Source organism: Carassius carassius, chromosome 15, assembly GCF_963082965.1.
Source record: "Carassius carassius chromosome 15, fCarCar2.1, whole genome shotgun sequence".
NCBI classification, from domain to species: domain Eukaryota; kingdom Metazoa; phylum Chordata; class Actinopteri; order Cypriniformes; family Cyprinidae; genus Carassius; species Carassius carassius.
This window is the reverse complement of record NC_081769.1, coordinates 3,733,979-3,864,414: the sequence shown is the minus strand read 5'-3', so window position 1 is coordinate 3,864,414 and position 130,436 is coordinate 3,733,979. Positions and strand designations below refer to the sequence as shown.

General features: G+C 38.8%; 4 protein-coding genes and 1 long non-coding RNA gene across 9 annotated transcripts; all 5 read left to right on the top strand.

Moving 5' to 3' along the window:
• The first annotated feature begins 24,281 nt into the window (after positions 1-24,281).
• LOC132158025 (keratin-associated protein 10-7-like) lies at positions 24,282-41,350 on the top strand. The gene is made up of 9 exons (XM_059567269.1): positions 24,282-24,335; positions 25,646-25,709; positions 26,775-27,005; positions 32,314-32,345; positions 32,603-32,698; positions 32,816-32,975; positions 33,073-33,140; positions 33,229-33,333; positions 40,177-41,350. The coding sequence occupies exons 1-9, from the start codon at positions 24,327-24,329 to the stop codon at positions 40,426-40,428; spliced, it is 1,017 nt and encodes a 338-aa protein (XP_059423252.1). The 5' UTR covers positions 24,282-24,326; the 3' UTR covers positions 40,429-41,350.
• Positions 41,351-43,799: 2,449 nt separating this feature from the next.
• On the top strand, positions 43,800-83,546 carry inpp5b (inositol polyphosphate-5-phosphatase B). Of its 4 annotated transcripts, none has more exons than XM_059567271.1 (23): positions 43,800-44,562; positions 44,645-44,747; positions 47,810-47,907; positions 47,999-48,028; positions 48,160-48,264; positions 49,791-49,928; positions 58,925-58,997; positions 68,408-68,578; positions 69,209-69,310; positions 69,405-69,519; positions 70,706-70,822; positions 72,661-72,848; positions 72,942-73,053; positions 73,138-73,247; positions 74,405-74,540; positions 74,630-74,740; positions 75,363-75,528; positions 79,264-79,499; positions 80,382-80,492; positions 80,868-80,952; positions 82,527-82,654; positions 82,765-82,876; positions 83,165-83,546. In XM_059567271.1, the coding sequence occupies exons 1-23, from the start codon at positions 44,493-44,495 to the stop codon at positions 83,302-83,304; spliced, it is 2,757 nt and encodes a 918-aa protein (XP_059423254.1). In that variant the 5' UTR covers positions 43,800-44,492; the 3' UTR covers positions 83,305-83,546. The 4 variants fall into 4 exon arrangements, with proteins under 4 accessions (XP_059423254.1, XP_059423253.1, XP_059423255.1 ...); XM_059567270.1 differs by having other exon boundaries at positions 48,154-48,264; XM_059567272.1 differs by lacking the exons at positions 43,800-44,562; positions 44,645-44,747; positions 47,810-47,907; positions 47,999-48,028; positions 48,160-48,264 and adding an exon at positions 48,856-49,264.
• A 7,015-nt stretch (positions 83,547-90,561) lies between these two features.
• mtf1 (metal-regulatory transcription factor 1) lies at positions 90,562-117,516 on the top strand. Its single transcript, XM_059567268.1, has 12 exons — positions 90,562-90,670; positions 91,074-91,150; positions 92,787-93,291; positions 98,490-98,728; positions 100,827-100,958; positions 101,113-101,186; positions 111,479-111,609; positions 111,710-111,784; positions 111,868-111,970; positions 113,869-114,389; positions 115,191-115,248; positions 116,149-117,516. The coding sequence occupies exons 2-12, from the start codon at positions 91,128-91,130 to the stop codon at positions 116,553-116,555; spliced, it is 2,268 nt and encodes a 755-aa protein (XP_059423251.1). The 5' UTR covers positions 90,562-90,670; positions 91,074-91,127; the 3' UTR covers positions 116,556-117,516.
• Positions 117,517-117,828: 312 nt separating this feature from the next.
• LOC132158023 (uncharacterized) lies at positions 117,829-119,813 on the top strand. Of its 2 annotated transcripts, none has more exons than XR_009437641.1 (2): positions 117,829-118,172; positions 118,215-119,813. It is a non-coding gene; the product is annotated as an uncharacterized LOC132158023 (long non-coding RNA). The 2 variants fall into 2 exon arrangements; XR_009437642.1 differs by having other exon boundaries at positions 117,829-118,176.
• A 2,559-nt stretch (positions 119,814-122,372) lies between these two features.
• LOC132159001 (threonylcarbamoyl-AMP synthase-like) lies at positions 122,373-127,513 on the top strand. The gene is made up of 7 exons (XM_059568645.1): positions 122,373-122,396; positions 122,486-122,507; positions 123,229-123,403; positions 123,974-124,100; positions 124,791-124,910; positions 124,981-125,111; positions 127,444-127,513. The coding sequence occupies exons 1-7, from the start codon at positions 122,373-122,375 to the stop codon at positions 127,511-127,513; spliced, it is 669 nt and encodes a 222-aa protein (XP_059424628.1).
• Positions 127,514-130,436: the final 2,923 nt, after the last annotated feature.

Genomic DNA, 130,436 nt, shown 5'->3' with positions numbered 1-130,436 from the left:
CTACCTGATAAACACAGTGCATGGGAGTTCACTTACAGAGAGGCCTAGAGAGGCCTACAACCTGTTACCAGAAAACCACCCTTAGTCAAAACTCAAAGTATGAAAACCATGACATGAAGGAGCTTACTTTCAGGGAGGCCTGGAGAGGCATACTACCTAAAATCCATAGCTGATAGTGAGCCAGACTGGCAGTCCAGTTGACTGTCTTTGGGGCTTTGCCTTCAGGGAGGCCTTATGAGGCCTACTACCTGATAGTTCAGAAAAACGGGAATTCAACTTCAGGGAGGCCTGTGGGGCCTGCCACCTAGTATCCACAGTGTGTGGGATTTAACCCTCAGGGAGGCCTAGTAAAGTCTACTACCTGACCACCACAAAATGTGGGAGCCCACCTTCAGGGAGGCCTGAAGAGGCCTACTACCTGAAACAGTCTAATCAGCTGGATGTGACTGCTGCTGGGGACTCGCCTAACAGGGAGGCCTGGTCGAGCCTACTAGCTGATAGCGAGTCTATTCTGCTACTTTAACGAACACTGCTGGAACCATACTATTAAAAAAAAACTTTTCCTATAGTTTTGTCCTAGTGTATGTTCCACAATGTTGTGACCCACCTCCGAGGAGGCCTGTTAAGGCCTACTACTCGGCAGTGAGCCTTCTGCACGAACTACCAGGGCCAACCACCGAAGGTGAGCTGGCCTAGGAGCCCTATTTGGGGGCTATCCAGTCAAGGATGCCTGCTGGGGCCTACTACCTAACTGTGCAGCCTTCGTGGCAAAAAGCTGTTACTACAGCATCCTGGTACCTAATCACATTGCCAAAGGCAGTGTACTCAGCAAAAAGCAATACCCTTATAGCAGGGGAGTACAACATACACCATTCTGCCTAGTGGAGGCCCCATTAGGGCCCACCTACTTAATGCATAGGCGTCAGCCCATGGCAAAGCTCTGGCTTCAAGGGAGCGGAGTTCAAAAACCGGAATGAAATGTAGTTTAGAACTCCCTGCTCAACCGGAGCCATCGTGGTGTGAGGTAGATAAATACAGAGCTGAGAATGGACTACTCAAAACTACCCTGAGTTAGCGGGGGAGTAACAACCATATGCCCCTGCAATGTTAGACAGGAAGCGGGCCTGCAAGTGGCTCCAAAGGGTGACAGGGATTTGTCCTGTGCCCAGCCTAGGGGAGCGGGGGGCTAAATTGCAAGCCAACCCACTTCAACCCATCGGTCGAGCGATTAGCTCAACGGGCTGAGTGGAGCCAGCTCTAGTGGCCCAAACATCTCTGTTCGGCAGGGTCTGATGAACTGTCACTTCGCAGAGCGAGAGATGGCCTAACCCTGCCAGACTGATCCTACCTCAGCTACCATCCTGCATTACTCTATCACCCCTGAATGCAGAGAAAGGGGCGGGCCTTGGCCAACAACTCCCATTTAAGGGAGGAGGCTGAAATCTAGGGGAGGAAGCCTAACACATAATGAATGCGGCAGCTATACTTAGCAAAATGCCTCCAACATCCCTAGCATAACCTAGGCCAGCTACAGAGGCGGCCCAGGTGAGGGCCGACCTACAAGCATAGATCTACCTGAGGGCTCGGAGGAGCCACAGCCTACTTGATTGAGAGGCTGTGAAACACTCAACCTACTGAAACCTTACAGAGCTCAGGGGAGCGAGTACTCAGGATACCAATGTCACAAACCGATAGGCAGGACATCTATCTGAAGATCTATCTGAAGCGCCAGCGTCAGTCTAAACCTAAAGCAAAAAAGCTCTCCTTTTTTCTTTTTTTTTTCCTTTTTTTTAGGAAGACCAACTACTCTACCCCTGGGTGGCTAATAGCCCTGAGGCTAAACAGAAATGAGCGGTGGCCCACCACGCATATAAAATGTTATGACAGGAAGGCCATCACATACTCAGCACGGAAGCCAAATCTTCTTTGAGCTTCTCCCTAATTTGTTCTAGCCACCAACTGGGGGAGACTTCAGGGCCCTAAAGTCCAATACTTTAATTGCTCCTCTAAGAATGACCCCCTAGGTCTATACAGGGAACAAGGTCTGTAGAGAAATACAAATCAGTTTTAGTTATACACACAGAATTTTTAAAAAACCAACAAGTTCACCTGCGGCGTGCGGAGTTAAGACTCACCAGAGAGTTCTCAATGAACCTGGGGTCCACCACTTTTACATGCCTAAAAGAGGCGCTCACATCAACCAGTTGCTATGGCAGGCCATCAGAACATAGTTCTCATCGTAAGGCCCATCCCCAGGGCTGGTGTAACGTAAACGCCTGGGGAGTCAAGAAGAGGGAGAGGGCTGGTAGAAAAGGCCCTCCAGTGAGATCAAACCCTACTTCCGCTGAGAGTTGCTGCGTTTGTGCTGAATGACCTCCCTTAAGTCCCTCTTCTTGCGGGAGGCTCGCCTCCTCTGCGTCCTACTCCTCCATGGAGGGGGCGCACGAGAGGCGACACTAGACCTCTGGTCCTGTCTACGGTCCTCAGACCAAGACAGACCAAGATGGCCCGGATCTCAGTGGTATACAGGTCTTAAATGCGGCTGAGCGCCTTCGCCTCCCTAAACTTTCCAACCACCGCCTCAACGGAGGTGCCAAAAAGTTTAGCAGGCAAAACTGGTGAATCAAGGAGAAGGGATTTTTCTTTCTCCCCGATATCAGCCAAGTTGAGCCACAGATGCCTCTCCATGGCCACCATCGCCGCCATCGATCGGCCGATCGCGGCAGCAGTCTGTTTAGTGGCCCAGAGAGACAAATCTGTGGTCCGGCACAACTCAGCGACCGCCTCAGGGGACAGCCCCGTCCCCTGGTCGAGATCCAGATGCTGCCGTGTACGCTCTGCCATTCAAGCGAGCCGTGGCTTTAAGGGGCTTGGATGGCAGAGTCGGAGCTTTAAGTGTCGACACCCGCCCAGATACGAGATAGTTCGCAAACATCTCATCAATGGGCGGCATCGAAACATAACCATACTCCCCGATCCCCTCAACATCAGCGAAATTACCCCGCTGATGTCGATGAATACGGGCAGAGTACGGTTTCTTCCATGCCCTCTCGATCTCTGAATGGAGATCAGGAAGGAATGGAAGGCTCTGCTGAGCTGGTGGTCTATGTTCAGGGAGAAACCGATCGTCCAAACGACCGCAAACGATCTCCCCCTGAGCGCGCTACCATGGCAACTGAAGTTTGTCAGTGGCGCGCTCCATAACTTCCACCAACTCTGCGTACACGGGGCAGGATGACTGATGAGGTTGAGGATTTTTAATCATCCTCCTAAGCCATCTCTTGCCCAGCCTGAAAAGCACTTATTGCAGTATAAGTAGGAGAATCATATCCGTGATCCACCTGCAGCTCACTCTCATCAGCCGATGAGGCGTCCGAGAGGTTAACGCCTCTCAGCCCTCTCGAGACTGTCAGCGAGCTCCATCTGGGAGCCCCATGAAGCACGTCGCCGCTCTGCCTCGGCATGAGTGGGACCCGATCTCCGAGGACCAGATGCTGAACTCTCTTCCCTCGAGAAGAGAGCCCGACAAGAGCAGAGCGTTCTCATAGGAAAACGCTCACAATTTGCACAGGACGCTCCCTCAAGAGCATCCTGTGCGTGCTCTTCACCCAAACAGTACACACATATCTCGTGAGTGTCACCCGGCGACAAATATCTTGGGCAAGGGTCAACACATTTCACAAAGTTTTAGGACTTGCCTTAGATGTGCGTTTCATATCCGCTGTAAGCAGACGTTTAAATCAGACAAAACAGTCCCTGAAGACGAAAAGGATATTGTCTTGGTTTCAAGGTGCCCGTTTTATATCCATGATGCACGCTCATCATTCAAGCTGATGATTCACGGCTGTCACCGGTCAGCATGATTGCTGTGAGTTGATATTTGATTTCAGACACCTGTCACGCCTGAAGCGTTCCCCATAACGTCGATAACATATTGTCTTCCCTTCGAAAGGGAACAACATAGGGTCCAATACTGACCCTTGGGGGACGCCACAAAAAACATGGGCAGCAGATGATGAAAATTCACCAAGGTGAACAGAAAAACTTCTGTCTGTCAAATATGATTGAAACCATTTAAGGTCTATGCCCTTAGTGCCGACACACTGTTTAAGTCTAGATTAAAGAATGGAGTGGTTGACCGTATCAAAGGCCGCAGTCAAATCCAAAAGGACTTAAACAGCACAGTTACTAGAATCCACAGTTAAAAGAAGATCATTAGAAACTCTTAAAAGAGCAGTTTCTGTACTGTGAGTGGGCTGAGGGTTAGTTATTTTCTGAAAATGTTTATTTTTGGTTGAACTATTTCTATAATAAAAACTGTACATGTATGTCTGTGCTATTGTTAATTATGTCAAAATGATGTCACTTCTTAATGTCACGTACCGAAACTTTTGACACGGTCAGTCAGAGAAAATTATTCTAGCAAAAGCCTATTGGAAAAGCTCCAGGTGAGATGAAAGCTGCCAAACGTTTGACTGACTGACAGTCATTTCCAAGCATGCAAATTACTCGTCTGCTAGTGATGTTCACATTTTGAATTGAAAATATGTCCGTTAGAGTATGTGATTCCTAATGTAGTTTATAGTTGTGACTATAAAAGTAAAGACAAAAAAACAAAAACATTAGCTGAATAGTTTTCAGCACATTTACAATGCATTTGAGTGTTCATAACATCATTACAGCCTTAAGTTAAACAAATATTACAGAAGTCTAAATGGATGGAAAATAATATTAAGGAAAGAAAGAACCTAAATTATTTTATTATTATTATTATTATTATTATATTAAACATAATAAGACAAATAATAAAAACATGATAATTCAGTACAGCATACTCATATTTTCCACTGAAAATGTAATATAGGACCCACTCAGTTATGTTTCATTTAGAATTTCTTTGTCACAAAATTTCTCAGCTTTGGTTTCATAGCTTGTTTGTCTGAGAGTATTTCATCCATCATTCCAGACACATTAGTTTGTCCATGGTAAAATACAAAGTGCGTCGTGACTCGTGATTTAACTTTTGTTTGAACATATCCGATAGCATGTCGCAAAGAAAGGCTAATTTTCCATTCAGTGTGAATTCTAATGTTGATCCTGAGTTTTCAAATGAAATCTGAGCTTAAAATGACGCCGGCTGATTGTTCTGTGTCAATAGTCAGCTGTGTATTTTTGGATTGTCAGAATTGTGGGATGGGTGGAAAATTGTGGCCTGGTGTAAACAGCAGTTTAATGTTACCATAAAAACACAGAGACACTGGGGAGCGTTTATCTGTCTGTTAAGACACAGTTCACCCGAAAAACCCACATTGTTTTCCTACATTTATAAATTTTTCCTACAGTTATAAATGACGGGGCATTTTCATTCATTTCTTTCAAAGCTATTTACAGTGTTTGTACAGTGTTGTTTCCCTGTCTGCCAGTAAAACATGACAGTAGTGGCCGTACCATGGTATCAGATACTGTATTTTCTTGTAAAACCCACTCCAAGAAATTTTTTTAAAAATATATATATATATTTTTTTTTTACAGTGCACTTAACACTTAATGCAATATCCAGTAAAGTGCTTTATGTTAAATGAAAATATACTTTTACAGTTACTATACATTTGTATTCTTTGTTGCTATATTTATTTAATGAGCAACGTAACGACTAAAGTTAGATGGAAAATGATTTGCCTGTATCTTGGACATGACCTTATCATTTGATTATAGTTTTACTTCAGTTCAACAGCATGCATTTGTCCCAAACTCAAGCGTGCTAATTATGAAAATGAGACATGCAATGCAAACATCTCCCCTGGTTGCGAATGGAAATGCAAAGCCACATATTTGAGAACAAAATGTAACAGATGACAGAAACATACTATTTCCTCCTGCTTACTACGAAGGTTCCCTCCTCTTGGAACAATTGTTTCTTCTGTTGATCTTTAATATTTGATAAAGTGCTTGACAAAATAATATGTATGTATTTATTTGGGAGGAATCCAGAATGACTTTTTAAATGTTTATGTTTAATATTCTTTATAATTTTTTGGAGAATTGGGTCCCACATTATTAGTTTTAAATCTAAATGACGAAGAGGCATGCATAAAATGTGCCATAGCTGTGTATTTTCTGTGCTGCTTTTTTTACAATATGTATTGTGAAAAGCACTATAGGCTACAAACACACACACACACACACACACAAAAGAAAAACAAAATGAATTCCCCCAAATTGAGCTGACCTGAATTGAACTGAACTGAATAATGTTTTCCTCTAGTCAGGGAGAAAAGAGGCACAAATGAATCCACCTTAATTTGATTCCATGATGCCTGCAATCAATTAATCTCAGTAAAGTAATCACTACATTCTTCAAGCAGGTCAGTATAATAGCATTCTGATAAAGATATATTTTAAATGCTTATCATTTTTAAGAGGGATAACATCTGTTTTATCCTGTGACTGGCACTATATATATAAAAAAAATATGTACTGTATGTCTGCTTACAAGGGGAAAAAAATCTGCAATGCTTTAAAAACTGTAATGAATTGAACTAAAAATCAAACAAGAATAACACATTTAATAATCCTTCATAAAGCACATGTTTAATCCTGTTTAATCTGGTTTAATATTAAGAATATTTTAGTGTAATGACACAGTTTAGGTTTGCCATAGCTATGATAAAGTCTTGATATAAAAGTTAAATGAAAAGATCCTTTATCGGGCTAAGATAAGCTTGTATTACTTTATTTTTATGTCGCTTCATCCAAATTCTTTAAAAAAATAATTAATTAATTAATTAAAAAAAAGAATCCTTGATAATTTACTTTAGCAAATAAGTTTCTCCCTAAGAAATTTGACCTTCGTTTCACACTTTGTCAACAAGGAACATTTCCTGGTTTTGAATGCAAAACTCAAGTCTCTATAATTTGTTAAGCAACTTGCACTGTTTACCCAGAAGCATCTGGCATTCTGTACCCAGAGCTATCATTTGAAGAGAAAAAAATTAATAATTAATGGCCAGTCTTTAGCCAAATAATTTACATGGTTTTATAGATTCATGATATGCACAGGATACAGTTATACATTTGCTTTGACATAAAACTCATTGCAACTGTCTATAAGGAATTTAATTTTAACTTAAAGATCCCCTTCTTCGTGATCCCATGTTTTAAACTTTAGTTAGTGTGTAATGTTCTTGTTAGAGTATAAATAATATCTGTAAAATTCTAAACCTCAAAGTTCAATGCCAAGCGAGATATTTTATTTAACAGAATTCACCTACAAAAAACGACCCGTTTGGACTACATCCCTCTACTTCCTGCAGTAATGACGTCACTAAAACAGTTTTTTGACTAACCTCCGCCCACATCAATACACAAAAAAGGGGGCGTGGTCTTGTTGCACTCCACAGAGAAGGAGGAAGAGCTGCATTTGTGTTTGTCGCCATGTCGTCGAAACGCTGTTATTTCTTTCATTTCCATGTTATTCTCTTTTATTTCAATCATCTTTGTTTGGCCTTCCCAGGGACGCTGTACTTGGAGATTAATGGTTACAATTTATGTTTAACTCAGTTCCCGAAAATTATAATCCACATGTAAAACTATGTGCAGCACAATTTGCTGAGGACAGTTTGCTGAGGACAGCTTCCTCAATCTCAATCAGTTTAATGCCGGATTCGCACAAAGATTATTCTTGAAAGATGGAGCAGTTCCCTCTTTGTCTGGAAAAGGCGTTGTTTATGGACCACAACTGGTAAGTGTATTTTATTATTTAAGTTGGTGCATTTAACAGTTTCTGTAACTTTTTACACAAAGGGCAACGCTGTTTAGCTTTGTTAACTAGATGTTAGGGCTGTGCAAAAAATAGAATGAGATTTTCATGCACATCTCGTCAGTAAAAACGCTCCTGTGATTATAAGTATCACAGCAAATGCTCCTGCCCACTTGCTTCTCAAAACTAGCCCAATTGCGTTTACAGGAGGGCCGCGTGCTGTAAGCTCCTGTCGAATCATAACACAGGAACCGCTGGCCCAATCAGAACTCGTTACGTATTTCTGAAGGAGGGACTTTATAGAACAAGGAAGTCATCAGCCCGTTTTTATGACAGTGAAAACAGCGGTATACAGATAGGTGAATTGTGTGAAAAATACTGTTTTTTTACACGCGAAACATGAACACATGTTATATTGCACACTGTAAACACAATCAAAGCTTCAAAAAAGCGCGAAAAACGGGACATTTCAAAAATAAAAACTTCTAAGCATAAAAACCATTGCTAAAATAAGTATAATGACAGATGTCATTGCTCCTGTAAAGTACTTTGACACATCTGAAGAAAAATGGTGTTTTGTTTGCAATAGAAGTGAAAGAGTATAAGACCCTGGAGACAACTCATTTGTTATGGGTCTCGTCTATGGTCTCCTCTACCTACACATCTGCTTCCCCTTCTGTGGTGAGCATCATTGTGCTCAATTGAAGAGGAATTGCAGGAACTGATGGATCTTGTAGTGTAACTGAATGCAAATAATGAAAGCCTGCGTCAAGAAAACAACATGTGTGTTACCAAGTGCAGCACCTTCAAGTAGCTCTACAACACCATCTGTGACACCTGAAGCAGTTGGTGTTGGTGCCCCTCTGATTGAATGATTTGTTTGTTATTTTGTGCCAAGGAAATGAAGCTGCCCGAAGTTTAACCTCAAGGGTCTGAGCTGGGTGAGCTGAGGGAAACTTGTGCAGGGAATGTGACGGCAACATGCCTCCTGTCATCTTCCTCTATTTCAGTTCCACTTTCAGCTGGGGACAGGCATCTCATCCAAACCGCAGATCAGACAACTAGTCTTTATCAGACTGCAGAGCCACTATATGTTGTCTCAGGTGTGGGTCTGTATTTCGGTTAATATCTCCTGAATGTCTCCTTGTCATCGTGATTGGTGGAATTCAAGAGTCTTGCTTGTCACACGCAGCTACATTGTGTCTTCTTTTATAGAGAGCTATCCTTTAGCTCAGGGGTGTCAAAACCTGTTCCTGGAGGGCCACTGTCTTTAGCCCCAACCCTAATTAAACACTCCTGAACCAAAATAAGGGTTAAGGTCTTCAGACTCACTTCCAGGTGAGTGTTGGAGCTGAATGAAGCTAAACTCTGACCCTCCAGGAGCAGGATTGGACACCCCTGCTTTAGCTCAAATCCTAAATATCACACCCGAGTAAGCTAATTAAAGTCTTCGGGATAACTATAAACTTTGGTTGTGTGTTTGGGCAGGCTGGAGCTAAAGCCTGCAGGACATTGTCTCTCCAGGAGCAGGACTGGACACCCCTGGGTTATATGATGTCAAGCTTTATGGTTGGTTGTCAAAGACAGTCTTGGTGGAGTATGTGCTTAAGTCCCTAGTGTCTTGGGGTTTGGGGGCCCTTAATGAGCTGGCAATCCTTCTACAGTGGTGTCTGAACTTGTAGCCCCAAGATAGGGGTTTCCAGTCCTGCTCCTAAAGGACAAATGTCCTGCAAGTTTAGCTCCAACTCACCTCCCCTCTTCTCTTAAACTTAGAGGCTCATCTTAAAGGACATGTACCAAATGGCACACTTTATGGCACTTGCAGCCTTGCAGATGTACAATGGCCACCACTTGGGTGTGTCCGTTAAGTCCATGAGACCACAGGGTGTCCCATTTGTCGTTTTAGCTTTCAGAAAGGTGCTTGTGAGTGTGCCCTTTGTGGCCGCTATGCACCCTTGATGTGCATAGTTTCTCTTAAACTGAAAACAAATAAGCACTAGTTTATCAATAAATTATTAAAATGTTAATGCAGCCTCCTTACTGTTTTTCCCTGACAATTTCATAATCTTTACTTCTGCCGGTGTGCAGTTGCAAGCTTTATGCCTGCACTTGAGCATTTATTAGGCTATGAAGGCAATTAAAGGCAAATTATAATTATTTAAATGGTTTATTAATAAATGTGCAATTAATCGACTAATGATTCGAATGAATGACTACTAGTCAACCAGACAAATCTTTTGTCAAGGGCAGCACTACTTATTTTGAAACCATGTAGAGGAGTAAGAATGCAGAATGCAGAATGCAAAAAAAAAACATTTTAAAGGTATCCCTAAGTATTAAGAATTGTTTAATATAACATAAATCATGTCCCTTACTGAAATATGTAGTAGAAAACCAATTAAAGATTTATGTTATTTAAAAAATCACGTAGTTTTATACATATTTTGGACTATGGGAGGCGTCATTATTCTAATGACGTAAAATGGTTGCATTCGTGATCTACTGCCACTACCTGTTGCTGTTTTTACTGCAGCACAACTCGATATAAGTATGGATATGTAACCCGGTTAAAAAATCATGAGGTAATAAGTGATGATTTTAGTAGGCCTACGTTTAATTATCAGAGCATATAAATAGTGTGATTAAAAAGGTGGACATTCATTTAAAAAGTTGTTATAAAAATGTTAAAAGCCGTTTAAAAATTATGTTTATTGTTTCATGGTAAAAGATAATGTAATTCTGAAAACTGTCCAAACCAGGATTTATGTGGTTAATACCGATAGGGCGGAGAGTGAGAGCTGGCGGGTTTGTTTTGAGCACGGACAGGGAGAGGAAAGAAAAAATGTGTGCGAGACACAGAGATTTCCTGAATTGATTTGTAAATTAGTAGTGCACAAACCAGTTTGTAGATTGTGTCTTATGATTGTTTACACAACAACCGGTGAGACGAGTGACAAGCTGGATATTGGGAAACGGGAGGAATTTCTGCACGAAGTTCAGTGACTGTTTATTTTTGTGTTACCGCTAATATTAACGCTTAGATAAATGTAAGTTTAGGCTGGAGTCCGTTCATTACAAGTGAATGACATTTTCTAGCTAAAGTTTGACTAGCTCAGTTGAACTGTTTGAGGGGTTTATCTGCTGTTTTCGACCTGAAGACGGACGAGACTCATACTGATCTTGGATTTACAAGGATTTCTCTCGTGGGTTTTACCGAAACTGTGAGGAGACAAGAGAAACCAATGGAGTTCGTGCTGAAAAGCTGATCGGATGTGGAGCCTGCTCATGTGATTGTTGGAGAAGGACTGGACAGAAACGTTATCGCCAGGTATTTTTCCTTTTGTTTGCTCGTTGACGAGCGAAACGGCCATTACTTTTGGGCCACAACGAACACAAGCATCGCATCAGGCCTGCTACGGTATTTTGTTTTATAAGTATTTTGCTTGCCGGCTTTAGATTGCATTAAGGTTTGTGTGGGCCCACAAATTATGTTGTTTTAAGTGATTTTGAAGTTATTCATCGAAGTTTTCTGAATTGATCCAATTGAAGATTAATAGGGTTTAAATTGTTCTCTGTGCATTTATATATATAGTACAGTTTTGACAGTATTTTCCTTTTAAAAAGTGGGACATGTTATGTTGAAGGTTTAAAAAAATAACAATCATATCCTTATTTCATTTTCTTATTTCATTGGAGATAATAATTTCTTTGAGTAAATAATTGAGATATATTTTTGTAAAACCTTGTGTTGTGTTACTTTATTACTTATCTGGAAAGAGGTTATCATTTTGTTCGAGGAGAGGCATATACAGACACCCGGGTTAAAATCTTTATTAAAACTATAACTTAAGAACTGTGAATTCATAAGTTAGTTATAAAAACATTTCTGGTGTGTACTGTAAAAGAGGGATCCAAGATAACATTTAAAACTGAGTTAATCAGGGTTAAAACACATTTAATAAATACATTAAAAGAACCCAAAAGCCCTGCCCTCAATAATATCCCGTCTGAGGGGAGCGCTACATAAAATGGAGGCACTGCTGGGATTGTCTTGGATTTTTCAATAAAGAAGAAAATAAAAATATAGTGAAAAGGTAAAAGTACTAAGCTTATTTGCCAAAAGTATTAACATGGAAAAAACGGAACTAGTGTCAGAGTTAAAACGCTGGTGCCGTGGTGAGGGTTTGGATGAGAAGCATGCCTTTATAACCATTGTCCCAGAAGATATAGAGATCAGTGAAGTGGAAGAAACACTAGAAACTATCAAGTCTTTAGGACGGGTGCGTGTCCGTGGGAGAAACTTCAGTGCAAGACTAAACCGACGAATGGTTTTGTGTGAGAGTAAAGAGACTGTGCGAGAGGACAGTGTTCCTTTTGAAGTGATGCCTATTGATGGTGGGGAGGCGTGGCCTGTAATCATCTTAGGAGGGGCACCGGCAGCTGCTGAAGAGTTCAATAGCAAAGTAAAAGGGTTGTTGCAGGCAGAAGGGAAAACCATGAAGGATCTCAAAGCATTATTCCCCAGTACAACCCCGCCCACTAGCTCCACTGAATCCATCCTTCGCGCTGTCGGAGATTTGTTGGAAAAGACAACCAAACCAGCTGATGGAGGGAGTTATGGTCGACTACGCATGTTCTCGGGAGTCCTGCCAACGCCGCCAGGGGAGGAACCATTTGATAATTGGCTAGAGCAGGCATCGCTTATGGTGGAGGAAACTGAATGCTCAGATAGAGAAAAAAGACGCAGAATTATTGGAAGTTTAAAAGGGCCCGCACTAGAAATTGTGAAAGCAGTGCGGCACACCAATCCTGACGTCAGCCCAAAAGAGTGCTTAGAAGCCCTCGAAAGTGCTTTTGGAAGTGCTGAGTCTGGAGATGATCTCTATTTTGCTTTCCGTTTGATGCAACAGCAAAAAGGAGAGAAACTATCAGATTTTCTTCGACGTCTAGAGAGGTCTCTAGTTAAAGTGATTCAAAGAGGTGGCCTCCCTGCTAGCAGCAAAGATCAAGCCCGATTGGAGCAACTGCTGAGGGGTGCTATCGCCTCAGACTTGATGCTGATCCAGCTGCGGTTGAGAGAAAGGAGGGCTGCACCCCCAAATTTTCTACAGCTGTTGACTGAGATTCGTGCTGAGGAAGAGTATGAAACTTCTAGAAAGAAGCTCAGTGCCTCGGTGCATCAAGTGCATGCTAATACAGAAGTGGATACCAGGCAAGCTGAGATTCAAAACTTAAAGGCTGAAATAAAAGAGCTAAAGTTAATGGTTGCATCAGTAGTGACCAAAACCACTCAAGACAAAGATGATTACATGGAGCTTAAATCCATCAGAGCACCGCCTGGTGTAGAGAACCGGCAAGATGCTGAGCTGGCTGCCTTAAAAAAACAATTGAAACGATTAAAACAGAAAACTAGCAACAAGATGCCTGAGCAAGATGATGCAGTTACTGTTTCAACCATGGAGGCTACTAAACAGGTCCCCAAAAACCCCAAGGGAGCATCGAAAAGCCCAGAAGAGAATTTCTGCTACAGGTGTGGTGAGAGCGGACATTTTGCCACAAAGTGCCGAAACCCTGAGAATCAAGCCAAGGTTATCAGAAAGCTAATTCATGCTTTGAAGGTGACAAAAGACAGACAGCAGTCTGGGGATGCCACCACCAATGAAGTTAATTGTGGGGTCAAGAAAAGTGCTGTTACTTTATCAGAGCGGGCTGACATCCCTGAAGGCTTGATTGGACCACCTAGCGTAGTACCTGTGAAAGTAAATGGACATGGCTGTGATGCCTTGTTTGATAGTGGCTCTCAGGTCACCATTATTTTTGAGTCTTGGTATCAAACTTACCTGTCTGATGTCCAAATACGCCCCGTGTCTGGTTTAGCCTTGTGGGGACTAAGTGAATCTGAGATCAGTTATCCATACCGTGGGTATGTAGTGGTTGACATTGAATATCCAGCAAGGGTTGCAGGTGCAGACCAGACGGTGACAGTTCTCGCTCTTATATGCCCCCAGCCCCGAACTGCAGACCAGACTCCTATCATAGTAGGAACCAATGCCAGTCACATTCGACGACTTGTACAGCAGTGTAAGGACAATGGCATTGACATCACCCAGACATGGGGAATACAAGTCTGTTACAGCGACAACCAGATAACAGCGTCTGGCATGGTCACAGCTCTGGAAGAGGAGGGTGATATTGGCTGTGTGTACTGGCAAGGCCCTGGCCCATTGACTCTGCCCCCTGGTGGTGACTGTACTGCAGTCTGCAAAGTCGAGTACAAGCTCCAGGTTGACAAAGAAATCCTGATGGTTGACTCGTCTCCTGTAGCTCCACTCCCAGCTGGTGTGCTACTTCAACCCACAGTGGTGCCCAGCGAAGAGGTGAACGTCAACCATTTCAGAATCTTGGTCCAGAATGATTCTTTGTCAGAGACAGTCATACCAGTGGGAACCGTTATCGGACATATGCATCTGACAGATGCAGTCACTTCTCTCTCTCCATCCAAAACAGATGACACTGAGTTTAATGTGAACCTGATCAACTTCGGCGACTCACCTGTCTCAGAGGAGTGGAAGGAGAGACTCCGTCAAAAGCTATCTACAAGGTCTCAGGTATTCTCTTTACATGAATGGGATGTTGGATTGGCAAAGGGAGTAGAACACACAATCCGGTTATCAGATTCACGGCCGTTCAGGGAGCGCTCTCGTCGTCTGGCTCCAGCTGACCTGGAAGACGTGAGAAAGCATCTCCAAGAACTGTTGCGTGCAGGGATCATCAAGGAGTCTCGTAGTCCCTATGAATCCCCAATCGTGATTGTTCGCAAAAAGAATGGAGCTGTGAGAATGTGTATCGACTACCGATTGTTAAATAGCCGAACAATCCCAGATCAGTATACAACACCTTGTATTGATGATGTGTTGAATTCAATGACCGGAAGCAAGTGGTTCTCCGTTCTGGATCTGCGGAGTGGTTATTACCAAATTGCCATGGCCGAGGAAGATAAGGAAAAGACTGCATTCATCTGCCCACTGGGGTTCTTTCAATTTGAGAGGATGCCGCAGGGAATAACTGGAGCCCCAGCCACCTTCCAAAGATTAATGGAGAAGGCTGTGGGTGATATGAATCTGCTCGAAGTCCTTGTCTACCTCGATGACTTGATAGTATTTGGCAGAACGTTAGAAGAGCACGAAGAAAGACTTTTAAAAGTCCTTGATCGTCTGGCAGAGGTTGGGTTGAAAATCTCGTTCGATAAATGTCAATTCTGCCTACCAAAGGTAAAATACCTTGGACATATTGTGTCAGCCAATGGAGTATCACCTGACCCAGCCAAGGTAGAGGCAGTTACAAGTTGGCCACAGCCTACGCACCTGAAGGCTCTTCAATCCTTCTTGGGATTTTGTGGATATTACAGGCGTTTCATCGCCAATTATGCAGCCATCGTCAGGCCATTGTCTGAGCTCACCAAAGGCTATGCTCCAACCCAGCGGGGCAAGAAATCTGAGAAAGACAACTCTAAGATTTACCTTAAAGAGTCTGAACCCTTTGGTGAAAGGTGGGACCAGTCCTGCACAGAGGCTTTTCACAAGATTATCCGCTGCCTTACTCATGCACCTGTGTTGGCTTTTGCAGATCCCAACAAGTCCTATGTCCTGCATGTGGACGCCAGTTTGAGAGGGTTGGGCGCCGTCCTATATCAGGAACACAGTGAGGGTCTGAGACCAGTCGCCTTCGCTAGCAGGAAGCTAAAGACATCTGAGAGGAATTACCCCGTTCACCAGCTGGAGTTTCTGGCCCTTAAGTGGGCAGTTGTGGATAAATTCCACGATTATTTGTATGGTGTCAGATTTACTGTACGTACGGACAATAACCTGCTTACGAACGTGTTATCGACCGCCAAGCTCAGTGCTGTGGGGCACAGATGGCTCTCTGCTTTACCCACATATGACTTTGATGTCCAGTACCGACCAGGCAGACACAACATAGACGCTGACCTGCTCTCAAGGAATATGCCTGATGAGAGTTCAGAAGAATGGGAGACCATACCACAGTCTGGTGTGAGATCTATCTGCAAACGAATCTGCATCCCTGGTTCAGCAGGCAGTGCCCAGAGGTATGTAGATCAGTTGGGAGCTTCGCCAAAATGTGTGCCTGATAGTTATGCATTTCCAACTCACCTGGAATTGAAATCATTGGGGCAGATGTCAAAGCAGGAGTTGATTCAAGCTCAGGAGGATGATGCAGCCATCCGATCTGTCATACAAGCTGTTAAACCTGGCAAATGGCCTGAAGAGAATGGATCCAGTTTAGAGCGCTCTCGTTTTAAAAAAGAGATGGGCAGACTGATGATGAAAGATGGGCTACTCCACCGAGTAAGCAAGCGATCCTCTGGAGAAGAACTCACTCAACTTGTCTTGCCAAGCAAGTTCAAAGAAGTGGTGTTAAAGGCAAGCCATGATGATCTCGGACACCTGGGTATTGAAAGAACTGCAGACTTATTGAGGAGCAGGTTCTTTTGGCCAAAAATGACATGCGATGTTGAGCAGTACATAAAGAACTGTGGAGAATGTGTCACTCGGAAAACCCCCTGTCAAAGGGTAGCGCCTTTACATCACATTTCAAGCAATGGACCGATGGATCTGGTATGCATTGATTTTCTGTCTTTGGAGCCAGATTCTGCGGGTATCAGCAATGTGTTAGTGGTCACGGATCATTTCACCCGTTATGCACAGGCTTTCCCATCAAGAAATCAGAAAGCACAGACGGTGGCAAAGATCCTGGTGGACAAGTATTTCCTGCATTATGGTTTGCCGGCCAGAATCCACTCAGACCAAGGAAGAGACTTTGAGAGTCAGTTAATCAAAGAGCTCTTGAAGATGATGGGGATCCGGAAATCACGGACCACTCCCTATCACCCGCAGGGAGATTCGCAGCCTGAGAGATTCAACAGAACTCTTCTTTCCATGCTGGGAACTCTGGGCTGTGAGAGGAAACGGCAGTGGAGCAAACATATTGGTTACCTGGTTCATGCATACAACAGTACCAAATGTGATGCTACGGGGTATTCACCCTATTTCTTAATGTTTGGCAGAGAAGCAAGGCTTCCAATAGACTTGTGTTTTGGAACCTCTCCTGATGGCAAAGCTGAGGGTGGCCATTCACGCTATGTAACCAAGCTAAAAGAAGACTTGCAAAGAGCTTACAAGATTGCCTCTGAGGTGGCCTACAAGACACATCAGAGGAACAAGAGGTCTTATGATAAAAGAGTGGGATTCCAAACACTGGATATCGGTGACAGAGTGTTGCTAAGGAATTTAGGATTGAAAGGGAAACATAAGTTGGAGAGTCGTTGGAGTCCCATCCCTTATGTGGTCCTGGGAAAGATGCCCAACATTCCAGTGTACAAAGTGAAACCGGAGAATGGAGGAGGAGGAGTCAAAACTCTCCATCGGGATCATCTTTTGCCAATCGGACAGTTAGTGAGAATGCCAACAGTGGAGACTGAGGACAAGTCACATGTCAAGACAAGATCAAGAACCAGAGCTGAGACACCACAAAGGTCAAGGAAAGTCTTACCTGAAGTACAGGAAGCTCTTCAAGAGTTGCAGTTTACAGAGTCCTCTTCAGATGTGGAGTATTATGGACCTGAGAAACCCTACAGTACTTACCTGAAAGAGATTCTGACAAAGGAAAGAGATGCTGCTGGACAGTCAAATATCATCCAAGATGATAGTGATTATTCTGGACAGTCAGATGAAAATGCTGAGGATAGTTTGTCAGAGGGAAATAGTTTGGAGGAAGAACATCACAGTATGTATGAAGAGGATGGAGAACAAGATTCAGTTCCTGAAGAAGATAGTGATCCAGAGACTGATAACCCTTGCCACGATAAGCATCCAGAGACAGTCACTATGACAAAAGTAATTAGCAAATCTGAAAACTGTCCAAAGAGGATGGTGAAACCAGTTATCAGGTTAACTTATGATGAGCCGGGTAAGCCAAAAGATCAGCCTCTAACTATTGTGCATAGAGGTGTTATCATTAAGATTGGCAAGAGTTAATTTAAACTAGTTATGCACCTTTCCCACTAGTACCTTTAAAAACCAAAAAGGGGGTAGAATTCATTATGTTTGATGAGGACATCAAAAAACTTTTAGAAGGGGGAAGGTGTAACCCGGTTAAAAAATCATGAGGTAATAAGTGATGATTTTAGTAGGCCTACGTTTAATTATCAGAGCATATAAATAGTGTGATTAAAAAGGTGGACATTCATTTAAAAAGTTGTTATAAAAATGTTAAAAGCCGTTTAAAAATTATGTTTATTGTTTCATGGTAAAAGATAATGTAATTCTGAAAACTGTCCAAACCAGGATTTATGTGGTTAATACCGATAGGGCGGAGAGTGAGAGCTGGCGGGTTTGTTTTGAGCACGGACAGGGAGAGGAAAGAAAAAAAGTGTGCGAGACACAGAGATTTCCTGAATTGATTTGTAAATTAGTAGTGCACAAACCAGTGTGTAGATTGTGTCTTATGGTTGTTTACACAACAACCGGTGAGACGAGTGACAAGCTGCATATTGGGAAACGGGAGGAATTTCTGCACGAAGTTCAGTGACTGTTTATTTTTGTGTTACCGCTAATATTAACGCTTAGATAAATTTAAGTTTAGGCTGGAGTCCGTTCATTACAAGTGAATGACATTTTCTAGCTAAAGTTTGACTAGCTCAGTTGAACTGTTTGAGGGGTTTATCTGCTGTTTTCGACCTGAAGACGGACGAGACTCAGACTGATCTTGGATTTACAAGGATTTCTCTCGTGGGTTTTACCGAAACTGTGAGGAGACAAGAGAAACCAATGGAGTTCGTGCTGAAATGCTGATCGGATGTGGAGCCTGCTCATGTGATTGTTGGAGAAGGACTGGACAGAAACGTTATCGCCAGGTATTTTTCCTTTTGTTTGCTCGTTGACGAGCGAAACGGCCATTACTTTTGGGCCACAACGAACACAAGCATCGCATCAGGCCTGCTACGGTATTTTGTTTTATAAGTATTTTGCTTGCCGGCTTTAGATTGCATTAAGGTTTGTGTGGGCCCACAAATTATGTTGTTTTAAGTGATTTTGAAATTATTCATCGAAGTTTTCTGAATTGATCCAATTGAAGATTAATAGGGTTTAAATTGTTCTCTGTGCATTTATATATATAGTACAGTTTTGACAATATTTTCCTTTTAAAAAGTGGGACATGTTATGTTGAAGGTTTAAAAAAATAACAATCATATCCTTATTTCATTTTCTTATTTCATTGGAGATAATAATTTCTTTGAGTAAATAATTGAGATATATTTTTGTAAAACCTTGTGTTGTGTTACTTTATTACTTATCTGGAAAGATGTTATCATTTTGTTCGAGGAGAGGCATATACAGACACCCGGGTTAAAATCTTTATTAAAACTATAACTTAAGAACTGTGAATTCATAAGTTAGTTATAAAAACATTTCTGGTGTGTACTGTAAAAGAGAGATCCAAGATAACATTTAAAACTGAGTTAATCAGGGTTAAAACACATTTAATAAATACATTAAAAGAACCCAAAAGCCCTGCCCTCAATAATATCCCGTCTGAGGGGAGCGCTACAGATATAAGTATAGGTTTAAACCAAATGCCGTACCAATGGTTTTTCCCCACAAGAAGTCGAAACACCCCAGATCTGGAGGGAAATCCGTGCTGAGAAACTCCTCCAGCAGCCGCAGCCGCAGCATCATGATCAGCATTTTTACATCCTAACAGGATGGCATAGCGTTTCTTTTCTCAGCCGTTTTTAAGCTGTTTCAGTAGCTGAGGGGAAAAAAAAGCGGGTCTTTAGGAAATTGTATTCGTCCACATGCATCTTCCCAATCTTTTCTCTATAACTAGGAAATCTTTGAAGTATTATATTGCTTCTCTTGTTGCCCCTTCGACTCAATATTACAACCAAACGTCACACAATCCTATCAGTATTTTATTTTCTGAGTAGAGTATTGTGAGTTGTGTAGCGGTAAAAAGCGCTATTAGCTCGCCGAGTGCAAACATTTGACGTCATCAACACAGAATCTACTGTGCACACAAAATAATGGCGCCTCCCATAGTTTAAAAACGATGTTGATTTTTTTAAATAACATCTTTCATCGGGTTTTCTACTGCATATTTCAATAAGAGATATAATTTATGTTGTATTAAGCTATACGTGTCTTAATACCCAGGGATCCCTATTAAGCATTCAAGTGCAAAAAGACGTGAAAGTACTAGCATACTGTGTTCTGTGTGCCAACAGATAGCCATGTCTCGCAGCCTGCGACCACAGAATCTCTTCTGTGTCTATATATAAATATAATTATAAAGTGTTTTGCCATTGTTTTGTCCATTTATTCTGTCCCTGATGTGAGTTTGTCCTTGTTGTCCTTGTGGTTTGAGGTCCCTGATGTCTCCACTCAGAGCAGAGTTGGAGCTTTAGATCATCTTCAATCTAACATCTTTGCAGCTTTTTAATGAACTTTCGTAATACCACAACCATCTGTCTGGCAACGGCAGGTGCAAAAGCTACTGTATCTACAGGTATCTTTTGATACCATATGCCAATCCTTATCAAGGGACAGACAAGTCTGCATGTTTTCTACTGTTTGGCCAAGAGCAGGGATTAGAATCAACACTTCAATCGACAAATAATATGTGTCTAATAATGTATTTTTCTTTTTTATTCTTCTTTTTTTATAGAAAAGAGAACAGAAACCTTTTCATTTAGTTTCATTAAAATGTTTTCTACTTCCCGTTGCCTGAATCTTTTTAAATATGTCAAATCAAATCAAGTCACCTTTATTTATATATTGCTTTTTACAACCCGAATTCCGGAAAAGTTGGGACGTTTTTTAAATTTTAATAAAATGAAAACTAAAGGAATTTCAAATCACATGAGCCAATATTTTATTCACAATAGAACATAGATAACGTAGCAAATGTTTAAACTGAGAAATTTTACACTTTTATCCACTTAATTAGCTCATGTAAAATTTAATGCCTGCTACAGGTCTCAAAAAAGTTGGCACGGGGGCAACAAATGGCTAAAAAAGCAAGCAGTTTTTTAAAAAAAAAGATTCAGCTGGGAGAACATCTAGTGATTAATTAAGTTAATTGATATCAGGTCTGTAACATGATTAGCTATAAAAGCTTTGTCTTAGAGAAGCAGAGTCTCTCAGAAGTAAAGATGGGCAGAGGCTCTCCAATCTGTGAAAGACTGCGTAAAAAAATTGTGGAAAACTTTAAAAACAATGTTCCTCAACGTTAAATTGCAAAGGCTTCGCAAATCTCATCATCTACAGTGCATAACATCATCAAAAGATTCAGAGAAACTGGAGAAATCTCTGTGCGTAAGGGACAAGGCCGGAGACCTTTATTGGATGCCCGTGGTCTTCGGGCTCTCAGACAACACTGCATCACTCATCGGCATGATTGTGTCAATGACATTACTAAATGGGCCCAGGAATACTTTCAGAAACCACTGTCGGTAAACACAATCCGCCGTGCCATCAGCAGATGCCAACTAAAGCTCTATCATGCAAAAAGGAAGCCATATGTGAACATGGTCCAGAAGCGCCGTCGTGTCCTGTGGGCTAAGGCTCATTTAAAATGGACTATTTCAAAGTGGAATAGTGTTTTATGGTCAGACGAGTCCAAATTTGACATTCTTGTTGGAAATCACGGACGCCGTGTCCTCCGGGCTAAAGAGGAGGGAGACCTTCCAGCATGTTTTCAGCGTTCAGTTCAAAAGCCAGCATCTCTGATGGTATGGGGGTGCATAAGTGCATACGGTATGGGCAGCTTGCATGTTTTGGAAGGCTCTGTGAATGCTGAAAGGTATATAAAGGTTTTAGAGCAACATATGCTTCCCTCCAAACAACGTCTATTTCAGGGAAGGCCTTGTTTATTTCAGCAGGACAATGCAAAACCACATACTGCAGCTATAACAACAGCATGGCTTCGTCGTAGAAGAGTCCGGGTGCTAACCTGGCCTGCCTGCAGTCCAGATCTTTCACCTATAGAGAACATTTGGCGCATCATTAAACGAAAAATACGTCAAAGACGACCACGAACTCTTCAGCAGCTGAAAATCTATATAAGGCAAGAATGGGACCAAATTCCAACAGCAAAACTCCAGCAACTCATAGCCTCGATGCCCAGACGTCTTCAAACTGTTTTGAAAAGAAAAGGAGATGCTACACCATGGTAAACATGCCCCGTCCCAACTATTTTGAGACCTGTAGCAGAAATCAAAATTGAAATGAGCTCATTTTGTGCATAAAATTGTAAAATTTCTCAGTTTAAACATTTGCTATGTTATCTATGTTCTATTGTGAATAAAATATTGGCTCATGTGATTTGAAAGTCTTTTAGTTTTCATTTTATTAAAATTTAAAAAATGTCCCAACTTTTCCGGAATTCGGGTTGTACAATACAGATTGTGTCAAAGCAGCTTTACAGTATTAAACAGGAAAATAGTGTGCCGATAATGCAGAAGGACAGTAAGAAAAACTGTGCAGCTAACATTCAGATTTGTCTTGACAAAGTTTCAGTTTTTATTTGTTTTGATTTTGTAGTTTAATAGTGGAACACCAGTTTTGCATATAGACCATGCCAATCAGTAAAATTTGTTTTAACTTGAATATATTGCTTTCATAGACCTTGAATCATACAGGACATCTAGTGCTAAAACTTGACTCTCTTTCCGTTCACCATCAGTTGTGCTTTCAAAGAAACATTTAGTCAGTGTTACTGAACCTGACCTGCATTTCATTTTCAGCATAAGTACTTGCAAAGTTAACTCTCTCTATTTCCAATCATCCATACCCATAAAACACTGTACAGTGTAGCATGGGTTAAAAAAAAAATAATAAGTTTAGAAGAGTGTATAAACTCTGAAAGATTATAGTATTAGGAAGTCCCAGACATCCATGTTTGTCATCTGAGCACCCAAAATCCTTCAGAGTGGCAGAGCTGGTGCTCTGCATTTTTGTGATACACACCACTACAATGGGGTAATTGTTGAGGGAAAGTCTTGATTTCACCGGCTGAAATCACCTTCAAAGTCCATCTTACCGCAGTGTGACATGCCACAGTTTCTGCTTCTCTCAACTTGCCCTAAATAGGATCTCCAGACCTTTTCAAGCATGCAGTGAGTTTCTGTTCATTCTGTCAATTCTGTTTCCATACTTGTGTTCATGATGTTGGATTGTGGTGCCTGTAATCAAAAAAGTATTATTTAATTCCAGGGAACTATGGCTGTATCAGTTGATAAAAAATAACTGTGATTTGACTATGTAATATAAATAAATTTTATTTGAACTGTTTTTGTATTCTGCTTGCACTGTTATAGCAATAGATGTTCTTTCAACCAACTTCCTGCATTCTGTGATGCATTTTAAATTATTAAATAAAGGAGTCTGCATGCGAGTCGTTTTTAATGTCAACACTCTTTTTTAAATTAAATGTTAGTTTTATTTTATATTATTTATTTACATATCTTTTATTATTATTATTATTACATTTTTGGTTTGACACTTTTTTTTTTTTTAATTTTTTGCCAAACATTTTAAATTCTCGTAAACATGAGCCAATATTTTATTCACAATAGAACATAGATAACGTAGCAAATGTTTAAACTGAGAAATTTTACACTTTTATCCACTTAATTAGCTCATGTAAAATTTAATGCCTGCTACAGGTCTCAAAAAAGTTGGCACGGGGGCAACAAATGGCTAAAAAAGCAAGCAGTTTTAAAAAAAAAGATTCAGCTGGGAGAACATCTTGTGATTAATTAAGTTAATTGATATCAGGTCTGTAACATGATTAGCTATAAAAGCTTTGTCTTAGAGAAGCAGAGTCTCTCAGAAGTAAAGATGGGCAGAGGCTCTCCAATCTGTGAAAGACTGCGTAAAAAAATTGTGGAAAACTTTAAAAACAATGTTCCTCAACGTCAAATTGCAAAGGCTTTGCAAATCTCATCATCTACAGTGCATAACATCATCAAAAGATTCAGAGAAACTGGAGAAATCTCTGTGCGTAAGGGACAAGGCCGGAGACCTTTATTGGATGCCCGTGGTCTTCGGGCTCTCAGACGACACTGCATCACTCATCGGCATGGTTGTGTCAATGACATTACTAAATGGGCCCAGGAATACTTTCAGAAACCACTGTCGGTAAACACAATCCGTCGTGCCATCAGCAGATTTTTTTTTTTTTTAATTTTTTGCCAAACATTTTAACTTCTCGTAAACATAGCTCATAATATCAATAGAGAGTTGAATGCATCATTTCAATAAGACATACCCCTTCATTCTAGTTTAAGCACACAATCAGCAGACCAATCCCATCAGAGTTCTCACTAATTAGGAAAACTTCCCTCTGATGTCACCACACTGAAGGAACAAATAGCAACAGAGGGGGAGAGAGAAAGAGAGAGAGGAAGGGATAGAGGATCATATAGACACTCTTAACTTCATCCACAGCTGTTAAAACTCCAGTCCAATCTGTGCTTTCTCACTGCATGGCGAAGGTAAGCAATATTTCCCAATATGCCATATTAAGATGTTGCAACTGTATAAATAAACTTTTGGGTCCAGCTGTGGGCTATAGGAGTAACTGGACAGATTTTCGCATGAGATGCTGTTGCGTAGAGAGGGTCGTGTTTTCAAACAGGTGATGCCTTGAGTCTAGAAAAGACCCGAGATGCTGCATATGGCAGATGCTAAATATTGCATGTGTGTATTTATTGGACAAACACTGTTATTAAAGTCTTTTGTGATTTATTGCTTCATGAATGAGAATGGGAATAAGAACTATGTATTATTTCTTATATATCATTTATAAAAAGTATCTTTACAAATATTATAAAGGTTATTGAGTAATGCCCAGTGGATACTTTCTAAACAAATAACAATATCAAATCATTAGTAAATGCAGCACATCATCATCAGTATATATATATATATATATATATATATATATATATATATATATATATATATATATATATATATATATATATATATATAATGTTTATTTGTAGAAAAAATGATTGCAATTATTTGTGAAATTTACTAGTAATTTCTCAGTGAAAATTGTAAATGCTTCACACTTCTGGCTTCTTTTCGGTGCATCTAAGAAAAAACTATGTTTTCATACAAGACATGGTTTCCATGGTAGTTTCCTGATGGTGTTGATCACCGCCTCATGAGGAAAGGGGTAACAAGCTGTGCTTTGCACTTACGCCCGTGGGATTCGCAGAGAACAAACAAGTTGTTAATTGTGTGTGGGCAAGTAGCCTCATAGCAAGGGAACTTTTGTAACTATGAACCGGTGTGTCTGCCAGAGAAATTTAAATGAAGATTCGATTTCTGTGATGTAACATTAATGCAACGTTGATAGCCACACAGAGATGCCGCCTGTCTCAAATTCAAATATATGCGGCGGTGGAAACTGAATCAATGTGGCTCTGTTTCAGCCACACAATTGACATCTATTAGAAGAAATCGTCTCTGATGACATGCTCCACTGCAGATCAAAGCAGAATATCATGCTCAGAGGTCACGAGGGGTTAGGCATGTTCCGCAATACCAATTATGACAGGTCAGGTTTGCATAGCTCTCGGTGAAACTTTGTCTCCAACGTCATGGATGCAAACCACCATTAGAGAATAATTCACAGGCAAAGGGATTTTTCTGATACTGATACATGTCTTGCTTTATGTTGCTTGTAAAATCAGCAATCAAGCTCACCATTAACATTAATGAATGTCATTCATTAATAAAAACATTAATAATGTCAATATCCTTGCTGTTTTTCATCATTATTTCATGCTTTCAGATGGCGTTGGGAGAAATATGTTGCACTATCGATATAAGCAAGACTCGGAGGTCTTCGAAAACAGGTTTGTCATTGTACCTTTTCATGAAATGGTATTTAATTCAATATTTGGTAACATCTTAATAAACTGGTTTTATTCAAGGCAGAATGTACAGTATTTAACATCACCAAACCACGTTGACTTAATTAATTAGTTATGGAAAAATAACACGATTAAAATATTTTAATGCAGATAATGCACTTCATATCTGTACATCATCTTACATTATACGTTGTTGACTATTGACAAATACCTGTGACAGATTTAGAATTTTGTTTAAGAAAGAAAAAAATAAATAAAAAAAAATAATAAAAAATTAAATGGATAGTTCCCCCCCAAAGAAATCCTTTACTCACATCCTTACATCCTTTACTCACTCTCATGTTGTTTCAGACCTTTCTTTTGTGGAAAACAAAATAAAGTAATTAGAAGACTGCTGGTACAAAGCTGGTTTAGTTACCAGTGACTTTTATTGCATGAACAAAAATACTGAGATGTATCTTAAATTATCTTCTTTTATGTGTCATAGTTTGTGTTAGGCCGTTGTAGCATTAATCTTTATGAGTAGCCTAATAAATTTTATATTGAATCAAATAAAATATTCATTTATAATACTACAATTTGTAATGTCTACTTTATACTGTCTCATTTAACACAAAATAGCTTTAAATAATCTTTTCTGGGTATTTTCACAGTCAAATTTTATTTTGTGATTAATAAGATTAATCGAACTATCAAGTAATTAATTCAATTAAAATTGGACAGACAGACCTAATATACAGTATATATTAATTTATACCACCAAATATTTACGAGTATAAATAGCTCTTTATGGTAACAATTGCAGATTACAACCTTTAACAGTGTGAAGCAGAGGGAATTCTGTGTAAATTGCATGTAAAAAATTATTTGCATGTAAAGAAATGAATTACAATTTTAATTTGAAATTCTTTCTGCTCGTTTTTTTTTTTGTGTGCATGTTTTTCCATGCATTTCTCAACTGGCCAAGTTACATTTAACCAGGTGCAAATACAGTAAATGCCCTAGTTGTCACAGACTTTTGCTGTCCTTTATCTGTCTTTCCAACAGGCATCCTGTTTTTTCTTTTATTGCAAATGAGTCTGCTCTCTAAAGTATGGACAACATCTACAACGTCAGAACCTGTTAGCCAGAGTTCGACAACTCAATCTATGGTTTCAGTAAGCATGTCCTCCTCCATTTCAACTAATCAGATGGCCACATCAGGCTCTACAGTGACAGGAGCTTCATCCACCTTAATACAGATCACTGCCTCTAACAATGCTACTGTCGCCTCTACAGGTATTAAAAAAGATGAAAAAATATATTTATTCTTTTTGTATGCCTATCTATATATATATATATTGTTTTCTTGTTTGTTTGTTTTTTGAGTGGTTGTGATGTCTATTGCCGCGTTTCCATTGAAATTACCCGGAACATTTGAACCAGGAACTTTTTTCCCCAGTAATTTTCCCCCCTGACCTGTTGCTTTCTGTGTTTCCACCGCGGTGTAAAGTACTGGGAAGATTAGACTGGTGACGTAGGTCTGCGCGCTTTTCTCAATACGCTGATTTTGGACGTGCATTCTCGGGAGTTCAGACTTTGTGCATTCGACTCGGGAGTGTGATGTCCGCGATGACACAAATCCGGTAAATCTGCAAACAGCAGCATACTTGATAACTTCAGTCAGCTGACCATGGCTACTGCAATTTTCCTCACTGAATATATATTTACCACAAAACCAAATAGGATATCAAATAACACTGCCTCCTTTTGTTTTCATTTAAACATAATAACAGCTACAGAAATGTACTTAGTTCAGGGATATGTGTGTATGTACAGCCACTACAATGAAACAAAATATTATATAAATTTGCCTTTTTATTTTAATTTTAACATATAGATAAATTGAATACAGACCAAAGATAACCTGTTAGATTTACCCAAAATGAATGATATTGTATGTTTAACCACTAAAGAGACATCAGAGCCAGCGGCACATATCAGAAGGTCTAGCCGAGGTGAGGCTGCTTCTCGGCGGATACATGAGGATTGAGCTCTCGCTGATCGCTTGGAGCTCACTGTCTCCGAGATCGGCGAAACACATTTTTAAATAGGCTCTGTCTTTATAAATAAACCACAGATTTGAGTTTTAAACAACTACATTCTCACCTGAAGTACTTTCTAAATTACATTTCATGACACAATAACAGTAATATTTTGAAAATGATCTGAATAAATGGTGGTTGAAATCAACCAATGCTGCGTGAACTCAACCAATCAGGATGTTTAGCGCCCGAGTCCCGCCCCCGAAAGTTCCGGAACTTTGAAAAAGAACCATCTTGCCAGAAGGGACTTTCTGAGGGGCATTTTTCACCCGGAACTTTATTTAGTTCCTGGTTCCTGCGGTGGAAACACACCAAGTACCAGGCCAAAGTTCCTAGTTCCTGGGTAAAGTTCCTGCGGTGGAAACGCGGCATAATATGAAGTTCCCATTTACATTTATTCATTTAGCTGACGCTTTTATCCAAAGCGACTTACAATTGCTATATATATGTCAGAGGTCGCACGCCTCTGGAGCAACTAGGGGTTAAGTGTCTTGCTCAGGGACACATTGGTGTCTCACAGTGGATTCGAACCTAGGTCTCTCACACCAAAGGCATGTGTCTTATCCACTGCGCCAACACCACCCCATTTACATGTATTTAATCATAACAATAATAGAAAATTACAAGAATAGAATAGAACAGAACAAGAATAGAAAATAATAGAACAGATCGTTATTGTTACTGATTCAAAACCAACAAAAGATGTTTCGCAACAATGGAGGATTGGCAGAATAGAAATCGAATAGACATATAACGAAGAAAGAGATATTATAAACAATAAAGAACAGTAAGTTATTATACACCAGTTTTTGCAAATAAAAATGTTACTGATTAACCATATATATTTACATTTAATCATTTAGCAGACTCTTTTTTTCAAAGCGACTTACAAATGAGAACAATAGAAGCAGTCAGAACAACAAGAGAACAACAACAGTATACAAGTGCTATGACAAGTCTCAGTTAGTCTAGTATAGAACGCATAGCCAGGGTTTTTTTGTTTGTTTGTTTGTTTTGGTTAGTGCTTGTAGTATTCAAAGCATATAGAAAACTGTTAATCTCAAATTCAAATGAGTTGCACGACTTATTCAATATTGCACATGATGTCCAGTTTAGTTATTCTGTATTAAAAAGAGACATGTCTTGGCATGTAAACTATTAATCTAACATTCAACAGAGATGAACAGTTCATATTCAACAACGCACATGATGTTCAGTATGCACTGTGAGGATGTGACTGCTGGGTGTTAGTGAATGAAGTGTGGTATACTCTGGTGACACCACCTCTAAACGGGCGAAAAAATGGTCAGCTCCTCTGCTAGCGACGGGCAGTGTTGGGGAGTAACTAGTTACATGTAACGGCGTTACGTAATTTAATTACAAAATTATTGTAACTGTAATTAGTTACAGTTACTAAGAAAAAATGAGTAATTAAATTACAGTTACTTATGAAATTTTTTACGATTACAAAGGGGATTACATTTGAATATTTACCCACATCCACATACAGATTTAACTGATTTCTTTCCCAAATTGCACTGACTATTCTGAGACATGAGACGGGATGCGGAAACACAGTTTGGTTCGTAGAATCCAGTCATAAAAACGAAATGCCTAACGCGGACGGAATATGCCACACTTTGGATGACTAAATCAAAAGTAGGTCAGTACACTTGAATCAAAACATGACATCGACTAGTGTCTGTGAATATAAAGCCCCAAAAATGCAATATAGTGTCTGTGGAAATCAGAGAACCGGGACAATTCCCGGTGGCCTGGCAGCCGATTTTGCCCCACTATTTATTATCATTATTGTATAATTGCCTGCCGAATGTACTAAAGCGATCATTTGCGAATCCGCCATTTGATAATTAAATCTCTAACAAGTCATGAAGTGTTAGTTGTGACTCGCGCGCTCTCCGCGCCTCCGCCAAACGGTTTGGATCAGAGTAATCAATGCGAGAGAGAGAGAGAGAGAGAGAGAGAGAGAGAGAGAGAGAGAGAGAGAGAGAGAGAACAGTAGACTACGCTACGACAGACAACAACACAACCCTTACGAAAATTAACATTTTAATATTTAACTATAAATCCAGAGAAAATGGTTACTATTGTTTAACTGTGATAACCAAAAATGTAAAATTATTTTACAAATGTATTCATTTAAAAATAAATACAAATCCATTTGCAAAAAACAAAACAAAACAAGGTTATTTTACTTTTATATAGGCTAATAAAAGCATGGTCAATTTTTGTAAGGGAAAAACATGACTCGTGTACAGTATTAGGATTTTTCTATAAAGATATTGTAGTATTGTGGAGTATTGTATTGTAAAGTATAGTTTTGTTCAATCTTGAGTATTAAAGTCATGAGAGAGATGGATAACAGGGCAAAATAAAGAGACTGAAGAGAAAAATGGAAGTGAAGGTGCAGTTCAGGAGAGAACTTTTAATTATTTTGCATGTCCCCAAATTAAAGATTTAAACCTTTTTTTATGTTAGGTCCATACAAAAAAATAGCTTTGTCCATGAATTTGTTTCTATGAGTTTGAATTTTCCAGTCTGAATTTTTTTCCCAGTCCGCCCCTCCTGTAAATTAATGGCAAAGACATGGTTTCATTTACTACACATAGGCCTACTGAAGCTCGCAGTGTTTTCAACCTCTGCCGCCTCAATATAGGAGTACGCGAGCACATAAACATAATTTCTAGAACTGCTCTGTGTCACTTCATGTGCATTTTACTTATTTTGAGAAAACTATCATCATATACAGAGACAGCAGTTTCAAAAAAACACCAATGTTTCAGGAGTTTATTACACAGAATACGTCACATGCTTATTAGATAACTGTATTTAAGTTGATGTATATGCTTTTATTTATTATTCTTTAATTTTCACAAATTTAGAAAAGTAATCAAAATGTACTCAAAAGTAATTAGTTACATTACTTTAATAAAGTAATTGAAAAAGTTACACTACTATTACATTTTAAACAGGGTAACTTGTAATCTGTAACCTATTACATTTCCAAAGTAACCTTCCCAACACTGGCGACGGGTCACCACCATCAGATAAGAGGTTGCTGGGTTTGTAGCTGGTAATATGCTGGATCCCCTTCCACACCTGCCTATAGTTGTTGTTCTGGAAACAACCTTCAATCTTCCCACTGTGTGCAGCCTTAGCTACTTTGATTCCTCTCTTCAGGTTAGCTCTGGCCACATTATACAACTCCTCATCACCAGCCCGGAATGCAGCGTTCCTCTCCCTGAGCAGGCACTGCACTTCTTTGGTCATCCAAGGTTTCTTGTTAGGATCAAACCAGAGGCATTTATCCACTGTAACAGAGTCCATGCAGTACCAAATGTAGTCCAGGACAGCTGTTGTATACAGCTCCAAATCCATGTTCTGACAGTTCTAAATGTGGTAGGAACACTCTCTCTTAGAGGGTATAAGATGAAGTTAAGAGCAGGGACATGTGGTCTGACTGGCCCAGATGTGGTAGTTGCTTAGCCCTGAAGCCCAGCTTAATGTTGGTGTAGGCCTTATCCAATGTGTTTGCTAATATTTTTTAGTAGCACATTTAATGTGCTGATGGAATTTAGGGAGCACTACCTTTAAATCTGCATGATTAAAGTCCCCTGCAACAATATGAAAAGCCTCAGGATACATACTCTGCTGGCTGCTAAAGTTATCATGTAAGTGTCCAAGAGCTGAGCTAGCATTAGTATCAAGTGGTATATACACAGCAGTTATGAAACAACAGTTAATTCCAGAGGAAGATATATTGGCCTGCATGTAACAGTCATAAACTCCCAGTCCAGGGAGCAGTGACTGTTTACATTCTTGGTAATAGTACACCAGTTGTTGTACACCGGTGTCTGATCCTGTCATAGCAATGCACTGTGTGGCCTTGCTAGCTCTGCCTAGCTCGATAGCTGCATCTGGAATAGATGAATGAAGCCAGGTGAAGAGCAGACATTGTTCGACACCCTATAGTTTCAGTTCAACCATCTTGTTAGCAAGGGATCTTGCATTGGTAAGGAAAATATTTGGAAGCGGTGGTTTTTGTGCCCACTTCCATAGCCTCATTAGCAAGCCGAGTCTGCAACTTCGCTTTTGCCTCCTCTCCCTCCACCACCTTCATCGACTCCCCATGGGGAGATGGAGAGCCCGGGAGCCTAGCGATATCCACCAGGATATCGTGAGTGCTGAGAAACTCAGCTGTAATAGCTTGCTCGCTAAGTGATACTATTTCCAGAATATTGTGTCGACTATAAAAGTTATTCACTCAGCATGAAAATGTCAGGACAGATAACACTAAAAACAGAAACAACTTAATAGAGCACCGAAAAAGAGAGCACTTAGCTGCTTTACCTGTGCGTGCCTCCATCTCATACTGAGAAAGAAAATACCTATAAATGTTCACAGTTTTAATTTGACAATAACTGAATTTTATTTATTTATTTTGTATTATTTATTATTGTCCTGATTGTCTATTTTTACAGCAAATACATCTTCATCAGAAAATTACACGGCGGTAAGTGATGGGCAAGTACACAAAAAAATTAGTGTAGGATTTATTTCGAAACAATTTTCACTCAGACATTGCTAGTAAATTTCACAGTTAACTGCAAAGAAATGGCAAGTAACACATTGAATTATATATGAAATTCTGAATATATAAATTCCTCCAAAACCTACAACAAAAAGCTTTAATTTATAAATAAGTATGTCTTTTATAGTGTAATATATGTGTAACAAGTATTGAACTGCAACTGCTTTTTTCCCCAAAAGCTATCCTGTCCATCATTTGCTTGCACAAAAGATTGTTATGACCAGTTCATGAATACGATGGCGAAGCTCTGCCAATCCAGTGAATATTTCTGTAAGGTCAGTCTGCCGTGCTGCGCTTTCAGATGGGAACCTCCAGTGGAAAGTAATCCATGCAAATCATGTACTGATGCAGGCTTGATTTAAAGAGTTACATCTTGCTCTGTTATGCTTCAGATAATGAAAGGGGATGAAGGTTACTCTGTCAGCTGCAGTGCCTCATGTGGCATGCCCTGTGAGAATGGGACTCTTAGTAATTGCTCTGTCAACTGTTGCAACACAACCAACTGCCTCAACAACACTCTGCTTGCCATGTTCAGTTCACTCAATACCACAGGTAACCTCCAACTCTTTCTCATATTATCTCTAACATATGTGAGTGGTAATTTTTGAATATTGACCCTTTTATTACATTATTATCTTTTCATTTGTAGCTACAACAAAACCAACTACTGCAACCGCAACCACAAATATCCCAGTTCCAACCATCCCAGCAACTAATGTAAGAACACACAAAGCTATTTGTCACTTTAGGACAAAAATGAACATTTTCTGCCTCCTTCTGACCTTTTTTTTCTTACTCCCAAAAGGGCAAGAAGTGTCAAAATTTCAAGTGTGAAGGAACAGCGTGTTACAAAACCACTAGTGTCAACAGTAATGTCGCGACGTGTCCAGTTGGTCTGGACTACTGCATGGTAAAGTAAAAAAAATAAAAATAATAATAATATTTATTTGATAATTTAAATCATCTTTTTAATTTGTGCATTTTTTTATAAGTGCATTTTTCAAACATTAAAATGTTGTTGTTTTTTTGTTTAATGGGGGCTCGTCCGGGATAATGTCACTGGGGTCTTATGCATATACAATAAAAAAAAGAAAGGTTAGAAATTTTCACAAACAAATATTAAATTTCACAAATAATTACAAAGAAATAGAAAATAACAGAATTAAAGGTGAAAAAAATCTTAAAAACACTCCAATTATCTTTGTTTTACAACTTACTATATATATACTGTACTTACGACTTTTACACAAATAAATAACAGAGTAGGGATGGAATAAAACACTAATATAAGAAGGGGAAAATAATTAAGTAATGTACTAAATACAGAATATAAGTATACAAAAAATAGTTGTTTAAATTAATGTACAAATATGTTATTAAGGTGCAGATATGTTATTTACAAAGTGTGCAGTTTACAATTGTACACATTTTGTATTTTGTGTATAAATATGTCAGTTGTGATGGGTGGTGTATGAGTATTAAAGTTTAATTGTTCAGGATGAATATAGCCTATGGAGAAAAAAACTGTTCTTGTGCCTGGCTGTTCTGGTGGTTGGTGCTCTGTAGTGCTGACCAGAAGGCAACAGTTCAAGGAGAGAGTGGGCTGGGTGTTAGGGGTTCAAGTTCCTTTTCATTACTCTGAAGATGTAAAGATTTTGGAGGCTGGGCAGAGGGGCACTGTTAATCCTCTCAGCAGTCCTGACAGCAAATCTCTTGATGTCTGAATTGTTATCTGCAGCCACTGTGCTGTCCATGATGGTGAGTGGAGTGAGTGCAGGGGGGTTTCTCCTGAAATCCATGATCATCTCCACCGTTTTGAGCGTGTTGAGCTCCAGGTTGTTGTGACTGCACCAGACAGCCAGCTCTTTAACCTCCTGTCTGTAAGCAGACTCGTCTCTGTCCTTGATGAGGCCACTGACTGTAGTGTCATCCACAAACTTTAAGAGTTTGACAGAGGGGTCCTTTGAAGTGCAGTCATTTGTGTAGAGGGAGAAGAGCAGTTGGGAGAGAATGCAGCCCTGAGGGACGCCAGTGCTGATGGTGATAGGCCTGGATGTGAGTTTGCCCAGCCTCACTAGCTGCTGCCCATCTGTCAGAAAGCTGGTGATCCACTGACAGATGGAGGTGGGAACAGAGAGCTGTGTCAGTTTGTCTGAAAGAAGGTCAGGGATGATGGTATTGAAGGCCGAACTGAAGTCCTAAAATAGGATCCTTGCATAATTCCCAGGTCTGTCGAGGTGTTGCCGAATGTAATGCATTCCCATGTTGACTGCATCGTCCATAGACCTGTTTGCTCTGTAGGCAAACTAAAGAGGATCCAGCAAGGGTTCTGTGATGTTCTTCAGGTAGTCCAGGACCAGTCACTCAAACGACTTCATGTCAACAGACGTAAGAGCGACAGGTCTGTAATCATTAAGTCCAGTGATTTTGGGCTTTTTGGGGACCAGAATGATGGTGGAGCATTTGAAGCAGCAGGGAACTTCACACAGCTCCAGAGATCTGTTAAAGATCTGTGTGAAGATGGGGGCCAGCTGGTCAGTGCAGACTTTTAAACAGGTATCTGGGCCTGAAGCTTTCTTAGATTTCTACTTCCTGAAGACCCGGTTCACATCCTCTACACAGACCTTAAGCACAGTTTGAATGGTGGGGGGGGGGGGTTCCAGGGGGGTAGGTGGATGTGCAAAGTGCAGATCAGAGGGGATGGGGACTGGTAGAATGGTCTTTTCGAATCGACAGTAAAACACATTCAGATCGTTGGCCAGTTGTTGAATCTCCACAGACTGTGGGGGTGGTGTCTGGTACAAGGTGATGTTCTTGAGACCAGTCCATACTGACGCCTGTTTTCTCAGCTTTACAGAGTAGTTCTTTTTAGCCACTCTGATCTCTTTTGTTAGTCTGTTCCTGGCCTGATAATTCATGATTTTATCCCCAATTCTGCAAACATTCTCTTTGGCATGACAAAGCTGTTTAGGTTTCCAAGTAAACCATGGTTTACCATTATTGAATGACAAGAATGTACTTTTTAGGGATGTATGTATCCTCACAGAATCTGATATATGAAGTTACAGTCTCTGTGAGCTCGTCCAGATCAGCAGCTTCAAACACATTCCAATCAGTGAGGTTAAAACATGCTTGTAAATCCCACTCTGCTTCATTAGTCCACCTTAAAACAGGTTTAGCTGATTTCAGTTTCTGCCTGTAGGCTGGTATAAGATGTACCAAACAGTGATAAGAGAGCCCCAAAGCTGCTCGTGGGACAGAGTGATATGCATCCTTTATTGTGGTGTAACAGTAATCCAGTTTATTACTGTAAGAGGGGCTGTTAACCATAGGAGGAAACTTCCGTCTCTTGAGAATGGGTCCGTCAAAATAATGCAGACATACACATAAACTGGAACTTTACTGTCTTTTATTTGACAGCGCTCAGGATTGAATTTTAACTCGCAGCTCGCATTACAGGCTTTTCTACCTTGACACACTCCCCGCGAATGCCCTGTTTCACTTGACAACCAGTTCGCATGTTCTCGCGCCAATTCACTGCGCATGTCATCGCGCCAACCTGTCCATCATGTCACATACATAAACCAATCAGATTATCCTACTTGTATAACAATTTACACATAATATAAATAATCAAAATAAATCTCACATTTTCCCCCCTTAGCAAAATAAATGTCCTCATTTCAAATATACCAAAAACAAATAAATCTCACATTTTGAAATGTCAGAGTTAACATAAGAGATATAACATGCCATAACACAATGTCAACCAGTGTTCAACCATTGTACAAAAATGTTATCTCCTTTACAAAATGAGGGAATGCTATGACAAGCGGAGATGTCAGAGCATCTTTTAGTTGCTGAAAGGCTACTGAACACTCATCGGTCCACTCAAAATGCACATCCTTGTGGGTTAGTCTGTGTAAAGACTGAGCCTTAAAGGCATAGTCTCGCACGAAACGCCTATAATAGCTACACAAGCCCAAAAATGCTCGCACCTCAGTAGCTGATTTTGGAGTTGGCCAATCTCTTACTTTCTCACTATGAGCTGGATCAAGAGACAGCCCATCCTTTGAGACAACATGACCCATGTTCGTTACAGATGCCTCGCAAAAATGACACTTCGCAGGGTTAAGCTTGAGACCTGCTTCCCTGAACCTGGTCAAAATGTCTGTGAGGTTTTTCATGTGATCCTCAAAATCTTTACCCATACAAATGATGTCATCCAAATAAATGACACACTTTGTCCAATGCAGTCCTCTAAGGACTAACTCCATTAGCCTTTGAAACGTGGGCGGACTATTTTTCAGGCCCATAGGCATCACTTTGAAATGATACAAGCCATCCCCTGTGGTAAAGGCCGTCTTTTTCCTGTCATTTGGATCTAATTCTACCTGCCAATAAACCGAAGACATGTCCATGGTAGAAAAATACTGAGACCCTGACAAAGCATCAAGACTATCGTCTATTCGAGGTAGCGGGTGTGCATCAGTAATGGTTACAGAATTCAATTTGCTATAGTCAAAGCAAAATCTGTCGGTATTGTCTTTCTTTCTCGCCATTACTACAGGACTTGACCAAGGACTATCACTATCCTCTAGTATATCTTGTGCTTTGAGTTTTTCTACCTGAGAGTGAATTTCTGCCTTGAGAGCAGGAGAAGTCCTGTAGGCTCGCTGGGAAATTGGAGTATCATCTATGGTCCTGATTTTGTGGGTAACCAAGCTGGTTCTACCGTAGTCCTGATCATGCTGACTGAAAATCAGAAAAAGAGAATAGCAAATCTGTCAGATTCTTATGCTGTGTCACAGATAGCTCAGTATTAGAGAGATCTGGCAGTACATGTGTCTTGGGCATTGAGACTTTATTTGACACAAACACATTTTGAGCATTTACATTGTTCACATTTTTCTCAATGATCACAAAACCATCCTGATCGCTCTCAGAAATTAAATGGAAAGTACCAATTGGAGTACCACAGTACAGAGAAATGTCATCTGCAGAGGGATTGACCACCTTCACATAAACTGAACCCTTATCTGCTTTTGTCACAGTCCATGCAAACCCGATCTTGGAATCTTCGTGATGGTAAGGCTCAAACACACCTGTGTAGCCATTTGGCTGCAAACCTGTGTAGGGTGATGCAAGTTTTGCAGTGATTACAGCCTCTGACAGAGCAGGAACCATCGTAGTGGTACACACAGTCACATCAACAAGTTTAAGGGAATGCTTACTCTATACCCATAAAGGATATGGAGTCCTCACCTAGCTGAAAAGACATGTTCTGCATGTTAATCACAATTTTGTGCATAGACAAAAAGTCCCAACCAAGTACAAGTGCTTTTGAGCAATTTCTGATCACTTGAAATGAATGTGACACTGTACGCTTTCCCAAAGTGACATTCGCTGACAATGTACCCACTGAATCTAAAATGTCAACAGAAATGGATGTTAGAGGTATAAACTGTTTCACCAAGGGTCTTTGACGCAAGGCAGGAGTAGACATTCTGAAATCTTCACTGATAAGCGAAACATCAGCACCAGTATCAATAAATGCATGGACTACTCTGTCTTTGATAACAAGTGCCACATCTTGTGTCACGGCCTGACGAGAGTCTGAAGTCACATAATGTTCAACAACATTACCAATGGGCCTGGTGTTAGTAGCAGTTGGCAATTGGCACTCCTTGTCAACTACTTATAGTTTCCCTGGCACTGATGAACACGTGAAGGAGACTGGAAACGCACATGAGCAGGACTTGGAGACCGATGACTCCGCCACTTTAAGTAGCCATCTGATGACCAGTCGCCTCGACCATTGTCTGAACCAGAAACACGATTCAGAGAATCCCGAGCTGTAAGGCGCTACCCACATTCAGGTGACATCCTAGGACTTTGATCACGATAGCCCTCATATCTGTGTGCTTTGTAATAGTCCCTGTTGCCACTCGTATCTCTATATGATGGTCTACTTCGCTCATAAAAAGAATCACAGTCAGTATATGAATGTCCATCATACCTGCGACGTTCAGATGTGCGCCCACGTGAATCGTCTGGGGTAAATCGGCCAGCATACCTCTGTCTGTTAACCTCTAGCTGAAGTTGATCCACTCTCTCTGTCAAACTTTCCAAGGTCCGTTGAAGTTTCATGAAGTCCCCTGATGTAGCTGAGTGAACTGCAGGAAGTGCTGTAGACATCGTGGAGCAGGGAGAGGTAAGTACAGTCTGTGGAAGAACGTTGAGGGTAGATCCAGGAAAAACTCCTGCTGCCGAAGAAGTCCACTGTTGCGGGTGAGACGGCAGCAGTACCTTGCTGGCTTGGTGTGCCTGTTCAATCTGTAAAGCCAACTCAAGAGCAACATCCAGTGTATCTACACCTTGTTCATGAATGCGAAGCTGCAGATAAGGTTCAATTCCAGCAACAAACCGTCTGAATTTTTCTCCATTATTTGTATTAGCCTCATATTTGGGAAAAGCTTCATCCACCAAATGGCTAATTTCTGCTGCGAAAACTTGGAGAGCCTTGCCAGGCAGACGTGTGCGTGCATTCACATAACTTTGAAATGTGGAGAGATTTTTTTGTCTCTCCACATTTTTTTTTTTTTTTCCAAAAACAGCTTTCATATTTTTCTTTCACTTGTTTATAATCTTTCTTAATGTCACTAGGCAAACTGTCCCAGTAGTTAAAAGCAGTACCACCAAGACAAGTTGGCAAAAACTTGCCAACTTGCTAACCTGGCGTTATATAAATCAGCGCTAGCCTCCACAGTCACTTCAAAGCGCCTGCACCGGTGGAGAAAATCTTCTTTCCCGTCGCCCAAAAAGATAGGCGGAAAATGTCCATTAAAGCGCTGCACTGCATGTGAACTGCTAGCACCAGGTAAATCGCTTGCTGAGTCTGCTTCACTCGTTATAGTTCCCAGTTCAGAAGTCTCAGTATCCCACGATAATAAAATGTCCCAAAAAGTCCATTGAATTAAACAATGATTACCCTATTAAGTTTGCATCGTCCTGTTTCTTTAAAGTTTAAACTTCCGTCTCTTGAGAATGGGTCCGTCGAAATAATGCAGGCATACACATAAACTGGAACTTTACTGTCTTTTATTTGACAGAGCTCAGGATTTGAATTTTAACTCGCAGCTCACATTACAGGCTTTTCTACCTTGACACACTCCCCGCGAATGCTCCGTTTCACTTGACAACCAGTTCGCATGTTCTCGCGCCAATTCACTACGCATGTTATCGCGCCAACCTGTCCATCACGTCACATACATAAACCAATCAGATTATCCTACTTGTATAACAATTTACACATAATATAAATAATCAAAATAAATCTGACATTACTGTCTCTGGTGGGACATGTAATATGCTGCTTGTATTTTGGCAGTTCACAGGAGAGATTTGTTAAAATATCAAACGATGAATAAAATAGAGTTTGGGTACCTTTGCTCCATGTCAGTACTTTGTTCGGCCAGCTGTTGCATCGCCGTGCTCACGCACGCGTCGAGAGGAATGTACACATTCACAAAAGTGAAAGAGGAAAACTCCCGTGGCAAGTGGAAAGTTTATGAAGAATGCCTCTTAATTTATTACAGCATAGCTTTTACAATATTGTTATATCTGAACACCAACTTTCGTTGATGTAGAAACCCAATCCACCACCTCTCGCTCTGAACAGCTGGTAGCCCGGCAGATGCACTATATTATAAATAAATATTAAATGAAATCAAATCATTGTCTCATTTTCTAGCTACAAAAGACAACATCTGGCACCACAGAGAGCTGGCAGGCGGGTTGCAGTACAGATTGCAGAAAGATGACAGTTTGTTCAAGCACCAGTACTGTCTGTTACTTGGAGTGCTGCAATGCCACTACCACCACCTCATGCCTCAAACTGACAGGTGAAGTGAACATGCCCAGCTCCGCCACCAGGGATCCACACTGTCCCGCACTGCTCATTACCTGTTTGCTGCTCTTCTGGATAGTCAAAGTCTTAAATTGAGCATAACAAAGTCACATTTAATATGCAATTCATTCTGTTAGGAGAGTGTATGCGTGTTTTAAACCTGATTGTACTTCTTTTACTGTCACTTTTACATTCTTTGTGATGTAAGCAAATTAAGGAGAGTGTGTGGGAGTGTGTCTATAAGATCAGCATGAGAAGCAGAATGTGTGTATATATGTATAGATGCCAAATAAGCTTTACCATTGGCATCTGTAGAGAGCTACATCAAGTGGGAACATGTTGGATTCTTATATCACAGAGTTAGACAGAAACGATCCACAGAGGAATATATTAACAATGCAATGACAAATATGAGGTTTACTTCCTTTCATGAGTTGTGAATGTTTGATTAATTCTTGCTCTTTTTTGCCATTAATCTACACTGTAAGAAAAAAGAAATATGTAGAAAATGGACTCTGTCCACTGTCTTTTCCGTTAAGATTGAGGACACTTCCTTCAACTCTAAAACATTGTGCAACTTGTAAAACATCTGTGAAAATTCAGTACATATTAACATGGTACTGGGCTGTATTTTCATGGAATTTTCTTACAGTTTACGCATGTCTGAATTTTGATTACAGTCAATCTTGGTTATCTGAAGCTTCTTTTCTTACTCATATTTTGTGTGGTATACACTGTACACAGGTGTTGTGCTTTCTAAAAAAGCAATGTCCTATTCTATATTACTCAAAATATTCCAAAGAATATTATTAGAATGCTCAGATAATCCTTTTTCTGATACTAATTATATGAAATATAAAATGGGTTGTCCAATCAGGCAGATTTCACCCAGTCTGAGTGCAAAAATAATAGTTATGTACAAACCTGCTAACATCAAACAAATGGAGTATGCACTTTTTACATCTAAATAGAAATTAGACAATGTGAAATATCTGTGACCCTGGCTGTGAAAACCCAGCTAAAGGTGTTTACACAGAACACAGAAAAGGGTTACATTTATAAAGCATTTATAATATTGGTCATATGGATGCCTGTACTCATAAATATAAAGCTTTATTTTTTACAAAAAACAATGTGTTTATTAAAATATAAGTGTACAGATCTAAGAGTATATGGGCTATGCTAATTTTCTTGAATAACATTTGAATTCATAAATTCTGTCAGCGTAACATTTCTGATAAATGTCATGATTAGGATTTTGACAGCTCGGGTGATAAAGGTTGCAGTGATGTTTATTGCTCTGTACTGCTTTAATCTGACTGCAAGAAATAGATCTTGATTGCTTTTGAAATTAATAAATAAATACTTTATCTTCTCAGCACCCAGTCTAGCATTTATTTGTACATTTCCTTGTTCTTTACATTCTCCTAAAATGCATACCATTTCTTGAACTACTGTATTAGATCAACAACCAGTCTGTTTTATCTCGTGTTTCAGTCACATAAATTAACTGATTAAACATGATGCAGGTTTGGGGATTTAGTATACAGACAAATGAAAGACTGTGAGGAGGTACTGTATAATCAGATGTGGGTAAAAGAACACTAAAATACAACTATTACTATACTATTCATTTTTGTTTTTGCAGTATTCAGTATGTTTAGTATATGCAAATTTTAAATGGAATACCTGGGAAAATGTAGGCTATATGGACAGAACTATTGGGTCACAGGCAGCTCTTAATCACTGAATGCAGGTGTTTCAATCAGACCCATTGACACAGGTGTATAAAATCAAGCACCCAGACATGCAGTCTGCATTAACAAACATTAGTAAGGGGAAATATTCTTTCTTAAGAGCTCAATGAATTGAAGAGTCACACTGGGATAGGATGGCACCTTTGCAATTTCATCTCTGCTACTTATTCTGCATCAACTGTAAGTGGTAAGCAGCTGCATGCAAGACTCTCACACCAAGCATCAGATGGAGTGCTGTAAAGCAGCCACCACTGGACTCTGGAGCAGTGGAAACCTCTTAATGCTTCAGCAGACCAAGGCATTTTGGATATGCTATGATTCCAACTTTGTAGGAATAGTTTACAGAAGGCACTTTTCTATTCCAGCATGACTGTGCCCCAGTGCACAAAGCAAGGTCCATAAAGTTTTGATGTGTAAAAACCACACAGAGCTCTGACCTCAAACCCATCAAACATCTTTGAAATGAACTGAAACCGATCTTTTCATACAACATCCGTATCTATAAAAGAAATTCCACAGAAACCGTTCAAAATGTTGTGGAAAGGCTTACCATAAAAGTGAAAGCTGTTCCAGCTACAAAGAGGGGATCAACTCCATTCGTGTATATGTATTTACAGTGCAATGTCAATAAAGTCACTGTTGGTATAATGGTCAGGTGTTTCAATACTTCTGTTAACACATACGTTTACTTCACTATCTAAATGGGGACATTCCATAGCCGTATTCTGTATTTTCTATCACCCTACACCTAAACCTACCCCTTACAGGAAACTTTATGCATTTTTACAATAAAAAAAGCTAAATAAAACTTTGTTAACTTGTATACCTTAATTTGTATATCAGTATATATATATATATATATATATATATATATATATATATATATATATATATATATATATATAATATATATAAAAAATTCTATTTTTTTCTGTAGTGTGTCAGTAGGAAATATCAGTTTACAATTCCAAATATTCATTTTGCCATTAATTGTAATAATCCAGTGAGATTACTGTCTGACATCAGCCAGTGCTCCACGCAGAGATCTGATCTCATCATCATCAGTCTGTCTGGAATGACATGAAGAAACAACAAACTGAGACAAAGTAGAAACAAACTCCAGCAGAACACACACACACACACATAGTACACTAGCAATAACAAAACTGGTGTAGTATTTAGAAACTAGTACATTTGTATTCAATACCAAACACAGCCTATGTAGTGTGCATGCAGTGTTATTTCCTATAAAATTTAGTACTTTAATTTACACTTATTTCATTTAATTGAAATAAATGTTAACATTGTCATGTTTTTAATTATTATTATTATTATTATTATTATTATCATTATTACTTTTCAAGACTTTCATCTAATATTTATATTTATTTTATTTCATATTTATTTCAATTACCGATATATATATATATATATATATATATATATATATATATATATATATATATATATATATATATATATATATATATATATATATATATATATATATATATATATATAATATTACTAGTGTGATGTAGACTACTCAGAAATTACACTAGTATTCCATACGAAACATCCTATCCGTAAAGAAATGTTCCATACTACGAAAAGTATGTATGTTAGTAAGGCAGACCATGCTGTTCAAAGCATTCCAAATGCAAACGAGAGCGCCAACTAGTGCATGTGCGCGAGGGAGTAAGTTAGTGGGTGGGATCGAGTCCAGTCTGCCAAGAGTCTCTGCAGTCTCTGTCTGACGCCACTTCTTGGCCAGAAGAAAAGTAATACGTCTAAAGAAGAGAAAATCAGAAGTGGCTCTGTTAGCGTGGCTGATGAGACTCTTTATAACCGATTACAGACGCTATGATATAACTTTGATTTAAACGCTGAGCATGAAGTCTTGAATCTGCTGCGTGGCATTATCGGACGGGAAGTCACTGCCCTCGCGGAGGAAACCACTTCACACCGTTATCTGGCACACTTTGAACCTCTCGTCTGTTGATGTGAAAAGATCGTAAATGTCACCTCTTGCGTGTGAAATTTCCGGCGCAGACTCGCTGTGAATAATGGATCAGTCCGTGGCGATTCAAGAGACTTTGGCCAAAGGAGAAAACTGCAGCATAGTATCCTCTCAGCGCTCATCTGAAACCGTGACTGCATTGCAAACGTTTATTTCTGTTCAAAGTAAAGCCGTGATTCTGAAACCGACTGCATGTTTTCTTACATATGAACTTAAGATTGTTGCGAAACTTTGCACTTTCTAAACCTAGCCTAGCCTACTATATGTATGCCTATAAGAAATGTATTTAGATTATAGTGAATGTCACGTAGTTAATATTCTATACAATTCTGTTTACAGTGTATCTTACTAAACACAGTTTTTTTTCTATTGTTTTATCGAGCATGCCCAGTTTTAATGGGAAAAGGAAATTCCAGTGCGTCAATCCTGACGTGTCCACTAGATGTCGCCAGTGTACGCTGCTATAAATGGCTCTTATAAATTGATATCAGTCATCTAATATCTCGATCGATAGAAATGTCATGAATTGTTTTAGTTATCCTTAGCAGCCCAACACATGCCGTGGAGTGTATTTCACTGCTGAATGATGTGAGAGAGAGCAAACTGATCGGACTGGTGCAGCAGAACAACGAACATGCGTGAGTTTATGGACTTAAAAAAAATAATTAAATTAGTTTAAATCAAAAGCGTCAATATACATTACTTCATAAACTACAATTATAAATGTGTAGGGTTTAGTCAATGTAGTTGAGACTAACATCTCAATCTGAATAAATCATTTAGTAGGTACCTGGCTGATGAACAAACATTCTTCCATTAACGATAATAGAATGTTCGTTTGATGTTATACTTCTTTAATAATGATCTCAAATCGTTAGCACAAAAACATTATTTTTACATTGTTCACTGAACTTTTTTAAAATGTTAATCTAAATCTAAAACTCACTAATTACATTTACATTTAATCATTTAGCACACACAAAAGAGCAATGATAAAGATGGAATAGATGTGTGTTAAGTCAATTCTTAAAGATGGCTAAGGCTGCTTGGATTAAGTTGGACAGATCCTTCCATCAGGAGGGAACATTTTATGTAAAAGTCTGTTAAAGTGATTTTGTGCCTCTGGGATGGCATAATAAAGCGATGTTCACTTTCAGAACACAAGCTTCTAGAGGCACATAAGTCTGAAGTAATGCATTTAGGTAAAGGCAGTGGTGGTTTTGTAGGCAAAAATGAATGCCTTGAATTTTATGCAAGCAGCTATTGGTAGCCAGTGCAAAATGACAAAGAGAGGTGTGACATGGATTCTGTTTGACTCATTAAAAAATAATCTTGCTGCCGCATTCTGGATTAATTTGAATTAATTGTAAAGGTTTAATAAAACTGTCTGAAATACCTGCCAAGAGAGCATTTCAATAGTAAAGCCTGGACAGAACAAGAACTTGAACAAGGAGTTGTGAAGCATGTTCTGAAAGAAAAGGGCCTGATCTTCTTGATGTTGAATAAAGCAAATCTGCAGTGCAGTTTTAGCAATGTGGTCTGAGTAAAAATCAGATGATCATAAATCATAACTCCAAGGTTTCTGGCTGTTTTTAAAGGAGTTATGAATGATGTGCCTAACTGGATGGTGAAATTGTGATGAAACAATGGGTTTGCTAGAATCACAAGAAGTTCTGTCTTGGCAAGGTTGAGTTGAAGGTGATGGTCCTTCATCCAGCAATAAATGTCTGTTAGAGAGGCTGAGATGTGAGGAGCTATCGTTAGATCATTAGGATGGAATGAGAGATAGAGTTGAGCGTCATCAGCACTGCAGTGATATGAAAAGCCATGTTTCTGAATGACAGAACCTAGTTATGCCATGTAGACAGAGAAGAGAAGTGGTCCAAGGACAGAGCCCTGAGGCATCCCAGTAGTTAGATGTTGCGACTTGGACACCTCACCTCACCTCTCCAAGATACCTTGAAGGACCTATCTGAAAGGCTAAGACTCAGACCACTGGAGTACGGTTCCTGAGATTCCCTTTGTCAGTAGGGTTGACAGGAGGATATGGTGGTTAACCCTGTCAAAACCAGCAGACAGATCCTGCAAGATTTGGAAGCCTCCCTTGTCGGTCTTAGTCAGCAAGGCAGTCTCAGTCCACTTCTGAAGCCAGATTGGTTGCTGTCAATGAGGTTTGTTCTGTGTGGGAAAGGCAGAGACTTGGTTGAACACAGCTCGTTCAAGTGTTTTAGCAATGAGAGGAAGAAGGGAAACCGGTCCATAGTTCTCTAAAAGAGTTGGGTTAAGGGTGGGTTTCTTAAGTAATGGGGTCATACGAGACTGTCTAAATGTTGAGGGGAAAACACCAGTGTGGAGGGAAGTGTTGATGATGTGAGTGAGTGCAGGTACAACTGCAGGAGAAATGGCTTGAAGGAGATGAGATGGAATAGGATCAAGCAGACAAGAAGTAGGATGATTAGAAAGGATTAGTTTAGAGACTTCTGCCTCAGAGAGTAAAGAGAAGGATGTGAAGGGGCAGACAGTGTCTAAACAAGATTTGAGAGTGGAGCAGAAAGTATCAGTAGCACTGTCAGCATCAAGAGATGGTAACTGTTTAGGGGAGGAAGCGAAGATGAAACCATACAGATAGCCGGGAGGGTGAGAGTGAGCGTAGGTTACGTCGAAAGATGACATGTGTAGGGGTATGTGTTGAGCTGGAACCATGTTAAGGTTAAAAGTGAGGAGGAAGTGATCCGACGTGTGCAGTGGAGTAACCATAACATGATCAGCAGAGCAGTGTCATGTGTTAATAAGGTCCAGTTGGTTGCCTGATTTGTGAGTAGCAGTAGTTGACACTCGGTTGAGATCAAAAAGAGGCAAGCAGAGTGTGGAAATCAGCATACAGAGGTTTATCTAGGTGCATGTTGAAATCTCCAAGCATAACTAGGGGAGTACCCTCCTCAGGTGAGGTTGAGTGATGTAATGAAATCGGCTTTGTTTACAGCAGACTGGCAATTCCAGAGACAAACAGAAAAAGAAAGTAGTGTATTAGCAGACATTGGCAAAGTGTGCAGGTTGTTAGGATTGCGCTACCTATAGTGTGTGATGTGTGGTTTGTGAGTGGTAGTAATAGTAGGGATCTGGAAACACATAGTAAGAGTTGGTCATTAAAACTGAAACCGAAGTGAAGCAAGGTCTCACACGAGGGCTGACGTGATATACTAACCTTTTTTATACCGCTTGACAAAACGGAAATTCAATTCAGCTGAACACACTTTAATGTTTATCACAACAAATGGCTAAGCAAGCACACGACACTGATAAAGGTATGTGATACAGTACGAGACTAAACGCAGCTTCAGCATGTCTCAACACAGTAAACAAAACAAATGTTTCCTAGCAACAACAACTGCACAGCCATAAGCTAGAGTTAGCATTCCCATAATGTTGCAAAATGATCAAATTTATGTTCACATAACTAAGAAAAAAAATGGGAATGTTTGCAAAATAGACCATATTTCATATCTGGGAATATACATTTAAATTGCTCTTCTGGAAAACAACCAAAAAAAGGCTTTATTAATTATTATTTTTTTATTATTATTATTATGTTACTGACTTTTATCAACAGCATGTTACAAAAATCTAAAAGACAATAAGTTTATAAAACTAATGTTGTGTTTGCAGACTTTCAATATGTTCTGTTCCTTTTATTTCTCAGGTTATTCATATATTCCCATCGAAGAATGGCCATCACTGGTGATGATGTCAGACTGGATGAAATCATACCCATTTCTTATGACTTCTCAGTTGTTGAAGGTAAATGTTGAAGGAATTATTTAGTTAATATTAAGTGAAAGCATGTTTTCATGGTGAATGGATTTAATGGATCTATCTGATATCTTCACAGTTTCATCTCCAGATGAGCTTGCTGTTGTTGGTGAGCATTTATATTATATATCAACAGCTGCAGTAGTGTTTGCATCAAAGTTACAGTACATATCAATGCATCAATATTCAGTGTATCTCAGGACTGTTTTAATAGCTAGTTTACTTATTACAAAGGTGCAGATACTCGGGTACGAGTGACTTTTTTTGAAGAGGAGTTGGAGCTGAAGTTACCCTTTGGTTCTCAAACCCGTCTCTTCCTCAGCGAAGTCAATCGGGCATGGAGTGGTAAGAGACACAAGAATAAATTCAGTTTTAAAATACATTCAAATGGGGAATAATGTTATTTAAATTTGTAATAATATTTCACTATATTATTGATTTCACAGTATTTTTAATCAGATAAATGAAACCTTGGTGAGCAGAAAATAGTTATTTCAAAAACATTAAAAAAATCTTACTGACCCCAATACTTTTGCATGAGAACACATTTAGTCATACTTAGATGGTTTTGTGTAGAGCTATGTGGTCCTTCGTGTTGAGTAGAAGGGGAATCCACAATGCAGTGATGCAGAAGATAACTTTCCATTGATACCATCCATAGCCAACCTGTCAAACATGTTTCCATTCATGCTAACAAAATTCTGAAATCCATTCAGATCGAGCAAAGTTGTTTAAAAGTGAAAGACATCGGCTGACTGGTTCTGTCATTTACCTGGAAAAAATACTGGTATTTTTGGAATCATTGCATAGTAACAAGGAAGCCCAGCTATACAACCTACAAGTGCTATATATATATATATATATATATATATATATATATATATATATATATATCTTCACAAAATGAACTGCGATCTGTAGAAGCTAAGCAGCCAGTTTGCTCAAGTCTCAAACAACAGCTAAATCTAACAAATAAGGAAGACACGAGGGAAAGAGACTAAGATTGCGGAACAGAAGGTGTGAGGCGGAGTTTGAGTTCAAAATAGAAGGTTGTCTGCTTCTGTTCAGTTTGTGGCTTTTAACACACAGAATAAGCAGCTGTTTGTTCTTTGCGTTAAGGATTTGTGGATCTACAGTGCATTTTCATGATTTAAAGATGAACGCTTGAAAGTAATTTCATCTGACATCTCGAACTGAAATCAACAAGGTCTGAAGAGGAAATATGCTCAGGCTAAGTGGTGGTTAACAAATGCCACAAGGACCTTCATCGCTTGAGTGCTGATGGCGAGTATCAGGGACTCAGCAGATGTGCTTATTAACCGGAAGAATAATAGAAATTTGCAAGGTAAGCGGCAAAACGGTTGTAGATCATTTGTGGTCATATAGAAACTCAGACGCCAGTAGGCACTTGCTTGCAAAGGGAAGTTAGAGATCGTCTGTGTGATTAGATGTTGAAGTTAGTGTGAAATTTGTGGCTAATAGTTTTGAGAGAGAGAACGGCTGCAAAGGAAAGAAGAAAAATACAGTTCCTCTTTGCCTTTCTCTGAATATACATTGAAATGAATACTGTTCTCGTTCCTGTGGCTCAGTGGTAGAGCATTGTGTTAGCAGCGCAAGTGGTCATGGGTTCAATTCCCAGGAAACACACATACTGGTAAAACAAATAAAAGAAAATGTATAGCCTGAATGCCCTATAAGTCGATTTGGATAAAAGAGTCTGCTAAATGTAATGTTCTTAGAAGAGTGAGACTTGTGTATTCGTATCATTATTTTTTCTATGTATTTACCACTTATGTTTTATCCTGAAACTGGAGGTTTAATTCATCTATGCAAAAAAATGTAAGAAATAAATGAGTCTTTTAAAATTTCAGATGTCTGTGAGCAGTATCCGAAGGAAGAACCGAAATTTGACTGGCTAACTAAATACCGTAAGATGTCAAAAGGAGCTCGATCATTAAGAAAGTCAATTGCATCGACGACTGTCAAGATGAGTCAAATGAAGAAATCAGGTAAGCATTGCATTCAGCCACCACAGGAATTAGCCTCATAAAAAAGCTTTACAAAAATAGCAGTTAAACATGTTCACAACACTATGTACTGCCACTCATATCCTGAGAAGATGGTGCAAAGACTCCGGTGGAGCATGAGAACTTATTTAGATGCTTTTGTGTAGAGCTGGTCATTTTAAATCGGGTAAGCATTGCATTCTTCAAATGTAACACATCATTGCAAATGAATATGCCTGTTTTACAAACTCCACAAGAAGAAAAGTCTTTTTTGGGAAAACGTTACAAAAGTCCACAAAGCAGGTTTGACACGGACCTGTGGTATGTCTCTGCTCTGTGTTAATTGGTTATAAAAACTGTATATTTGCTTACTCTACAGTGGTCTCTATGAATCATCCAAACACTGAAACCCTTAAAGGTCCGTTCACACCAAACATGATAACGCTAAAAATATAGTTCTAAAATGATTCTCAATATTTAAGAATAGTAGAGTCCAAACCACAACTATAACGATAAAGGCACAGAGGAACAATGTCATTGGAGTCATTTTCAGAACGATTTTTTCCAGCTGATGAATGATACTAACATTTACAGCCAATCAGAATCCATCCTGCTCTAAAGAGCTGGAGAATTTCAATCTTGGTGTGAACAGGGCTTTACAGAAGTGACGGCCTTCGTTCTTTCAGTTTTCATGAAGTTGTTTTAGTAAACAGACCAGTACATCCACATGCCAGCACTGCGTCATCAGCTCTGTTTTATTACCTCGGCGAAACCACAAGCTTGTGAGATCATTAATAATCATCTGTATCTCCTGTAGAAATCTCAGCAATCATCCTTTTATTAACCATTAACAGTGTTGCTCTAATATTGCTTACATACTGATATAGTTTTCATATTTTGAATTGATATTTTGTTAGAATTTTTATGTTTTTGTCATTTTTTATTATTTTATATACAACCCGAATTCCGGAAAAGTTGGGACGTTTTTTTAAATTTTAATAAAATGAAAACTAAAAGACTTTCAAATCACATGAGCCAATATTTTATTCACGATAGAACATAGATAACATAGCAAATGTTTAAACTGAGAAAGTTTACAATTTTATGCACAAAATGAGCTCATTTCAACTTTGATTTCTGCTACAGGTCTCAAAATAGTTGGGACGGGGCATGTTTACCATGGTGTAGCATCTCCTTTTCTTTTCAAAACAGTTTGAAGACGTCTGGGCATCGAGGCTATGAGTTGCTGGAGTTTTGCTGTTGGAATTTGGTCCCATTCTTGCCTTATATAGATTTCCAGCTGCTGAAGAGTTCGTGGTCGTCTTTGACGTATTTTTCGTTTAATGATGCGCCAAATGTTCTCTATAGGTGAAAGATCTGGACTGCAGGCAGGCCAGGTTAGCACCCGGACTCTTCTACGACGAAGCCATGCTGTTGTTATAGCTGCAGTATGTGGTTTTGCATTGTCCTGCTGAAATAAACAAGGCCTTCCCTGAAATAGACGTTGTTTGGAGGGAAGCATAATGTTGCTCTAAAACCTTTATATACCTTTCAGCATTCACAGAGCCTTCCAAAACATGCAAGCTGCCCATACTGTATGCACTTATGCACCCCCATACCATCAGAGATGCTGGCTTTTGAACTGAACGCTGATAACATGCTGGAAGGTCTGCCTCCTCTTTAGCCCGGAGGACACGGCGTCCGTGATTTCCAACAAGAATGTCAAATTTGGACTCGTCTGACCATAAAACACTATTCCACTTTGAAATAGTCCATTTTAAATGAGCCTTGGCCCACAGGACACGACGGCGCTTCTGGACCATGTTCACATATGGCTTCCTTTTTGCATGATAGAGCTTTAGTTGGCATCTGCTGATGGCACGGCGGATTGTGTTTACCGACAGTGGTTTCTGAAAGTATTCCTGGGCCCATTTAGTAATGTCATTGACACAATCATGCCGATGAGTGATGCAGTGTCGTCTGAGAGCCCGAAGACCACGGGCATCCAATAAAGGTCTCCGGCCTTGTCCCTTACGCACAGAGATTTCTCCAGTTTCTCTGAATCTTTTGATGATGTTATGCACTGTAGATGATGAGATTTGCAAAGCCTTTGCAATTTGACGTTGAGGAACATTGTTTTTAAAGTTTTCCACAATTTTTTTACGCAGGCTTTTACAGATTGGAGAGCCTCTGCCCATCTTTACTTCTGAGAGACTCTGCTTCTCTAAGACAAAGCTTTTATAGCTAATCATGTTACAGACCTGATATCAATTAACTTAATTAATCACTAGATGCTTTTTTAGCCATTTGTTGCCCCCGTGCCAACTTTTTTGAGACCTGTAGCAGGCATTAAATTTTAAATGAGCTAATTAAGTGGATAAAAGTGTAAAATTTCTCAGTTTAAACATTTGCTACGTTATCTATGTTCTATTGTGAATAAAATATTGGCTCATGTGATTTGAAATTCCTTTAGTTTTCATTTTATTAAAATTTAAAAAACGTCCCAACTTTTACGGAATATATATATATATATATATATATATATATATATATATATATATATATAGCTTTATTTTATACAATTTTAGGATTGCATTTGATCATATTTCAGAATTATTTCAATTAACAAAAATAGTTTTTGGTAGTTTTAATAAAAGTTTTAGATGACAGTAACAGCACTGTCCTCATTGTTCTCAGAATTCATATTTGCATTATAGTTGTATTACAGTTGGAAGGAAGATAGCACTGGATATATTGTTGGACTGGAATCTCGGTGTTGTTTATTATGAATAGCATTGTCTTTACATTATGTTATTTTATAAAAGTTGTGAAAATATTATTAGCTAGTCGAGTCTAATTCTCAATCGATTGCTTTGTGTTACACCGCTCTAGTCTGCAAGCTTCGTCATGACGAATGCTACTGTGGCGAAGGCTGTGCTCATGAATAATAATCGGAATGGGACGTCACGCCAACGGCCTTATTTGATTGGCTGCAAAGCTGACATTGTTAATTAAGCGCTTGTGAAGACTCGTGTGGCTGGACGCTAGGGGAAGTTTACGAGGCGACGTCAGAATGACTGCATTAATATTCATGACCTTCAGCATAGTAGCGCTCTGTGCCAAAAGCTATTTAGTGTCAAATGAACTGGAATCGCTCCGTGACGGTGTAACTACAGTCAGAATGCAAAAAACAGGTTGATGTCTCATACGACTGGATTAAATGGTAAGAAAAGTGTTCTCGGTTAGATATAAATTTAAACAAAGTAAACCGACAACGTTATAGATATGTCATTATGTATATAAATACAAACGTCTTTTCTATTGTTTGACAGGAACACTCCGAGTAGACATAAAATAACTCGGGTTCTTCTGGTTTGTCTCAGTGAAGTGTGTTTTATTGTGATAGACTCAAGCCCTAGTGAGCTGCCTACCTAGAGGGCACTTCTGGACGGCGAGAATCTGACTCCTAAAGCAACAAAAATACTCGAATATTCTTACATTAAGAAAACATGAACTGCTCAGAAATGCTGACTAGATAGGATTTGAAATAGAAACATAAAGGAATTGATCATGTGTACTGTATGGATGTAGAGGTGAAAGCCTGGCAGGGTTATAAAGTGTTAATTTCTATGTATTTGCTAATATCTTTATTTGTTTCTGATTATCTGCTTGTTTATCACTAACACTATTAAGTATTATGGGGTAGTTGACTGTAGTGGCCTGCTTTGTGACATCATTCCACACATATGGAAGTATTTTATATATTATTATTATTTTATCATATATTTTTATATTAAACATCTGTCTAATTCTCTAATATTTGCACTTTCACTCAATATTTGTTGTCACACCACAGGGATAAAAATAATAATTAATTAATTAAAAACCAATTACATCCCACAAAACCTAGGATTCAAAATAAGATTTAATTGAATTCCATTTCTAGTTCCCATTGATGCTCAAGATACTCTTGTAAATTGTTCTATTCAACTTTTAAATTCAATTGTTCTGGTAGTATTGTAACTTAATATGATATACATTTTTGTAATGAAAATGTTTGTATCAAATAAAATAGAATTTTTACAGTCTTTGTGAGACATTGGATACAGTTACAATATAATACTGGATTCAATTTTTTTAACTTAAAATCTTTGGTAGAACGTGTAATTACAGTAGTGTGTAAAAGTGTTTGCCCCCTTCCTGATTTCTTGTTTTTTTTATGTTTGTCACACTTTAATGTTTCAGATCATCAAACAAATTTTAATTTTAGTAAAAAAGATAACACAAGTAAATACATGTTTTTTTAAATGAAAGTTTTTATTATTAAGGGAAAACAAAATCCAAAACTACATGGGCCTGTGTAGAAGTGTTTGCCCCCTAAACCCAACCCAACCCAAACCCAACAACTGCGAATAAAGCGCTTGCGATATCATGCAATGAGTCTGTTACAGCGCTGAGGAGGAATTTTTGTCCACTCATCTATGCAGAAGTGTTGTAATTCACCCACACTGGAGGTTTTTCGAGCATGAACTGCCTTTTTAAGCATCTCAATCGGATTCAGATCAGACTTTGACTAGGCCTCTCCAAAGTCTTCATTTTGTTTTTCTTCAGCCATTCAGAAGTGGACTAGCTGGTGTGTTTTGGATCATTGTCCTACTGCAGATCCCAAGTTTGCTTCAGCTTGAGGTCACAAACAGATGGCTGGATATACTCCTTCAGGATTTTTTGGTAAACAGCAGAATTCATGGTTCCATTTATTTCAGCAAAACAGCCCCATACCATCACACTACCACCAACATATTTTACTCTTTGTACAGTATGATGTTCTTTTTCTGAAATGCGGTGTTACTTTTATGCCAGACGTAATGGGACACACGCCTACCAAAAAGTTAAACTTTTGTCTCGTCAGTCCACAGAGTATTTTCCCAAAAGTCTTGGGGATCATCAGGATTTTTTCTGGTGAAACTGAGACAAGCCTTTATGTTCTTTTTGCTCAGCAGCAGTTTTCGTCTTGGATCTCTGCCATGCAGACCATTTTTGCCCAGTCTCTTTCTTATGGTGGAGTCATGAACACTGACCTTAACTGAGGCAAGGGAGGCCTGCAGGTCTTTGGATGTTGTTGTGGGGTCTTCTATGACCTCTTGGATGAGTCGTTGCTGTGCTCTTGGGGTAATTTTGGTCGGCCGGTCACTCCTGGGAAGGTTCTCCACTGTTCCATGCTTTTGCCATTTGTGAATAATTGCTCTCACTTTGGTTCGCTGGAGTCCCAAAGCTTTAGAAATGGTTTTATAACCTTTTTCAGACTGATAGATCTCAATTACTTTCTTTTTCATTTGTTTCTGAATTTTTTTTGGATCTCGGCATGATGTCTAGCTTTTGAGGATCTTTTGGTCTACTTCACCTTGTCAGGCAGATCCTATTTAAGAGATTTCTTGATTGTGAACTATCGACGATAGTCAGAGATATCGACATAAGCAGATGTCTCTGTCGATGGTCAAGACGATATTAGGCTCATTGTCCTATTAATGTATTAAATTATAATAATAATAATTATTATTATTATAATTGTTATTTTTATTAGGCAGCCTATTATATTTCGGCTATCAAACTGCCCAGTTATTTCACCTCAGCACTGCATTTCGCACGCACGCACACACACACACACACACACACACACACATGCGCGCTCAAAAGAGGATAAGCCTGTAGCGGGTGAAGAAGTCTCCAACCACAAACAGACGTACATCATCTGCAGATATAAGTTATTTCATTGCACTTTAAGTAATCTGAACGTCTTATATATGTGCAAGATTTTAAACAAGCCCTCATTGACTGAGTTTAATGTGTCGCTCTCGTCATGTGGCGTGCGGAGCTTCCGCGTGTCCGCTAAGGACCGCTAGGTAGGCGTGACATAAAAATCATCGGAGAGTGTGCGCGGAGGCTCTGAGCAGATGACCACGTACCTCCCATTTTTTATGACAGTATTTTATATTTAACATTAGTTTATTATCAGTATGTTTGAAAGTATTTTTTTTCAATTATTGGTTATTCCATAGGCTCACTTGCGCTCACTTGCGCGCACCTGAGCGGTTTAAAACACCAAATAGTTCTGCTATGACAAGAACAAAGAGTCTCTCTCTTACTCCACCTATGCACGATACTATCGTGTATCGTCTATCTCACGGGCTGACGATATGACGATTTGAAAAATGACTATTGTGAACAGGTGTGACAGTAATCAAGCCTGGGTGTGGCTAGAGAAACTGAACTCAGGTTTGATAAACCACAGTTTTAACAAGGGGGCAAATACTTCTTCACACAGGGCCATGTAGTTTTGGATTTTGTTTTCCCTTAATAATAAAAATCTTCATTTAAAAACTGCATGTAGTGTTTACATCTCTTACTAATATTTACATTTGTTTGATGATCTGAAACATTAAAGTGTGACAAACATGCAAATAAATAAGAAATCAGAAGGGGGCAAACACTTTTACACACCACTGTATGTGTATATATATAATTATTATTTTTTTTTGGACTGATGTCTCCTCACTTTCTACAGGTGCTGGTCATATAATTAGAATATCATCAAAAAGTTTATTTATTTCACTAATTCCATTCAAAACGTGAAACTTGTATATTAATTCATTACACACAGACCGATATATTTCAAATGTTTATTTCTTTTACTTTTGTTGATTATAACTGACAACTAAGGAAAATCCCAAATTCTGTATCTCAGAAAATTTGAATATTACTTAAGACCAATACAAAGAAAGGATTTTTAGAAATCTTGGCCAACTGAAAAGTATGAACATGAAAAGTATGAGCATGTACAGCACTCAATACTTAGTTTGGGCTCCTTTTGCCTGAATTACTGCAGCAATGCGGCGTGGCATGGAGTCGATCAGTCTGTGGCACTGCTCAGGTGTTATGAGAGCCCAGATTGCTCTGATAGTGGCCTTCAGCTCTTCTGTATTCTCAGGTTTAGCATATTGCATCTTCCTCTTCACAGTAAGGTCAGGCGAGTTTGCTGGCCAATTAAGAACAGCAATACCATGGTCCTTAAACCAGGTACTGTTAGCTTTGGCACTGTGTGCAGGTGCCAAGTCCTGTTGGAAAATGAAATCTGCATCTCCATAAAGTTGGTCAGCAACAGGAAGCATGAAGTGCTCTAAAACTTCCTGGTATATAACTGTGTTACCTTGGACCTCAGAAAACACAGTGGACCAACACCAGCAGATGACATGGCACCCCAAACCATCACTGAGTTTGGAAACTCTACACTGGACCTCAAGCAACTTGCACTGTGTGCCTCTCCTCTCTTCCTCCAGACTCTGGGACCCTGATTTCCAAAGGAAATGCAAAATTTACTTTCATCAGAGAACTTAACTTTGGACCACTCAACAGCAGTCTAGTCCTTTTTGAAGCGAGATGCTTCTGACGCTGTCTGTTGTTCAAGAGTGGCTTGACACAAGGAATGCGACAGCTGAAACCCATGTCATGCATACGTCTGTGTGTAGTGGTTCTTGAAGCCCTGACTCCAGCTGCAGTCCACTCTTTGTGAATCTCCCCCACATTTTTGAATGGGTTTTGTTTCACGATCCTCTCCAGGGTGCGGTTATCCCTATTGCTTGTACACTTTTTATTCTACCACATCTTTTCCTTCCCTTCGCCTCTCTGTTAATGTGCTTGGACACAGAGCTCTGTGAACAGCCAGCCTCTTTTGCAATGACCTTTTGTGTCTTGCCCTCCTTGTGCAAGGTGTCAATGGTCGTCTTTTGGACAACTGTAAAGTCAGCAGTCTTCCCCATGATTGTGTAGCCTACAGAACTAGACTGAGAGACCATTTAAAGGCCTTTGCAGGTGTTTTGAGTTAATTAACTGATTAGAGTGTGGCACCAGGTGTCTTCAATATCGAACCTTTTCACAATATTCAAATTTTCTGATACTGAACTTGGGATTTTCCTTTGTTGTCAGCTATAATCATCAAAATTAAAAGAAATAAACATTTGAAATATATCAGCCTGTGTGTAATGCATGAATATAATATACAACTTTCACTTTTTGAATGGAATTAGTGAAATAAATCAACTTTTTAATGATATTCAAATAATATGACCAGCACTTGTAATTTATGAGTGCCTTTTTGAGATTTAAGCAGGGTTTCTAGTCCATTCCAAGGTAAAAAAAAAAAAAACAACAACAACAATGCATTCATCAGAAATAAATGTATAATATCCAAGTGTTTAGGCAAACACCTAATGGGCAGGTGTGTCTATTTAGTTTATTATAATTGCAATGAAACGGAAGTAACTACAGATCTTGAATATTTCTTCTATATTTGGACATCCGAGTGTAATAGATTGTTTCAAAAGGTCCAGTTATGAAATTAACCATTACAGTTAAACATTACACAGTAAAAAAGGAACTAATGCACAAATAAATTGTATTGTAAATTTTCATTTCATGCTGACTTTAATCAAGTTTTTATGTTTCTGGCTATGTCTTTCTTCATTAGCATTGAAACATGTAGCTCGGGCGCCAGCATAGTGCAGTGTGCTGCCCACAGGCCAGTATTAGCCAGTCAAAGCTGTATAAAGGATATGTTACTGAACTTTGTGTTAATGCAGAAACCATTGTTGCCAAACCTTTCCTTTGAAATTTCCTGCCCGGGATGAAATAGTTTTGAGGAAGCTTATGTTTGTTTTGGTTTCCTCCTACATTCCTCTTTTCTGCAGCCTCATGACTTCTGATTCATGATTGAGCTGTGGAACTTTGACCTGTTCTGCTCCACTTGTTATCAGAGGAGATTTCTGACAAACGGCTGTAACAAACTCACTTTTGATACGATCAGGAATTTGAGTGCTAGAAAAGAGCTGTAGGACTCTCCCCTGAAATGATGAGATATCTGACTTGCGTTTTAAGTGCTGTTTATGCAATGCTGTAGACTAATCTGAGTTGAGCTTTGTCTGTGAAATCTGTCTCCACCTTTGCAGAAAGACCACACGCAGCCAACAACAGCGGACAGAAGACAGAGGACGAGCGGACCAGAGACAGCGTGCATGACAGGTACATTCCCCACTTTATTGCAGACACAGTTAGCTCAGCTCATTTTTATGTTGTTTTCATAAATGCACACACACTATATATATAGTTCTCACAGTTCTGCTTCTCCTGGCTGTTCCTGATTTAAACCAGGCCTGTCAGCTGTCAGCCTGTGGGCCAGACTCAAGCTCGTCGATCAGTTTTAGTAGACTGTCCTATTGATTTTGACCAAATCACTGCTGCCTGATACCAGAAACCAAACTAGCTACTAGACTTACAGTATATTTTCAGTTAGAGTAAATATGTTTTCAAAACATGAATTGGCACAGTTAATTGTGTTTTATTTAATGTATAAAGAAAGGGTCAAAGTATGCACATCTAAAAACGTCTTGGCCAGGTGCAAAATCAAAAGGTACATCAAATAATAGAGAAAAGACGGCAACGGTGCGTTTGCCTGACGAAGGTTCTTCAACCCAAACGTTCCTTTTTAAAAAAAAATTTTGAATAAAGGGACAATAACAGTGTGCAGATCTTTTTCAGTTATTTTATTTAATGTGTAGTGATTCATGGCGACAATTTGCAGACAAATTTTCAGTCATTAAAACATGATCACAACACAACAAACAGTGTCAACAACGTCACAACAATTAAACCGGTGTCATGTCAGCTCACATCTACAAAGATGTGTCATATTTTATCAAAGATAAATTTATTCTCTTTTAGCATTATTTTAAACATTCTTACCCAGTATAAAATGATCACTATGGTTTTGTTTTTTGAAGTTAAGTTAATAAAAATCTGTTTGTTAGTTAATTAAAACATAATTAAAAGTATGAGTTGTGAGAAGAGAGTGTAAAGTCATATTTAACCAAAAATCTTAATACTGTACATTAAAATAATACTTTCACATTATGTTCATTTTAGTGACGTTTCGGACGCGGACTCCAACTTTACTTCACTTCAGGCATTAGTCAAACGAGCGCAGAAGCAATACTGTGCTCATAGCACATGCTCTTCAGTTGCATTCACAATGGTGCCGGCACGCTGTAGCCTGTATCATTTACATTTATTCATTTAGCTGACACTTTTATCCAAAGCGACTTACAATTGCTATATATGTCAGAGGTTGCATGCCTCTGGAGCAGCTAGGGGTTAAGTGTCTTGCTCAGGGACACATTGGTGTCACACAGTGGATTCGAACCTAGGTCTCTCACACCAAAGGAATGTGTCTTATCCACTGTGCCAACACCACCCCATTTCATGCATTTCATATCAAAGCGTAAATAAAACTATGTGCATCATCTAACACACCCATTTTAGCTCCGTTAGCTCATTATTAGAGACTTTAAGACCTGAATTGGGTCAGAAAAGGTAAAAGAGAGATGAGAGTACAGGGATTGTTAAATCCATGTCATGTACAGCAGCAGCAACTCTTAAAGTAATAGCAGTTAAATAAACTACTAATAACCTATGCAAATAAATTACCAATGGTTAAATATTAGGGGGGTAACTATTTTATAGAGACATCAGTAGTGTTCGTATAGAAAAAAGATAGCATTAAACATATATTAAATACAACCCGAATTCCGGAAAAGTTGGGACGTTTTTTAAATTTTAATAAAATGAAAACTAAAAGACTTTCAAATCACATGAGCCAATATTTTATTCACAATAGAACATAGATAACATAGCAAATGTTTAAACTGAGAAAGTTTACAATTTTATGCACAAAATGAGCTCATTTCAATTTTGATTTCTGCTACAGGTCTCAAAATAGTTGGGACGGGGCATGTTTACCATGGTGTAGCATCTCCTTTTCTTTTCAAAACAGTTTGAAGACGTCTGGGCATTGAGGCTATGAGTTGCTGGAGTTTTGCTGTTGGAATTTGGTCCCATTCTTGCCTTATATAGATTTCCAGCTGCTGAAGAGTTTGTGGTCATCTTTGACGTATTTTTCGTTTAATGATGCGCCAAATGTTCTCTATAGGTGAAAGATCTGGACTGCAGGCAGGCCAGGTTAGCACCCGGACTCTTCTACGACGAAGCCATGCTGTTGTTATAGCTGCAGTATGTGGTTTTGCATTGTCCTGCTGAAATAAACAAGGCCTTCCCTGAAATAGACGTTGTTTGGAGGGAAGCATATGTTGCTCTAAAACCTTTATATACCTTTCAGCATTCACAGAGCCTTTCAAAACATGCAAGCTGCCCATACCGTATGCACTTATGCACCCCCATACCATCAGAGATGCTGGCTTTTGAACTGAACGCTGATAACATGCTGGAAGGTCTCCCTCCTCTTTAGCCCGGAGGACACGGCGTCCGTGATTTCCAACAAGAATGTCAAATTTGGACTCGTCTGACCATAAAACACTATTCCACTTTGAAATAGTCCATTTTAAATGAGCCTTGGCCCACAGGACACGACGGCGTTTCTGGACCATGTTCACATATGGCTTCCTTTTTGCATGATAGAGTTTTAGTTGGCATCTGCTGATGGCACGGCGGATTGTGTTTACCGACAGTGGTTTCTGAAAGTATTCCTGGGCCCATTTAGTAATGTCATTGACACAATCATGCCGATGAGTGATGCAGTGTCGTCTGAGAGCCCGAAGACCACGGGCATCCAATAAAGGTCTCCGGCCTTGTCCCTTACGCACAGAGATTTCTCCAGTTTCTCTGAATCTTTTGATGATGTTATGCACTGTAGATGATGAGATTTGCAAAGCCTTTGCAATTTGACGTTGAGGAACATTGTTTTTAAAGTTTTCCACAATTTTTTTACGCAGTCTTTCACAGATTGGAGAGCCTCTGCCCATCTTTACTTCTGAGAGACTCTGCTTCTCTAAGACAAAGCTTTTATAGCTAATCATGTTACAGACCTGATATCAATTAACTTAATTAATCACTAGATGTTCTCCCAGCTGAATCTTTTCAAAACTGCTTGCTGTTTTAGCCATTTGTTGCCCCCGTGCCAACTTTTTTGAGACCTGTAGCAGGCATTAAATTTTAAATGAGCTAATAAAGTGGATAAAATTGTAAACTTTCTCAGTTTAAACATTTGCTACGTTATCTATGTTCTATTGTGAATAAAATATTGGCTCATGTGATTTGAAATTCCTTTAGTTTTCATTTTATTAAAATTTAAAAAACGTCCCAACTTTTCCGGAATTCGGGTTGTATATACTGTCTTTATGTTGTTTGTAGATTGATCTGAAGATTGAATGTGAAATTATTGCAGTGTGAAAGTATTTAAATTAAAGATGGGATTAATCGCGGTTAATTTCAGAAAAAAAATCTTAATTACCCGCATTTTTCGGACTATAAGTCGCACCTAACTTTAAGACACATCAGTCCAAAAATACGGCACGACAAGGAAAAAAGCATATTAGGGCTGAAAAGATTCCTCTAATAACTCGAGTAACTCGATTACAAAAAATAATCGAGGCAAATTCCTCTGCCTCGAAGCCTCTTTTAATTTATTTTAAAACTCACGTCAGGTTCTTTCTCAATGATTTTTAATGTGACACAACACGTTTACGTCACCCACAAAGCGGAAGGAGACACAAGCGCTGAGTCCGAAATCTCATACTGCAAGGAGTCAGCAGTGTTTTGATTTGAGGGCGCGTGCAAACGTAAAGAGAACATCGTGGCATGTGTCCATTGCAAGATAGAGCTGGCATACCACAACTAGGACCCTATGATTTCCGTGATGCAGAAAACGCGGAGGGAATCCCGGAATCCAGTCATAAAAACGGAATTTACAGTTAAACGCGGAATGGCACGGAATTTGCCAAATTTTAAGGAATTAATCAAAAATAGGTAATTGCACTTACATCAAATCACGATAATATCTGTAAATATTAAGCCGGAACAGTCTATTTAAATACGAATCCTGCATGTTCTGCGTGTCTGTGTTAATGAATGGAACAGAAGCGCGTCTTCCTTTATTAACACACACTGAAGCGCGCATGATGCTCCGGTGATTTTAGCGTCTGCTGTCTCACTAAGGACGTGAACACATGAACAACATCTCCAGAACTGCTCTGACAGTCACTTCTTGAGCATTTGACCGTTTGATTTGAGTAAAACTAGCGTCACATCACATACACAGAACTGTAGAGGTACGTCAACCCGTCAAAATAAAAGTCCGGTTAAAGACTATTGTTCAGCAGAATGTACATAGCCTACTACAAAAAAAAAATCAAACATTATTTTTTTTTTTAAGGTTTAATCACAACATTTCTTCCATGTTTTATATTTAATAGTAAATGCCATTTGTTTACCAAAAAGTTAATAATCAATAATTAAAAGATAAATTAAATTAATGTTTTATGTTTAATGTGCGTCTCAGAAAATGCTTTATTTAAAAGCTCAACTGAATGGCACTTAAATGCACTTAATTCATCTGTCAACTTTCTTGTCATTGTTCACAGTACAAGTACAGACAGAGAAACAATGTGTAATAATTAAATGTTTTATTTTTGATGTATGCATTGCATTCTATGCATTTAAAAAATAAAAATATTTTTTTTCTAAAAAAGGAAACTTTTTTCATTTTTAAGTCACCAAGGGACCGCGCGTTCAACATGGACGTTAATACGCACAAACACACACCGAGACTGTTTGGTGATACAAGAGTTTATTGTAATTATTGATCAGAGAGTGAATAAAATACCTGCAACCCTCAGGCCACACTCTCCACTGCAGAAAAAAACACAGACTACCTTCCATTACAAAGACATTCACATTTATACTGGTGGCCATTACCACATGTGGAGGGACAAACTCACAGAAAACACTTTACACATGTTCCCTTAAATATACAGAGTCTGAAAGAAACATATTGGCATGATGTTCTACTTAATAAATCTACATTGATGTTATTAATTCGTTCACATTAAACAGGAAATAACAGCAACAACTCGGCCACGTTGCCCTTGAAACCCCCACGCTCAATTAATACATGGTAGATTCCCACCCTAAGTGGAACCAATAATTCCTGCCATTGTTTCTTACCAGGACTCTAAAAATCACGGGACAAACGCTACACGGGAACAATACACATAGTTTACAGGTATTTCATTCACTCTCTGATCATTAGCTCAATTGGTAGAGCATTGCGATATCAAGCGCAAGGTTGGGGGTTCGATTCCCTGGGAACACATGATAGGTAAAAATTGATAACCTGAATGCACTGTAAGTCGCTTTGGATAAAAGTGTCTGCTAAATACATAAATTTAATTTAATTTTAATTTAATTACAATAAACTCTTGTATCACCAAACAGTCTCGGTGTGTGTTTGTGCGTATTAATGTCCATGTTGAACGTGCCTTCCCTCCGGGACCGTCACAAGACCCAGGAGTCTTATTTTCTCTTGCATACTTTAATTAAGCAAAAACACATTTTATCCGATTACTCGATTAATCGATGGAATTTTTGGTAGAACACTCGATTACTAAAATATTCGATAGCTACAGCCCTAAAGCATATATAAGTCGCACTGGACTATAAGTCACATTTATTTAGAACCAAGAACCAAGAGAAAACATTACCGTCTACAGCCGCGAGAGGGCGCTCTATGTCTTCAGTGTAGACTACAGGAGCACTGAGCAGTATAGAGCGCCCTCTGGTGACTGTACACGGTAATGTTTTCTCTTGGTTCATTTCTCTATGTTCATGTCAAATTAATTTTTATAGATAAGTCGCACCTGACTATAAGTTGCGGAACCAGCCAAACTATGAAAAAAAGTGTGACTTATAGTCCGGAAAATACGGTAGTAATTTTTTTAATTGATTGACAGCACTGGTTTATATGCGTTAATTACTTTTTATTTGTATTTTTATTTTATTTTATATAAAATGTTGCTTGTTTCATCATATGGGTGGAAGAAAAAAATCGATTCCAATATGAATTGCAGTTTTGTCTTCTACTTATTTCACAAATTTCAATTTTAAGTTTTATATTTTTTTACTTTGCTGTAGTACTGAATGCTTTTGGCTTTTTAGAGTATTAAAGAAACATACTTGAATGAGAAAATAAAGAATGGGATGTGTGTGATGGTAAAATCAGCTTCTGTACTCAGTACAATAAGCCGCAATAAAGTGGACACACATACAGAAAGCCGGCTCTCTCAGACAGCATGTGATCCCAAATTCAGTTATTTTTCTTTTTTTTGCACTTTAATGGTCAAATACAGACAGTTATGCCAAAATGTGCCATTGGCTAGAGTATTCGTTAAAGCACAGTCTCTCATGTTCTGTGCGAATGTAAACAGGTAGGAGAAAATTGTATGTTTATCAGAATGTTAGGTCAGATATTAGACATTTGTTCTTAAAGTGACAGCAGCCTAATAAACTGTTGCTGTCTTTTTTATTAATATTTTTTCATTAATGCATCAAACAACAAAAAAAGAGAAAACCACTCACTATTTCTGAATGAATGACTTAATTCTATGTGGTATTTTTAAATTTGATTGTTCAGTTTAGTATTTACTATGTTAAACCTGGGCTACTGGCCTAAAAAGAGTAATATTTTATGTATTTGAGGTCTGAGATGTGATGAATGATGTGATGAGTGAGAGGGCAAACATTTTTTCATTTAAGATCAGCATAGCCGTCTAATTAGCCAGTGCTGTCTTAAATAGTCTGCTTAGCACTTCATCTTTTATAACATCATGGGATTTTGACCAAATATATAGGGCTGCAACTAGCGATTATTTTGATAATCGATTGATCTGTCGATTATTTTTACGATTAATCGGTTTATGTACTTATATTTTAGTTTTTTTTTTTCATTTTTTCCTCAAGTAAATTATTAATAAATGGTCTTTATCCTTCAGCATAGATTTTTAAGAGATTTTAACCATTTTGCATGGTCATATCCTCATCAAAAATATACCTGGAGTTGTTTTATTGTGTTAGTAATCCTTTTGTTGAACTCTTCTGCAATCAGAACACTGACCCATACTCTAGCAAATTTCACAAGGAGATTTAAAATAATGTTTTCACCATGGCAGTCCTTAGAGCTCCTAAAGTAGTTTAACATCCCGAACAAAGCTTATTAAGGAATCTTTCAGAACATATTTTCACGAAGAATAAGGATAAAACAATAAAATTGCAGTGCATTGTATTTTATTATTTACTGGGAAACATCTTTATAGCTTTTGCTGTGAAATTGTAAACAATCCTTCGAAAAAAGTGCCAATGGCATGAAACCTGAATGGAACTCACAATTTAAAGTAAAATCCATCAGAAGGTTGTCCAGAAAAAAAAATTGGACACACACAAAAAACCTGCTGTGTGAAAAAGAGCAGTGAATACTTAGAAAAAAAGTGCATTTCAAATATCTTTAAACATTTACCTCTCTCCTTCAGTCATAATTAGGCTGCACGACTGAATTTTGAACTGGTAAACGACAAACTGATCACAGAACATGTTTGTAAAGCTTTAAATGTTAACTGTTAAAAAGCAATGTTATCAGCTTTTACGACTAAACATTTGCAAACAACATTGTACTGGAGAATCTGCACAAATGAAAGTCTTAGGGGCCGTTCACAAATCGCGCCTAAAAACGTGTGGAAAACGCTAGGCGCACCGCTTTCTCCTTCTTTCAAAAGCGCTCGGGCAGAAGCGCCCCTGAGGCGTCTGCCTTTGATAAGCAACCATGACGTGCTCTCTCCTTGAAGACGCGGAAAGTTCAGCAAAGGATAAATGGATTTGCAGCTCAAAAAATCGCTTGCAGTAGCTCTGCTACTAAATTTATTTCAAAATGGAAATCGATATACAACTATGATCAGCTGTTCCTTTCATCTTGACTGAGCTTTTAACGTTGTTACGGAAAAGGATGAAGCTGATTGGTTAGTTCTTGTCACATGACCCGCGGTGTGCTTGCGGCATTCTGAAAAGTTTAAATGTTTTAACCGAGCGCCAACCTCCCGCTCTCTCTCGTGAGGCCAATAAGGAAGTGACTAAAACTGCAATTCATCGACTGGCCGCTTGAGGCTGGCTGCAAAAGGGAGTCAGTCCCATAGACTCCCCATGTTAAAATGCCCAACTTTACAGCAGGAAAAAACATGTTTACAGCCTGGTTCAAAAAATGATTTTGGTCTAAGTATCTAATTTTGCCCTTCATGACAACTGTGAGGGGGGTGAATTTTTTTATAACTCATCCGTTTAAATTATATTAAGACTTAAAGTTCTGCATAATTAAGGGCGTAGCCACTTGAGTGACAGGTGGATTGCCGCTGCTGACACTGCCGTCGTGCTGTGTGGGTGTGGCTTTCAGCAACTAGCTCGTGCCTTTTTGCCCATTTTTGATTGTCCGGGAGAGTCGCGCGGTGACGCGCTGCCAAGATGGCGCTACTACACACTTTAGGCTTCAAAAACACACTTCAGGAGACTACGGGTGACGTCACGGACACTACGTCCATGTTTTTATACAGTCTATGGTTTTAACTCGATGCGGTGCGGTGTTGGAAATAACGAACATGAGCGCGCAAAAGACACGATGTGTGAACGTCCCCTTAAACAGTTCAGTAGTGCAGAGTTTACAGGTTACTCTTCTTTTTTGAAGGCTCAAAGTAAAATGCTCCCACATCACACTGAATGCTGCAGAGACGCTGTTCGGGAAGCACGTGACATAAAACGAGGCCAGCTATTGGCTATTCACTACTTCTCCTGTTGTACTGGCTGAGTAAAACCTCCGGTGGCTCATTACTGCCACACTTTGGTCACCGCAGATTTGAAATATGCACGAAATGAGCCGCTTACGGCAAATAAAAGTTATTTAGCAACTAATCGATGACTAAATGAGTTGACAACTATTTTAATAATCGATTTTAATCGATTAAATCGATTCGTTGTTTCAGCTCAACAAATATATTCTAACTTATACGGTAATAAAAATGCCCTGAAGTAACTACAAAAAGGCATGTAAAGCAAATATCTTTAAAAGAAATTCTGTGTGAAGCATGCCCCCAATCCATGCAATGTTCTCACCTATTTCCCCCTCACCTGTTTGCATTTTTAAGAGAAAAGTTTGATTAACAATTTGACACCGTATTAACATCTCTTTAAAAGAAGTCTCTTATGCTCCCTAAGGCTACATTTATTTGATTAAAATATTGTGAAATATTATTACAATTTAAAATAACTGTCTTCTATGTGAATATATTAAAAAGTAATTCATTGCCGTGATCAACGCTGAATTTTCAGCATCAGTCTGATGTGCTGCTGAATATTTTTATGGAAACCATGATCCTTTTTTTTCTGTATTCTTCGATTAATAGAAAGTAAAGAACAGCATTTATTTGAAATAGAAACCTTTTTCAACATTAAACATGCCTTTATTGGTACCTTTGATTCATTTAATGCATCCTAACTGAATCAAAGTATTAGTATTTCTGTCTTAAAGCACTTTGTTGGTTTGGTTTCAGTCAGGAGAGAGTGAAAAGTGAGGTGAGAGATGACCTGATCCGAAACTCGCAGCCCATCCTGGCAAATAAATCCCAGATGCTCGGCATGCCCCAGTTCGGCCTGCGGGATAACCTCATCAAGTGTGAGCTCCTCAAGAACGAGGACGCCTACACCTACATCAAGACCTACAGGTGCGGTTGGGTGCCAGTCATGCTTGATGTTAACATTTGCCTGTTATGTCATGCTGCATGCACTGATTTTAACATTTGCATCTGCTGCCTTTCGGAGGCCTCCGTGGTCCAATGTGGCCTACATTTCACAATATGCAAACAGAAATGGCATTTTGTGAGTTATTAAAGTGACATATTGTTAATTAGAGCCCTGCATTTCAGCCTTCAGACGTTTTTGTGCTTCTAATTGCATTTTTATATTAGTTTGAAAATACATTTTTTTATACATTATAAGTGTCTTTACTGTCACTTTTGATTTACATTTCTAGATTTCAGTTCAATGTATTTTTAAGGACAGTTGCAGTACTGTGTCAGCGGTGCCCCCTTTTGGATGGAAACCTGTCCTACAGCTGCACATGCATGAACACTGTTCATACACACAGTGATGTTGTTCCCATTTGCAATCATAAGCATAGTCATTTCAAAATAAAACTGTGTTATATACAGTCTCATGTGTAGGAATTGCTTTTTTTTGTATGCCTGTTTCATTTTGATCTTTGTAGAAGTTCTCCCAGGCTGATTGTGAGGTTTCAGTATGTGAGATGTTTCTTAATTTATACTGACAGCTTCTCTCTGACTGTATGCCAACAGCTTTTTCTTGGGCACTTACAATGTGAATGGGCAGAATCCAAAGGAAAGTCTCAGTCCATGGCTGGCGTCCACAGCCACTCCTCCAGACTTTTACCTCGTGGGGTAAGACTCCACATTATTGTATTTATATGAACCTAAACAGCAATGAAGTTGAGCAGATCAGTGTTTCTGAGTCCCTGCTGTTTTCCGTCTGTAGTTTCCAGGAGCTGGATCTGAGTAAAGAGGCGTTTCTCTTCAATGACACTCCTAAAGAACCCGAGTGGATGTTAGCCGTCTACAAGGGCCTCCATCCAGATGCCAAGTACGCTTTAGTAAGGACTTCCTCTGCCCTCTCACCCATGACCTAGTGTGCACTAATGTCCTTAATCCAGATAAACATAGAGTTATTAGACTATGCTGCTGATATGGATGGATTATAATTAATAAAATAATTAATTCATTAATAAAATGTAACAAATAAATCAAATGACTTATTAGGAAGGCAAGACCCCCAAGGTGAATAAAATACTAAAAGCGATAAAGAGGTAATGAGGCATTGTCCAATTTGATGTGCATTATTTTGCGTACATTTCTGAACTGAATACAGTCTGTACAGTAGGGAAAGTTCAAAATTTAATTTTGTTGATAGTGTGTGTGTATATGTGTGTGAGTTCCTTGCATTATTCTCCACATATGGCGCCACATCTGATCCCTAAATACGTTTTGGAAAAAAAAGCCTGTATTGTCCACTTTCAAGGTTTCACGAGTTCACGTTTCACAGCAGAAGCCGTCAAGCATTCTTATTGTTTGTGAACAGAAGCCGATAAGTCCATTTTAGCGAATCAGTGAGCTGTATTAAGGTCAGGTGACAAGGCTGCTACTCCCTTAAAAAAAGAACTTGATGAACTCGTGATATATTGTTCAGGGCGTAAAAGTTAAATAAAAGCTGAAACTTTTTCACAGAACCTTGCAAATGCAGTACATTAGAATGGTGAGGGAAAAGCTCTGTGTATTGCGTATGATCACAACAACGTTTGTCAGACATCTACATTGTCAGCTGAGGAGATTACAAGGATAAAACGAGTGTTTTTTTTTAACGCTGAAACATGAAATGTGGAGTTATCTGCTTTTGCCAGAAAATGACTGTTGGAGTTATCTGCTTTTGCTATAAAGCAAACTATATAAAAAAACATACTTTCACTGAACTTTTATTTTGTAGCTTAACTGTATTGGGTGAGTTATTATTACTTAATCAAAACAACCCAACTGCAATTTGATTGATATTTCTTGGAATGCACAATAAAAAAAGCATGATTTCAGTTTTTTTTTTATCTGTTTTTGCTAATTAACTTTGTTTGTTAATGTATAATGCTAATTATTATTATTATTATTATTATATGAATATATAATTTACAATTCATAAGCAAAAAGTCATTTTGAGAAAGTAGTAATCAGAAAATTGACCAGTGCTAATCGTCATCAGTGCCTTGCTCATTTCTGATCATTTGTGCTTTGCAGGTGAAGCTGGTGCGGTTGGTAGGCATCATGCTGTTGTTCTATGTGAAGGCGGAGCATGCGGCACACATCTCTGAGATGGAGGCTGAGACCGTCGGCACAGGTGTCATGGGGCGGATGGTGAGTGGTTATTATCAAAAGTAGTTGTATATTAGTATTAGTATTCAATTCAATTCAAGTTTATTTGTATTGCACTTTTTACAATACAAATCGTTACAAAGCAACTTTACAGAAAATTATGTTTCTACAATATTTAGTAGTAGCTAGTAGTTTGTGCACGTTTGACAGGATTTTAGAAAAAATAAAAAAAAATAATAATAATACAAGACGTAGTCAGCTAGACGATGAACTATCAATATTATTAATTAATAGTTATTATATGATGCAGTCACACATGTAGCAATAATTGTTAGTTCTGTTTGTTGATTCAAGGTTAGGATCATCTGGGGTCCTCTGAGGGTCAGCATCATCTCTTCTCAGGTGTTCTGGATCCAGACTGGAGCTTGTGTAAATCTTAGTTACCACGGGATGTAAATCCCGTGGCAAAACATAGAAACAAAATAGAGACATCATTAGCATAGCTGCTGATCCAACAAAGTAAAATTAGTTTAACCCAAGCTAATGAATAAAAATGCACATTTGATCAGATGCAACTACACTCACAATTTAAGAGATACATTATTCGAATGCTTGGCGAAAGAGATGCGTTTTTAATCTAGATTTAAACAGAGAGAGTGTGTCTGAACCCCGAACATTATCAGGAAGGCTATTCCAGAGTTTGGGAGCCAAATGTGAGAAAGCTCTACCTCCTTTAGTGGACTTTGCTATCATAGGAACTACCAAAAGTCCAGCGTTTTGTGACCTTAGGGTGCGTGATGGGTTGTAGCGTGGTAGAAGGCTAGTTAGGTACGCAGGAGCTAAACCATTTAGGGCCTTATAGGTAAGTAATGATAATTTGTAACTGATACGGAACTTAATAGGTAGCCAGTGCAGAGACTGTAAAATTGGGGTAATATGATCATATTTTCTTGACCTCGTAAGGACTCTAGCTGCTGCATTTTGGACGACCTGTAGCTTGTTTATTGACGAAGCAGGACAACCACCTAGAAGTGCATTACAATAGTCCAGTCTAGAGGTCATGAATGCATGAACTAGCTTTTCTGCATCAGTATTGTTGTGTAGTCGTATTGAATGTGTTCCAAAAACCACAGTCATGACTCTCACTATGTTACTGAATTCTCTCATAATTGATAAAGGGACTTAGCAACTTGTAAGTCACTATTTCAAGGTGACTTACAAGTTGCATTGACTTACTTTAGTAATAACAGTAAATTATGCCTAATTAAAAACAACTTACCCTAACCCTTTAGGAAGTAATTGAAAGTGAAAGTGACGTGACATTCAGCCAAGTATGGTGACCCATACTCAGAATTCGTGTTCTGCATTTAACCCATCCGAAGTGCACACACACACAGCAGTTACAATTACCGTGTTTTGTTACTACAAAATTACAGTTATTGACCATTATTGTTTGTTGAGAGTTTGTAAATAGATTAAAAAAAACGTTTAAATTAATTTGACTTTTTTAATTTTATTTAGAACAACTCAAAAAACAAATGAAAGAAAGAATCTATGAACTGGACTATAATAAAAAACAAGTCTGACACTGGGTTTCACAGTTTTCACTCAGGAGACTTTTTTTTGTGTGCATATGCACATGCACGGGTGCAAATTCACTAATACCAACATAAAAACTCGTGCCAAGATGTTGTTCTGACAGGTCCTGCTGCCTCTTCCCGTATCTCATCAGAAATCATCACAGTTGCATCTTGCTTTGATGCGTTGGTGATGACACAGCCAGTTTAATAGGGTTAACTTTACATTTTTTAAATTAGGAGCACAGTAAAAAAATAGAGCCTTGTTATTGATGCGTTCAAATAACCTTGTATCTCGTTTAGGGTAATAAAGGTGCAGTAGCAGTCCGCTTCCAATTTCACAACTCCGACATCTGTGTGGTGAACTCTCACCTCGCCGCACACACGGAAGAGTTTGAAAGACGCAATCAGGACTTCAAGGACATTTGTCGCAGGATTCAGTTCAGACAGGATGACCCCACACTACCACCCCTCACCATCATGAAACACAAGTATGAGCCAAACTCTACAGCCTGCCAGTTTAACTGAAGTCTAATTGTCCCCGTTTAAATCTTTTATCATCATGGTTCTCTCTTCATTTCCAGTGTTGTGTTGTGGCTGGGAGATCTAAACTACCGAATCTGTGACCTTGAAGTTGATCATGTGAAGGACTTAATAGCTAAAAAGGATTTTGAGACCCTGTATAATCACGACCAGGTAAGACAGAACATAGCAGTGGTTTGTCTGGGGAGTGTTGAGTTAGATGGCCAATAAATGACCGTGGATGTGCATGTGTTTCAGCTGAAACAGCAGATGGATGAGGAGGTTGTGTTTGTGGGCTTCACGGAGGGAGAGATTGATTTCCAACCAACATACAAATATGACACTGGCTCAGATCAGTGGGATACAAGGTCAGAGAGCACCATCACAAACTATTTCCTCTGACACTTTTTCTATAAAATATATTCTCCACAACACAGTTGGTTTGTTGCCAATCTGTGAAGTTTGATATAATATAGAAACATACTGCAAGTCGTTCCAAAAAGACCATAGGAAACAATAACTGTTAACTTGGGTACATAATTAATTTTGTGCTATGCATAAAAATAAATACTTCAGTTCATGGTGAGCTGTCTTATTTCTAAGTGATCAGACCTGTGTTTTCCTCCGGGGTATTTTTGAAAACCATATTTAGTCACCAGAATATTTTAGAGGCTCTCTTGACCAATGAACAAACACATATGAATGTGCTAAAACCCCACTCATATCGCTTTAGCAATGACACACTAATGTCTTTGCAAGATACATTTACTAACATTATACATGGTCTAGGGCTGCATGATATCTGAAATAAAATCAATATTGTGATATGGCTTAGAGTAGGGCTGCACGATATATGGTTTCAGCATCGACATTGTGATGTGCAAATCCGCAATAGCTTGGAGGTTGTTAAGGGAAGTACACAAATGAATATGTGAATGAATTAATTATATGAATGTTCCTCTAAAGTTAAAATATTGAAAAAAAGGTTGCATTGTCCATGGAGGTTATGGGAAGCGGCTGTAATTCTGCTGTTCCATAAGCACCACCTGGTGACAGAGAGTGGATTTACAGAGAGTTACATTTATATTCAGCCTGTTAGAAGTTTTTCTCTGTGCAAAAAAGAACTGAATTTGCATGCCCTGCTTTTGACCTGTTAGCCGATTCTTTTGGAGACATCTCTCACCTCTGTGTTCATCGACGCTGCTTATAAAGCCCGTTCCTGATGCGCTGCAGGTGTGACCGCTCAGCCCGTAATGAGCAGGTGCAGGTGTGCCTGCTCTGTTTCCAGGGCGACGCTGATGAGAGCTTGGGCCACGCGTCACTATATATATATATATATATATATATATATATATATATATATATATATATATATACATACATATAAATGGTTTACTATTTTATAAAACATTTTCAAATTTTTTAAGTAAAATAAAATGTTTTACAAGTAGGAAATGGCAAGAGTTTGCAAGCGTCATTAGTGATCTGATCACTTCATCTAATCAGTGTGGTTTTGTTTATGCAGTGAGAAGTGCCGAGTTCCAGCATGGTGTGACCGCATCCTGTGGAGGGGAAAGAACATTAAACAGCTTCATTACCAGAGTCACATGACCCTGAAGACCAGTGACCACAAACCCGTCAGCTCTCTGCTAGAGATCGGGGTGAGAACAGCAGCCGTGATCATGCACCCTTCAGCCAGTCCTCGTTCTCTGTCCTCTTACTGACATCGGCTGTTACTCTGCTGTTACAGATCAAGGTCGTGAACGAGGAGTCCTACAAACGGAAGTTCGAAGAGATCGTGAGACACATTGACAGAATGGAGAATGATTGTATTCCTTCAGTTACTCTGTCTCAAAGAGAGGTCAGCAGTCTTCCATAATTCAGCCACTGACTTTTACAATTTACACTTATATTCAAAAGTTTAGGGTCAGTAAGTTTTGGAAAGACATTAATACTTTCTTCAGCAAGGATGCATTTAATTGTTCAAAAGTGATAATTAAGGCATTTATAATGTTACAAAAGATTTCTATTTCAAATAAATGTGGTTCTTTTGAACTTTCTAATCAAAGAATTCTATAAAACTTTTAAAATGTTGCGCATATTCTTTATTGGGATATATCGAATATATTACAGAAAACCAGCACATGTCTAATAAATAGAATAAATTCTGAAGAATCATGTGACACTGAAGAACGGAATAATGATGCTGAAAATTCAGCTTTGATCACAGGAATAATTTTCATAGATTACAATGTATTAAAATAGAAAACGGTTATTTATAATGATAATGATATTTGACATTAATTCTGTTTTTACTCTATTTTTGATCAAATAAATGCTGTCTTGGTAAGCATATGTAGTTAAAAACATACAAAATAAAAGAAATTGACTGACTCCAGACTTGTGAATAGTATTGTGAAAATGTAATGCTCATTTAAATGAAAAATGAATGCATTGTATTTCCTTTTGGTTTCTTTCTGTAGTTCCTCTTCCAGGATGTGAAGTTCATGCAGCATCAGGCAAAGACTGTGACCGTTTATAATGATGGACAGGTGCCGTGTCAGTTTGAGTTCATTCCCAAGCTAGAAGAGCCCACCTACTGCAAGCCCTGGTTAACAGCAAAGCCTGCTAAAGGCTTCTTGGCTCAAGGTCAGAGGGATTCACTGATACACTTACATTCGCCACAGTGTTGGTGTTTATTCGATGCAGATAGAGTTACATCTAGTTAATACTAGTTCTAAAACAACCAGCTGTTTTATTGAGATGGACTGGCTGTTACATGCCCTCTTGTTAAAGCAACTCAGAACATACTTGATGTGTAATATACAGCTACATGAAGCAATTCTTCGTCATCAGTACAGAAAATGTGTACGGACTACACTGTGCTATCAGTGTTCACAATTAAAACTTGAAGAGATAGTTCACCCATAAATAAATATTCTGTCAGCATTTACTCACCCCATCATTTACGGTACAACTAAATAGAAATAGTTGACGGCAGCCATTGACTTCTATTATAGTCTTTTTTTTTCATACTATGTAAGTCGATGTCTGTTTGTGCTCAACAGAAGAAAGAAACTCATTAAGGTTAGAAGGTTCTGTAAATGATGACTTTTTTTGATTTATTAGGAATTATTTGACAGCAGTCAGAAAAATGAACTTTTCCATTAAGCTGTTATATTTGCCCTGGTACATTAATTCCCAGGGGCAATTTCTTCTATCCTTATTAGATGTATCATCTTTTATATCGAACTCTTAAATTCAATCAATAATTAATTCAGTGAGAGTAATAAGACACTATAAGGCTGTTTCCAGGCAAAATTAAATCATTATCATTATAGATTCTGACATCTGCAACTGAAGTGGCATATGGATGTATTTACACAGACTGTTTAAACCTTGTGCATTGTTCAAATTCACTACCCTTTCGTTATGTTCGGGATGAAAACATCCACTCAATTAAACTGCTGTAAAAATGTATCAGATAATTTTTTTTTTTTTTTTTTTGCATAAATCTATTTATCAACCTCAATCCTGATCAAAACTAAAAAAAAAAATAACAAAATACAAGATTTTAAATCTTTAATTGCCAAGTTCATAAATGATGTCACTGATTTGGGGAAAATAAAACAAAATGACTTATTTTCAATATAAAAGTAATTGTGGTTGGATTTTTTTTTTTTTACTTTTTATCACAGTCTTGGGCATATCAAATATTAGTAACAACACTGGCTTTGATGCATTTTTAGTTTTTGTGCAGCATTAGATTTTAATTTTTTTCTCATTTATTGTTCGTGGCTGTTTTTTCCCCATTGACTTCCAGTATAACAACATTTTTTGATTGCAAAGCCATGACACCATAAAATCATGCATTCTTGATGGTTGGTGGTTTTCCCTTTTGGGAAGAGGTAAAATTTGTTATTTTTACAGTTGATCACTAGGTGGGACCATTAACCCTTTAGATAGGCCTGTGCAAAAAAAGGCTTAGTTTCTGGCTTTTATATGTAGTCGTAGTTATATGGAGTATAACAGCAAATTATAGTGTTTGTGTGTGAGAGAGAGAGAGAGAGAGAGTGAGAGAGACCTTTGTGCACTTACCTTGATGTATTTGACAAAATCTAAATGTACACCTCAGCTCTCAGAACTACATGGAGTAAACAAAAGTGTATTTATGCACCTGCTGCCTTTTAATGATGGTGACAAGTATAGTCTAAACAAAAGCAAAGAACGTGGATTTAAACACTTGCATGCCATCGTGCTGGTCATTTGATGGTGAGAAGAGCAGCAAGCAACACGAGAAAGGGCTTGACTTGTACTGAAGTTTTAGAAATGATTATGCAGCTTGACCCCTCCAGCGAGCTGCCACATTTTTGAAGTTTGTATTGCATTTTGGTTCATAATACATTATGTTCATAAATTTGATGCAAAGTAGATTTTTTTTACAGGATTTTAAGGTTTTAAACTGGCTTTACCATGAAGAAAAGACGAGCATTTCACACATAGACCATCCGTACTTTTCACCATCAAAAGGCAGCAGGTGCATAAACACACTTCTTTTTTTATTGTTTACTCCATGTAGTTCTGAGAGCTGAAGTGCATATTTGGATTTTTTCAGATACATCAAGGTAAGTGCACAAAAGTCTCTCTCACACCCTCTCTTTCTCTCTCTCTCTCTCTCTCACACACACACACACACACTATAATTTGCTGTTATACTCTATATACAAGCCAGAAACTAAGCCTTTTTTTTGCACAGTCCTATCTAAAGGGTTAATGGTCCCACCTAGTGATCAACTGTAAAAATAACAAATTTTACCTCTTCCCAAAAGGGAAAACCACAATCAAGAATGCATGATTTTGTTGTGTCATGGCTTTGCAATCAAAAAATGTCGTTATAATGGAAGTCAATGGGGAAAAAACAGCCACAAACAATAAATTAGGGAGAAAAAATTTAAATCTAATGCTGCACAAAAACTAACAATGCATCAAAGCCAATCTTGTTACTAATCTTTGACATGCCCAAGACTGTGATAAAAGGTAAAAATATGTCATTTTGTGTGTGTGTTTTCCCCCAAATCAGTGACATCATTTATGAACTTGGTAATTAAAGAGTTAAAATCTTGGATTTTTTTTTTTAAACATTTGGTAGTTTTGATCAGGGCTGAGGTTGATTTAATAGATTTATGCAAAAAAAACTAGAAAAAAATATTGATCTGACACATTTTTACAGCAGTTTAATTTAGTGGATGTTTTCATCCACGAACATCCCGAAAGGGTAGTGAATTTGCCCACAGTGTACCGTTAAGTTTTTGAACATTTTCAAATAATTTTCCCGAAATATGTGTCAAAATAAGATTTGTCACCAAACATCATTCCATTTGCTGAAACACAGAGAAAGTTGTGGCCAAAATAAGACTCAACTTTACCCCCTAGTGGACGAAAACGTCCCCAACAATGCATAAGGGTTAATGCAGCTCAGAGATGGCATGAAAGCATTTACACTGCAGTTAGAGCTGCATAAATGTTGTTAATGTCATTTTGAAATGCATCAGGGGAAAATTTGTCATCAAAGAATTTCTGGGTAACACTTTATAATAAGGTTCCATTAGTTAATGTTAGTGTATTAATTAACATGAACAAACAATGAGCAATACATTTATTATTGTTTTTATTAATCTTTGTTAATGTTAGTTAATGAAAAAACAGTTATGTAATGTATTGTTCATGTTAATTCACAGTGCATTAACTAATGTTAACAAGCACAACTTTTAAATTAAGTAATGCATTAGTAAATGTTGAAATTAACATCAACTAAGATTAATAAACACTGTAGAAGGATTGTTCTTGCTTAGTTCGTGTTTACTACAGTAGTTAACTAACATGGAACCTTATTATAAAGTGTTTCTGTATTGCCTTCCAGAACTGTTACACGACTGTATTCCTGACCAGCAGGCATCCACGAAAGAATTGATCACATTCATTGTGTTTCGTCTGCTTGCTCTGAGCCAAAAGTCATATGAAAATGATTACATTCAGAGGCTTCTCCCACTTTTTCATCATGATATTTAGTGCCAGTTTAACAGGAAGTTAATTTTTTTCCTCTTTGACACATCGGATGGAAATGGTGCTTATTTGCAAATGTTTGAATGCGACATTCTAATTTTGAGCACAAGTTAAGCTTTGGATGGAAACCTGGCTAGTGAATGTGAATATCAGAATATCAGCTTGCACATTGTTAACAAATAATTATATTTTAAAAAACGATACACTAATGCACATAAGTCCAAGCCTTCTGTCCAATGTTTTTTTATCTGTAACATCCATCAGTCTGTATTGGTGCAGATCAAAGAAGAGAATTAATCAGTCGATGTGGTCTCTGCGTAGGTGCCAGCGTGGACATCGACCTCGAGGTGTTTGTGAACCGCTCTACAGCTCCAGAGCTGAACTCAGGCCAGCAGCAGCTGGAGGACATCCTGGTTCTGCATCTGGACAGGGGGAAAGACTACTTCATCTCCGTCACGGGCAACTACCTGCCCAGCTGCTTCGGCTCGTCTCTCAGTACCCTGTGCCTGCTGAGAGAGCCCATCCAGGACATGCCCCTGGAGACCATCAGAGAGCTGGTGAGAGCCTGCCGTTACAAACGTTGAGGTTTTTATAAGAGCACTGCCATTTCTGACAGATTCACTGATGTTTAATAGTCCATTACCGTTTAAAAGTTTGTAGTCAGTTAAGATGTTTTTAAGTCTCAGCAAGGCTGCATTTATGCTGCATTTATTTGATCCAAAAAAATACAGTAAGAACAGTAATATTGTGAAAATATTAAAATAACTGTCTTCTATGTGAATATATTTTGAAATCTTATTTATTCCTGAATTTTCTGGCGCCGATAGCCTTGTGGGCAGTGTGTCGATACATAGCGGTGTTGCGCTTCAGGCGTCCCGAGTTCGATTCCTGGCTCAAGGACCTTTCCCAATCCCATCCCCTCTCCTCTTCTACTTCACCTCAGCTCTACTGTGCTGTCATCATAAAAAACAAAAACAAGCTGAATTTTCAGCATCATTACTCCAGTCTTCAGGGTCACATGATCCTTCAGATCAGTGGTAGAGAAAGGTTGTGGGATCGAGTCCCAGGGAACATTTTAGGTAAAAAAATGTTAGCACTTTAAGTCGCTTTAGATAAAAGCGTCTGCTAATTGCATTAATTTTTTTTCTGCTAAATGCATACAATTTTCTTTGATAAATAGAAAGTTAAAAAGATCAGCATTTATTTAAAATAGAATTTCTATACTGTCACTTTTGTTCAATTCAAATCATCTTTATTAAATAAAAGTAATAATTTCTTTAAAAAAAAAAAAATGTTACTGACCCCGAACTGTTATATGGTTGTGTACATGAAGGCAATATTTTGCACGACTCAAAATCTTGATGAATGAATAGAATGAATATGAATGTAATCATCTGATAATGTTTAACCCGCCTCATAATTTGAATTTGTTGCATCAGAGTATGAAGTCAAATAGCCAAGTGAGTATCCCAGAGACTGAAAAACCTCAAGAAATCCCCAAGGAGATATGGATGATGGTGGACCATCTCTTCCGTTACGCAAGAAAACAGGTCAGGACTGCCCTTTTCTCATCTATTATTGTGTTTAAACTTTCTTAACCTTTTCTCTTTCCCAGTCTTAAAACATTTAAGCTGTGCTTTGGTAATTTTGTGCTGCTAAAAGCTGTTTGTCTTTTTATGGCCGAGCCATTGAGCTCCTCTCTGTAGCAACACCAGCACTAAAGCAGGAATCTGCTGAGGAAATTCACTCCCCGGCGCCTTAGGAGCTGTTTCAGTAACCCGAAACAAGAAATTAAAGCTTCCCCAAACCATTCTTTGCTGTTCAGAAATCTACTACACAATTAAAGATGTGACTGATGAAATGTTGAAGCACAATGCCTGGAGAAAGCAGTCGTAATGAAATAGTTGACACCGTCTGTGTTACAGGAAGAGCTCTTTCAACAGCCCGGCCTTCGCAGCGAGTTCGAAGAGATTCGGGATTGTTTGGACACGGGCAGCTTAGACACTCTCCGTATCCTTTCACACGGTCACTGTATGATTCATGTCTGCAGTGTGAGCTGACTCAACGTGATCCAGAGTTTGCATTAACTGGAAGCTTTTTGCATTTCTGGATGATTCCAGGAATTAAAATACTTTCCTTTATTTTTCCCTAGCAAAAACAGACCAGGAGAAAGACTTTCTGAAGGTTTGGACAAAAAAAAACGCTATTCCAAGCATAGCCTACAGGAATAATTCATGTCATATTGTATGGGAGGCCATGTTCTCTTTTTCACTTTGCAGGACCAGAATAAAAATAAAAACCAAGAATATAACAGAGGACTAAAAGAGTTCTCGCTTTGTTATTGTTGTATCAAAAATTTTATAAAAAATAATAATGAAAACTAAAATATAAAAGCGGTTGTAAACTTTTCAAATCAAATATTTTTGTGACCAAATGATTACAAATAATAATAATATCCTTGCTTTTGCTAATGTATGTCATTTGCAGGTCATGTTAGGATGTTTTTATGTTATTGACAATTTTTTTTATTTAGGTGTTTATAGATCCATTAATAATGGCTTAATAAATGATTGCAAGTAATGTAAAAATGGCACACCATAGCTGGGCTACTAGCTGATTTGCTTAACTGTAAAATGAATTATAATTTCTCAATAATAAAATCTGTGTAGATAAACAGACTAAAATAAAATGTACATGGAAAGCATACAGTGGCAGCCAGAGGTTTAGGGTGATTATGATTTTTCAATCTCATGCGAACTGAGACTCAGATATTTCGTAAAATTATCTTTAATTACATTTTTATTGATAATGAGTTGGATTGAATACATTTCAATAGCATTCAAATGTTTGGGGTCAGGATTTTTTCCCTCCTGGTGGAAAGACCTGCTCAACTCAATCCGGGCAGCTGAGTCCTTACACATCTTCAAGAATCGGCTAAAAACACATCTCTTCCATCTTTATTTGACCCTCTTACTTTAACACTCACTATTCTAATTCTATTCTTTAAAAAATGCTTCTTTTAGACTTGAACTCTATTCATTCCTAACATACTAACTGCCTTCTTAAAAAAAAAAAAAAAAATTGTTTTTTTATTTTTTAAAAGTCATTTAAAAAATAAAATGTTTTCTTTTTATTTATTATACAATTAACAAAAAGCAAAAAAAAAAGCTATATTCTTTTTTTTATTCAATCTGTTTTCTTTTTATTGTATAATAAAAAACCTTGCTATGTGTACTGTGTTAAGCTAGCGGAGACTTGTTATAGCACTTGCATGTCTTTACTCTTTTGTTGATTTTGAATTCTTGCATTGTCCAAGTCACTTTGGCTAAAAGCGTCTGCTAAATGACTTAATGTAAATGTAAGTCTTGTCTACTCGCCAAGGTTGCATTTATCTAATCAAAGATACAGTAATATTGTGTATTTTCAGCATCATTACTCCAGTCTTCAGTTTCACATGATCCGTCAGAAATCATTCTGATGTGCTAAAATCATTCGAATATGCAGCTTTGCTAAGTTTTAAGTGTAGACCCACGTGTCTCGGTTCTACTTGACTGTTGAGTGCCCTTGACCTGAAGCTGTTTTAGCTGGCAGTAACCACTCTGTGGCTGAAGCCCTGCTCCTGTTCCTCGATGCCCTTCCTGAACCGGTGATCCCCTTCTCCTTCTACCCACAGTGCTTGGACTGCAGCTCAGACAGCAGCCAGTGTAGACAGGTCTGTGTCTTCAATATGTCTCTTTCACTGCAGTCTCCATTTCTTTGGATGCTCAGTCACGGAAAAACAGATGAATAAATAACTTGTTTCCTTTCTCTTTCTGTCCACAGATCATTTCTGTGCTACCTCAGTGCCATAAAAACGTTTTTAACTATTTGACGGCATTTCTTCAAGAGCTGTTGAAGCACTCTGCACACAACCGGCTGGATGTCAGTATTTTAGGTAGGTTGACAGTCCACTTTCAGTATTTGTTTCTGTGTACTTTGTCTGCAGATTTGGAGAGTACAGGCCAGTTTCAATGGGAAAATGTTATTATTTAAAACAGATTAGTTGCATAATTCAGACGTCTAGTCATGCACTTGGTTTAGAAATGAAAAAGTCTCAAGTTTTAGCATCTGTTTTGATTTTGCATGTTGTTTCCAGTCACAGAAAACCTGGAGACATCAGGGAGTTTGATGTGGAAGTGACTTTGGAAGCGGTTTGACTGACTCGTTTGTGTTTTGTTTACAGCCCCGATCTTCGCTGGCCTTTTGCTCAGGTCACCCACAAAGCAAGATCTCGCCGAGAAAAGAAAAGTGAAGGAGTTTTTCCAGCATTTCTTGGTCCAGACGCCCTCTGACAGAGACATTGACGATAAATTACAGGAATAATGTACTGCATGGTGTTGCCTTTATTATTTCACATACCTAGTTTTTCCAGGTATCAGCAGAATTATGTCGATAAACATTGTAGTTGCCATTTAATTCAAAGCATTTTAAACCGATATTGAAGCTAATTTTGTTTTATTCCGAAAACAAATGAGAGTTTGTTATTTAATTAAATATATTTGTATTTTGATGTTTGTAAATAAAAAACAGTTCTTTTATATTAAATCTCAACAATAACAACACAATCTAGTGTTTGCCTTTTTCTTTTGTTTTCTTTGAAATAATTTCTCATATTTAGATGCAAAATAATCTAAAGAAATAATTTACATTTTGTAGTATAGTATAATAGCTGTTATATATTTGTCTTTTTATTTTCATGCTGATTTTCAACATTTTTTACCCTTTTAAAGATATTTCATACAAAGAAATTGTAAATATGTTGGTAAAAGGTTTATTCGTATAAGTATTTCAAAGTGCTTATTCAATATTACAATATTGAGCATTTATTTTGCTCAACATGCATGATTTGTAATGAAAAGAAGACTTGATTGTTAGTTACTATTTAAATATACACGGTCACACTTTACAATCGAGTCCCATTAGTTGATATTTAATGCATTAATTATCAATGAGCAATACATTTGTTACCATATTTATAATCTTTGTTAATGTTAGTTGCTCATTGTTCATGTTACCTCAAGATCATTATTTTTTATTTAATTAAATGTTGGAATTAACATCAGCAAAGTATTTTCATTGTTAGTTCATTTTAACTAAAGTAGTTAACTAATGTGAATAAATGGAACTTTATTGTAAAGTGTCACCATAAATACTTAATAAATACTTTTAAAATACTTAAAAACCAAAGAATGTCTGTCATAACATGTTGACACTTTACAACAAGGTCTTATTAGATCTTTTTTATTTATTATATTTTAAATGTGTTAGTAAATATAAAAATAATCATTAACTAAGAAATACTGCAGAAGTAGTGTTTATTGTTAGTTCAGGTTAACTATATATATAACTATCTTAAGTTGCAAGGTGATATTTGAAGCAATAGTCAAAAATACATTGTATTGGGTCAAAATTATAAATTTTTCTTTTATGCCAAAAATAATATTAAGTAAAGATCATGTTCCATGAAGATATTTTTTAAATTGCCTACCGTAAATATATCAAAACTTAATTTTTGATTAGTAATATGCATAGCTAAGAATTCATTTGGACGATTTTCTCAGTATTTTGATTTTTTTATTTAATTTTATTTCTCTTTTTTTTTTTGCACCATCAGATTCCAGATTTTTGAATAGTTGTATCTCAACCAGATATTGTCCACCTAACAAACCATGTGGAAAGCGGATTTATTCAGCTTTCAGATGATGTACCAACCAAAAAATTGACACTTAAGACTGGTTTTGTGGTCCAGGGTCACAAAGTAGTTAACAAATATTAATGAGGCCTTATTATAAAGTGTTAACTAGTCTACCACTAGTCATTCGTATTACATAAAACTCACGAGTATTACAGAGTCTGTTAAAAACTCATGTTCTAAAATGACAGTAAAGTTGACCTTGATATAAATGTTAGAAATGTTTGTTGCATGTTTAGTACTAGTAAGTTACGTTTTTGAGGAGCGATGTACTGAATCTGTCAGCGATGTGATGCGATGCTGTAGTGAAGTGAACTGATCTGGAGTCTGTACGCTGAATCTGTCAGAGATGTGATGTGATGCTGTAGTGAAGTGAACTGATCTGGAGTCTGTACGCTGAATCTGTCGGTGATGTGATGTGATGCTGTAGTGAAGTGAGCTGATCTGGAGTCTGTACGCTGAATCTGTCAGAGATGTGATTTGATGCTGTAGTGAAGTGAACTGATCTGGAGTCTACGCTGAATCTGTCTGTGATGTGATGCTGTAGTGAAGTGAGCTGATCTGGAGTCTGTACGCTGAATCTGTCGGTGATGTGATGTGATGCTGTAGTGAAGTGAACTGATCTGGAGTCTGTACGCTGAATCTGTCGGTAATGTGATGCGATATTGTAGTGAAGTGAACTGATCTGGAGTCTGTACGCTGAATCTGTCGGTGATGTGATGCGATGCTGTAGTGAAGTGAACTGATCTGGAGTCTGTACGCTGAATCTGAATCTGTCAGAGATGTGATGCGATGCTGTAGTGAAGTGAACTGATCTGGAGTCTGTACGCTGAATCTGTCAGCGATGTGATGTGATGCTGTAGTGAAGTGAACTGATCTGGAGTCTGTACGCTGAATCTGTCAGAGATGTGATGTGATGCTGTAGTGAAGTGAACTGATCTGGAGTCTGTACGCTGAATCTGTCAGCGATGTGATGTGATGCTGTAGTGAAGTGAACTGATCTGGAGTCTGTACGCTGAATCTGTCAGTGATGTGATGTGATGCTGTAGTGAAGTGAACTGATCTGGAGTCTGTACGCTGAATCTGTCAGAGATGTGATGTGATGTGATGCTGTAGTGAAGTGAACTGATCTGGAGTCTGTACGCTGAATCTGTCGGTGATGTGATGTGATGTGATGCTGTAGTGAAGTGAGCTGATCTGGAGTCTGTACGCTGAATCTGTCAGAGATGTGATGTGATGCTGTAGTGAAGTGAACTGATCTGGAGTGTGTACGCTGAATCTGTCAGAGATGTGATGTGATGCTGTAGTGAAGTGAACTGATCTGGAGTCTGTACGCTGAATCTGTCGGTGATGTGATGTGATGCTGTAGTGAAGTGAGCTGATCTGGAGTCTGTACGCTGAATCTGTCAGAGATGTGATGTGATGCTACATAGTGAAGTGAGCTGATCTGGAGTCTTTACGCTTAATCTGTCAGTGATGTGATGTTGTAGTGAAGTGAACTGATCTGGAGTCTGTACGCTGAATCTGTCAGAGATGTGATATGATGTGATGCTGTAGTGAAGTGAACTGATCTGGAGTGTGTACGCTGAATCTGTCGGTGATGTGATGTGATGCTGTAGTGAAGTGAGCTGATCTGGAGTTTGTACACTGAATCTGTCGATGATGTGATGCGATGCTGTAGTGAAGTGAACTGATTTGGAGTCTGTACGCTGAATCTGTCAGCGATGTGATGTGATGCTGTAGTGAAGTGAACTGATCTGGAGTCTGTACGCTGAATCTGTCGGTGATGTGATGCTACATAGTGAAGTGAACTGATGTGGAGTCTGTATGCTGAATCTGTCAGAGATGTGATGTGATGCTGTAGTGAAGTGAACTGATCTGGAGTCTGTACGCTGAATCTGTCGGTGATGTGATGTGATGCTGTAGTGAAGTGAACTGATCTGGAGTCTGTACGCTGAATCTGTCAGAGATGTGATGTGATGCTGTAGTGAAGTGGACTGATCTGGAGTCTGTACGCTGAATCTGTCGGTGATGTGATGTGATGCTGTAGTGAAGTGAACTGATCTGGAGTCTGTACGCTGAATCTGTCGGTGATGTGATGGGATGCTGTAGTGAAGTGAGCTGATCTGGAGTCTGTATGCTGAATCTGTCGGTGATGTGATGCGATGCTGTAGTGAAGTGAACTGATCTGGAGTCTGTACGCTGAATCTGTCGGTGATGTGATGTGATGCTGTAGGGAAGTGAACTGATCTGGAGTCTGTACGCTGAATCTGTCAGAGATGTGATGTGATGCTGTAGTGAAGTGAACTGATCTGGAGTCTGTATGCTGAATCTGTCAGAGATGTGATGTGATGCTGTAGTGAAGTGAACTGATCTGGAGTCTGTACGCTGAATCTGTCAGTGATGTGATGCTGTAGTGAAGTGAACTGATCTGGAGTCTGTACGCTGAATCTGTCAGCGATGTGATGTGATGCTGTAGTGAAGTGAGCTGATCTGGAGTCTGTACGCTGAATCTGTCAGAGATGTGATGTGATGCTATAGTGAAGTGAACTGATCTGGAGTCTGTACGCTGAATCTGTCAGAGATGTGATGTGATGCTACATAGTGAAGTGAACTGATCTGGAGTCTGTACGCTGAATCTGTCAGAGATGTGATGTGATGCTGTAGTGAAGTGAACTGATCTGGAGTCTGTACGCTGAATCTGTCAGAGATGTGATGTGATGCTACATAGTGAAGTGAACTGATCTGGAGTCTGTACGCTGAATCTGTTAGAGATGTGATGTGATGCGATGCTGTAGTGAAGTGAACTGATCTGGAGTCTGTACGCTGAATCTGTCAGAGATGTGATATGATGTGATGCTGTAGTGAAGTGAACTGATCTGGAGTGTGTACGCTGAATCTGTCGGTGATGTGATGTGATGCTGTAGTGAAGTGAGCTGATCTGGAGTTTGTACACTGAATCTGTCGATGATGTGATGCGATGCTGTAGTGAAGTGAACTGATTTGGAGTCTGTACGCTGAATCTGTCAGCGATGTGATGTGATGCTGTAGTGAAGTGAACTGATCTGGAGTCTGTACGCTGAATCTGTCGGTGATGTGATGCTACATAGTGAAGTGAACTGATGTGGAGTCTGTATGCTGAATCTGTCAGAGATGTGATGTGATGCTGTAGTGAAGTGAACTGATCTGGAGTCTGTACGCTGAATCTGTCGGTGATGTGATGTGATGCTGTAGTGAAGTGAACTGATCTGGAGTCTGTACGCTGAATCTGTCAGAGATGTGATGTGATGCTGTAGTGAAGTGGACTGATCTGGAGTCTGTACGCTGAATCTGTCGGTGATGTGATGTGATGCTGTAGTGAAGTGAACTGATCTGGAGTCTGTACGCTGAATCTGTCGGTGATGTGATGGGATGCTGTAGTGAAGTGAGCTGATCTGGAGTCTGTATGCTGAATCTGTCGGTGATGTGATGCGATGCTGTAGTGAAGTGAACTGATCTGGAGTCTGTACGCTGAATCTGTCGGTGATGTGATGTGATGCTGTAGGGAAGTGAACTGATCTGGAGTCTGTACGCTGAATCTGTCAGAGATGTGATGTGATGCTGTAGTGAAGTGAACTGATCTGGAGTCTGTATGCTGAATCTGTCAGAGATGTGATGTGATGCTGTAGTGAAGTGAACTGATCTGGAGTCTGTACGCTGAATCTGTCAGTGATGTGATGCTGTAGTGAAGTGAACTGATCTGGAGTCTGTACGCTGAATCTGTCAGCGATGTGATGTGATGCTGTAGTGAAGTGAGCTGATCTGGAGTCTGTACGCTGAATCTGTCAGAGATGTGATGTGATGCTATAGTGAAGTGAACTGATCTGGAGTCTGTACGCTGAATCTGTCAGAGATGTGATGTGATGCTACATAGTGAAGTGAACTGATCTGGAGTCTGTACGCTGAATCTGTCAGAGATGTGATGTGATGCTGTAGTGAAGTGAACTGATCTGGAGTCTGTACGCTGAATCTGTCAGAGATGTGATGTGATGCTACATAGTGAAGTGAACTGATCTGGAGTCTGTACGCTGAATCTGTTAGAGATGTGATGCGATGCTGTAGTGAAGTGAACTGATCTGGAGTCTGTACGCTGAATCTGTCAGAGATGTGATGTGATGCTGTAGTAAAGTGAACTGATCTGGAGTCTGTACGCTGAATCTGTTAGAAATGTGATGTGATGCGATGCGATGCTGTAGTGAAGTGAACTGATCTGAAGTCTGTACGCTGAATCTGTCAGAGATGTGATGTGATGCTATAGTGAAGTGAACTGATCTGGAGTCTGTACGCTGAATCTGTCGGTGATGTGATGTGATGCTGTAGTGAAGTGAGCTGAGCTGGAGTCTGTACGCTGAATCTGTCAGAGATGTGATGTGATGCTATAGTGAAGTGAACTGATCTGGAGTCTGTACGCTGAATCTGTCGGTGATGTGATGCTACATAGTGAAGTGAACTGATCTGGAGTCTGTACGCTGAATCTGTTAGAGATGTGATGTGATGCGATGCTGTAGTGAAGTGAACTGATCTGGAGTCTGTACGCTGAATCTGTCAGAGATGTGATGTGATGCTGTAGTGAAGTGAACTGATCTGGAGTCTGTACGCTGAATCTGTTAGAAATGTGATGTGATGCGATGCGATGCGATGCTGTAGTGAAGTGAACTGATCTGAAGTCTGTACGCTGAATCTGTCGGTGATGTGATGTGATGCTGTAGTGAAGTGAACTGATCTGGAGTCTGAATGCTGAATCTGTCAGAGATGTGATGTGATGCTGTAGTGAAGTGAACTGATCTGGAGTCTGTACGCTGAATCTGTTAGAAATGTGATGTGATGCGATGCGATGCTGTAGTGAAGTGAACTGATCTGAAGTCTGTACGCTGAATCTGTCGGTGATGTGATGTGATGCTGTAGTGAAGTGAGCTGATCTGGAGTTTGTACGCTGAATCTGTCGGTGATGTGATGCGATGCTGTAGTGAAGTGAACTGATTTGGAGTCTGTACGCTGAATCTGTCAGCGATGTGATGTGATGCTGTAGTGAAGTGAACTGATCTGGAGTCTGTACGCTGAATCTGTCGGTGATGTGATGCTACATAGTGAAGTGAACTGATGTGGAGTCTGTACGCTGAATCTGTCGGTGATGTGATGCGATGCTGTAGTGAAGTGAACTGATCTGGAGTCTGTACGCTGAATCTGTCGGTGATGTGATGTGATGCTGTAGGGAAGTGAACTGATCTGGAGTCTGTACGCTGAATCTGTCAGAGATGTGATGTGATGCTGTAGTGAAGTGAACTGATCTGGAGTCTGTATGCTGAATCTGTCAGAGATGTGATGTGATGCTGTAGTGAAGTGAACTGATCTGGAGTCTGTACGCTGAATCTGTCGGTGATGTGATGCTGTAGTGAAGTGAACTGATCTGGAGTCTGTACGCTGAATCTGTCAGCGATGTGATGTGATGCTGTAGTGAAGTGAGCTGATCTGGAGTCTGTACGCTGAATCTGTCAGAGATGTGATGTGATGCTATAGTGAAGTGAACTGATCTGGAGTCTGTACGCTGAATCTGTCAGAGATGTGATGTGATGCTACATAGTGAAGTGAACTGATCTGGAGTCTGTACGCTGAATCTGTTAGAGATGTGATGTGATGCGATGCTGTAGTGAAGTGAACTGATCTGGAGTGTGTACGCTGAATCTGTCAGAGATGTGATGTGATGCTGTAGTGAAGTGAAGTGAACTGATCTGAAGTCTGTACGCTGAATCTGTCGGTGATGTGATGTGATGCTGTAGTGAAGTGAACTGATCTGGAGTCTGAATGCTGAATCTGTCAGAGATGTGATGTGATGCTGTAGTGAAGTGAACTGATCTGGAGTCTGTATGCGCTGCTGTTCATGATGGTGCCGCTGGGGAGGAATGAAGACAGGACCCGATACACAACATTACAGAGGTCTCTAGCGTCTTTATAGCACTGGTAAATGTATTCAGTTATTTTAATCTGTTTTATTTGGGGGTTTAAAAGCGTGTCGTCGTCGTTCAGATGTTTTAATGGCTTGTCTCGGTTTCATTAGCGTTTCTGTTCAATGCTAACGGGATAAATCTGTTAGCATACATCAACCCTAAATGCTTTAACTATCACATATTTAACGTGTTCAGAATATTTAACATTTGAACCGGTTAAAACGTCAAATTAAGTGCGTTTGTGTCCAACGACACCGGTTAATGTGATCTAAAAACTAGTGTTAATGGCGTGCTAATGAAGCTAACGCCTGTCAACGGAGCCTCTGCTAGCACTTTAGCCTGTTAGCTTCTCTCTGCATTCTTAATAAAACACGACCGCTTTAGCGATTGATATACGTGTTGCTTAATTATTTCAGTCGTTTTGTCTTCGGGATATTAATTATGTTGACCGGACAGAAGCAGATGAACTAATGACTGGAGCTTCAACACACAGGTGAGCTAACAGTTAGCAGTACTGACATGCCAGTTTGGTTTTATATAAAATATTTCCAGTTTAAGCTGAATATGACACGTTTATGACTTCCCGACATTAAAAACTGCATGTTTTTAATGTCTCTCTGTGTGTGTGTATGTTCAAACTGTTACATGTGAATATTTTCGTGCTCGACTTGTGATTGTCATCAATGTCAAAGTGAACATGGAAACTTCTAGAAAGTGTCCAGAATGACAGAAGCCTCACCTGCTTTAAGACTCATTGTGTTTTATTATTATATTTGGTGTTTTGTTGTCACAGTGTGTTCATCTCTTTGAGACATGATGTCCTCTTTGTAACTGTGCAGTAGTATGAGAAATGCATTCATAGTCTGTCTTCACATGCCTTCTCAGTCAGCTGTCTTCCTAGACAGCATTTATGGTTATTATAACCTAGTACAGTCTCTTCCTAGATAACATCATAATCTTAAAAATGTATTGACATTTTCCGGCATCAAAGGTGTAGACTCGGAACATAATGATGTCTGAAGTGTTGTCGATCTAGTCAGCTTGCTATGTTTTTCCACACAGCCGGTGTGTCTGGCTCATTTGTGTTTTAGGTTGACCATTGTGTGTGTATTTCTTATAGTTTCGTGGCGACGGGGGTTTCAGTTTACAAATGCACCTTTACCCTGATTGTTTTGTAGTTACTCTAACATCAGCCAAAAATAGTTTCCCTGCATTGTCCTAGTTTCTCGTGACATTGTGCTGTTTTACCAAGACATTACATTGTTATTTATATGAGAAAACCTCTAATTATAACAATACTGTAAAACGGATATGTTGATATGTGCCGTTCATTGTAATTATACTGATTTCTGTGAATGATTTATGTAAATGTACCTAAATTTACAACTTTTTTTCTTCTTGATAATGCGCACGTTACACTGTGATAGATCTTGACTTATTTCCTCATTGTTCGTTATTTAATCATTATAATAACCTGCGGGGTGGTTATAACGATTCAGTGAGGAATGGTGATATTTTAGTGCTAAGTATATACTATCATAGCATTTATTAATTTTGATGTAACTTTATATATTTTCAGTTTTACTTTTTTTCATTTTAGTAGCTTTTTTCACTTTTAATATTTCGGTTTAATTTTAATTTATTTTTATTAAAAGTTTGACAAATTTTAGTATTCGCATAACACATTTATTTAGGTTAGCTGCCAAGTTTTTCATCTGATGTTTATATCATTTTATTTAGACTTTAGTTCATGTACCGTAAATATTTCTAAATACGTTTTTCATCCGACATTTCTCTTATTTTAGTTCATCTTTTTTATTTACTAAAAACAATTATTTATTTATAATTTTTTATGTGATATATTATTTTAGTTTAGCTTTATTTCAGATATTGAAAACCATTTGTAAGTTGCTTTTTGTTCTTCATCTGATATTTATCTTATTTTATTTCAGCTTTATATTTGTTGTTGTTTTCATTTGTTTTCATTTAATTTAATGGAAAAAAAAATGTCATCTTTAATAAAAAACAACTGAGTCTATGATTGAGGCCTATAAATCCTGTTTTCAGTTTGATTACCTGACACCGTGTACTATGAGTATTGTCTTTAAATCTCTTTAAACTTATTTCAGCCTCAACAGAAGCAAGCACGAGGACACACGCCCAGGACTGAGCTCCTCCATCAGGATCATGGGAGAGAATGGCCCTCTCACGGTGACAGCCATGCTCTTTGAGGACGAGGAAGAGGATGTGGACAAACTGGGACATGAGGAGGAAGATGAGGACAAGATGGCCAACTATGACAAAGACGACGGCATAATCTCGGGACCCTCGTCCTCCTCGGGGAGGGTCTACGATCGCACCACCGTGCTCATCGAGCAGGACCCCATCCGCCTGGACGAAGAGGGCGAGGAGGACGGCATGTCCTTCCTGCAGGAGGGAGAGTGTGAGGGGGACGAGGGCTCTCTGGCCTTCATGGGGGACCCGGAGGGCATGTCGCAGGGATACATACACCACACCATCTCTGCGGACCAGATACAGTTCATAATCAACCCGGGGTCCACCCCTATGCCGCGAAACATCGAGGGTGCAACGCTGACGCTACACTCCGAGTGCCCTGAGACCAAGCAGAGAGAGGTGAGCAGCTATATACAGAGCACTGCTTTCAGTGACGACCCTCGTGTTTGGTTTGTTAAAGCTGGTTGTTCCGGTAAGACCCGTCAGATCTGCTTGTTCAGTGAAAGCTGATCAGATAAGCTGGGATGGGGATGGGTGTAGTTCATCCCCACAGGATCTGTGTTTCCACATGATTTCACAGCAGAGCTCTGGACCCAGGCGTCCTCGGCTCTTACGGCTGGTGGCTGCTCCAGAAGTCAGTCAGATGTTAATGCACTGAGCGCTTGGATTAAAACTGGTTTAAACTGATTATAGGGCCCTATAAAATTCCATTTTCAGTTTTCCTAAATTATTCATTTTGTTTTTTTTCCCCCCAAATTCCGTGTTTTCCATTTTTATGTTTTTTGGATTTTATTTTGGTGGTTTCATTAAATGTTAATAATGAACAAATTTATTACAATTTCAACAATAATAGTTTCCCAAATTCAGATTTCTGTTCTATTTTTAGTCTTTAAAAAAAAAATCTATTCATAAGGATATAAAAATCTAAAAATGTATTTAAAAAATAGTGCCCTTTGAAATCTGTTTTATTTTGTCTCAAATTCCATGTTTTCCGTTTTATTCCTCAGAGTTCTGTTTCATTGCTTTAAATAAATTTCAGTCATAAAAAGCATGTGCAGTTACTTACTTATTTTTTTAAATGTTAACAATATTCCATATGAAATGCATTTTATTTTTTCCCAAATTCTATCTTAATGTTTTTTAAATGTTAATAATAAAAAAGTGAAATTAAATAAATTCCTATAACTTAACAATTTAATAAAATTGAACAATTATATTGCCCTATAAAATGTTCTATTCTTTCAGAAATTCAGTTTAGTCAGTTCTTTTTTATGAAATCTGTTTTATGATTCAATACAAATTTATTACAATAATAATCAAATTAATGCATAAAGCTTTAACAATGTAATTAATCTTTTAAAATTTAAGCAAAATTAACATTACTTTTTTTTTTGGCAGAGGTTTACTGTTTAAAGTTAATTTTAAAGGTTTTTTTTTCATCCTTTTTTTTTTTTTTTCAAAGAAGCTGTGTAAAAACCGAAGCTAAAATAAAAGTTTTAGATAATGAAATGGAAATAAAGTTTGGGGAATTAAATTGAGTTGGTTCTTTGGCATTGAGCCGCCTCTCACTATTTTCAATGAAACAGATTGGACATTTTTCTTCTGTAGCATCATGTTTGATTAGAGTTAAAGTGTGTTCACACTGCTGACAGTGTCTACACAGTCATCAGAAAGTGGATACCGCTACTTTTCAAGCCCTTAAAAACTGCTGTGGCTGGCCAAAATTTGGGCAGTGTGTTTTTGGGAGGTCTGAGCTAATTGTGCCGCATTCATTTTGTTCTGTGATTAATGATGATGACTCAGTCTGAACACTAAATGCTCTGCCAATGTGATGTCTAGTGCTGACGCTGACGTTCAGATGACGTACAAAGAGGTGATCATGATCACAATTTCTAGTGTTATTTATCTGTTTCATTTGACTTTCTGCTGTGGTTTATTAATATTCCCAACCTGGCAACCAGTACTCAAATAAAAGTTAGATACTGCCTGATCTTCAGTTTTTCATTCAATCAGTCGTTTGTGCGGTTTGAGCAACTAAACCTGCTTGATTCTCTTGAAAGTGCAATAATTCTGATGAGATGAAATGACAGTGAGTGTGATTTAATAATCGTGATTTTATTTTTGAGCAAAATAATCTTGATGTACTGTTTAATCATTGTCTTATTTGCAATCCTACCAAGAGGCTTAATGCGGTCATTATAAAGACATTTAGTCTCAGAGACTATTAAGCTGACAGATCTTATGTAACATGTGTAATGATGTGATGCTGAACAACAGGCTGACGATGCAAACACAAAGCATTCAAATATTGTCATAATGTAGTATTTCTCATGTTGAATGGCCACCACGAAGCAGAAATAGAATCATTTGGCTGCAACAAATGGCTCCAGGTGGTTTATTTGCATTACACAGACTTGCAAATGACCGGCTTTTACTGCCTATTGTACTGCCCACACACACACACACACACACACACATATTGAAAGGTCATTCATCACATCTACATCTACACGGCTTTGTCTCATAATAACCCTAGATACTTGGATATGTTTGTAGTTGTCTTTTCTGTGTGTTACATGAGATTGTTATTCCTGCCGTTGTGTTCAGAGAATGATTGATGATGTCAATCATTTGTGTGAGAGCACAGCTACATTCACAGTGGTAACCGCAGAACCCAACTACGCTCCGATTATGCTCAAATCCAATGTTTTCATGTATTAGTTTTTTTCTCATGGCCTTTTTAACATGACCCATCTGTGACACTGCTCTGAATGTCTGAACGCACAAGACATATTCATGTTTGCTACGGTCTAAAAGTTTTTGGCTAGTAAGATGTTTTGATGTTTCTTTAAGAAGTTTCTTGTGCTGACCCAGGCTGTATTTAGACCTAATTATTTTCTTAAAAAACACAAAAACTATAATATTATCAAATATTATTAAAATGTAAAATATGCTGATTTGCTGCTCAATAAACATTTCTGATTATTATCAATGTTTTAAGCATATGGAAACCTATTTCCGCCACTGAATAAAAAATAAAACAAGGTAATTGCGACTTTTTATCTCACAATTCGGACTTTTTTCTCAAAATTGCGAGTTCATGTCTTCACATCCGACTTTATAACACCTAAATGTGAGTTATAAAGTCAGAATTGCATGAGATAAAATCGCAGTTGCGAGTTATACATTTTTTTTGCGCAATTTGCGAGTTTACTGTAGACCTTTATCTTGCAACTTTTTTTCTCAGAATTGCATGTTATAAAGTCAGAATTGAAGTCACTCTCAGAGCAGATGGAGTTTATATCTAGTGGCAGAAACGGGCTTCCATAGCAAACAGATTTGCTGCTTCAAGGTTTTGTGGATATTTATGTATTTATTTTCTTCATTCAGGCCGAAAGCTTGCACGAAAACAAGAGGTGGGATTTGTCGCGCAAACCAATCACATCCCATCATAACTGATCATATCCAATTATAGCACGATGGAGGCATCCCCCATTCATCTCAGTTACCCCCCGGTAAAGTCATGGCACGCTGTGGGGTCTCTGCTGTGGGTGTCGCTGTTAGACAGTGTTACTTTAGAAAAGCGAGTGACTTTTATACTTTTAATGCCATATTTACTAATATCTGTGTTCTTTTATTTTTGAAATATTATTTTCTCATCCAGTTATTTGAGGAGACACTGCCTCCCTTGCTTATTCAGAGGAAATGCCCCTGGTTTTAAATATGAAGTGTAGCATTAAAAGAGCACTGAGATGATGTGGTCAGAAGCAAATGATGTGATGCATCATTATTAAAGTTCAATACTAGGACAAATACATTGCAGTAGACCATATGAGGATAAAAATGACAACTGTAGACTTAAAGTGTCATTTCCAGAACAAATGAAGTAAGGTGTGTTTTTCAAGTTATTATTGTTGTTTAATGTAGTTTGTTTTGTGTGCTTGTCTGTTAAGAGCAGAGAGAGAGATCAGCATTATCTCATTATCTTATCTTATCTATAACTTATCTTATTAAGAGAAAATGCATGTTATACATTTTTTAGATTACACATAAAAAACTGTTAATACATTAGCAATTCTAGACCAGAGATGATGAAATCCGGTCCAGCTTGCCAGAGTTGACACTTTATGCCCTTTGAAGTATTGTGAAATACATTAAGACTCATTTTTATAGGCTTTATGGACCGATAAGTTGAGAGTGTCTCTTGAAGGACCAGCACCACATCCTCTTTATTTGATTCTTCCTCTCGAATTGATCTTCCAGAATCTGGCAGCAAGATTTAGGAGCTCATTTTTAGTCAGTCCTGCGAGACAGACTTTTCAGGATAGGAGATGGAATAAAAATGAGCTCCTAAAACTTACTTAAACCATTCTTATATACCGATTTATTGCTCAGGAAACATTTCCATGTTGAAATCAGGGTTGAAATGTGCCGCTTCATATTTTAGTTAAAAAAAAAAATTGACAAAGAAAGTTTAAAAGAGAAGCATGAAATCAAAACATGCTACCATTCGAATTGGCAAACAATTGTGACTGTGTTAGAAAGCTCACATCACACTAGAAATTGAAGGTCAATAAAACTGTGAGATAATGTCAGTGTTGCATGCAGTGTGATCTTTTGTGTGAAAAAATGCAATAAAATTGCACAGGTCTAATATGCACAGAATGCATTTGCAGAAGTCATATTAGTTGTATGGCAATCATTGGCCAGTAAATGAAGAGAAAAGAAGTGGGTGGATTGGGAAATGTCATGTCATGTTGCACACATGAGCACCACGGGTAGCACCATGTGAGTTAACCACTTGGTTACGTATCTGACCCATATGCCACCTAAAGAAATAGTACAATTAAAAATCTACTCAGGCTATCCAAAAGTTTGTTTCTTTATTGGACACATTTAGAGAAATGTAGCATTACATCACTTGCTCACCAATGAATCCTCTGCAGTGAATGGGTGCCGTCAGAATAAGAGTCTGTCTTGTGAAGCCAAAAGCTGCATGTCTTTTTTTTTTTTTTAATCCATCATTTATAGTTCTCTGTCCATAATTTTGCTTTCTTCAGTGGAAAAAGTCACCTTGTCTGAATCAGGAGAGAAATATGCACAGATCAAGCACCGTTTAAAAGCCAAAACAAATATTTTTTGTTTTTGAGATGGACTTTTTCATTCGAGGAAGCATTATTATGGTTGACTTTAAAAACGTCATAAAGATGGATTTGTTTCTTACAAACACATCTTTTCTTTAATTGATAGACTGTGGTTGTGTGGATTACTTGTAATGTTTTTTATCAGCTGTTTGGACTCATTTTGACAGCACCCATTCACTACAGAGGATCAATTGTTGAGCAAGTGGTGGAATGATGAATTTCTTCAAATAAGTAGATAAATCAAGATACATTTGTCATTCCACTCCATGGACAGTTTAGAAAATATATATTTTGTTCATTGTATAGCCCGGCTTCTCTGGGAAAGTGTTGTTTGTGGAAGTTTGACAGAAAGGGAACATTTTGTTCAACTGAGAGATGCCTGTTGTTCTAAATTGGAGAGTGTTATTCCCAATCTTTCTTTGTTACCATTGGCTCTTTCTGTTCATCTCTCAGGTGAAGCGATACCAGTGCATGTTCGAGGGTTGTACGCGCACCTACAGCACGGCGGGAAACCTACGCACGCATCAGAAAACACACCGCGGTGAATACACGTTTGTGTGCAACCAGCAGGGCTGCGGCAAAGCCTTCCTCACATCCTACAGCCTGAAGATCCACGTCCGCGTCCACACTAAAGAGAAGCCCTTTGAGTGTGACGTGCAGGGCTGTGAGAAAGCCTTCAACACACTCTACAGGTGAATATGAGGAAGAAGCACTGGTTTTACATTTACAGTCGTGGCCAAAATTTTTGAGAAATACATAAATATTGGAAATTGGAAAAGTTGCTGCTTAAGTTTTTATAATAGTAATTTGCATATACTCCAGAATGTTATGAAGAGTGATCAGATGAATTACATAGTCCTTCTTTGCCATGAAAATTAACTTAATCCCAAAAAAACCTTTCCACTGCATTTCATTGCTGTCATTAAAGGACCTGCTGAGATCATTTCAGTAATCGTCTTGTTAACTCAGGTGAGAATGTTGACGAGCACAAGGCTGGAGATCATTATGTCAGGCTGATTGGGTTAAAATGGCAGACTTGACATGTTAAAACGAGAGTGATGCTTGAAATCATTGTTCTTCCATTGTTAACCATGGTGACCTGCAAAGAAACGCGTGCAGCCATCATTGCGTTGCATAAAAATGGATTCACAGGCAAGGATATTGTGGCTACTAAGATTGCACCTAAATCAACAATTTATAGGATCATCAAGAACTTCAAGGAAAGAGGTTCAATTCTTGTAAAGAAGGATTCAGGGCGTCCAAGAAAGTCCAGCAAGCGCCTGGATCGTCTCCTAAAGGGGATTCAGCTGCGGGATCGGAGTGCCACCAGTGCAGAGCTTGCTCAGGAATGGCAGTAGGCAGGTGTGAGCGCATCTGTACGCACAGTGAGGCCAAGACTTTTGGAAGATGGCCTGGTGTCAAGAAGGGCAGCAAAGAAGCCACTTCTCTCCAAAAAACACATCAGGGACAGATTGATCTTCTGCAGAAAGTATAGTGAATGGACTGCTGAGGACTGGGTCATATTCAAAGTCATATTCTCCGATGAAGCCCCTTTCCGATTGTTTGGGGCATCTGGAAAAAGGCTTGTCCGGAGAAGAAAAGGTGAGCGCTACCATCAGTCCTGTGTCATGCCAACAGTAAAGCATCCTGACACCATTCATGTGTGGGGTTGCTTCTCATCCAAGGGAGTGGGCTCACTCACAATTCTGCCCAAAAACACAGCCATGAATAAAGAATGGTACCAAAACACCCTCCAACAGCAACTTCTTCCAACAATCCAACAACAGTTTGGTGAAGAACAATGCATTTTCCAGCACGATGGAGCACCGTGCCATAAGGCACAAGTGATAACTAAGTGGCTCGGGGACCAGAATGTTGAAATTTTGGGTCCATGGCCTGGAAACTCCCCAGATCTTAATCCCATTGAGAACTTGTGGTCAATCCTCAAGAGGCGGTGGACAAACAAAAACCCACTAATTCTGACAAACTCCAAGAAGTGATTATGAAAGAATGGGTTGCTATCAGTCAGGATTTGGCCCAGAAGTTGATTGAGAGCATGCCCAGTCGAATTGCAGAGGTCCTGAAAAAGAAGGACCAACACTTCAAATACTGACTCTTTGCATAAATGTCATGTAATTGTCGATAAAAGCCTTTGAAGCGTATGAAGTGCTTGTAATTATATTTCAGTACATCACAGAAACAACTGAAACAAAGATCTAAAAGCAGTTTAGCAGCAAACATTTTGAAAACTAATATTTATGTAATTCTCAAAACTTTTGGCCACGACTGTACATGCTTAAGTAGCTGCTCCTGCCCTCCTGTGGGCTTTGTTGTTAGAGAGCGATTGCATTGTACTGGGGTCTGACAGAAGCTCATGCTCATGTGACTGCTAGCCAGAAGCCACAGTGCCTGTGAGTCTTTTGACATAACTAAAGTAGTTGTTAATTTTTTTTTTTTTCCCCTCATGATTATTGGTTGGCCGGCATGCTACAGGTAATGTTTAGTAAAATTTTGTCAGACAAAACATGTACAGAAAACAGCATACACAAAAAAAAAATCGATCTTTGGATCTAAGAATTGATATAAGTGAAGCTTTTTTTCAACCCAGCCCTTCTTCATCGGTGGAAACTTGGTGCTTTGCATCTAGTTAAATCGAAGTGGTCACTTAAAAATGAAACATTTGCCATTATTCATTTACCCATACTGATTCATTCATTTCTATTATGTATGAAGGCATGTGCTCACTGACTAAACCGGATCACTGCATGATTATTGTGTTGCTCTCGTCAGACTGAAAGCACACCAGAGGCTGCACACTGGCAAGACATTTAACTGTGAATCAGAGGGATGCACCAAGTACTTCACCACACTCAGTGACCTGAGGAAGCACATCCGCACACACACGGGTGAAAAACCATTCCGGTGAGGAAATCTGTTTTAGCACCCAATCAGAGCATTCACATTGACAGTAATGAGTTGATCTTGAATGTGCAGCCAGTACACACCTAACAAATCTTGAATGTGGTACTTTTGCATATTAGTAATGATTGAAGTACTATTGTGTTTGTGTCTGCAGGTGTGATCATGATGGCTGTGGTAAGGCTTTCGCTGCTAGTCATCACCTGAAAACACACGTACGGACACACACTGGTAAGCCACAGGCAGTCTGCCCCATGAATGATCTCAAAATGAAAGCAATGCACTGATAAAGTCTTAACTTATTTACCCTATAAACCCTACTGTGTCATATTTGGTATGCAAATTTCTAAGGCCTCTTATTTATCAACATGATCAAAACTTTGCCTAAAAACCTGTTGCACATTCTACTAAATGCCTTGTGTTGTTTGACTGGTATTTTATAAGTTTGAGCAAGGAAAAGGTCTTTTAGTCTGAATATAGATTATAGAGATGTCATCCTTTCCACACTCTTGGCTGTGGAAAAAAATATTCCTACATTTAAAAAAAAATCTTGTTGATATCACTTTCGAGTCCATGAGTTTGCCTACCAATGGAATGAGAGGAGCAGCTTTCACTCTCAACCAAACTAACATTACTATCCAATCAGAATGTTTTGCTCTTATAAACATGAGATGTGCATAATAGTATCCAATTGCAGAGTCACAGCCCTGATGAATGGAGAAGCTCAACAAAAAGCTGCGAGGCGCAATGATCAAAGATGTCCATCTAGCGCATATTTACATAGAAAAGCGTTAGGTTAACGTCAATAAACGAGCATGTACTACAATTACGAGTCATTCTATAAGGTGACATTTCAGCACTTGACAAACGGACAGCGGCTCCTCTAAGCAGCACTTAAAGCACAGCTACGTGATTGTTGGGAAACACACGTGAAACAATAACGAATCATCGTAAAATTACTCGTTGAAAACGTTCTTAAGCGCTAAGATCAATCGTTATCGTAATTGAAGATTTGTTTGATCATGTCATCTCCATAAGAACCAAAAATAACAAGATGGCTGCGCATCCACACGCAGCGGCTTCTTTCTGTCCCGACAGAACGGTGTTTTCGTGTTTTTTGTCTTGTGAGTCACAGTGTTTGTGTACGTCGTCATCGCGTCTACCTGTTTGTAAGCGCGCATACAGTCGCGAGTTTCTGCTCGATGTCGGCAGAACCGCATTTGTACAGTTAAACTCCGTGCACATGGAACAGCTGCAGGATCTCGGTCTGCTACGGAGGCCTTCACTATCACCAACCCCCACTACTGCATTTCGCCCACAGCGGAGGCGCCACAAGCATGAGAGGAAGCAGAAGAGGGGTAAGCGCGGAGGTATCCGGGCTAGGCTAACGGCAAACCCACACAAGCCATCTGTCCCCACCAACGTACTGGCTAACGTACGCTCGTTGGACAATAAACTGGACTACATTCGATTACTACGCTCAACTCAGAGGACTGTAAGAGACTGTTGTGTTTTTGTGTTCACGGAAACATTGCTCAGCAACAGCGTTACAGACGGCGCTATTCAGCTCGACTAGCTGATGTGCTATCGAGCGGACAGAGCTCTCGTCGCGGGAGGAAAAACCCGCGGCGGCGGGCTTTGTGTTTACATCAGTGACGCGTGGTGCCACGATACTGTTGTGATCTGCAAACACTGCTCACCCCTGGTGGAGTTTATGATTATTAAGTGCCGGCCGTTCTATCTGCCGAGGGAATATACTGCTATACTGCTCATTTCGGTGTAAATTCCTCCGTTCAACATCATCAGCAACAGGAACGACGCACTAAATGAACTGTACCAGCACATCAGTGAGCAGCAGACAGCACACCCCGATGCTTTTCTCATCATAGCTGGGGATTTCAACCATGCTGACTTAAAGAGTGTGTTTCCAAAAATACACCAACACATTAACTTTCCAACACGAGGTAATAACATTTTGGACTTTGTTTACACCACACAGAGAGGAGCTTACAAAGCCCTCCCCCTCCCCCAACTCGGAGCCTCAGACCACATCACTGTCATGCTAATGCCTGCATACAGACCGCTCATTAAAGTCGCCAAACCAGTTCAAAAACAGATTCAAGTGTGGCCAGAAGGATCATCAGAGGTTCTTCAAGACTGCTTCAACACAACTGACTGGGACATGTTTAAGCAGGCTGCCACATGCAATAACACCACTGACCTCCAGGAGTACTCAGAGACTGTCACTGCCTACATCAACAAGTGTATTGATGATGTAACGGTCACAAAAACCATCACTGTCCGGGCCAACCAGAAGCCATGGATGACAGGGGAGGTCTACAGACTCCTGAAGTAGGGCTGGGTACCGACTTCGATGCCTTTATGTTATCGAACGAAAAACGTCGATACTATGAGTATTGAAAAATGATTTATCTTTCAGTGCCAAATTTCGGTTCCAAAAGCCAAGTGGCCTTTTTTTTTTTTTTTTTGCCAAGCGGCTGTTTTTTTTTTTTTGCCAAGCGGCTGTGTCTGTGTGAGCTTGTAGCATACGTGCATGTAAGAACCTAAATTCGCCGTGATTGGCTGTCCACCACCACGTGACGTGACGGGGAGGATTTCTGAAGATACTTGCAGCCACAGAACACAAGTGTAGTTGTTTTTTCTCAAAACGTTTCCGTTTTACAATGCCAAAGAGGTCTAAAGTGTGGCTACACTTTATAAAAGTGGATGCCAAGTCAGCAAAGTGCAACATATGCGATAAGAGTATTGCAACCAAAGCAGCAATACCACCAATTTAATAAAGCATTTGTTTGGAGTGTTTTGCCCTCCCTCCCTGTTTAGTTTGGTCTACTCCATTGCGTATTTTGAAACACGCCCACTTTCACAGTTTCTAAAAAACAGAGAGAGAGACCGATTTATCCGGTAAAGCAAATTTCTCTAAGCAGCTGTCCACTGTATACATTCATTTAAAACATAACCGACTGTGTTTACGAGAATACTTGCAGAGACAATTATTTTGATACAATTGTGTGTGTATGTGTTTGTAGTAAGTTCGTGTGGGCAAGGAAGAGGACAAAGGGGTCAGCAGGACTGCTGACGTATTTAATAAACAGAAAATAACTTAAAACTTGCAAACACCAAATGGTGACTTCTATTCTGACACGCGGTCACAGCACTTCCGATTTACTCCTTCCGGTTTCGTTTCCGGCTTCGCGTCAGCAGTCCGTCTCTCTCTCACTTGCTTCCGTCTCCCCTGGCGTTTTATACTCTCTCCACGCCAATTACTGAAACAAGAAACAGGTGATGATAATTTCTGCCCAAACCACTCACTTACCGCTCGTCTCCTGATTCTCTCTCCCGCTGCAGACTTCGCTAAACCACGCCCCCCCTGCCACAGTGTTCATTCAGAAGATACGATACGGGAGAGATGAATTCATTCTCTGTACGCGCATTGTCTGAAATGCTGCGTGTGCTTTGAATGAGTGCGCCCAAGCTCCGAACGCGCGCGAATTGTTTAAAAGGCTTGAAACAGCAATGTTTAGAAACAAGTGCAAACGATCAGCTACGATCCGTTTCACCCCTTCAAGTTTTTTTTTTATGGAGGATCAGTTGCCCTATTGTTTAAAATCTTCAAACTGTTTACTTAAATATTAATTTAATAAATGACATCAAAATAGGGGCGTTTGCGTTATGATGTGATGGGCTGCTGTGGGCCAGAAAGTCCAGGGCAACTTTTTGGTCCCAATCCGCCCCTGAATGGCGCACCCCTATCCAAAAAGCACAACCAGTTGTATTAATAATGTTATCCTGAGTGTGAAGTGTTACCAGAATTGGTTTTAATTAAGGTGAAAAATAAAAGTTTTGTGTTTAATGTATTTGTGTTGATGTTGAAATGGATTTTAAAACATATGGTAACAAAAAAAAGTATCGTTAGGAACCGGTATCGAAACTGAGGTATCGAAATTGGCACCGGATCGAAAGATTTTGATCAATTCCCAGCCCTATCCTGAAGACACAGAAAGCTGCCTTCAAAGCTGGAGATGAGGTGGGCCTGAGAACAGCCAGGGCCAACCTGTCCCGTGGCATCAGAGAGGCTAAGAGACAGCACTCCAGGAGGATAGCCCATCAATTCAGCGACAGCAGAGACACTAGGAACCTGTGGCAGGGGATTCAGACCATTACGGACTACAAGCCCCCACCACAGACCTGTGACAGCAACATCTCTCTGCTGAATGAGCTGAACACCTTCTTCGCTCGCTTTGAGCAACAAAACAGCACCACTGCACAGAAGACTCCACCTCCTCCCAGCGACCAGGTGATGACGCTGACCCCAGACAGCGTGAGGAGATCTTTCAGCAGGATCAATGCACGCAAAGCTCCGGGTCCTGACACCATCCCTGGGCGTGTACTGAGAGACTGTGCAGCAGAACTCACCGATGTCTTCACAGACATTTTTAACATCTCACTGAGTCAGGCTGTTGTTCCCACATGTTTTAAAACTACCACCATCATTCCAGTTCCGAAGAAGCCATCTCCATCCTGCTTCAATGACTACCGTCCTGTTGCACTTACCCCCATCATCATGAAGTGCTTTGAACAGCTAGTCATGCACCACATCAAGTCTGCCCTCCCCCCCTCCCTGGACCCCTTCCAGTTTGCATATCGGTTCAACCAGTCAACCGCTGATGCCATCTCCACTACCCTCCACTCAGCACTCACACTTGTGGACAAAAAAAAACTCATATGTCAGAATGCTGTTCATAGATTTCAGTTCAGCATTCAACACAATCATCCCTCAACAGCTCATTTACAAATTGATCCAGCTGGGACTCAACACTTCGCTGTGCAACTGGCTGTTGGACTTTCTGACTGGAAGACCTCAGGCAGTACTGGGGCGGCAGCAACACATCCAGCACCATCACACTGAACACTGGTGCCCCCCAAGGATGTGTGCTGAGCCCCCTCCTCTTCACTCTGCTGACCCATGACTGCACACCATCACACAACTCAAACCTCTTTATTAAGTTTGCAGATGACACGACTGTGGTGGGTCTCATTAGCAACAAAGATGAGACAAACTACAGGAGTGAGATGAGCCACCTGGCCGAATGGTGCAGTGACAACAATCTCCCTCTGAACGTGGAGAAGACGAAGGAGATTGTTGTAGACTTCAGGAGAGCGCACACTCAGCACGTTCCTTTGATCATCAACGGTGCGACTGTGGAGAGAGTGAGCAGCACCAAGTTCCTGGGTGTGCACATCACAGAGGACCTCTCCTGGACTGAATACACTGCAGCACTGGCCAAGAAATCACAACAGCGTCTCTACTTCCTCCGCAAACTGAGGAGAGCCAGAGCCCCGACCCCCATCATGTACACCTTCTACAGAGGCACCATCGAGAGCATCCTGTCGAGCTGCATCACTGTGTGGTATGGCGCCTGCAACGCGTCCTGCCGAAAGACTCTGCAACGCATACTGAGAGCAGCTGAGAAGATCATTGGTGTGTCTCTCCCTTCTCCAGGACATTTATGGAACCCGTCTCACTCGTAAAGCCCTCTGCATCGCAGGTGATTCCACTCACCCATCACACAGCTTCTTCAGTCTGCTACCATCAGGGAGGAGACTGCGTAGTTTCCAGGCCAGGACCAGCAGACTGAAGGACAGCTTCATCCACCAGGCTGTCAGGAAGCTGAACTCACTCCCGAACTTGCCCCCCCCTCCCCTCTTCTGCCCCAGGCTCCACTGAACTATGACCCCTTGAATTAAGTCTCAATTTGAAAAACAGTGTGCATTATCTCACTAGATTTGTAACGTAAATCATTTATAAACTTTCGCCAACACAGGAGAATACATCAACCTATGTCTAAATATGCCATATATTGTACATCGCAATTTCAAAATAAAAGTTTCTGCCTGTGGCCAAATATTAAAATTTAATGTTTTTAAACATTGTTTAATCATGCTGTAAAGTTAAACGTTATCAGGCTGTTGGCGCCCCCCTGCAGGTATTTTTTATAATACATGATGTTGATGTACTTAAATTGGTTATGTTGATATTATGTTTAGGCATATTACATTATGTATTTAAACAGTGTTGTTCAATACAATCATGATATTACTTGGTTTTGATAATTTAGCGTTAGTTTATATATAAAGTCATACTAAAGCCTGGTTTTCACTTAGGTCTGTTTGTGTTACTAAAAAATATCAGATTACTTGATTACCAAAATAATCATTAGTTACAGTCCTAGATGAGTTAAAATTAGTGGTGGGCCGTTATCGGCGTTAACGTGCTACGTTAACATGAGACTCTTATCGGGCGATAAAAAAAAATATCGCCCTTAATCTATTCTCAAAGTTGGGTTGGGAGCTGGGTCTATACTAACCAAGCTATGATGACTTTCACCTTGATATTTTATATAACCGACTGGCTGAGGCCAGCCTAAAAAGATGCTCAGGACAGTTGACAGGCCACTGCTGCGCATCGTCATGAAAGCTTATCTTTTTCATGTGTTTTTAAGCCTTACAGCTTGTCGATTTAAACATTAAAGCATCCAAAAACAAGACTTACTCGCGCGCTGTATTCGGTGCGCACTGCGCATGAGAGAGATCGGGAGCCGCGTATCACGGACAGCGACACTGAATCGAGCTCTCTTCTGCGAAGTTCTCCTCGAAGTCCCTCCTGCACCTGAACGAACAAATACAAATCGCAGTTTGAACAAACAAAAAAATGTGAAAGAGCCCAATTCAGTACTCGCGGTGTTCTGGTGTTCAGGGCTCACGCAGAGAAAGGCCTCTCAAAACACTTGAACATCGAATTTGCTTATTTTTGCTCTTGTGCCGACAAATACATACAAAATATGTCAAAATATCCACCTTGGAAATTATGCTCGAAAAAAACTGTCAGTAATTTCTTAAGTGAAAGTAAACAGTTGAGGAAAAAAATGGGATGTGTATTACATTGGATGCGTTCATCGTCTCTTAAAGTGACTGCGCCTAATTTAGCTTCTGGCTGCTGTAATGTTAATCCAAGAAAATAAAAATGAAAATCACTCACTGCTCTTGACTGAATTACTTTTTAGTTTTAACAGTCAAACCAAAAATTATTCAGACACCAGATATAATTTTTGTTATATATAGCAAAACTGTAATGATGTGAGAAATGTTGAAGGTGTCTGAATAAATGTAGGTTTGATTATATATTTCATTTTTACATTGAAGACTATCCAGTGCTATTTTACATTTAATTATTTGGTTTCTGTACCTTGACACCTACAAACTTGAAAAAAACTAAAAAATTGTGTAAATAGCACAATTAAATAATAATAATAAACAAACATACAAATTAAACAATTTCAAACAGGGCCCACTGGTACAACCTTCACCGGGTCCCCGCTGACCCCAGCTACGGCCCTGCTCACGCCTGTTTCACACATACTCCGTCTGCAGTGCGTATGCAGTCTGTGTGAGTTACGTATGCGGTGCAGCACGGACTCGATGTGCTTTCACACAGGACGCGTTTGCAGTCCGCTACTCGGTACGTAAACGATCGCTGCACTGCTGCAGACGCAACGCTCCTGGAACGCAACTGGAATCCGTTAACATGGGTGCGTAAAACATATGCAACGCATACGCACTACAGACAGAGTATGTGTGAAACAGGCGTAAGGTTGTTTGCACCTTGTGCAAAGTGGAATTAGTTTACAGCTTTTTCAAGCTCTCTGTGATGCATTTTGGAAACAGGAGATGAGCCCCTTTTCTAATGCACCACCTAGCTTGATAAACCCCTTCTCAAAGACTTACTGTTTGTCAATTTTATTTGGGTAACACACATATTCTGAATGCCTTTGGCAGAATTCGAATGAGCCATTTTAATTTAGATTAATCTACATTAATTTCATGATCACAGTGAGATTAATCTAGATTAAAAAAATTAATCTATGCCCACCACCAGTTAAATATTTCTAAATACAACTGCATTGTTTTTTATCTTTTGTAATTAAAAGACAATATTTTGTCATTGAAAATTTCTTAAAAATAGTATTAAAATATTGTCTTGTTGTAGTGAACCAAGTATCTGTACTTTGTATCATCTCGTTAGCTAAGTGTATTGTCACACCCCTAGTGTAAGCAGCTCTTAATTTTCCAAGTGTATGATATAGCTTTCATTCTACAGGTCAATCATATATTCATGAAAAAAAAATCAGTTTGAATAAAGAAAGCAATATCTTTGCCATAGTATCCTTTAAAATATTAAAGTTGCCCAGTTATTGCATGCTTTACATGTGCTTCCCTGCCCCCGGAAAAAAAGTTCAGGCTCAGGATTTATTTTATTTTTTTATTTTTTTTTGCTTTAACCCCTGCTGGCCTGAAGCAACGTAGGTTTACTTGAAATATATATTTTTTGTTTTTGTTTTTTAGAAAAAAAATGTGTATTGCGTTATTGTGTTTTCCCCCACAATAAAAACTACTGAGCTTTGATTATAAAACTAAACATTTAAATATCATCTTACTTATGCAATTTATTGGGAGATATAGGGTGATATTACTGTGATATTAATAAACTGATATTAATATTATTTTATGTAAGTATCTGCAAAAATGTTATAAAGATTGATCGGTCTATCAGAATTTCATTTTACTTTTTGGCCATATAATATCAGCAATAATATCAGCCGAACTTTTTTTTCTCTCTTCTTGGGAAAGATAGATTTTCTCAATGTATTTAGCTATATCTCGATATACGATATATATCTCGATATCTTTACAGGAAAAATAACCCCCCAAAACAAATATGCCAAATATTACGTTTAGGGCCCTATGAAATGTTTTATTTTTTTCTTTATTTTTTTTCTTACCTAATTCTGTGTTTAAGCAGGTGTAATTATTTAAATGCATAAAAACAACTTAATTTGTTAAATTGTTTTCTTAAAATAGCCTTATGTGAAATGTTTTTTCCGCTCTGAAATTCTGTGTATTTACATTTTTCTGGTTATCAAATGAAGACATAAAACATTCATTTAATTTATCTTTTAATTATTGAAAATAATTTCTACATTCTACATTCTGCTGAAAAATAGGCTAGTAATAGATTTCTGGCAAATAATTTTATTTTGACGGGTTTACCTTTACAGTTCTGTGCATGTGATACTACAGTCTATGATGCTAGTTTTACTCAAATCAAACGGCCAGATGCTCATGAAGTGACTCTCAGTGCACTTCTGCAGTTGTTGTTCATGTGTTCATGTCTTTATTTAGTGAGAGGACAGAAGCTGAAATCACCAGAGCATCACGCGCGCTTCTGGGTGTGTAATAAAACGAAGATGCGCTTCTGCTCCATTCATTAACAGACACGCAGAACATGCAGGATTCAGGATTCATGTCGTGATTTGATGTGAGTGCAATGACCTACTTTTGATAATTCATTTAAAATTTGACAAATTCCGTGACATTCCACGTTAAACTGTAAATTCCGTTTTTATGATTGGATTCCGCGATTCCATCCGTGTTTTCTGCATCGTGGAAATCATAGGGCCCTACAGTAGACATCTGCCTGCTGTTCGCCCGACACCTTAAAACCGATGTATCTACGATGATATATTTTAAATATCGAGATATCGCCCACCCCTATGTAATCTCTTAACATATGTATTTTAATTTATTTTTGGAGTATACCAGACTTTCAGAGATTTTCACAGGTATTTAAAGGGTACATAACATGCACAGTTTCACCTAATCTCATGTTAATCTTGAGTACCTTGAGTACTGCATCCTTCATATATTCAAAATGTCTTTAGTTTTATCATATTTATAAAAGAAAAATACAGCTTTCTGATTCACTCCGGAAAAAGCCGAGCTCCTGGAGGCATGCTGTGGGCGGAGCTATAATACTGATGTTTCATGTTGTTTCCATTCACATAATCACTTATGTGCGGATTTCCAACAAAAGATAGAAATCTGATGTAGTTGTACTTACATGAATGGGTTTTTTTTTTTTATCACTGGGACCGATCAATGTTTTAATAGCAAACAAGATCACTTAAACTCTTTAGCAAAGCTTTTGCTTAAATAAAATGAAAACAATAAAAATCTAATTTAAACTAATTATTTATCATAAATACTAACCCAGAATCTTTTGTTTTCAATTCATAGATAGATAGATGGATGATTGGATGGATGGATGGATGGATGAATGGATGATTGTATGGATGATTGGATGGATGATTGGATGGATTGATGGATGGATGATTGGACGGATGGATGGATGATTGGATGGATGGATTGATGGATGATTGGATGGATGGATGGATGGATGGATGGATGGATGGATGATTGGATGGATGGATGGATGGATGGATGGATGATTGGATGGATGATGGATGGATGATTGGATGGATGATGGATGGATGATTGGATGATTGGATGGATGGATGGATAGACAGACAGACAGACAGAAAGACAGACCTTATGTAGATGAGAGAACCTGTCCGGTTCTTCTCTTATAGTCTCTTTTTCTGTTCCAGGAGAGAAGCCGTTTTTCTGTCCGAGCGATGGCTGTGAGAAGACCTTCAGCTCTCAGTACAGCCTTAAGAGTCACATTCGGGGTCATGATAAAGGTCCAGCGTTCACCATGAGCAGTCATCCGCTGTCAGAGGTGCGCACTCACATAATCACAGCCCTCTCTGGCTGCTTTGTTACAAGGCCACTTCAGGACCGTCGACTTAATTGGTACTGTTGTACTTGTTCAACTGCAGGATGCGAATCACTCGCTGTGCCTCAGTGATTTGAGCCTCATTTCCACAGACTCTGAGCTCCAGGAGAACCACAATGTGAGTGACGTCCTCATTTACACAGAGCTGTTTTCAGTCGTCTCTCAGATACGAGTTCATCTCAGCACATGTTCATGTCTCAGTCTCAGGGTTTGGATCTGAACAGCGTCACTCCCATACGAATCTTTGAGCTGATGTTCCAGAGTCCTGAGAACAGTGTGAGCCCGGACGACCCTAAACCCACAGGCAAGAACTTGAGAGATTGCTGTGTTCAAATACACTGGGTCACTCTTATGCAGTACGGTTTGAATAAATTAGTGCTGGGCAGCCATTCAATTGTTAATCCCGATTAATCACATTGTTATGCATAAAATTCAATAAGGAGTTCAAAAGTGAAGTGTATTGTGCAATTTTTCATTTAAAAGTACTGAAATATGAATAACATTTTGTTTGCAAATGCTTTAAACAAATTAGGTGCTTTTTTTACTACAGTAATTATTTTACATAGGCTAGTAGCAGTTAAAATATTTATTGTAAATCTCAGTTTAAACATTAACCACAGTTTACCAAACGGTGTACTCCACTGTGCTGAGCGAGAGCGCTTCTCTGCTGTCTTCATGTGCTCACTTGTGAAGTCGTGATTACGAGCTTGTGGCAATCTTTACAGTAAACAGTGGTTTGTGAATGTTGATGCTTCGCCTTAATAATTTTATCAAGAGCATCCATGTGAGCGCTGCTGCAGTCTTAGGCCCTCCCCGAATGCTCTCATTGGTTGAGACATGTGATAACGCTCATCCCAAACCAGTACTGATCAACATCCCACCCCTCCTGTGACCCATGGTTCTTCTGTAGGCTATGTGTATTCAGAGCAATTGAGCAATGGGCTCTCAAAATAATAGTAATAGAAATGACAAAACACTGCGTAAATGCGTGCTAAAATAATTGTCAGTGTTAATTAATTAAAGCGTTAACGTGATAATAACACTTGAACTTGCCCAGCCCTAGAATAAATATATATGTAGTGCCCTCCATAAGTATTGGGACAGCAATGACAAAATTGTTTTGTTTGCTTTGTAGTTAAAACATTTGCAAATAATGATTTAAAGATGTATATAAGACAAAACTACAGAATGTCATGTTTTATTATTAGCTGTTTCAACACAAACATGTTTTACCAATTAAAAAGGACAGCACTTTTAGGGTTTAGCCCACTATTTGATGTGAGCATAAGTATTTGGGACAGTTGAACTTATGGCAGATGTAAAAGATCAAAGGCTAATATTTATTTGCAGATCCCTTGCGTGCAATCAGAGCAGTGGGTCTGTGACCCATAGACATCACCAGAGTCTTGGTCTTATGCTTTGAAATGCTTTTCTCCAGCCTTTAATGCAGCCATATCCAACTGTTGCTTGTTTTGGGGCATTTCTGTCTTTAGTCTCCTCTTTAGCTGGTGAAATTAATGTTCAATGGGATTTAAATCTGGAGATTGATTTGGGCAATCCAAGACTTTCTATTTCTTTTCCCTGATAAACTCCTTAATTGAACCGACAGGGTCTTTTTTTCACAGCTGTTGTTTTTCTCAGCCGATCAGGTCATTGTTGGATGCTGATATTAGTGCTGGTTTCCATACTCTTAATTTCTCCATGCCCTTTGTTTTTTTCTATAGCTCTAATTGACTTCCTCTTTTCTTTTAGTATCCACATTGTTTGCTTTTTTTCCTCAAAGTCAGCTCCCTCGTCTTCATCCTGGTTTTGTGTGTCGTCATCGAATGCAAGACTTAGAGTGCGGAAGCATGCCTTTAAATGCCTGCAAAAATCTTGAAAGTCTGGTATACTTTCATATTACCAATGTTCTGGTAATATGCTTAAAACATGTTACAACGTCACTCGCACATTACATACTAGAAAATGGCTTGTTGTACAACTACGCAAATTGGGACAACACCTACTTATACTTGGTAGCAAAATGCTAGAAACATGCCATGAACAGCGTGCTAAAAGTTCACTTATTGATAATAGTTTAATGACATGATTTCCATATTTAACATTTCAACCAGCATATTTATGACAAAATGTACTGCATAGTAGGAGTGAGCCATCACATATCCTGTGGCTCAATCTGACGTCAAGCCTCTGTCTCTCTAGATAACCCAGCGGAGTCTTTTGGCCTTGAGCCGTCACCTCAGACAGCTGCTGCAGACGTGTCCACTCAGCCCCCTTCATCCACCTCTTCCCCATCCTGCTCCATCACGAACCCTGATGTGGAGGCTCAGACTCCGCCTACGACACTCCCCTCTCAGCCGGCCCCGCCCCCTCCCACTGTCAGCAGCTCATTACTGACCTCCAGTTTCCCCTGTGCTCCGCCCACCTCATCACACTCACCTGAAGTGCCCGCTCCATCTGCACCCTCAGTCACCCAGCACTACGTGACACTGACCTCTACGGCTCAGCCGGTGTCTCCACCATCTGCGGCGGGAGTCTCCAGCGTGCCAGCCGTGACCACTGAGGTGACGGCAGCAGTAACACACACGGTGCCTGTGGCTCCTCCTCCTACGATCACCATCGCCCCCACACTCGGCCTGCAGCCCAGCATTATCATGTCTGACCAGAACTTGCAGTGGATCCTCAGCAGTGCCGCCAGTGCACAGCAAAACCCTGAACAACAGGTCCAGCAGTCTACCGTTTAACTGCATCTGTGGCTTTGCTTTTCCATTTTACTTTAGCTTCAGCTGCATGTTTCTATCTTATGTTTTGTCTTAATTTTTTAAGCTGGAATTAAGCTGCACTTAAAGGGATAGTTCAGCTAAAAATGAAAGTTTTGTCATTATTTACTCGCCCTTGTGTTGTTTCCAAACCCATAAGACTTTTATTTCCATGTGAAATACAAATTAAGGTATTTTTTAATTAAGCCCGGGAGTATCGCTCTATTACAAGTACATTACAACAAATCATCAAAAAGTTAATAAAGATATAAAAGAAATTGTAAAAAGTTAAATATTTATTTTATGATGTCTTCATGAATATTTTTATAAGCTCGAAAGTTTTAGTGGGAAAAAAAAACTGAATTGAAGAAAAAATTACTTCATTTGTTTTTCTAACATTTATGGAAATCTTAATGGGTTTGGAATGACATGTACCTGATGACAGAAATTTTATTTTTTGGTCAACTATACTAGCATCATATTAGAAACATGTTAGGAATGTGTTAAAACATGGCCGAAAAATATTAAAACATTGCCATTGTTATTGCTATTTAGCATCATGTGTGTTTGGTTTTGTTTTTAAGTTAGCTATTTCACTGCTTGCTTTTGCTTTTACAAACATGCTTAATCTTGCCTGATATGCATGTATGAATTAGGTTGTTTTAACAGTAGTTATGGTCTTAATAATTGTCTAGTTCAGGTTTGAATTAATTGCATACATTTATTCTTCTCAGTTTTTGACATTACTACTGCTTTTATTTTCAGGGCCCAAAAGTAGAGAAGGTCTTTTTTACAACAGCCATTCCAGTCAGTGGACATTCAGGTATGATTGAGTTTATATTGATTTTAAAATTTGCAATGACAACAAAATAGAGCTACATGTTTATTTTTTTAATTGCAATTCCAGCTTCTGATTCTCTAGATAGGTTAACCATAATTGTCTATGATATTGACTGACTGGTTATTTATCCTTAAAACTTTTTTTTTCCATTTGACATTGTCTTGCACTGCTTAATCTTCTCAATCTGGTAACCATTCATCACCACACCACAAGTAAATGCTGTCAACAGCAAGAAAAAAGAATAATTGTTTTTAGTATTGGTAAATGATGTATAAAATCAGGCAAAATATGTATCAACAAATCCCAGTAAAAACCTTCAGAATATATTTAGGAAAAAAATGGTAAAGTTTGGTTTATGCAAGTGAAAACAGCCTTTGCAAATTAGTATTCGAAATCTACAGATGTCGATAGAAAAAGTGCAATAAAATGTGGATTATTATTTTTTTTTTTAGATGGTTTCTTTCCACTATACTGAAACAACACATTATGAGAAGCCAAACAGTCTAAAATCTAAAAATTGGCCAAAAAAAAAAAAACTGTTACATTTTGGGAGAAGTTTATAGTTTAAACTGTTTTCATAATTTAGAAAAAAACAGTTAATTTATATGACATATATATGTTGTTGTTCTCTTTATTTGTGCAGAAATTCTGATATAATGGAAAAAGAAGATCATCACTATTATATTTTGGCCAAACAAAAATGACTGAAGTTTGACACTCCTGTATTAGATTGTGCTGTTTTTAATCTAAATAGACAACGGTTTTATTCAGAGATGTGTTTAACTGATTTATTTTAAAATGCATCACCTGAATGTATCTTAGTATTTGTGTCTCGTGTAGATTTGCAAGCGTCTCTCACAGGTGGTTGTGGTGTTGTTTCAGGGAACGCAGTGCAGCAGATCGGTCTGAGTCTGCCGGTCATCATCATAAAGCAGGAGGAGTCCTGTCAGTGTCAGTGTGCCTGCAGAGACTCGGCTAAAGACAAGAGCGCTGCTTCCTCGCTGGAGAAGTCGAAGAACACATCACCTCCTCCTCCTACTGCGCCTCCTCCAGCTCCTCCAGCCCTCCCCGAAGAGCCTCGCTCCTGCTGCCCATCCAAACAGAGCCCCGCTCAGACCCAGCAGGACAGCCTGGCCGCCCCGGTGACCCCCAACACCCCCAGCGATGGCCTGGCCAGCATAGATGTCTCCGATCTGCTCAGTCCAGACACCACAGCAAACATAGAGGCTCTGCTGATGGTGGCGGATGAGTTCAGCATGACCGATGGAGGCGGCAGCAGCGCCCCCTAGAGGCTCAGGCCTCGCTCTACATCTGTACCGTGTACAGATGGGTATCTCACACAGACCTGTACCTCTGCTATAGGCACGCGTCTCTCCCCAGACCTGTGTGATCATGATCCCAGTGAGTGGTTTTTGGTGCACTTTTAAGGGAGAGTAGCAGGTGGAGCAGTTTAGGGCACCAGGAGAAGTAGCTTAGTCGCTTCTCAAAATGATTTGAGTCTCTGTAGTGTGTTAACCCCGCTGTTTTGGTAGATTATTTCAGAGCTTATTTAAAGATCTAAATCTGCTTCTAGAGATTCTTCGTATTAAACAAGATGAGTTTTGGCCCGGCCACATGCTGTACTTGAGTTTTAACTTGAAACCCACTGGATTGATTCACTGGTGTGTCTGAGACTTCAACACAAAGGCCTGCGTCACAGTTTGTGGCTAATGAAGTTATCTACGGAAATGTTTAAGTATTTTATGTCTAATTTATTAGAAAGGCTGCAGTGCTCAAAATAATAAGAATAATGTGATTTGTTGAGATTTTATTTTACAGTTTGTCACTCTTGATAAACTGCGGTCAACATTTACCTGCCTTTAATATGTAATTTAGGTTTGTTTGGCTGCCTATAACTTAGTATTTAATTTATGTATGTTAATTTATGAAAATACTCAATTGTTGGATAAATGTAACTCTTTTCTCCCAACTTTTCACTATATATTTCTAGATTTTCCCCAAACTAAGTCTGCCTTTAAGTGAATCTCACGAAACCCATCTGGGTCATATTTCCCACAATCAAAAAAAAATATATATATATATGTAAAAATAGTAATTTTTGCCTAAAGAAAATTAACCCTATTTTACTACTACTTTATTATTATTATTATTATTAATGACAATTTCATTCTTCCAATTTTCATTATAGTAATGTAAAAATAATATAAACAATAAAAAATATGAATATATTATTTAAACTGAATACAATTCAGACTATTTTAATAAATCAGTCTGATTTTTACTGAATCAGTCCCTTGTTTTAGTTGAATTAGTATGTGGCCAGGATTTGTTAAATCAAAGGGACAAGTTAGTAAATTGTGGCAATGAATTAACAAGTCATGGGAAGAAGTTCTTAAAGGGACAGTTCACCCAAAATAAAAATTCTGTCATCATTTCTCTCCCTCATGTCGTTCCAAACCTGTATGAGTTGCTTTCTTATGTTGAACATAAGAGAAGATATTCTGAAGATTGCTGGTAATCAGACAGTTGGTGGTTTCCATTGACTTCCATGGAAGGAAAAAAAAATGGGGGGTGAACTATCCCTTTAATTTGTAGCCACAATATATAGTCTTTTCTTTATGCAAAAAATAATTTTTTGAATTTTGGATGAAATATGATCACTCTTGAATACTCTGTGATGAAATCAGACACTTTAGCTGTTGTGATAGGCATGTGGTTAGGGTTTTTTCCCCATCAGATGTCACAGATCTCTCTTCCCCTTCTTTTATCAGTGTCTCCCTGCACTTTTTCTTTCGTGAACCCCGTTTCTAAACCCGCGTGAGTCTCTTGTGACCCGCTCAGGGATGCACAAAAACAAGCAGCAGTATATTCTGAGATGATAAGTGTGTGTGTGTGTGTGTGTGTGTGTGTGTGTGTGTGTGTGTGTGTGTGTGTGTGTGAGAGACCAGATAAGCAGACACGACTCATCTGACCTGTTGTTTTGAACCTGCTTGTAGTGCACTACCCAGCCACGGTTCAGCCGAACCACTGCTGTATAGAGGCTCTGAAGAGCTGACCGTCATGTAAATACATAGTACGTTTGAGATGATAAATGTTTAAGCCTTTAGATTGTATTTGTATTTTTGTATAGAACTGAGGAACCAGACTTTGGGTGTGAGATGAGATGAGATGAGATGAGAGACGTGACTCTGCACTGCCTTTACTGTCACCTGTGCATCTCTTATGCAGTATGTAGTTCTCCACAGATCCTTGTGTTTCAGACTCAAGAAGGACAGGAATCCTCTTACATCTCATGATAGTCATTTCATTTCAGCATGGACTAGACGTGGAGAATTTGAATCGGATAGATATTACAGAGCGAGCCTTTTCCGATCCTGTGCCAAATTAAACAGTGGACTGACAGTGATGCTTCATTGCGCTGGTAGCTCTGTGTACATCGCTCCTAAAATCTTAAACAGTTGCTTTATTTATCCACTACATTTTCTTTTTAAATATCTATTAATGGGACCTGTGCAAACCTAGTACTAGAACATTATCATGCGATCTGTCTGAACAACAGTTTTCCATTAATAAATGCACGCACTTTGGGGTCCAGCCAATATAATGATCAACCGTACCTTAATAATAATAATGATAATGCACAATCTTTCCGACCTTATTGTTTTGTTTGCATATTTTGCATAGGAGTTTGGACAAGTTACTTTACATGAAAGATTCATTTTGACTGAAGGCAGTTATTAATCATCATCTAACTAAAATAAGTAACTATGCAATGTCAGAGCATATAGAAAAAACTTCAAATCACTCCATCTGTATATGTTCATAAGTCAAATATCATGTGTCCGCATTCAGTGATCATTAGTCATTATTTAAAGAAACAGCCGTATTTCAAGTTTAAAAGCCTTTTTTTTAATCACTTAAGTCTCATCTATTAAAATGTTTGTTGCGTACAGTTATGTTTGGCGTGATGTAATCAGTTTTGTTTTGTATCTGGGCATTGCAATGTTATATATGTATATTGTTTCCTGTTGAAAATTATTGCTGCTTCGATGCATTTTATTTTATTGACCCGCACATAACATGAAAATCTTGCATTTGTTTTAATGTTGGAAAAATACTGTTGAAATAACTACTTGCTTGCCTGTCAACCCTTCTGCTTTTGTTCTTGCTCAAGGCTGTTTTTTTCTTCTCCACCTTCTTCCGGTGCCATCATCATCATCATGTTTTCATTCATATGGGTCTTTTTCAGCCATTAACTTATGATTTAATGCAACAAAATAGCTTAATAAACCGTTGCTTTTGGTTCTTCTGGATTTCTTCTGGTTCAGGCTGGTGTTGGTCAAGTCTCAGAAGCTTGATGTAAAGAGGAAACTAATGCTTCCATGAGGACTGCTTTTGATACCCGAAGTGTGAGGAAACTGTAAAGAGCTGTATTTTTAAAGAATGTACAATGTGAAATTATTCTCATATGCTTGTTTTGTACAAAGTATTATGGCAAAGTAATAACTTTTTGAATCAAAAAGCAATACAACACAAGTAAAATCCTGTTGAGTGTTTACATTATTTGACACTGTTTGTAAAGAAATTGCTCTATCCAGACACATTCACATCAAGATTTTTATTTATATATGCATACTTGTAGATTTCAAATACCGAAAGGAAACCGTTCAGTTATTCAGTTCTCGGAGTGATGCATTTTCAAGGCCTCTTTCCTACCAAAATAAACATCTGAATGAGTAGCTCTGCAAACAGCATTTCAGAAGCACATGTATGCACAATATTAAACACCTACAGCAAGTATTCTCTGAACTTCCTGCAGGTCATTCAGGATCATGGTGCAGAGCTCGATCTGCTCGTGCATGTCAGAGATTTTTCCATCAAGAGCCCCCAGATGTCTCTCAGGAGGGCACTGTTTGAGAAAGTAATCAGTTTTTTTTTTATATATATATATAAATAAATACAGAAGCATGCAATTTACCTGATCTGCAGGAAGAGCTTTTATTTGGGTGTTTGATTCTTCAGTGTTTTCTGAAGTATTAATAAGAAATATCAGTCTATGACATTTATCTTTAAATGTACGAAAATACCTCACCTGTAACTGACGCCATTTTTAGTTTTGGTTGTGAAACGGTAATCCGGGAGTGTTAGATCTTAATTATATTATTTAGTAATTAGTCCTAATTAATTACATGCGCAGGTTAATTATTTGGATCGGATTTTAACAAGATGCAGCTGGATTGTTTACTCGGAATTTTTTGTTCATGCACGACTTTTATTTTATAATGATTTTATAAATTTATAAAATTTATAATATTATTTTGAAGTGCTGCATTAGGCACGTTGTCTGACTTCAACGAGCCGAGCTGTTTATGGTCCTCTCAAACAGTCGTTCACAGTAGCTGGGCCGTTCAGGGCTGTCAGTGTCAGCATGTGTAAAGAGCAGAAGACGAGAGTCCTGCGGTTATCAGCGCTGAGCTCCGGGAACTGACCTCACAGCAGCAGGGTAAGAGCTCCAGGGGCGGCGTTAGGGGTGGGCTACGGGGGCTGGAGCCCCGATTGTTTTCAGTAAAGCCCCGAATGTTTTTATTTGCAGCATGCCATCAATGAGTTTTCATGCCCAATAAAGTCATTTATATTAGAATTTAATTTAATAAATAAATATCTCTCGAGTCTCACGTCTACAGTGTCTGTCAATTTAAGCGTTGTCATTCACACCCGACAAAAACCGCCCACTGAGTCTAGTGCTTCTGACTGACATGGAAACTGGCCAACCATCAATGAGCGTCTGTACGATCCAGCCAATGAAATGAGATCTTTTGGAGTTAGGCGTGTAGTATTTTACTAGATCAATTTATTTGAAAATTAAAATGGATTTCCAAAAAAAAAGGAAGTGAAACACCCCCAGCAAACACTTGAATGCCAAGATAAAACAGCTTCAGGTATCTGTAACTTTTAAGCATAGTATTATATTTCTTTTTCGGTTTTAAAGTGTTTCTGATTTAACTTTACATTTTGAACATCTAACATTAACGGTTGCGCAGCACAGTGTTTTGGACACACACACACAGAGAGAGAGAGAGAGAGAGCGGTTATAATGTTTGGTTAGCACGGTCTGTTGCAGACTTTTCGTGTCAGGGCAACAATTCAATAAATAAGATAATAAAAAAGACATATTTTGCAAAGGAAATGGTTCCAAACAAAGCATGTTGTTGTGCTCTGCAGCAACACACAGCGGTGTTTACTGAATAAATTTGCTTGCGTAAATGATTCACTGACCCATTCATAAAAAACAGTTGCTTACTTTTTTTCTGAATGAATCATCTGTCTCGAACGAATCCATGATTAAATGACCGACCGACTCACTCATTAAGGCAGTGGCATGCCGCCAACCTAGTGGCAAAGTACCATTCAAATTTTTTCATTTCATATTTCTGTATTCCAAATTTTATATTTGATACATTAGCCTTATAAGATTATTTATGCAATTTGTCAGTGCTGTGTAAATGCTCCTTCAAAAATATAAGTGTATAGAGTCCAGGGTTTATAATTATACTTGGCTTTAAGTGTTTGTGTGTGTCTTATGTAAGGGAAATTATAAAGTAAGAATAAGGTAGACTATAAAATGTAATATGTGCAGGAAGAATGGGTGAAGTTTTAAGTTTTTTGTTTGTTGTTATTATAGATTCTTTATTCACCTTTTTTTATCTATTCTCACAAAAATGACATTAAGTGAAGACTATTAAAACAATAATAGAGCTGAGCTTGCTATTTTACCATGTCTTCGATGAGTCAGCAAGGAAAGAAGAGGCTTTAGAAGGAGAGAGGGGTGATCTAGGAACACTGCAGACAAGCCCAAAACACATGAAGCTTCAGCAGTATCCCTTTACCCACAGCAGAGAGCTTTTAATAAGAATTGGCTTGATGCATTTCAGTGGCTTGAGTATTCCGTAACCAGAAATTCTGCATTCTGCTTTTCTTGTCATCTCTTTGGCAAGCATCATATCCGAAACCGCAAAGACACATTAACAAGTGAAGGTTTCTCCAACAAAGTAGCCTTCATAAGGCTTCCATGACATGCTGGAAGAGCTACAAAACAACTGAAACACATGGAGATATTATATCTTTGTAGAGTAAGAGTATGTCAGTGCACTGCTTAATGTTTGCTTCTTATCCCTGTTCTACCAGGATGAGTGTAGCCAGTCAGGCTTGATTGGAAAAGAAAAGAAAACTGAGAGATGGAGACAAAAAAAAGTGAGATGGAGACACAACATCAGCATATGTGTCAGGATACAAGTGATAACCTTTAAATAAAATGTCTTTTTTTGTTTTGTTTGTCTTTGTATATTTTAAACAAGATAAATCTTTCTGATTTATTTAAATAAAAAGTCACATACATGGATTTTTTTGGGCTAAGCCCCGGATCTCCACTCACCCTAGAACCGCCCCTGGCTGTGACCCTTTCGGCTCTGTGGACACAGCCTCGCCAGTCACTTACTTTTTAAAGGTATTCTCTCAAACTTTTTTTTTCTTCTTTCTTTCTTCACACGTTAAATATTTTCCATATCATCTCACTTAGGCTGCACTTATTTGTGTTAAAAAAAACTTGGGATAAAAATATTGGTTTTGGCAAAAATGACAACCGTGAGAATGAATGTATATATATAATATTATTATTATTTTTTTTTTTTTTTTTTTGGATAAATACAGTAAAATAGACGCATAACAATGGTTAATTTAACCCTTTGTTCAGATTGTTATAGTTTAATAATTTAGAAGCAAATCTGAAATTACAAGGTGTTTACCAAAAAATTGATCTTAAACTTTTTAATGTGGCCCTAAAAGATCATCAGTAAAAAGGAAAGTTGAAGTCTGTATTTTGTAAGGGTCAGCTCTTGGTGTGTGTCTGGAGTTTTCTAGTCCTCTCTGAGATCTGCTGTTGTGTTGTTGTTGTCACAGGGTGGACGGAGATCCTGAGGGCCACAGTCGCGGCTCTGAGGGCCGTCCCCACTGACACCATCTACGGTCTGACCTGTGTGGCCCCGGACTCAGCGGCGCTCAGGGGAGTTTATGATATCAAAGGAAGGAACGGAGACAAACCTCTGGCCATCCGTGTCGGAGAAATGCAGGACATCTACAGGTTAGGTCACCGTTCTCAGATCAGTTTACTACTGATGAAAGGTTTGGGCTCCGTAAGATGTTCTGTTATTCTGTAATGCAGTAAATTATTCAAAAATGCATTTACAGATTTTATAATGATACAAAAATGTATATTTAAAATGATCTTTTGAACATTCATCAAAGAATCATAAAAAGTGTCTTACTTTCAACAGTTTTTTTTCAACACCGATAATAATCAGAAATGTTTCTTGAGCAGCAAATCAGAACATTAGAATGATTTCTGAAGATCATGTAACCCTGAAGACTGGAGGAATGATGCTGAAGATTAGGCTTTGCTCACAGGAATAAGTTTCATTTTAACATGCATTCACATAGAAAACCGTTATTTTCAATTTCAATAATATTTCACTATATAGCTGTAGTTTTATATAGTTCAAAAACCATTAGAAAATTGTACTGACGTTTTTTTTTTTTTTTATAGTAGTAACATTGACATTGCAGTGTGGTGATTTGACTGCCACATATTTTAAGTGACTTGATATGCGTTGTGGAATATGTCGAGTATCATGTTGATGGCGTGACAGTCCAGTATTTGTGCTGTATATACTTCAGTGTCTGTGAAGGAGGAGCTGCTCAGAGATCTGCTGCCTGGATCTGTGACCCTCGTTCTGGAAAGATCCTCCTCGCTGAACAGAGACCTCAATCCTTTTACCAAGGTTTGCTTTTGTGTTCTCTGTTTGCTGGAATATATACCCCTCGTGAAAGAGAACACTTTAGCAAACTTACAGTAATATACTATACTATAAGTGAGAGCTGAATGTAATGCATTTTAACACATAATTGCATGTTGTTTACAACCAAATGAAAAGTGTATTCTAGTTTAAATGCATATAAAATGCAATTAGATGAACATTTGTGAACCACTTAATTAGAACTAAAGTACATCGTCATATGTAATATCATTATTTATGTTTGCAATATGGTTAAAGTGTCCCTGCTGAATGTACTGACAAGCATTTATGAAAAACTAAAATATACTTTAATGACATTTCTATTGAAACCCGTCATGTTTTAAATGTTACAGCGTCATTACAAATGTAAAGTTACAAATATATTTAAATGTGTCACATTAAAATGTCAAATACACTAAATTAGAAATTATGTGCTTCATTGTGAAAAGAAGTGTACTTTATTAAAGCACAACAAAATATTATTAAAATAATGATTGAAATGTACCTCTAACCTTTCCATTTGACATTATTACATTATGCACTTTTTAAAAGTGTACTTGTAAAATCTGAAAGTACACTACAAGTGCACGTTTAATACAGTTAAGCACACCTCTGTTGTATTTGTGTGCTCTGTTGTTGTCTGTCTTCTGTCTCTGAATGTTGTGTGTGCTGTAGCTGATAGGGGTTCGTGTTCAGGGTCATCCGTTCATGAGGCGTCTCTGTCAGATGTTCGGTGAGCCGCTTGCTCTCACCAGTGCTAACCTCAGCACACAAGCCAGCACAGTAGCTGCTAATGTAAGTACAGAACTCAGTTCTTTCTAAATGGGCCTCAGGTTGTGTTTGACGTGCTGGTGGTGTTCTGCAGGAGTTTGAGGATCTGTGGCCCAGTCTGGCTGTTGTGGTGGACGCCGGCTCGATTGGAGATAAAAGTTGTTTGGGTTCAACAGTTGTGGATCTGTCTGTGTGCGGCAGATACCGTATAATCAGACCGGGATGGTGAGCAACTTGCAACCTTATAAACATTCGTATATATTAGTTCAATGAAAACCAAGGGGTTTCAAGCAATAATACAATTAAAGGTTTGATAAAGCATTATTTTTTTTGTAATGTCCTGTTCAGTTTGTTTGTTTTTTATTTTCTGTCTGAGCAAATTATTTGCTACATTTTCCCCCATGATTTACAAAAGACGTTCACTAAAATATCAATGTAACAGTATTTTAAATGCCAAAAAAAGCACTATTTATAACGAAAATAATTAGATGGCATTAAAGGGTTAGTTTACCCAAAAATGAAAATTAGCCCATAAATGACTCCCCTTGAAATCATGCTAGGTGTACATGACTTTCTTCTTTCAGACGAATCCAGTCAGTTATTTAAATAATTGTTTTTGAGCTTTGATGCCACTCAGTGGGTGTTCATCTGCATCGGTTCATGAGAAGCTTAATAGAAAACTTCTCGCACGGCTCCGGGGGGTGAACAAAGACCTTCTGTAGTGAATTGATGCATTTTTGTAAGAAAAACATCCATATTCAAAATGTAATAATCACTTTAATCTAGCTTGAGCCAACAGTTGTACAATTGTACAACCAGGGACGAGAGCTGCAAGCTAGCTTTATGCTAAATGCCCTGTGCATGCGGTTATCGGTTGTCTCGGTTTAACAATGCCTAGTGTTTTTTTCCCTGTTAAACAAACAATTAATATAAATAAAAGAAGCTCCGGGAGGATGATGTATGAGGTCAGTGTCGCACGTGCTGGTGAGTCTCATGAAAACCGTTTGTTAACAGGAGCAAAGAAAGTAAAGTTTCCTTACTTTATGCTGGGAACACACCAAAAGATAATCGGGCTGATTTTGGGCCAATTTTCCCTCCTTCCAACAATCCTAGCTCTGTCATGATTATCTTGATGGTTCTACAGATTATCTTATCGGATGTTCTCTTGGTGTGAGATGTGTTAAGAGTGTACGAACCTATTCAGAGGAACGTCGGAGCTGCCCCGATCACTAATTGTAAATATTTGACATGTTTAATATTTACGATCAGAAATCCTGAGGAGGAACCCCGAGGACAAACACGCGCACACGCTCTGGAGATTATCACGTCAAACTAAACAATATCCAATCAGAAAGCGAGATGAGAAAAGACGGAAGAAGTCATGGTGCAGCACAAAGTGAAATTGATGAGGACAGCAGAGATGGAGGATCAGCTTGATTTCTGGCAACAGAACGAATGTCTATACAACGTGTCGTGTATAAAATCCATGCAAACACTATCATTGCAATCTCGTCCTGCATATCGTCCGCCATGCTTATTCTAATGTCTCGCGAGATTTCCTTTGTTCACAGTCGAGACTCTGGTTGAAAATCTGTTCGTGTGTGGTGTGCTGTCTTTGTCACATCATGGCACAGCACACAAAGTAAAACGGTGAAATCATGTGTGTTTTTTTTGTTTTGTTTTTTTTATCCTCGTGTTTGTGGTCTATCTCATTTTGAAAATCTTATAAGATGTAAAATAAATCTTTTGGTGCGTCTCCTCTTGGTTTATATAGAAATCCTCAGAAATGTTTCGTTCCAAATCCTTTTTTTGTAGGCTACTTCTAATTAGTGACCATTGTTTTGTTTTGATCTCTCCCCTGCGCTTCTGCATTCGTCAGTTTTGAGCGGAGCATTCGCAAAGCTGACCTCATACAACATCCTCCCTGAGCTGTTATGGTGTGCAACAGTGAGCACAAGCTAGATTATTTTGAATATGGATATTTTCCTACAAAAAAAACGCATTGATCCACTAAAGGAGGTCTTTGTTCACCCCTGGAGCTGTGAGACACTATATGTATATATGTGTATATATGTATGTATTTGTATTAATATCTTTTATATATATTAAACTTCTTTTGGACTGATGCACTGCAACACCCGCTGAGTTGCAACAAACCGGTTGAAAGATTAAGGATCGCAGTGTGGCCCTAGAACTAATTAATTGAAATTTGAAATCTTAACCACTGTCCTTCAAACCATGAGGTATAATCCAATTGTCAGCAAGAAATGTTTCATAATTTTAAAATCTAATAACATTTAGTCATTTTGCAGACAGTTTTATCCGAAGGGGCTTATAAATGAGTTCATTCAGTATGATCACTTATTCTTAATATATACAGGTCAGAATAATTTTCAATTTTAAATAAATCTGTTAGACTGAATGACAGCGACACGATCTCTTCTTTGATCCAGTACTGATCAGTTGACCTCACTAGTCTGCTAGTCATTTAGTCAACCATCTTGGTACGTCCCTACTTCCAATAAAACACGGGCCTGTCTCTCGTCCTGTCTTGCAGTGCTCTCTCTGCTACAGTTCAGGTACTTGAGGGCAAGCATGGGCTGCTGGAGGATCCTGTCAACCAATGAGATTCAAGCTGGGGCTGTGACGATAACTGCATTAATCAGTAATGGGCAACAAATAATGTGGCTAAACCCCCCTAAAAAGGGTCTAGAACCTCCCCTGGCTCATATTGTGTCAGCTAGCAATAAGACCCAAAAGGTTGTGGAAAGAGAATTAGTTAATATTTACGTACAATTATATCTCTGTCAATATAAACAGCCTCACTGACTAGCTTGAAAATATTCATCAAATACTTGTCTCTAAAATGATTGCTTTGTTTAAGTTATATTAATGATTAGTACTGCAAGTAAATGGGCAATAAACATTATTCAAGACGGTACATGTTTAGTGCATTTAGTACAATATATATTTAAATTGAATTTCATTAATTGTAGTGGTGGCTGAAGAAGTGGGGATTCTCTTAATTTATGCCTCAATTTGATTTGTTTATTTATTGATTTGGTGTCGCAGCAAAGAATGGGCCAGTAGTATTTGCACATTGTCACTTCTGCTGCTTGATTAATTAGGAAATTAATATAAGCCACAGAAGAGGAGCAGATTTTGCAATAAATTATCCAAAGGGGGGAAAAATACAGCAGCAATTAACATTTTGTCAGAGCCTCTGGTAAATTACATTCTGTTTTTAGTTGTCTGTTAATGAATCTTTGTAGAATCATGATCTCTATTTGAAACAAATTGTCATGTTATTATTATTACGAGGTCCTATAATTAAAAAGTGCTCCTGTTGTTGGTCCGGGTGTTTAACACTAACGACACACTCAGTGTCTGAATTCATATATATTCCCTTCTCTGTCACAATTGCTAACTAAAGTTGACAAAAGCATATTGTACACTTTTACATGTAAATATTGCTCATATTAAATGTAATAAATAATTGATTACATTTACATTTTAAAAATGGTAACAGGGTTGACATTGCATAACCCCCATTAGAGAGTAACATGTTTGTGTTTTAAGTGTAGGAGTCCTGCTTGAGAGATGGTGGAACCTCCTAGAAGGATGTATTATTTATATATATAACAATTATAATTTTTTAATTGGACTTAATTTCGCTAATTAAAAGTTCAAAAAAAGAAAAGTCATGGTGAGAGACATGCCAAAAACATTACCCTTATCAGGAATAAGTTATATTTAATTTATTTAAAATAATGTTTAATTGACTTCATGTAATATTGATGAAAGAGTACATAGTTGATATGTTTTTAAATTGCAAATGTATTTGTTGTCATATTAAATCTATGTTTGATTTTCTTTGAAATGCAAAATGTACTGATTTCATGGAATGACCCACAAAATTTCAAGCTTGATTGTTATTGTTACACTGTAATGTGATTGTTTTGTTTTGCAGAATCAATCAGTCAGTTACTGAAATAATAATCTGATTCTCTCATTTTTGAAACAGAGAAACTTCCTTCACATTCTGTCTCTACCCAGATAGCAAGCAACAACTAAAACAAAGTTAAATCAATGTTGATGCATCAACACTAACTGCATTGAATAAATGTTACAAAGCGGTGTTGTTTCAACATCACTTGGACTTGCAGTTAATGTTGAAACAATGGGGATATTTTGGCAAAAGCCTCTAATGCAAAGGAATAGAAAAATAATAAATTAGATGCAGAGAAGTTGTGCATCCTATGTTAGGAGATTCAGCAAACAAGACTTCTGTATAGGATGCACCATTTTCTCTACTACTGAGAAGTTCACATGCCGCATAGAACTCAGAGCTTCTTGATCCATGGGAATTTTCATATAGTTTTTTTTTTAGCTGCTTTACTCAATGACCCACCCCTAAACTAAAGAACAAATCAGGTAAAGCATTTTAAAAATGCCCTACTGATTACTCTCACCAGAATTCTTTAGAGATATTTTTATGATGTTGTAGTTTATCAGCATCAAATCATTGTCAGTATACATGTCCCCATCCCTGTATGTGCTGTTGGCTTTCATTGAATTTTCAATGCTGATTCAAGATACTTTGAATATTGAAATGTCAACCTCAACCAAGATGATGATGATTCGGATTAAAACTCAACATTGTATCAGTGTCACCTTGCTATCTGGGTAGGCACACTAGTTCAGCATGGTCTTGGTTCTCGATGTTGCCATGCAAAAATATCAAGCTCTCTCCCCTGAACACATGCAATTTCCTGCAAGTGTAGCAAGGTTTTAGCCTTCTCTCAGTTTCAAGAACCAGCTGGTTTCCATTAAACAAGGAAGCTGGTCAAAGCCCTGCCTGCAGAGTTTATCAGAGTCCCTCACTACATAGCTTCTTTCTTCTTTCAGGTCAGTAGTTTTGGAGCAGAAGATCTGAGGAACAACATCTGTGAAAAATCATCAAACCACATCATCTGTCTGTACAGAGAAGCTCATTAAATAAATCACATAAGACAGACTTCAACACAACTGCAGTCAGAAAGTTCAGTTCCCTTTCTCGTACTGTGTCTTGCTAGACACACATGGGAAAAATTTTTTTTTCTCCTGAACAAATCCTTTCTTCATTCACACAGTGAAACTGCACGGCCAGTGGATTGTGCAGTGTATTAAGATACAAACCAATGGCTAGTCAGCGAAGCTGCATGAGCCTGTGGCAACGAAGCACGCCGAGCCTGCCAAAGTCCGCCAGAATGGACAGGGCGTCTGGCTACATAAGCAGGCATTCGTCTCAGGATTCTCTGATTTCTTCTCTTTCAGCGATGACTCTACACTCATTCCTGATCCTGAAAGCCTGGTCGCCATGAACACGCTTTCGCAGCTGGGATTGGGATTTGACCTGCTTCTCCGAAGCTATGGCGACGCAGCAGTTATGTTCCATTACCCCTGCCGCCATCTGCGATTCTGAAATATCTTGTAATCTTGAGTGTGGCCCGTGAAGGGAAACAGATGCAGAAGAGCAATGAGTATGTCATCTGTCTGAGCGATCCCACA

Bases quoted from the DNA above. Each gene is read 5' to 3' on its own strand.
- LOC132158025 (XM_059567269.1), top strand. The intron at 32,346-32,602 runs GTAAGTGATGGG...TTTCCCCAAAAG, and splicing joins CATCAGAAAATTACACGGCG to CTATCCTGTCCATCATTTGC. The intron at 33,141-33,228 runs GTAAGAACACAC...TACTCCCAAAAG, and splicing joins CAACCATCCCAGCAACTAAT to GGCAAGAAGTGTCAAAATTT.
- inpp5b (XM_059567270.1), top strand. From the start codon at position 44,493: ATGCCCAGTTTTAATGGGAAAAGGAAATTCCAGTGCGTCAATCCTGAC. The intron at 73,054-73,137 runs GTAAGACAGAAC...CATGTGTTTCAG, and splicing joins CCCTGTATAATCACGACCAG to CTGAAACAGCAGATGGATGA. The intron at 80,953-82,526 runs GTATCCTTTCAC...AAGCTGTTTTAG, and splicing joins GGGCAGCTTAGACACTCTCC to CTGGCAGTAACCACTCTGTG.
- mtf1 (XM_059567268.1), top strand. From the start codon at position 91,128: ATGACTGGAGCTTCAACACACAG. The intron at 91,151-92,786 runs GTGAGCTAACAG...AACTTATTTCAG, and splicing joins ACTGGAGCTTCAACACACAG to CCTCAACAGAAGCAAGCACG. The intron at 100,959-101,112 runs GTGAGGAAATCT...TTGTGTCTGCAG, and splicing joins ACGGGTGAAAAACCATTCCG to GTGTGATCATGATGGCTGTG.
- LOC132159001 (XM_059568645.1), top strand. From the start codon at position 122,373: ATGGAGATATTATATCTTTGTAGA. The intron at 122,508-123,228 runs ACAAAAAAAAGT...TCACAGGGTGGA, and splicing joins AAGAAAACTGAGAGATGGAG to CGGAGATCCTGAGGGCCACA. The intron at 124,911-124,980 runs GTAAGTACAGAA...GGTGTTCTGCAG, and splicing joins CCAGCACAGTAGCTGCTAAT to GAGTTTGAGGATCTGTGGCC.